The sequence below is a fragment of the Desmodus rotundus genome, chromosome 6 (genome assembly GCF_022682495.2).
Source record: "Desmodus rotundus isolate HL8 chromosome 6, HLdesRot8A.1, whole genome shotgun sequence".
Classification (NCBI taxonomy): domain Eukaryota; kingdom Metazoa; phylum Chordata; class Mammalia; order Chiroptera; family Phyllostomidae; genus Desmodus; species Desmodus rotundus.
Window position 1 is genome coordinate 75,880,801 of NC_071392.1, and position 144,048 is coordinate 76,024,848.

The 144,048-nt window shown below is 43.5% G+C and overlaps 1 protein-coding gene across 2 annotated transcripts; it reads right to left on the reverse strand.

Annotated features, from left to right (window-relative positions):
- Window positions 1-6,300: 6,300 nt before the first annotated feature.
- UBE2H (ubiquitin conjugating enzyme E2 H) lies at window positions 6,301-105,503 on the reverse strand. 2 transcript variants are annotated; one of them, XM_024554961.4, is made up of 7 exons: window positions 104,996-105,503; window positions 47,984-48,060; window positions 47,278-47,352; window positions 28,159-28,198; window positions 26,701-26,753; window positions 12,734-12,862; window positions 6,301-8,227 (listed from the first exon to the last, which is right to left on the reverse strand). In XM_024554961.4, exons 1-7 carry the CDS (start codon window positions 105,046-105,048, stop codon window positions 8,103-8,105), a joined length of 552 nt encoding a protein of 183 aa, XP_024410729.1. In that variant the 5' UTR covers window positions 105,049-105,503; the 3' UTR covers window positions 6,301-8,102. The 2 variants fall into 2 exon arrangements, with proteins under 2 accessions (XP_024410729.1, XP_053783168.1); XM_053927193.2 differs by lacking the exons at window positions 26,701-26,753; window positions 28,159-28,198.
- Window positions 105,504-144,048: the final 38,545 nt, after the last annotated feature.

The window sequence follows — 144,048 nt, forward strand, 5'->3', positions numbered from 1 at the left end:
CGGGTACCGCGGGCAGAGCTGAAGGGCCTCGGACGGGCACGTTGCCCTGGGGCCTCCGGACTCCACCCGAAATCAGCACTGCTGGCTTGAGAACAGAAGGGCCGCCCGGACTCCGGGCCGCTGAGCGAGGTCCTGGCGCCCCCTGGTGTCCGAGGCAGGGACGGGCCCCGCCGCACTGAAATGGCAGGGGTGGCCGCACCCTCCTCCGGACCAGCTCCAGGAAGATCCCCCGACTCGTGGATGGGTCACTTCTCTCTCCGCGGGACAATGGGGAGCCGCAGGGACTGGGAGACCCGGGTTGATCGCAGGCTCGGGGCTGCAGCGCACGGCGGGCGCATGCCCGGGGGCGCCCTCCCATGCTGAGGTCACCCTGGGGGAACTGTCGACTGCAGTGGCCCCAGAGGGTCCTTCCCGTGACCCCGGCCACCGTCATCATTCTCCCACATCCTGCGGGGTCCGCACGCAGGGACAGAACTGTGTGCACTTCTCGCCTCCCAAACCCGCCCCGGGCTCCGGACTGTGCGCGGGGAACGCCCGACCCCCCAGGATCTTCTCCGCGGAGCGAGAGGTTCTGGGTTCCGCTCCAATTCCACGATAGAGGTCGCTCCTGTCATTTGCTTCTAAAAATTCCTGCTCTCCCTGGGAGCTCCCCGTCTGCACTGCCCAGCAGGCGGCCACGGCCACATGTGGCTACTGAGCTCTTGAAGAGTAACGACTGAGGAACCCCACTGCTCATCTTCATTTTAATTAAATGTAAAAGCAAGCAATGCAAGCTTTCCTTTAACACAGCTTTGGTTTTGGTAGGATTGCGTATTACTTGAAATGCTGAAAACGTGGCGTCCAGGTTGAGGTACAAGTAGACACCGGATTTGAAAGTGTTAGTGCACAAATAATGTAAAATATTTCATTCCCTTTTAAATAGTCACTGCACACCGAAGTACTTTGGATATATTGAGTTAAATAAAACATTAATTTTGCCTTTGAAAAAATGTGGCTACTAAAAAGTTTTAAATTCCTTGTATAGATGGCATTCTGATTCTGCTCCAGGGGTGGGCTAAACCTGAGTTTTATTTTCTGACTCTCCTGCAGGCCCCAGAGGTGGGGACCCTGCGATCGGTGGAAACGCTGGGCCGTGTGGGGAAAGGCCCTGACCCTTGGGGACCATGCCCATGTGACCCCGGGCAGGAAGCGAGCGGGGCTCCCGGGCCTACCTGGAAGATGGCCTAGGGGCCCCAGGTGGCAGGCTCACACGGACCCCGTGCCCACGGGCCCCCGGGCGTGTTAGATGGGCACCAGGCTTGGCACGGCACGTGCTCGTGCGAAGAACACTCAGCGATGTCCTCAAGACCTGGCTTCCACCGCTGGCCGTGCCACTCACTGCCTCACAGGCAGTTAATGTGAAATGTGGCCGCGTCTGGTCTCCTTCGCCAGGGGCTCCCGGGGCCAGCTGAGGCCTGGGGGGGTGGGGGTTGCGGGGGGCAACCACGGCCAACGGTGGCTCTCCCTGGAGCAGGGCATGACGGAGGATTTTCACGTTCCTGGGATGCTGATTTGAACTCTGCAGAGGTGCATCTTTTAAAAGTTTTTTTCCACACTATTTAAAGTGCATGTCAGTGGACCGTACTGGGCGCCCGATTTATTGGTTTCTGGAATGGGGAGAACAGAATCTGGGCTGAGCCCCTCAAAGGGAGCCGCTTGCCCTGCACGGGCTGACTTGGCCGGCAGGGGCCACGGAAGAGAAGCTGGGACGGATGGGAAGGCCCAGGCAGCAGCGCCTCTGCAGGTTAACCCGCTTTGCCCAGGCGCCGGAAGGTTGAGTTTTCCTCTTGGAAATCCCAAGTCTGGTCCTGCCACCCCAACCACTTGACACCAGGTCCTAGCAGCCGAGTTTGAGTCCCCAAGAGCGCTGAGAAACTCAGATCCACAGAAGCGCCAGCCTTCTTCAAACATAAACACCCTTCGTCACGGACATACACGTGCACACATTCGCACGCACCTCACACGCAGAGCCAGAGGGGGGCGCTCCTGTGTCTTTCACCCTCTAACGGCAAACCCCGACTGAGTAACTCCATTTCCCGGAGCTTCTGGGTGCTCTCCCTACGCTGCGAGGTGCTGGAGAGCAGGGTTGGACTGTCAGGGCGGACTGCTCTGGGCTCATCCAGCGATCTGAGTCCCTCAGGAGCCTGAGAGCGTCGTTTCTCAGAAGCAGGCTTGCTCAGTCTGTCAGGAGCTTCGGGGCCTCTGCAGGACCGAGGGTTGTGAGAGCCGGATTCTCTTCGCCCTGGTTCTAGGTGGGGAGCAGGATGTACCAGGGCCCGGTATCACGGAAGCGCATTCCCGGGGCAGAGAGCAGCAGCCTTCAGAGATGGCAAGAGAATTTAAGGTTCGTCGAAGTTCTGGGGTGCCAAGCACACAACTTTCATTTACAGGACAATATGAAATCCCAGGGTCCCCTCCCTGCTCAGGAAAGGGGCACAGCCTCAGGCAGGCAGCAAGTGCCACCCACCACATGGGAAGCTGCGTGAGATCACCGCCGAACTTAAATTTTATTTATTTACTTTTAGAGAGGGGAAAGGGAGAGAGGTAGAGATTCAGAGATTCAGCGATTGGTTGCCTGTCACAGGCTACCAACTGGGGACCTGGCCTGACTGGGAATCGAACCTGCGCCCTTTCCATTTGCAAGCTGGCGCTCAATCCACTGAGCCACACCAGCCAGGGCATCGACGCCCTGGCTGGGCGTCACGGAGCAGTTTTTAAAGCAGCCTTGTGTGATATGATGGAATGACTACTCACATGACCCGCAGATTTCTCTATTCTCCTTTCAGCTGGAATCGGGTGCTCTAAACTCCCAAAGCTCTTTGCGTCCAAAAGCTGTAAACTCTGATCCTGAAACCTTGATGTTTCTCGAGTTGATGTAACTCCTCTCAGGACACCATATCCGATATTGTTTCAGAGCCCAGATGGAGTGGAGTCACCAAGTGTCAGTCAGAACCTACTGGTTTAGTGACTTGTACACGTGAGCCTGAGGCCGCACAGCTAGCAGATCAAAGAGATGGGACTAGAACTGACAGGGCTGGTTCAGTCCCCTGGTCCATTACACCCTGGGCTGAGGGGTCGGTGAGACCACCTGGCCTCTTGAGCACTCGAGGCAGCCAGGGTAGCTGGAGGGTTAGTTACCACAGGAGAGCTCGGTTTATTCACACCAGGTTTCCTGGTGGCCCACCCTCCCTCCCCTCCCTCTCCCTGGTGGATACGAAGCTGGGCCTACTGCGGAGTACATCAGGATGCAGCAAAGAAAAGAAATGTAAGGGAAGAGAGTAAGGAGAAGAAAACGGTGGAGAGTTGGGGGAGTAACGTGACCACAGGAACTTAACACAATCCAGCTCCAAGCAGCTTCTCCAGTGCACTTGGGCGATACCGCCACCTGGTGGCCCGTACGGGCATATGCTTCAGGAAGGAATGAAAATACAGCAGTAACTCGGCGGTCAGCTTCTGATGCAATTCCCACTGCTCCCCCTCCCTGGCTGAGGCTGCCACCTGGCACATGCGGGCACCTGTTGAAGCAGAATGGCCCCTGGCAGGAAGCTGCACTGCCTGTGAACTCCAGGCCAAGCTGGCTCAGCATTAGCTGGCAGGGTCTGGGAGGTCTGGGCTAAGTGACATGGCAGTCACGCCTGCTCAATCACCCACTTGGGGGAAACTGGGTCCTTCAGGCTACAGGACTTCACAGAAGGGATGGCTTTTCAAGGCCCTGCTGGAACCTCACAGCCAGCAGGCGCCTGCCGCTCCAGGGGCAAGGCCCCTTGGTGACTACTGCCTACACGTGACACCCCCTCCCAAGCTAACCTGGCCTTGTAGGAGCTTCAGTCAAAAGGTGGGGGTGGGGGTCCAGATGAACAGGAAGGATATTTTTAAAAAACAGGCTACGAATCATGGGGGCTATTATCTTATTCATCAAGGTCCAGCCATTTGCCAAGGTATATACACATTTTATTTAAAAAAGTTTACAGTTTTCATTATACACAACTATGAAGAGGTTATAGTCAGAGGAGGCATTTGTCCTGTTGACAGAAGTGCCCACTAAATCATCACAATGCAGGGAAAAACGGGGGGCAGGGGGGAGGAAAAGAGAAGTGATAAAAAGCTTAGATTTCAATTAGGGGCTGGTCAGTCCCTTTTAACTCTTCAAGTATCACACAATATGTACCAAATACAATCAGTAAGTGATGGCCATTTCTTCCCCAGCCCACAGCCAAGGCCAGTATTTGCTGAGTTAAGAGTCCTGGCCCTTCTTCAGGTGAGTGGAGAACCTTCACACCTGAGGGCTGTTAGCTCCCCGTCCCCGAGGGGCCTCCACTCCAGCCAGTCCCTAATGGAATCGCCAAGGTGTTCAGTGGCCAGAGAAAATATGAACATGGATTCAGAAGTCCAAAGCAACACAGGTCTTTGTGCCCAGTCAGAAATTATTTGATTTCAGTCAACGAGGCTGTGAACCCAGTCAGGAAGCTGATGGAAAAAACTTTTGTTAATGGCTTTCACTTTTCTAATAGAGTTCCTAGAACACAGAAGGGTCACATGCCATTTAAAATCAAACACTAGTTCCCAGGAACTTGACCCTTGGAAGCTAGTGGAGGGTCTGTTTTTCATGATTCTCAGCCATCCCAAGAGGAAGCTTAATAAAAAGCAAGTGTCAGGCCAAGGCCAACTAGGGCTTCAGGGAGACTTTGGAGGGGAAAAATTTCCTTCAAGGGGAGACACTCTCCAGGAGCTTACATCAGCCAGTTGGCAATTAGAACAGCTTTTGAAGTGGAAGAAAAAAACATTAGGTACAGGAGATTCACGGCAACTTCTGGTAATTATCTCACTAGTATAAAATGCTGGTTGAAACTGCACAGTAACCTCAAGGAGGGCAATTAGAAGAGATTAAAGACTCAAAGAGCAAAAACGCCATTGTCTAGGTTGGCTACCAAGAAAAAGCAACCCATGAGGCCCCGGGGCTGGGGTAGCCGGAGAGCAACGAATTCAGTGCCGAGGCCATCTTGCTGGTTGGTGCTTGGCGAGAGCTTGCGCTCAGTCGTTTCAAAGGGGCAAAGAATGGCCGGTGCTGGTAAACCCCCGGGTAGGACTTCAAAAACTATTGGTACTGAGAAAGGAGGGAAACTGCCAGAAGCAACTCTGACTCACCACCACCACCTTTAAAAGCAGTAACATTCAGCCTCCCTGAGGGGCTCCATATGCTTTTCTGAGGGCTGTGATGGGACAACCTGGAAAAGCTTTCAGTGTTGAAAACACCCCTGCCTCAGTTTTACTCTCCCATCTTATCACTGGGGGCCCAGAGTCCTCGATTCACAGCCAGACGTCTTCCAGCTCCCTCTACACATGTGAGTATGGTCTCCTACACTCACCTCTTCCAGGTTCAGGGAAGGGACAGAAAGTTAGCATTGAGGGATTCTGTTCAACTTATCAAAAGTCAGCTTTGCAGTAGAGAGGAAAAGACCTACACAGAGCCAAACAAACGCACGGGACCAAGGCTGGGGCTCCGATGCGACAGACTTGCACAGGATGATACAAAGCCTGATTAGAGTAGCAATTCCAGAAGCTCCCAGTGCTAACAGAGAAGTCCTAATTACACCTTCAACACACAAGCCTGGATGGACACACAAGGACATGGAGACACACACGCAGAGCAGCCACACTCAGTTCTGCTTCTCATCCCTGCCATCTCCCCACAACGAGTCTTCAGCTGGGAATTCTGCGCCACCAGGCTTCCAGTGCTGGAGCTCTCGACCGCAGGCAAGCTGATGTCTTTTTGTCAGAAAAACACAGATTTAGTCGGGGAGCAGGGCTGTGGCACTGCTCACATACCTTCCCTAAACTCAGTTCTGCTAGTGTTTTTTGGACAAGATTTAAAGCAATTATCATCGGGACGTCATTTTTTTTTTTTTTTTTGGAAAGGTAATTAGAACACTATTGTTTATACAATATTGAAAAAATACCATTTTTTATTGTTTGAACTCAAATCACCACCCAGCACTTTAAGCCTACCCTAAGTCGCACCTACAATGACGTTATAGCACAAGCAAACTGCTAATTCAGCAGGTAAGCAAGTTAGTGCCAGCAGAGACCCTCCCTCCCCCAAATAGTGAGAAGACACGTGCTAGATAAGAGTTAAAGTACACCATTACATGTTAAATAGTAACACTACCCTTCCACCAAGCCACAAATGCTAGATAACTCAGTACGGGAACTAACCACAGCCCTACATATCTGCACTTGCAATTTTTTTTTTTTGAAAGAAAACCTTTTGCTTCATGCCCGTTATTAACATAAAATAAGTAAATTCTTTGTCTTTTTTTTATTTAGGAAAATAATCATGCTAAAAGTTGTACTTTTATATAGATTTTCAAAGAAAAGATTGTGCTTTTTGAATAAAAAAAGGGTATTTTCCAACCTCATTGACTCAAATCTTGTGGAATATAGCACTTCTAAACTAAAAACACACATCGGAAAGAAACATTAAGTTATCCCAGTGGGACACCCCCCAACTGTCTTCAGCAGGGTTAGGATTGGCTAACTCTGCTCCTGTCCCGCTGGCTGCGACAGGAGCAGAGCGCAGAGGTGCTGCGTGGGGCTCTCCAAGTTCAGCAGGCAGCACTCGCGTCTGCAGGAACCTCGCCGGCAACCTGGACATGGTTAGCTGAGTAAACATTTCATTAGCAGGCATCTTAAACTGTCTGATTTCCTCTTATCACACACAGGAGAAGACTTTCTTCCTTCAAAACCTGTTTTACTACTACATCTTATTTTTGAATCCTTTCCTCTAGTCAGTCACACTCTGAAACACGCTGTGCTGGTTTTCCCCACGTAGAGTCACTTTGGGTACAAGAACCTTTATTTGTTCCAATGATTACTCATTTGAAATTCAGAATGTGTTGGGTCTAAAATACCCACTTCCCACCCCCACAAGCAGATGACGACCAACCGCTGTCAAGCGCAGCGGCAGAAGGAAAACCAAAACCAAGACGTGAGGGAGTGCGCCCAGGAGTCACAGCCACCGGAGGGGTCTTCTTCCCGAGTCTTATGGCCCACTGACCGGCTGTCCGAGGAGGAGGCCATCTCTTGGCAGGCGAATATTAAATTTGTAACCTGTCTAAGCACAATTCACACACACACACCAAAAAACCCAAACAGACCCCCCAAACAAAAATAACCCACAACCACCCTCAGATTTAAAGCTCTTAGTCCAGGGTATCCGTCTCAAAGTGGCCACCGTAGGATGAGGACGTGATTCTGCACGTGCTGGATGAGAGGAAACATCCTCCCAGTTACTCTTCTCCTCCTGTCCTGTCCTCTCAGAAAAGGTCTGGGTTACAAGCTCTACCCCAGGAGGAAGGATCAGGTTCAGAAAACACTTTCCAAAGCTTCTCCAAAGCAATACACTCGTGGCTGTAGGGCCGGGTAGCCAGAAGGGCAGGAATCTACACATAAAAATGTACTCAAAATCCGAGGCAAAAATTGTTTTAGGTCTGATTAACTCCAATTAGCTCCCTGTTTACACTGTTACTCCACAGAAATGGGGCCACCTAGGAACCACGGGGAGGAGCGCCGGCTCTGGCGTGGCTGGCGCTAACGGCTCCCGCAGCAGGCCTTTCCTCCCCGATCGTTTCCTTTCTGTTTTGAAAAAGCACTATTCTATCTTCACATCCAAGAGCTGGTTGGTTTGGTTTGTTTCTTTGGAACCATCAATAAAAGAAGCAACTTTTTCCTGTTATTTGACTCATGTCTATCTACCAGAGCGGCTATTTCTTTGACAGTTCAGTAGCACACAGGCTGACTTGGCCAAATGGACTTGTGAATGCATGCATTCGGACCGCATATTGCTACCAAAATGGAATGTGGGAATATGCTATGCACCTCAGGTTGAGAAATGACCAAGAAATCAAGATCTAAAGGGTGATATATAATATATATATATCAATGCTATTATTCATAAAAACCTTGTTTAGTAATAAAAAAAATTGCTTTGTTTAAATATGAATATTATAGTCTGCTTCTCATGGTTAGGAAATAATAGTCTTTCTGAAAAGCAGGTGCTTTCGCTACTACAACTCCATATCCTGGGCCTCATCTTCCGAAAAGTCAGACATAGAACTCTCCGATGAGCTGTCGCCGGTGCCCTCTTCCTGCTCTTTCAGCGCCTCCTCCGTCGCGTACTTCTGGATATACTCTGCACAGGGGGGCAGGGACAGAGAAAACACAAGGGCAGTGAGCACGCAGGCGTGAGCTTCAGCGACCCCCAAGTGGGCAAGTCCCAGGCAAGTCCACGCTCTCCTTACACATCAGGGGGTAACGAAGATGGCAGCTGTGGTCCTGCAAGCCCCAGGGAAGACTTCGGAGCTTGTACATTTTGTCCCCGTTAATGAGAGGCAAAGCAGGACATGTGAGTTGCTGAGGAATAAATGCACTGTATCACACCACCCCAGAGCGCCCTTGCGCCGACACCTCCCGGATGGATGTGTGCAAGGCAGCCAAACGCCCCTGAGCTTTGCTGCGTGGCACAGGAAGGTCAGTGGACATGCAGGACGATGACCAGGGTGACACGGCCTCCAGTCCTCCAGCCCCCTAGCTTTCCTCGTGGGCTGCCCAGTATGGCCGCCCTCCTCCAAACTTGACAGTTTAGGAAAATGCGATCCCTGCACTTTCTTTTAACTTTCTGTATTAATAAAACCATTCCCTTCCCAGACAGCACGGGACTAGCTATGATTCCACAGTAATTCGTAAGGAAATCCCCCATCATTTTTAGATTTGCAGTTCTGTAATTATCATCAGCCCAGATCTATTATTTTAGAAATAGATTTTAGTTCAAATAGATCCTGCCTGTCATGTTTTTGAAGCAGCTGGTAAATTTATGCTCCCATTACCAAGGTTGAGAAACTGCTGAACGAACTATTAAACTTGTTCCTAAAGTCTCTAGGTGCACGCTGTTCTCCAGTAAACGGCCAACACACAGTGGGAAGAGGCAAGACACTTAGAAACCCATGCAGAATTACAGCAGGACAGCCCCAACATCTCCTCATGTCCTTAAGCTTTGTGTTCCTTCCCACGAATTACAGGGACTAAATGAAAGAGGAAGGTAGATGGCCAAAAGGGCCTGCCAAATCTGAATAACTTAATGCACGAACCTAGATAAGAATATTTTTTAAAAATATTTTTAAAGGGTTGTCTAAAAAAAGCAGCAGCAGCCCTGGCTGGTAGTGGATTGAGCTACAATCCACTGAGCTCAGTGCCGGCCTGTGAACCAAAGGGTTGCTGGTTCGATTCCCAGTCAGGGCACATGCCTGGGCTGGCTGCAGGCCAGGTCCCCAGGAGGGGATATGTGAGAGGCAACCACATAATGATGTTTCTCTCCCTCTCTTTCTCCTTCCCTTCCCGTCTCTCTAAAAAGAAATTAATTAAATAAAAAAGAAGAAGAAGTGACAGAGACTATATATGGCCAAATCTGGCCCTTTACAAAAAAGTTTGCAGATTTGACTCAAGAGTCCTACAAATTCTTGGTTAAAATATTTTACAGAGATGAGTTGACAAAAAAAGCACCCCTAACTAGATAGAAACCGACCTTAGATCACCTTTTAGAGTGAGAGAATGTTCACTAAAGCCCAAGAAATCTTACTTTTGCCCTCTAACGGGTTAGCCACTTTGTTCCTTCCTTTGTAGAAAGAAGATGCTGGGCTGTGACCCTGTGATTTGACACTTCAGCCTTCTTAACTCAGAATATTCAAGGAAACATGTATGTATTGCACATGCTTACTAGGACAAGGCCTTTCAGGAGAGAGAAAAATGAAGAGCAAGGTTACTAAGAGAAAAGTGCCATCGGAGGGAAGCACAGAGGAAGGGACTCCAGGAAGGAGTCACACCTGCACGGACCCTTCATGGACCAAGGCCTGATGGGGGGTGTGGGTGGGGGTGTGGGGGAGCCCAGCAGTTCTGGGGGAAGCCACAGCCTCGCCCAAAGGGCGGAGGGAGAAGGAAGTGGCTGGCCTGTTAAAACGCAATATTAAGAGAGAACAACATTTTCTTTCTTTAAAAATTTTTGAAGCAAGTAAGGCAAAATGTGCAAGTTCATCCAGAGGTGGATAGCGGGTGCACGGTTAGGTTTTTCTGTAAACGTTCCCGAAGGAAAAGAATATAGTTGGGCATCTGCAATTCATCGCATTTTCCTGCCATATACAGATGCATTTAGAGGACTGGAGGCAAAGATGTAGGTCGCACACAGGGGCAGAGAACCTGGAACAGCAAGCTAAGAGGCCACCCAGTGAAGGCTGGGCAGGGAAGTGACGTCTTCAGGGTGCAAATGATGCCTTGTTCTCCCGGCAGCCCAGCGTTTACAAGGTGAGACAGCACCAACTCCACGTGCACACCGACCTGCGTGCGCTGTCAGGCGTGGGCCTGTTCGGTGGGCAGTTTGGGAGGGAGGTCATACCTAGACACATTTTTGGAAATCATCTACCTGGAGGGGGTTATCTAAAGTTGTGAGGGGCAAAGAGGCTTCCTAAGTGGTGGGGGAGGAAGGTAGGGGACTGAAGGAAGAACTGAATCTTAAAGAGAATGACCGAGTCTGGGGATGGAATGAGGACTGTTTTCAGAAAGGCAAGAGGTAAAATACCAAAGCTGCAGAGAGGTCCATGGAAACAGGTCTTGAGAAGGGGTCAAAATATGAGGAAGAAATGAGATCACAGATTCAGTATAAGAAGAGAAACAAACTAGACCTCATGAGTTTAAGGCAAGGAAGCAAGAAGTTTGAAAATGAAAGGAAATAAACAGCAAGACTCCCGAAGGGATCCGCAGGGGCAGGTCTGAGCTTCTAAATGCGGATGCCTCTGAGGGTCTAGGGAAAGGGGAGGGAGCAGGAGGAGGGAGATACGTGGGAGAACAAGATCGGAGAACAAGATCGCGGGTTGGTAGGGGGAATGAGTCTGCGAGGTAGGACACCACTTACCTCCTCCTTTCGGAGGGGACAGAGAAGAGATGGGGTGGATATTATAAAGGCAGAGCAGGAAGCCGGGGTGAGCTCGGGTCTGAGGGCCATGATTTCCTCAGATTACTCAGGAAGACAAAATGATCGCCGACATTAAGCTTTCAGAAAGCTAGACTGGCCGTTCTAAGACAGAAATGTAGGCTGGGGTCCTTGTGCCACGGGCACTAGAGCGGATGTGCACTGCAACGGGACGAGTGTGTGAAGCTGCTGCGGCACACGAGTGCACGAGCGCAGAAACACGCGCCGCACCGGGGTATCTGTGTGCTGCACTCGCTGTCAAGTGATTCCTTTGTCAAATCTTAACACAGTCTCATACTAGAATCTCATCGGGTTGTAACTGGCTGCCTTTAAAAAAATACATGTTTGTTTGGCTATGTAGATATTCTGCATAAATCAGACAATTTGCAAAGCACCTGAAAACTATGTAAATTAACTAGAGTAGATTTATTTCGACTTTATCTCAACAACAGTACCAAACAAAACCCTGTAAAGACCACAGAAGATGAGAAAACCGAGAAGGAAACCCACGTTCCACCAGTAGCCCCAAACACGTCTGTCTCATGGCTGCACAATTCAGAGCGAAGACCCATACGTTCAGGCCCTCGTAAATGATTCCCACTGCCGTCTCCTGCAAATGCACCTCAGAGCGGCACACGCCTTGCAGAAGCTAATGTTCCGGACTGCTAGGCAGATGGGCAAGCACTGCTAAAAACTGGGTGGGTCTCGATGCCTTCCTTTTGTTAAGAAGAACAGGCCTGTTTCCATGGACTTTGGATTCTCTTCCTTTCCGTGGAACTTCCTGTGTCCAGCCTTCTCACTGTGGAAGGTTCCATGCACACACGGTGGACAGGGACAGCATGATGGCCACCGGCATGCCTGTGTGAGAGGCTCTAACCGTTCTTGGCAACCGTGATTTCCTTTTTAGGAACTCATGCCACGCACACCACTCGGGAATGGGCAAACAGGGTTCTGCACCCTCAAGGGGGAGGACACCAGTGCTGCCACGTTTTTGCCTTCACTGGTGCCTTTCAGGTTCTAGCAGGGAGTCCCCACGGCACCGGGGCACTGGGGCCAGGTGTCCGCAGCTGGGCAGAGCCCTGCCGAGAGGAGAGCTTCTCCAAGTAAAAGCGCACCGGAATGGGACCAAGCAAAGAAGGAGCTGGGTGTTTTTAACTCAACAAGTAAAATGATACAATTTTTAGAGTCTAATGCTGGATGTGGCCATTATTTTCCCAACTCCCAAAAGGAATTCTTTTCCTGAGGGCCAGGTCAGCTGCCTACAAACAAATGTGAGATTATACCTTTCAATTAATACTTTATTCTCAAGTCCAATTTTCTAATGTTACGAGACAAGAGGAAGCAAATGCAGGCCAAGGTCCTTTTGGACGGGTGTCCACAGGGATTTCTGGCAGGGTCACATCTACTAACACTCGACAGTGAACCCTCCCACTTCCTCATCTTTCCTTCTGCTTTTTCTCTCTCCTTCCCTTCTTCTGTGCTGCCACCTCCAGCCTTGCAGAGTTTGTCTCTCGCCCTCGGAACTACTAGCAGAGGCTGGTGAGCTCTGCTGCATGCGACCAGCAGCTGTGTTTTTTGGGGCCTGAGAAAAATTATTAGTGACTAAGAAGGATGATTAGTGGTCAAAAGCCCAATAGACTAAGTTCTCCTGTCTTCAGGTGAAACCACTTGCTTCCTTACCTTTAATCTTCTGCTTGTACTCCTCTGGTCGGTGGAGGTACATGGCCGCAGCGTCACCATTGAGAGGATCTATGGGGTTGGGATAGGCCAACAACTGGGGCAGGAAGGACTCAAATATATTGGTAAGATCTGGAAAAACAAATGGAAGCACATCACGCACAGAACAAGCTCACCTACAATTCATTTCAATTCCGCAGTCAAAGCTGTTTACCTTCCTAGATATTGGACCACGTGGAAGTGGGCTCCATTACACATGATCTACGTTATGTATTCCTTTCAATACCAATTTTTAAAAATTTAATTTTAATTTGAAGAACCAGATAAAGGTATACCTGATACTCACTTTGAAAGGTGACGGTCCCAATCTTAATTCACCCCACTTTCTAAACTGAGAATTTGGAAGGATACAGACCCTGTTTCTTAATTAAAACTTGTGCCCCGATACACTACATCCTTACACAATGAGGGGTTCGTCTATTAACATGACTTCTTCCTCAGCTTTGGACGTCCCCACTCTGGAAAGTGTTCAAGCACCAGATCTTCAAAGAACTGACCACAATTTTATAGGTCTTGACATTTAATTCAATTCTCATAACTTCTAATTAAGATAATACAACCAAATTACTCAATTATTCTGGGTAATGACGGTAAGAACCTACATCGACCACTTAAAATCATAAATAAGACAGGTAAGTACTAATTTATTGCATTTATTAAGTCATTTAATAGACATTTACTCTCTTCTTGCCAGATTCAGCATAAGGTGCTGGGTGCACACACACGACCCCCGACCCCCCCCCCCACCCCCCCGGTAACAAACCCCCTGCAGTCACACAATGCTTCACCAGGTAGGCCTGAAAACCTGTGAAATAACCCGCATGTCCCCATTAACTTCAGAGATGTCGTGACTTCCCCATTCAGCGGCTACGAGGAACCTCAGGGCTTCCATTTCTCTGCACTATTCTAGTTACTCCACATGTTAAAGGAGATGTTTCTGTTTCCGGAGGGAGTGCTAATGTAACATTAAATGTATTCTTTAATATATTCTGCTCTTTAAATGGACTTTATAAGCATTACAAGTGGACATTTTGTCAGGCCACATCACTGTAAGCTAGTTCTCATGGCCAGGGGTGACTGTGCCCTCCGGAGGGTGCCTGGCAACGTCTGGAGAAAACTGTGGTTGTCACAACCGGTGGGGAAGGGGACAGGTGGTGGAGAGAGGCCAGGGATGCTGCTGAACATCCTACAACGCACAGGACAGCCCTTCGCAACAAATAATTATACGAACCAAAACATCCGTAGCTCTGAGGTTGAGGTACCCTGGTCTAGATAAAAAGGATCGGCAAACTTTCCGTAAGGGGAGCATAACTGTAGGCCACGGGCCACATCTGGTCTGTCCTAACTCCCAACACCACTCTGCTGCTGCAGCACAAAAGCAGCCACGGATAATAGATAAACGAACAGGTGTAGCTGCATTCCAATAAAGCTTTTAAAACACGGCAGCCAGAGTCTGTCAACCTCTGCTCTAGGAAACCCTACAAAGAGGAGGTGGCTCTTCCTGGTCACTGTAAGGTTAAAGAACTGGGCGGCCAGAATAATCTAGGGCTGCACTACGCCACAGGACTTTCTGCAGTGACAGAACTGTTCTGCATCCGCACTGTCCAATATGGTAGCCACCAGCCACATGTGGCTACTGACCACATGAAATGTGGCTAGCAGATCCTGTACTGGACAGCTCAGGTCTCGAGAGGGATGTGGCGCCAAGTCCCATGGCACCGAGCGCAGTCTTGTGCCCAGGCAGAGGCGGTGGCAAACAGCAATTTTGCCTCCCACCCCAAGTTACAGACTTGGTGTTATTATATGGACCACGGCTCTTTCATCTTCAAAAAGCTAACTTTCCAAAGAATCATGTTACAGTCAGATTCCCGTGCATCAGGAAACTAATGCAGAAATTCCTAATCAAAATAGAAAAAGCTTCCAAGATAACCCCCAACCAACCATCTGCAGTAGGATTTTCACTGCCATTTTACTTATCATTTTTTAAAAAGGAAGCAGCATATCCAACAAGCCAATAATTACCCGTTACACAAAGCCACCGAGAACAGTTTGTCGAGGCTGGGGGACAGGGAAAAACGCACGCTCTTGTGCTGGGCGGTGGAAACGCATCCGCTGGTGCGCTCTCTGGAATTACAGGTATGTACAGCGTGCGTCCACAGAATATTTTCAGAGTTATGTCAAGGCAACAGGCTTGTCATAAAATTTCTACTTTTCACGCTTCAAATGCCGCTTTATTCTTTTTAACCTTTAAAAATAGCATTTTCCTATAAATAAATCCTTTCTTCTTTTTTGGGTATGTTTAACATATTTAATAAAACATGACAAATCTGAAAATTTTTTTCTGTTCACCCTCGGGTGTGTGGGTTATTAAGACAGCAGTAGAAAAATGCCAAAAGGTAAGCACATTAAGAAGGAAAAATAAGGAGTGTGACAGTTTTACAAGTTAAACATGACCCCAGAGGAGGAAAGAGCTGTTAAGAGTTACAGTAACACTAGTAAGAGTAGCAGTAATGGCGGCAACAGTGTACACTCACACAGCACTGAGTACAAGCCAGGCACTCATCAACAGTCCGCACAGACGCTCTTAGTTTCTCCACAGCCAATGAGGGAGGTTCCATTACTACCTCCATTTTGCATGTGGGGAAACTGAGGCAGAAAGGTGAAGTCACCCGCCCAAAGGGCTGGGTTTCAAAACTGGGCCTATCCAAAACGCTGCCTCCGTTACTGGATAAAATGAGTACCGACTGCCTCCCTTTCGTGATGGCACAAGTTCCCCAGGTCTCTGCATCTAAATCGGGTACCCTCAGAGATGGCCACTCCTTCCTCAAAGCTTTCCTTGTTCGCAAGTTCAAGGCCAGCAAGATGGCCTTTAGGTGTTTCAGGCGTTTCTGTGACTGAGCTTCCTGGTATTTATTTCAGAGGCAGTGTGCTTGTTTTCAAGCAGCTCAACCACAGGAAGTAGCCCAAGGCTGTTCACAGATACCCGCTCACAGTGACCAGGGCGCTTCTCCTGTCGCCCTCACTACCTGTGCTGCTCACAAGGGTTAGCACCGGAGCGTTCCCATCATCCAACAACAAAACCTTAAAAAAAAGTAGGGGTTTTACTCGCTTTATGTTCAGAAGTGCTCTGGGACAGGACTCCAATATTGCAGACAACGTGTTTCAAAACTAGGTGTTTCCTGTGTTCCAGGAAGAGATTTTATACCCTTCCTCACCACTTTAGGTTTTTCAAGCTCCCAGTAAGTGGCTCTGCCTAGGTCATTTGTACCAAACAAATAAAAGAACCCTCAATCATTGGTTCTTCCTTCCTGAGTCTACTGTCTTCCTGCGTTGAGATACTTTTGATCATTTTACAAATTCTGAGTCACATCTGTAACACAGGAAAGCAGAAAAGGGAAAGTATGCAGCCCAGTTTTGAGTAAAGATGGCAGCTAGAAGGCCAGGATGTTAAAACAATGAAGCATTCCTGAAAATGGCTTACAGAGCGAGTACTACTGACAGGGTCCCCCCCAAAGAAATCTCTCTCAAACACGCAGATGTGCGCAAAACCTTCAAGAGAAATATGTTGGCAGAAGAGACCTAAACTATAAATGAAAAAAATGAAATAGATACACTCATCTTTGGAAACATCCATAATAAACATTTCCCCCCATGGAACTATTAATAATAATAAAAACATCTATCGTTCCACCCTGACTGGTGTGGCTCAGATGGTTGGGCGTCATCCCGTAAAACAAAAGGTCGCCAGTTCGAATCCCAGCCACAGCACATGCCTGGGTTGCATGTTCAGCCCCCAGTTGGGGCACGTATGGGAGGCCACCAATTGATGTTTCTCTCTCACATCGATGTTTCATTCCCCCTTTTGCCCTCCCTTCCCTTCTCTCTAAAAATAAATACCATAAATAAAATCTTTAAATAAACCTATCATTCCAAAAGTCTTTTTGAAAAAATATCAACCTTCCACTTTTTGAAAGGGAAAGAGTCAGACATGGGTCACCCAATCTACAGATTATCATCAGCTGGCTCCATTACTGGCTGCCTTCATTTTTAAAGAAAGGTGCCCAGATTCCTGAGAAGCATGGTTTATGATGAACAAACAGCTTACTTTTTGCCTTGGACTAAATCAGCACTTACCAAAATGCAGTCCATTGGATGGACCCTTCAGCCTGGTCTCACCAGCATTCATGGTAACAATATTACAACACCCATACCTCTGTTTAGGCACATAAATGAATAACTTATATTCATATTCAACTTTTTAAAACATTCAAATCACACTGATCTCTCATCGAAAGCAGCAGCACTTAGCCCATTCAGCCAGGAGCAACGGTTTATGGGTGAATCCAGGTCCTGGCCGTTCGTCCATCAGATTTACCTAAGGAACATTTTCACCACATGCTTGCTGAGGTCTCACACCCACCCCAGGGACTCTGATTCAGGGCTGACTGGTGTGTGTGTGTGTTACGTGTCAGGGTGTGTAGAAATACACAGCCAGAAAACACTACTTACCCTATGTACCCCCTAACCCCAGAGACCAAATGAGAGGAGGGTTGTTTGCTTGTGGGTTCTTTGCTCAAGAAAATGTAGTCTTGGTAGCTAAGCTGCTGAAGAGGCTCTAGCTGAGCAGCTCTCCCCAAACCCTTTCGCCGATTTTTCCTGCATACCCTTTAAAAGTAACCACCACTCCTCCGGGTGGAGGTATTCCAAACCATGGGCAGGAAAAAGTGGATCCCGTTTAGAGGGTACTGAAGGGCTGCTTTAGAGCAGAACGGGTAGCGCTGGGTATCCCTAACACACTGTGGACAGTGGTGGAGCAAATTCCACTGGGCCGAATGTTCCCAGCAAAAGGGGAGCTGGCTCCTTAGTGGTGAACACAAGAGGAAAAGCCTAGAAAACCCCAAGTCTAATCTCAGAGCTTCCACTGACTGGTTCTTTGACCTTGAGCAGGTCTCTTCCTCTCTGTACCTCAGTTTCTTCACCCGCAAAAAGAACTATGTAATACTGCAGTTCCTTACAATGAAGAATTACACTTTGTTAAAAACGACTGTAAAAACAGACTTCCAACTGCATGGAAGAGGACTAGACTAAAATGTTAATACAAATATGCCATCTTCTTAGAGTAAAAACTTCTACCTGCATCCCTTCAGGAATGCACGTTAATTAGAATGAGTCACACTGGGGAAACAAGCACCCATTCGTAAAGCAAAGCACCCCTACTCCAGGTGACTAACAGAACGGTGGTGCACGGCTTCAAGGAGAAAACACGGGAGGGCACGGATCACCATTTCATGTTGTATTCTCGGCTGTTCATGAACCAGTGACCACACATCACTGCTTCTTCCTTTACTGCCTTTGCAAGTCAAAGTGGAAACTCCTGCAAAGCACACTGCTGTCTTAGGCTAAACCCCTGTGGACGCCCACAGTTCCTCCTGGTCTGCCCCACCAGGAACCACAATTACCAAGCAGGCAGCCGTCTCAGAGACTTTAACTTGCATAACCTTCATTTGTTTTGCAGAAGGAATATCCACAATGCTGTAACTCAGAAAACACCACTACACACAGTACAGCCAGGGCCGGGTGCTTGGCACCATCCACGCCTTCTCAAATGCCACCTCTCACCCTGCTTTCCCAATTCTACTCCTTGTCTCCCAGATGCCCAGGGCCCCAGGTTCCTTCTTTTTAAAGCCAACCAAAGTACAGAAAAGCTTGTTTGGAAAGATATCAGTAGTATGAATTCTGTGGTATTTGTATTTTAAGAATTACCTTCATACGCTCTCACTCTGGGAAGCTCATCATCTTACAATAAGCCTATGCTAATAACAACCAATTCTTTCTAATCAGTCCTTTATATTTCTGGCCTTATCACGCTCAACATGTCTAAAATTGCTTCCCTGAAAACCTCTTCCTTTCTCCCAATAGCTAGGTTGCCTCCAACACTGTTCCTTGGCCCCAAACCTCTGGGAGGACCATGGTTAGGCTGTCCTCCTTTTCCCCACGTATCAGTCAGTCTCCCAGACTCTCCACTGGTCCTAATAAAACGCATCTAGTTCCTCCTCTGTTTCCCTGCCGCGTAACTATGTCAGGCTCAATAAATCATTCGGGCCTTGGATCAAGGCCACTATCTGCGGGCTGGCCTTCCAGGCTATAAACTTCTGCCTTTGTAATCAGCCTCCCCAAAACAACCACTCAGGTCATTTCTCACGAAGAGTAAGCTCCCCTTGTTTTCCTTCACAACTCTTCGTATTCCAGTATCACGCTATCCAAACACATTTATATTTCACTGTCCCCTTCCCCTCTGGAGAAGGGCCCCTGGCTTCCCAAGTTGTGAATCAAGGAGCTACCACCACTCCCTGACGCACTGAACTGTTCTGTAATTCAACAGGGAGCAGGACTGAGGAAAGGAGGGGAAGACAAGACAAAAAGATGGGCAAACAGCACCAGGAGGTGATTTGCTCTGTGACTCACACAGATCTCTTTCCTTGGGCTTTGGCTATTATAGCTGAAACTAATGGCTAAGTAAGCTGGGATCACCTGGGATTTCATGTTACTCATATCCTTGATTTACTACAGAAAATCAGAAGCTGACCTTTCAAAAGCCCACTGATTGACTTTTGCTCATCTTACAAGGAACTGTAATTAATTCATCATGAACTGCTAAGCAAGTCATGAATTTAAAATGTATTCAAAATAAAACCCAAGGATAAACTTCCGTTTCATTCATTCCACAAGGTTTCCCTGGGGGAGGGGCTATCTAGTACATGTAAGAAAAACATACATCCAAACATGTGCCGCCAATTTGGGGGTAGGACTGAAACGGGGCAGATAAATAAAAACTCCAGATTTCACTCAGTTATTTAATAATTTGAGATTCATTAATAGTTCTTATTTTTCTACTCTTATCAGCTCCTAAGTTTCAATCTCACCAATGGACTGGAGTGTTTTTTTACTCGAACCTCCTCCTGTTAACAGTCCGTAAATGCTAAGAAAGAGTGAAATTCTACATGTAGCCCATCAACCGGAGAGTCAGCACTGCGTCTGATCCAGCTGTCGGGCCACATGAAAAAGATATGGAAAGCAGCGAGCTGGACGCAGACAGACAGTCCCTCGAGAACTTGCGTAAAGCCAACCAGGAGGCTTTTTTTCTGGTCTTAAATGCCCCAGAACAGGAAGGACTTGAAAGAAAAAAAGGCTTGGAGAGTTAAAATAACATTCTCTGAAATAACTAATCTGAGGCCATCTTCAAGGAGGAAAGGCTGTTTCACGCCGCTCTGAGGGCAAACCTGTGGCGAGCAGAGGCAGGCGCCCCGAAGAGCTCCTGTAGTGCCCGGCCAGGCTGTGTTTGGTTTAGGGGGGCTAACACGCTGCTACAGAATAGCACGTCCAGCCACCAATGTGCCAGACAACAAATTCGAGATGTATCCAGTTGCGTGCGTAACCGAGACGGTTTCTCTGTGTGGACAAAATGTACAAAAAGTCGGAGCTGATCAGGTGTATGTGTGTTCTCGTGCCAGTCTGTCGGGGTTTTTAAAAGCCAGAACAAGGGCTCATGAAAAGGGTCATGCAGGCAAAAAACAAAGCGCCTCCCTCCCACATCTCTCTCTCTCTCTCTCTCTCTCTCTCTCTCTCTCTCACACACACACACACACACACACACACACACACACACACACAAATAACAGCAATTAGTAGGAATTAATAAGAACTAGTAATTAGACATCCAAAGAATTTTTGCCATATGTGAATATACTTAATCTCACTAGTGGTAGGCAGCATTAGTTTTTAAGTATTCCAAGCTAAATATAGGTATCTCTGTTGTATGTGGGAAAGGGCAATGTCAAAGATGGAAGGTACTAGACACATTCTGCTAAGTGCCAGATTACCAACCAGAGGTATGTAGCTATGTAACATGAATAGTTTAAAGCATTCCATAACTCAGAGAATCAGTTCCCACCCGCTGCCTAAACGCAGCTCCCTCCCCACCATGGAACGTGTCTACAGGGCCCTGCGGAAGAAAATGAATGCTAACAGTTCGATCAGAATGAAGAAAACAGGCTCTTTCATCAAAAACAACCCCCTTGGTTGCCATGTCAATCTCAAAACATTAACCACCCTCCTTAGGTGTTCTTCAGAGGTCATCCTCGTTCAAACATGGCATGACCCTGATTACCTCGAACAACTGCAAGCTAAAACATGGTAATAAGATTTGTTATTAACCTTCCAGAAATGAGGGCAGTTAATATATAATTAACTACTTGGGTATTCTTACAGTCATACTAAAACTCATTATTAAAGTTTTTAATTACTAGATAATTTAGTTTGTCCTTAATGTCAGAAAAGAACAAGATAACGTCACACAATTACAAGACAGGTGGCCGTGCACGGGTAGACTTGACTTATACGCAGCGACTGCAAGCAAATACAGAGAAAACAAATCCATATAATCACAACTGAGTCCTGAAACTACAGCCCCAAAGAAAGTAGAACCAAGCTGTGGCTGTCTTTCATAGTCTGGCTCATGCCCCGCAATCCACAAGGCCTGGGCCACTCCACGGTTCTAACGCTGACCACCAGTGAATGCGAACGTGGTGTTTTTAACGAACTTCCGCTAAGTTGTTCAACCCAAAAGATCCCACTTGTCTGTGTACAGTGGACTAAACTCCTGGGCCTCATGCCAACACCACATCTGAGTATCTCCAGCAGACAGATAAAGGAGGGGGGTGATGGACTAATAAGCTCGGCCAAAGCCATCAAATCCAAACTCAGCATAGTTCTTCTTTATCTACCACCGCTGACATTTCTCCCGCAGCACTTGTGAGAAACTGCTCTACCTGGCCTGTCCCAGAGACTCACGACGACAGCCAGCTGTTTGAAGGCAGGACCATGTTTGTGATTCCCACATGCTCGGATCAATACTGGGTTTTCAAGCCTGTTCAAACAGTTGTTGGCCAATCATCCATGAAGACAGATACATATACCTTTTATCTGTGTAACTACACAGAAAACCTGGAAATAGCAAACACTAATTCCAAGTAAAGCATTATTTTAAGGTACATTTACCTTCAGCCAAACTTTGAATTGTTCGGAAAGATTCGCAGGCTATCTAACTGAAAAGAGAGGTGGAGGAAGCATTTCCAACATGAGAAGGCTTATATTCATTTCGCAGCTTAAATGCATTAGGCCGTAATTTATTACTATTAAATAAATTCATGGTTTAAAATTTTTTCTAAATGCCTAGTAAAAGAAACTTTGTTTCTCTTGTCTAATTCTAATCTCAAAGTCCCTTAAGCATTCTTTTTGTTGCAGTCACCTTCATTTGTCTGCTATGACACCCCAGATGACCTAAGGGAAGTAATTTCCCAAGTGTTGACTGTTCTCACCAGCAAAATAAGGGAAGTATCCGGTCTATGGGCTAGCAACCCTAAGGGCAAGAATAGAATTATAAACTGCCAGATTTTATAAGAAAATTGTCTTCCACCTCCCATGTCCACAACTTAATCCACAAAATAAGTATAATTTACCAAGTCAATTGAGGAGTAAAATGAAAGTTGAGATAAACACAATTTGCAGGGGTCGGGGTCAAGTACGCAAAGCCCAGACATGTGGGGGGGATATTAAAGCTGTGTTTCAGTGAAGGTACCTGACATCCAGGAGTGTGGGCTGAAAAGACAACTGTGGATAAATTATGTATTTTGGAGTAAAAAAGGAAAATCTGAAAAATAGAAGGGGGAGCTTAAAAAGCTACTTATAAACTTTCATAAGCTATGAAACTATGAGCTTAATGAACTTTCCTTCCACCAGTCTTTAAAAATTACAGTTGTTTTTGAAACTGAAATCCAGACCCTTTGGCTACATTTGAAGTTTCCCAGCACTTTTATCACTGCTGTCTGGTCTGGAAGAGCAAGCAGGAAGAGACGTACAGAGAAGATGCTAAGGCACAGGAGGCCAAATGCATCCCCCATTCTGTGATAGCACCTTCGCCTTTCCTTTTAATGCACAACAGTAACAACAGAACCTGAACACTCAAGAGATAACTTCATATTGATGGCAGGCATCTTTAGAAAATTAGCCAAATTGCCCACTGTAATGAGCTCTCTTGCAAGGTTAAGTAATATAAAATTAAAAATTACTGGTTGATTAAACTACAATTATACCAGTTTTGAGCTTCTGAATGAACAAACTGCTGTATGCTTGGCAAAGAAAACCCGGATGAGAACAGGAGCAATGAATCACATGGGCTACCAGAAATCATTATTTTTGGGTGGAGGGAGGCTGGAGGGTAGAATAGAGGACCAAATTTGCTACAAACATAAGCACTGTTTATTGCCAAGTTATGGTAAGAAAAGTCTGCAATTTCAACTGGGAATTGCTGTCATACTACAGGCATGTAAACCCACTGCACAGTGCAGGCCCTGGGGCAGTGACCTGCAGGGAACCTCTCAGGTAATCCCTGCCGCTTACCATACTGGACAGTGGAGGTGTTGAAAGACGTTTTCACTGCCTGGCTAAGCCTCTGCTTTTCAGTTATTTGTGCTAATATGCCAACTTTGTAATATCAGTTGTTACATACTAAGTTAGATTATTTTGTTTTTGGCCTTTGAATGAAGATTCTCTCAAGAACTACAGCAAAAATTTGAGTGATTCAGAATTCACCAATTATGAGTTAATCTTCAATGCCAGAGGCTTTAGCGGTTTGTAATAAAAACTTGGTTTACATCTCAAGACCAGGTGAGTCTGAAAGAAACAAGGTACTCTGAACCAGCCCTCTCTACAAATACTTTGATACAAATCATATTTACTTGCTCCTAAAATGATCCATGAAAGAAAATTTAAATTTACAATATTTTAAATTTAAATAAAATTCTAAAATTTTCTTGCAGAAAAGTTTGGGTTAAAGCAAAATATCAAAGCAATTCTCTGACACACAGTATACTTTTGGACTATATTCCAAATGTATTTCTTCTCGTTTCCTGCACTTACCTGTAACGACAGCATGTCCACGCTCTTATATGACATGGAACGTTTAACAGTAACTCAAACACAGGTAATACGGAATCGAAGTTCACTTTGACCAATGAGGCTTAATCTGTTACTTATTAAATGCTTTGCAAGGTAATACAAGAACATGTTCTAACATTTTATAGACAGGATGAAAACTTGGTCATGTTGGCGTTCTGCTTCCAAGTCTGTTCTGAACTTTTTCACCTGCTGGTGGGGATGTAAAATGGTACAACCACTCTGGAAAAACAGTCTGTGAGTTCCACAAATGGCTAACCATTCCCCCTGTAACCTGCCCCTCGGTAAAACACCCAACAGAAATGAACACCTATGTCCACATGGAAACTGGTGCACAAATATTCGTAACAGCCCAAAAGTAAAAACAACCCAAATGTCCACCACCTGACAAATGTGTGATATCTGTACAATGGAACATCGTTCGGTCATAAAAAGGAATGAAGTTCTTACTAATACATGCTACGACTGGATGAATCTTGAAAAGATTATATGAAATGAAAAAAAAAAATGCCAGTTACAAAAGACCACGTATTTTATAATTCCATTCATAAGGAATGTCCAGTGTAAACAAATCTAGAGACAAAGAGTAGAGGAGTCGTTGCCTAGGCCTGGGGAGTGGGGATGGAAGGAGAAAGCGGTGACAGCTAAGAGTAAGGGATTTCTTTCTGGGGGGATCAAAGTGGTTGTAATGAAAATGTGGTAATGACCATATAGAACTGTGAATATAGTAAAACCTATCAAACTACACACTTTAAATGGGTAAATTTTATGTATGTAAATTATAATTCCATAAAGCTACTAATTTAAAAATAATCTGTCCTGCCCTGGCTGGTGTAGCTAAGTGGACTGAGCGCTGGCCTGCAGACCAAAAGGCTGCCAGTTCTGGCAACGGGCCAGGTCCCCCGTTGGGGGCTAGCAAGAGGCAACCAGTCAATATTTTTCTCCCTTTCTTTCTCCTCCCCTCTCCTCTCTCTAAAAGTAAATAAAGTCTTAAAAAAAAGTGAAAAATAAATAAATAAAAATAACAAAAACAATCTATTCTGAGATGTGAGGTACCTGAGAATCAGCAAACCTCTTCCACAAAGATTTTCTGGTCAATAGTAAAAGAATTAGTTAAACTAACATCCAATTTACTTTACTGTAACTGGAACCAGCTTGCAGTATCTTGTCATGTACATTTCTAACATGTGAATGCAGTTTAAGAGAAGACATCACGACATCAGATATTCCAGGCAGCCTGCCATGAGACTTTTTTACCAAACCAACCACCTTAAAAGGGCTCCGGAGTGTATCTTCCTTCTTGCTGCCCGATCTCCTCATAAGCTGTAATTTCCCTAAAAACTCTCATGTTAAACAGTCCCGGGCATGATGAAGTCACTCGTTAATTCAAAGAAGATCTGCACCGCCCCCTTGTACACCAGGCACTGTTTCAGTCACGTGTGTGTGTACGCGTGCGCACACTACAAAGCCCCTGCTCCCGCGGAGCTCACCATCTAACAGGACAAGATGAACAACAAACAAGCCCTGGTTTTAAAGACAGGTTATTAAAACAGGGTGCCATGCTACGGAGGGGTATTTACTTCAGATGCAGGGGCTAGGAAAGGTGGCTTTGCAGGAAGTTATGTTTGAGGTGAGAAAAGGTACCAGCCACTCAAAGATTAGGGAAGAAAACTCCAGGCAGAGGAAATAATTCTTAAATGGCAGAATTAGGAGGAGAAAAAAGACGGATTACTGTGTGCTGCCGGTGACCAACCTTGCCTGAGATTCTCAGGCACCATTCTTGCACAAGGGTGCGTGGCAAGGTGACTCACAGACTGTGGTGGCATTAAGATAGCTGTCTATGCACCTTAAACTTTTAAAAGGTCTCAAAACTCTTCAACACTAGGAGGCCATCCCTGGTTAACCCCAACCTAAAGTGGTCTACCCCACTCTTCCTGTGCCTCTTAGCACCTGTTTGTACCACTCATTCTGTCAAACGCATCAGTGTGCGAGGCACTCTGGTAGGAGAACCAGGACTTAAAGACAAATCAGACATGCACACCTCAACTGGTTCTTAAGGTAGAAATAACCTGGTAGCACAAAATATATAGAAAGGAAATGCAGGCCACAAAAAAGAGTGATAAAATGTAAGAGTGGCCAGACATTACTTCCAGCCCGAGCTTCAGGGGAAGCTTCATGGGGTGGGGTGCACAATAGCAGGGTGGATCTATGACGTATGAGACCTCTGACGTATGAGACCTCAGACATGGGGATGGGGGTAAACACACCAATCTGTTGTAGCCCTAATTAACTTTAAATGTATTTTAAAATATTTTTAGTTCTCCAACCCAGTTACAAGCTCAGGGAGAGAAGGCTTGATATTCCCCGTACTTCTCTGTGATATTTAGCATGGTGTTTTGCTGAGCTAGGCAACTCATTGTGGATCCACTGGAAGAGATGTCAACTTTAGCACTAAGGTAAAGCTAAATTATTCTTTGCTTCACGGCAAGGTTCCGGCCTTTGAAACAGATGATCCCCCAAACCTCTTTATATATCGTACCATTTCACAGGGACATTTCTAAAAGTGTTTCTAAAAATAAAAGATATTACAGATAAACAGTATACAATGTGCTTGTGAATATACACAGACATGCAAATAGTTTTATATATATCTCTATGTCTGCATATATCACTATAATTTCGGAACCTCGCAAGATTATTTTGAACTTCTGCTACACCAGAGTTTAAACTTATGAGAAAACTTCCCCCCCCGACCAGTGATCAAACTTTCCCATCCAGACCTTTAAAATCCCTTCCCATTCCCAACAAAACATCTTAAATCAGAGAAGAAAAGCCACACGACATTTTTTAAGGCAGTGTCTCAACATCTCTAAAAAATATTCCATGGCCAAACTCACCATAGAGAGCTGTCCAAGTTTGATTAATTACATCTAGACACACAGTTCCTGACCTGAAACAGATGGAAAGAATGGCATTTTTTTAAAAATCAGAAAGTTAGTTGCATGTATCTGGCAACTAATTTTATTTATCAAGAAAAATACTTTTAATAGATCATTGAAAAAAATACGATGAGAATACACAGGGTGTGGCAAAAGTAGGTTTACAGCTGTGAGTATATGAAACAGGATTTATTCTTGTACTATTATTCATTTCTGTATTATTTTCCACCGAACAACTGTTAACTTATTTTCCCCCCACCCTGTCTTCAGTGTCTCCTTACAGATTGGAGGGGGAAAACCGTAACTATACAATGGAGAAACCAACCACAGCTTCGCCAGGTGATGAGAATGAACACTGGCACCCAGAGGCCGGCAGACCTGGGTGCCTCAGAACAGGACACCTGAGGAGGACACAACCTACTTCGTGGTTTTCTGGCCGGAAGTGCACAGTCAGGGTCATGATAAGGAAATACCAGACAAACCTAAACTGAGGGACAGTCACCTTATAAAATAACTGGTCTCAATTTTTTAAAAATACCAATTTCATAAAAAGCTGATTAAAGTAATTTCAGATTAGTTTAAAGAAACATAACAACTAAATGCAATACTTGAGCCTAGATTGGATCCTTTTATTGAATGGGGCGGGGGGGGGTGCTAAAAAGGACATCGCTGGGATGTGGCAGTAGATTAAAAACTACTACTACATTAAAATCCAATCCCTGAATCTGATGACTACACTACAGTTACGTGAGGAGCATCCTGCTGTTAGGATGCCTGGTACACAGAAGTATCACAGGACCACGGGGCATGATGCAGGTCCGCAACCTCCTCACACGGGGGTCAGAACACCCCATATGTGTATGTACGGGTATGCGCATGAAGTACCAAAATTTAGTGCCTTACCAAGGAAAAAAAAGCAGAACAAATAATCATATATTCTAAACAGCACTGAAAATAACAAAATAGAGGGCACCTGGTATCACATTTTAAAATCTCATATTAGAAGGAAAGAAAGGGATAATTAAGATTCAGTAATTGAAATGGAACTATAATTATTCATGTTTGCTTTACTCTTGCGCACTGAGAAATACTTTAAGGGCTGAAAATGATAAATCTTATACCGAAAACAGCTCTCTGAGCTGTGTCTGCACAGAGAGAACAGACGCTGCAGGCTACCAAGGAGATGAAGGGCCCACTCATGACAATGGAAAAGCTAAGCAGTCCAATAGCAGAGTTGGAGCTAAGTGGTTAGAATGTCATATCCCTGGGACTCTATAGTCTAAGTGACCATTCGTACAGTCCTATCTGCCGATAAAGCCCAAAAAGATAATTGAAGCTTCTGTATAACGGAGAGAGAGATGAACGCTAATCAAGGGCAGTTGCTGCTAAGGTTTAAACATTTTTAAAGTTACTTACGCTTCATCAATGTTGGGATGGAAAATTTTATTCATGAATCCTGTAAAAAGAGATGTTAATTAGCAGCAAAAAGTATCCAGAGAAAAATTAGTTTTAAAGTATTTCTGTACCGGAAACAATTTCAGAATTGGAAAAAAGTGATGATACCCATAACTCATTACTTTCAATCTTAGATCTTTGATTACTGATAAAACTATATATTCTCCTGGCAATGGCATTTACTTAAAATACATTAGAGTTCCAATAAAAAAAGAAAAAACACACTAACAATCTCTGAAAGCAATGCAACTTCTTATACAAAATAATCATTAAAAGAAACTTTTTCTGAGCTATGAAGGTGCTCGCCAAGAAAATTTACAGTATTAAATTTATAACTAGTGCCACGACAGAAGTTAAGAAAGCATTTCTCTGACTCCCCTCCCCAAAGTTTCATTGTCCAATCTCTAAACTTGGAGGTTCTGCATTCGAACTTCTCTTTCTGAAACTCGGTTACTGGTGTCGTTCAGCCACACTGTGCGCGGAACATCAATGAACTGTTGAAATGTTAAAGGGGTACCGCTTCCAAACCACAAAGAATTTCATAAGGACGGTGACCAAAGTATTTCCTTTAACTTTAGTTGACTCGTTCCAGGAAACCCAGCTTTGATTAAAATCGAGGCAACCAAGAAATGAGGCAAGGAGTTAAAAAAAAAATTCTGTAAGACGCCTAGATCTGTCAGGGATCCAAGTTTTTTTGATTTATTCATAGAAGAACAAGTATGGACTTTAACAAATGTACTGATGTTTAAATCCCAAGGAGAAATTCATTTATTTTCTACCTTAAAACTGGTGGTACATAATCAGTTTGCGCACATGCAGCTGGCAATAGCTCTAGAGCAGAGATCCACTGTCAAAGCTGTCATTTCATCATCCTTTTCACCTCATTTCCTTTCAAAACTTCCTTGTTCCATCCCATGCGTTCAAAGACTGAAATGATTACTAAACTGACCATCCCTACTTCCCACTCCCACTCTTTCTCACCACCCCCTCACATGGTCTCACTTTCCTTTATTCAAATTCTATTTGGTCGACACCCGTGTGTCAGGCAGTGTGCTTGTTCAGGGAACAAGATAACAACACACTATTCTGGAGGAGGTCGCTGCAGCAGCGGGACGCGAGACACGAAGAAGTAACTGCAATGTATGCACAGAGCTGATAACGGTTAGAGAAGAGGAAGTTGTCGGGAAAGATTCAGAGAAGTGGCATCAGAGGACGACCCTCAAGAATGAATTGTGACACAGGACGTCTCGGAAAATCTAAGAAACTTCTCTAGACTCAGAAAAGGGAGAGGCGAACATGAAATCCCAGGTATGCCAGTCCTTGCCTGCTCTAACCACTCCAAGTACTGATTATGCCTCTAATGCTTGCTTTTTAATCCCTGTTGAAATAGTTTGTTTTACCTACTACTGTTAAGAGAACCCACGCAATGTTCACACTACTCTGATGTAAAAAGAAAAAGCCTCATACCCAATTACAATTTCCTATTAATTTTTATTATGGAAATGGAAGATGTTTCAAAGTCTAGACTTAAGCAGCATGTGTTTATGAAGAGGTTTTACTAAGCCAATGGAAATGCTCATGTCTTAAGGTTAAGAGGAGAAAAAGCAGGATAAAAACCTACATGACTCTAGAAAAATATAGTGTTCGAGAAGATCCATGAGGACTATTCACTGCAGCATTACTTATAAAAGCTAAGAAACAAATTTGACTCCAGCAAAAGGGACTGGAAAAACGGTAAGCACATCCATATACTAGGGGTCCCATACAGCCAAGGTCATGAACTAGACTGTTAAGTAGCAACTCGGATCGATCCAAACCAAGGGGGGAAAGAGTTGCAGAATGATGTATTTACCACATGATACCATTTAGAGAAACTAAAACAAAGCAACGCCATGTGTTCTCCATGGTAACAAGTGCAGAAACTGCACTGGACAACACATATCAAACTTGCAAAAGTAATTACTTCAGTGAGAGTGCAGAGCCAACGGTAGAATTAGGGGACGGAACAGGGAACAGTAATTAAAGGTGAATTTATAACACTATATGCCTTTAAAAAAGACAGAATGGTTTGTATATTGTTCGCTCCATTTTTTAAAAAGTGTACACATAGATACAAAACCAGAAGCAAATATATCCAACTCTTAACAGTGCTTAATTCTTTGTGATGGAAAGATTTTTTCCATTATACTTTTCAAATTACATACCCCCCCGCCCCCCGCCCCAGAAGCAGGGTCACGGCAATGTGGAAAGGCTGGAGGGAAACACACAAGTGTCAACAGTAGTCAGCTTTAGAGACCCCCCACCCCCCAACCATTTCTACTACTACTCTTCTACTTGCCACAATTTTTACGTCTAATTTTAACAGTTGAGAAACACTTTCAAATAAAAAAAATTATAAACAGCAGCAAACACTCTAAAGTAAACCTAACTATACATAGGTTATCCAGTGCTGAACCCTTTCAAGGAAAAGCACGACGAAAATCAACCATTTTGAGTGTTTATATCTTAAATACTCTTGCTTAAATAACACAAATTCATCGCAAAAAATAAGAAGAGCCCCAGGTTATGAGGCACCAGGTCGTCAAGATTAGTTACATAGAGGAACATACTGCTATCATAACTGCCAAGACACTGCCTGGCACACGGGACACACTACTGTTTGGCCACTATACGGTCTAACTCAAGAGACTAGTTCTGTTATGTGGGAAGTATTTTGCTTGAATTGAGAACTTAAAATTGAACTTGATACTTAAGATTCTGCTTCGGCTAGAATTCTGTAAGGAACACCTAGTGAAGCAACAGCAGATGGCAGGAGGTTCCTGTGCTGCCCACAGGGAAGAATCACCGGGAGAGCTCTTTAAAAACAGAGGTGCTGTTAGAACGTGGCAAGTATTATGGAGACACACACAGCAAAGAAGGGGCTGGAAACAGGAATGCTGGGGTGGGGCTGCAACGTCAAACAGGACAGCCGGGGAGGGCCTTGCCAGAGGGTGACTTAGTTTGAAGGGTGTGAGTAGGGGAGGAGTCACTGGGCAGCCAGGGGAAGAGTGTGTGCAACCCGACAGCCGGTGCAAGGTGCTCCGGGAGTCTGCCGGGTGTGTTTGAAGACCGGCAGGAGGGTAGTGAAACTCAAGTGGAGTAAGGGGCAGAAGACCTGCCGAGAGGTCGGAGAGATAATGAGCATTTGTGGGTCCCTTTAAGGATGCTGACTTTCATTCTGAGTAAGGTGGGAAGCCTGCTGGGGAAGGAATGAAGAATGGCAATCCCAAGCAAAATGGAATGAGCTGCCTGTCCTCCAGTAAGGACAAAGCTTCAACAACTTATGTCACAGGAAACCTCAAAGGTATGTCAAGAAAACAGCTATGGTGAAAGACCTTTATATGTTTATTAAAACTGTCTCTGAAAGGTTAAGGTGCCTCCCTCCTTGTACAAGGCCTGGAGATTACATTTGGAATCAATATAGTTTCCACACTGCTTTCAATTAAATCTAGATTTTTGGCTTGGTTGAGCCTAAGAGTACATAATCAAAAGAGGGTCAAAAAGGACTGAGAAAACATTTTTAAGTAATGAATGGGTTGGAGCCCAGTCTCCAGTGCCCCTCCGAAGTGGAAAGCCCTGTCCGAGCTCTGTGACAGATGGCAGAATCAGCCTGCAGAGAGGAAAGCACTGGCAGAGATTGGGCAGGTCACTTCATTTCTGCGGGCCCGTTTCTCTACCAGCAAAGAGAAATAGCTGGACTCTATCATCTCTAAAATCTCCAGTCTTACTCTACCAGCCCTAAAACCGCAGGATTTAATAACAATGGCCAGAGCTCCGAATACAGAAGACTTAAGAAGAAATGTCCAGAGTTTAAGGCCTTAAAGGAAATTTATTCTGTAAGGCACATGTTTAGGAACAAAAGTATTCTGGAGAATACAAAGCTACCAACATGCTAAAATACCACCAAGCAACACTGTATCTGATGACTATTCCAAAGCAGGCAGAAAACAGGGACAAAAGCACAGCCAGACAAACACTAACAATTCCCAGACTACAATCCTCTTCCTGTACCAGCCTTTTTTAATTGTTAGAAAAATACTCAAAGCAAATAAATTTAAATAAGCATATGTATATATATCTCCTGTACATTTGTTCTTGGCTAAGCTGCAGGCAGCATCTGTGGCAAAGCCATTTACATTCTGGACAATGATGGCAACAATGGAACTTCTGGACAAGGAGGGGAGCAGTGAGAAAGGACAGGCCAGGAATTCAGAAAAGGAAGGTTCTCAGGGCTGAGCGTGTTTGCCCTGGCATGTTCTCCTTCCTTTTGGCAATGCTAACACCACGCTAATGAATACGTCTGCAACAAGAGAATTTTCCCAACACTTGTTTCCATTCGACCAGGAACTATTTTGAAGCTATTTTAAGAGAACATATTTTGAAAACTGCTTTTACGGAAACATGGTGAGTGGAAGCAGCAAGTCATTTTTAATCCACATGACTTGAGATTTTATTCACGGCCAGACATTTTCTAATGGTATATTCCAGTGATTTGACCAGATAAAATTCAGAACTCCTTTGTTTAAAATCTTTTTATTTTTGAGATTTTATTTATTTATCTTTAGAGAGAGGGGAAGGGAGGGAGAAAGAGAGAAAGAGAAGCATCAATGCGTGGCTGCCTCTCATACATCTCCCACTAGGGACCTGGGCCCCAACCCAGGCATGTGCCCTGACAGGGAATTGAACCAGCGACCCTTTGGTTTGCAGGCCAGCACTCAATCCACTGAGCCACACCAGCCAGGGCATGTTTAAAATCTTTTGGATAATTATTCTCTGGCATGGCTCAAGCACCTGTACAACAGGGAACAGATAAACAAATGGTTAGCTAAAACACCTCTGTTCTCTTATCTTTTAGCAAAAGAGAATCAGGTGACATAATTCCGGAGGAGAAATCCAAATCATGATTAGTTGATGTAAAACTATGTATTTTAAAAATAAAAGCACAGATTTTTTTTTATCCTCGCCTGAGGATAGAGTCACTGATTTTTTAGGGGGGACTGGGGCAGGAAAAGAGAGAAAAAGAGAGAAACATTGGTCTGTGTATACACCCCAACTGGGGATCAAACCCACCACCTAGGTATGTGCCCTGACCGGGGATTGAACCCATGACTTTTTGGTGTATAAAACAATGCTCCAACCAACTGAACCACCTGACCAGAGCAAGCACAGACTATTAAGGAAAAAAAAAAAAAAAAAAAAAAAAAAAAAGCCATGCTTTGGACTTGTTCCACTCTAATACTCAACTGCTCTAGAATAACAGATCTCTTGCCCCATAGGCTGGTAAGCGGAGAAAGTAAATAACATCGTGCAGAGTCACGCTGAAAACAGATTTTATCTCAGCCTCTTTCTGTATCCAATCCCAGGAGGGAATCTGTACAAAGTTGCACATACTTTCAAGTAACTTCTGATACTGGGGTCAATACGTAAATAAAAGAAACAGAAACTCATTGTCTTTTCCACCTTTGCTTCTTTTACTTGTGAGGATATTTTTAATGATCAAATCTGCAGATAGAATGAAATACCTCTAGGGCCGTCATCTATCCAGAAATTTCATTTAGAACAATCTTCAAAAAAATGAGAGGTCAAACAAGTGACTCATGAAACGAGGTAAACCAACACTCAGGTAAATAGGTAAAAAAGTGCCAAAGGCATAAAACAATAGCTCTCTCCCAGGGATAAAACGAGCCTGGACTGCACATGGTTGAGGCAGCTGTAGCTGATGCAATTTAATTATAAGCTTATAAATTCCTGAGAGAAAACAGTAAGTGAATACATTAAATTATTCCTATATTCCATCTTGAGGACAAATGCCCACATAAGGAAGACCATTCGGAATCAAACTAATTCTATTTTTTAAAATAGATATAATTATTTAAAATGTATTCTTTAAAGACCAAATCTTAACTCTATCAGTGCCCTAGACTATACACTTTTTAAGGGCAATGATTTGGACCTTCCTTGCTGCATGCAAGAGGTGACTGGGTTTGGGGACTCGGCCAGCTTCACTGGCGACAGCCACACTGCCAGCCTGGTGCCTCGGTGCACACCTGACAGACTCTCCTCTTACCTCACAGCCAGGCCCAGCCCACAGCAGCCCGCACCCGGGCAGGAGTCTTCAGGGAGCTGAGCCCTTCCTACTCAGAGACCTGGGACGGTCTCTTCTTGGATGAGAAGCCAAGCAAGCAGCTCGATCTCCCTGCCCTGTGTCATGGGAACGTCCGAACTGATCCTGTGTGTGTTCAGGAGACCTAAACTCAACAAGGGGTCCTCTCTTCCATTTCTTCCCCCCGTCTCTGATAACATGGAATCGGAGGAATGGGCTGGATGGGTAAGGAAAGTTCATTTACAACTACGAAAAGGCGGTGTCCTGCAACAGCATAACCCTTCCACCAGCCTAGCAGATTACAAAACCCTGCAGCCTTAAACCTACTCCCCCACAGTTTCATTTTTGTTAGATCACAATCTCTTTCCTGTTCCCACAATTTATCTTTCACCTTCCCGGTCATTCATACAGCCATACTGTCTGAGTCAGGCAGTATTTATTTTCGTTGTCAGAGGCAATAAAATATAGAACACCCTGGACTTCAAATTGCAAGACCCATTTCAAGTCTCTGCCATTCATACTAAACAAATTTATGGGTAAAAAATCAGGTTCCAGCCCTGACAGGTGTGGCTCAGTGGGGCGGGCATTGCCCTGCAAAGTGAAAGGTCACCAGTTTGATCCCTCGTCAGGGCACCTGCCTGGGATGCAGGTTTGGTCCCCAGTCGAGGTGCAAAGACAGGGAACTGATCAATGTTTCTCTCTTACATGGATGCTTCTCCCTCTTTCTCCCCCTTTCTTCCCCCTCTCTAAAAGTAAGTAAATAAAATCTAAAAAAATAAATAAATAAAAATTTAAAAAACCAGCCTCCAGTCAGACCACCTAAGTTCCACTGTATGAGCTTTTGGGCTGCGAGTGACTCGGCCTCTACCTTTCTGTTTCCTTAACCATAAAGCTAGGCTGAATAATGGTATCCACATATAACAGGACTGTCCCAAAGGTTAAATGACTTAATAAATGTATAGCATTTGACCAGTAACTGGCACACAGGAAGCACTCGGTAATACTGCAATCTGTTTAACTAAGCTCAAGTAGGTAATTTCATCTCACTTTTTCCTCATCGTAAAAGCGGAAGTACCTACCCCTACGCATCCCCGCCTCTCAGCCCTGCAGGAACTGTCAAGCATCACAGGACAGTGTGATGATGGGATATCAGATTTCCTATAACCCATCACACTGAAACGGAAAATGCAGTTGCTCTCACACTTATTATTAAAACGCCCATTCTGATTACACTTGGTTCTGGGGTAAAAAACGCTAACCTGGAAGCCAGGAGGCAGGCTGTGCAACTGGTCAGTAGTGACAGATCCAGCCCCGCCTTCCTGAGTCTCATTGTTACCATCCTTGAAATGAGGCAACTGGATGATTTAATCTTGAAGTCCTTCAAGCAGTATGGATTTCACCAACATCAGGAATATGGACAAGTCTTAAATTGCGTGAACAAGCTTCTCAAAGGGAACTAAGACAGTACTCTTACTTGTTTTTTTAGAAGAATTTCACTGTAAAGAAAAAAGGAAGCCAAGAAGACATGTTTTCATTGTGATACCAACCCTAAAGTGGAAGGAATGCACTTAATGCCAAAAAGATATCAGAATTAATAACCAGCTCAAAAGCTAGAGGTCACCTACTATAGCTAAAATAGGAACTAACCTAAACAGCAAGTTAGATGGAATTTTGTATAGCAAATGGAAAGAACATATAGTAACTGCCAAAGGCAGAATTAAGACTGACAGAAGCCAGCGGTAAGAAGGAACCGGGCACACCTTCTGACAGAAGCAACACGTGCAAAGGCAGGGCTACCCTCACAGGTGGCCTGGGGGCGCGGCACGGAATGCTAACTACTATGTTTACTCTCGCTGGTAAGATGAAGCTGAATGAATTGAGATATTACAGACCACTAACAGGAGGTTTACCTTAAATTAATAAGGCCAATTTGACCACTGGTTTTTCCTGTAGCCGAGAGCTTCGGCCCCTGGCCCCCAAGTCTCTCTTCCGCTCAACTCCTGGTATTGTAAGTGACATCATCACCTGTAGAGACCACACCCCAGCCTCTCAGTCAGCGCCTTACGCTTCTCCACAGAGACCTTTCCTCTATTCCCTCTCATTCTTACTCCCAGGACATACCGTGAACTTTGCCATCTCTACAAAGTTTCACCTCCGAAATCACAAATTCAGACATCCACCTTCCCACCTACAGTCTCCAGTCCTTGTCAAAAAGCTTCCCACCCCACGAACAATTCTTCCAACTGTGAACTCTAACCCACTGACCCTCCCTTTTCTTCCTACCTACCAGCCCTCCCATCTTCACCCGTTGTCCTTACTCAGCTGAAGACTTACGAGCCATCGCCATCATTGTTCCCCAGCAAATCCCTTGCCCTCTCCCCTCCAAAATGCCCATCTACACGGGAGGACACCAATCATCCATTCTCTGTCCTTAGACTTGAAGGTACCACTAAATAAGCATTCATTCACCTACTCAACAAATACAGACGACCTTTGAACAGCACAGGCCCACTTATATGGGGAGTTTTTCAATTGACCCGTGCAGTTCAAACCTGCTTTGTTCAAGGGGCAACTCAAGGGTTGGGAACCCACAAATTCAAAGAGCCAGCTTTAGTTATACACAGATTTTCAACTACGCAGGAGGTCAGCACTCACAACCCTGTCTTGTTCAAGGGTCAACGGTCTTCTTCTACAGAACAAGCACTGTATCAGATTCTGAAGCAGGGAAGAGGGTTTGTTGGTATTGGGTTAGCCAAAAAGTCCGTATGGTTTTTTCCATAAAAGACACATTTTTCTTTTTAACCCATAATTTAATTGATGTGGATATTTTGAGTATGTCAGCTACCTCCCACTATTGGCTTCTAGTGGGTAGAGGCCTGGGGCGCTGCTAAACATATTCCAATGCAGCCCTGGCTGGTGTGGCTCAGTGGATTGAGCGTGGGCCTGGGAACCAAAGGGTCGCTGGTTCGATTCCTGGCTAGGGCGCATGCCTGGATTGAGGGCCGGTTTCCCAGCGAGGGGGTATGCTAGAGGCAACCACACACTCATGTTTCTCTCCCTCTCTTTCTCCTTCCCCTCTAAAATAAAATAAATAAAATCTTTAAAAAATATAAATAAAACCCTTATCCAAACCACCAGTATCTCTACTCTTTCTCTACAACATCAGAGTGATCATTAAAACCTCCTTAAAACCTTTCAATGGCTTTTCCATTTCATTAAGAACAAAAGTCACCCCTTTAACTTGTTCTTAACAACCCTGCGAGACCTTACCCTCTCTCACACTTCACTCTTCACGAGCCTCCCAGCCTCATTTCTCCTCCTCCTCGAGAATGCTAAGCACCTGTCTGCCTCTGGGCCTTTGTCCTCAACAAACTCTCCCGCCAGGCATGCTCTCTCATCCCTGACCTTGGAGGGTTACAGCTGGTTGCCCCCTTTCCATGTAAACCTCAGCTTGAATTTACTCTGTCAGAGAGGCCCTTCCTGAAAAACTAATCTAAGGTAGGTATCATGTTCACTCTCTGCATAAAGCTATCAGACAGTTAATTTTTTTTTTTTTAATTTTTAAGGGTCAGGAGAGCACTTCTGTATCCCTAGCACCTAAATGCCCTGCACACCAATGGTATCCCCTAAATTTGTGGAGATGGTTACAACAAATGATGTAAGATGTATCAATTTCCTGAGAAAGCAGGTTCTGCCTTAGTTGCCAGACATAATCTTTTTTAAAATCCATCCTGAAAAATTTCATTTTCAAATCATCAATTAAAAAGAACTTTTACCAATGGTTTACATTCTCATAGCATTATCTAAAAAGTTTTCTACAAACCTTTCCAACTAGAAACTTGTTTATCTCTACTGGAATTCAAAAGATACAGATCATGACATGGTAGCAATTATTTAACTGTTTAAGACAGGAACTAAGTTCAAACCCAAGTTCATGAAAGTAGAGAACTATGCAGGTTATCTTAATGGAATTTTGCTTCCTCAGTCTGAGCATTCATTCTCTTTGTGGAATACACTGGTTCCAGTAGGTCTTTGTTAAAGGACTAACCCCAAACTCTCATGAATGACACACGCCTCGACTTCAAATCCCAGTCCACTCCTGGCTAAACACTCTCGGGTCACTCCCACTAGTTCCTGAGGAATACAGTGTTTCCATCTAGGAAGACACAAAATAAAATGGTAAATATTCTGAACCCTATAGTTAGTTTAGTCAGACCATAGTATAAAACTCCATTCTAAAGATACTGTCAGGTAATTCTGGCCACAGTGAAATAAAAATCATTATAATGCCAGAAGAATCTGCTATTCGGGCAATAAAAAAGGTTAAATCATTTTCCTGCATCGCCGGCATACGTAAAAATATTATGGTGCAATGATTGTCAGAGTGTCTTTTAATGAAGAACCTATGACAGACTGGGAGATTCAGAAGGGACTCTGACAGGTTATCTAGTCCCGTCTCCCCTGGAACAGATGACCTGCTGGGGTGTCCAATCTTTTGGCGTCTCTGGGCCACACTGGAAGAAGAGCTGTCTTGGGTCACATATTGAATACACAAACACTAATGAAAACTGATGAGAAAAAAAAAAAGGCTTTAAGTACATTTACGATTTTGTGTTGGGCCTATTCATAGCCATCCTGGGCTGTGGGTTGGACACCCGAGACCACCCTGTTTAGATGATAATCTGACCTCACTGTGAAGTACAATATAGAATTCTAACTATTGTTATTGCCCGAGGCCTTTTCACTTGGTCTCCATCTATTCAGTGGGTTTGGCTAGCTCCTGCAATGTGCTACTGACATCAAATTCCATTGCAGAAAGAGCTGGAGGTTTTTGCCTGGCCATTCTATCAACATTCAGCAAACCAGTAAGTGGTCCCTCCAGAACCCTGTTCTCAACCAACAACCATTCCTCAAACATGCTCGGCTTTGTAACCATCAAACTGCAATCCAGACACACAGCTTGCTCCTGGGAGAGGCTCCTCTCACTGCTAATATAAAGACACACATAGCTAGTATTTCAAAAGTTAGTTTCCAGACTTGTTAACTGGATCTTACAACATAGTTTTCGGTTTTTTTTTTTTCTTTTAAGAATAAAAGGTGACAGAATGCCCAGACAGGTCTTGATGTTATTTGCAAAAGATTTTAAAAGTCTCTCTACATAGTTCTGTCTGAAATTAGGAGAATGCAGTCTATGGCCATACTACCCTGAACACGCCCAAATCTCGTCTGAAATTGGCAGAATGCAGTTCTGTACTACAGCAGCCAGTCGTCATTTAAAAGTAAGGTTAAATGACAACTTCTTACCTTTCTCTTACATGCTAGTGTTAGTTAAGTAGGTATGATTAAGTAGTAGATCCTGAAGGGGACTTCAAGGTAGTTCAAAGACTTTTAGATGCTAAAACCTTTAAATCTAATATTATGTCTGTATTTTATTAGAAGACATAATTATTTTCCCTTTAGCTCAGCTTTAACAAAAGTAGTACTGTTGTTATTATTAGCTATGAGCAGGGGCCTTTTTTTGGGTACAAATGAAGACAAAAGTTGAGCAAGGGAGGAAACACAAGTGGAAGAGAGTCAGACTAAAGAGAGAAGCAGGTGAGAACTGCTGGAGGCAAAAGCCCAAGAGAAGGGAAAAGAGGGGGAGCCAAAAAAAAAAAAAGAAAGAAAAAGGGGTCAAGAACAAATTATGTATAAAGGAATGAAGACAGTAACCAAGGAGTAAGCTAAACTGTAATCAGGAAGACAAAGGAAGAAACAGTGTGTACACCTATGCACACACATAATTAACACTGAAGCAAATGAGAGAGGATGCTGGTGGGAAGTGGGGGTCAGTAGGTCCTGGCAAGCTACCAGGTGGGAATTCTGGCCAAGGGTAGCTTCATGGCTTTGCAGATCAAACGACAGGAAAAGTGTAGACTCATACAAGGATGCACAAGGGACATTTCAAAAGACGTGCACTTGCCATATGCTTAAAAATGTTTGCTTTTAGAATAAAGGGGAACTTGCAAACTATTTGGAAATTACAGAAAAATATCTTTAATCCCCTGAAACCAATGACAACTATGCTCAATATTTTGGCATTTGTGCTTAGAATTTGCATGGAAAAAAATAGTTACACTATATAAAGTTACATTTCCCTGTGTGTGCCTTTAAAGATGTGTTAAAACATGACCGAGAACCAAGATGGCGGCGTAGGTAGACACACGGCGCCTCCTCGCACAACCAGAACTGACAGAAAATCCAACGGGAAGGAAGTCCGACACCAAGGAAATAAAAAAACATTCATCCAGACCGGTAGGAGGGGCGGAGACGGGCACCGGGGCAGAGAGGACTCGCGTTGCCGTGGCGGGACCGAGACTGGCAGAGTGTAGGATGAACGGGGCAGGCAGTCTGACCACTAGCGGCCCCTGCGGCCCCACATTCGCGCAGATAAACCGAGAGGGCCGGACTCAGAGTGGCGGAGAACGGGGCAGGCAGAGCAGCAGGTAGCACCCCGCGGCCCCACATTTGCGCACAGATAAACCAGACGAATGGCGCGGAGCAAAGCAGACCACGCAACCCAGGGCTCCAGTGGGGCGAAAGAAAGCCTCAAACCTCTGAGTGAAAACGCCCGTGGGGGTTGTGGGGGCAGCAGGAGAGACTCCCAGCCTCACAGGAGAGGTCGTTGGAGAGACCCACAGGGGCCTAGAGTGTGCACAAGCCCACCCACTCGGCAACCAGCACCAGAGGGGCCCAGTTTGATTGTGGGTAGCGGAGTGAAAGACTGCAATCTGGTGGAGAGGGGAGCGGGCGCCATTGCTCCCTCTCGGCCCCTCCCCCACGTACAGCGTCACAGCACAGCAACCAGCGTTACCCCACCCCGGTGAACACCTAAGGCCCCTCGCCTTAAAGTAACAGCCGCACCAAGACCAAAAAAAAAAAAAAAGGGCCCAAATGACAGAACACTTCAAAGCTCCAGAAAAAATACAACTAAGTGAGGAAGAGATAGCCAACCTATCGGATGCACAGTTCAAAACACTGGTTATCAAGACGCTCACAGAATTGGCTGAATCTGTTCGAAAACAAGATAAAAATATGAAGCCTATGCTAAGAGAAACAAAGGAAAATGTACAGGGAACCAATAGTGATGGCGAAGGAAACTGGGACCCAAATCAACGGTGTGGACCAGAAGGAAGAAAGAAACATCCAACCAGAAAAGAATGAAGAAACAAGAACTTGGAAAAATGAGGAGAGGCTTAGGAACCTCCAGGACATCTTGAGACGTTCCAACATCCAAATTACAGGGGTGCCAGAAGGAGAAGAGGAAGAACAAAAAATTGAAAACTTATTTGAACGAACAATGAAGAACTTCCCTCATCTGGCAAAGGAAATAGACTTCCAGGAAGTCCAGGAAGCTCAGAGTCCCAAAGAAGCTGGACCCAAGGAGGAACACACCAAGGCACATCATAATTACATTACCTAAGATTAAACACAAGGAGAGAATCTTAGAAGCAGCAAGAGAAAAGGAGACAGTTACCTACAAAGGACTTCCCATGAGACTGGCAGTTGATTTCTCCAAAGAGACCTTACAGGCAAGAAGGGGCTGGCAAGAAGTATTCCAAGTCATAAAAGGCAAGGACCTACATCCAAGATTACTGTATCCAGCAAAGCTATCATTTAGAATGGAAGGGAAGATAAAGAGCTTCTCAGATAAGGTCAAGTTAAAGGAGTTCATCATCACCAAGCTCTTATTATATGAAATGTTAAAGGGAGTTACCTAAGAAAAAGAAGATCAAAAATATGAACAGTAAAAATGACAGCAAACTCACAGTTATTAACGACCACACCTAAAACAAAAACAAAAGCAAATTAGGCAAACAACTAGAACAGGAACAGAACCATAGAGAGGGAGATCACATGGAGGGTTGTCAATAGGGGAGTGGGAGGGGAAGAGGGGGGGAAAGGTACAGAGAATAAGTAGCATAGATGATAGCTGGAAAATAAGACAGGGGGAGGGTAAGAATAGTGTAGGAAATGTAGAAGCCAAAGAACTTATAAGTATGACCCATGGACATGAACTATAGGGGGGGAATGTGGGAGGGAGGGGATGGGCAGGATGGAGTGGAGTGAGGGGGGGGGAATGGGACAACTGTAATAGCATAATCAATAAATATATTAAAAATTTATAAAGAAATAAAGGAAAAAATGAAAAAAAAGATTTGTTAAAACATGAGTAAAGGCTGGAAAATATTTTGTTCATTAAGATGTATCATAATTTAGTATCAACTAGGTCATTCAGGATGCTTTTGACTTTAAGGTTTTAAAAACAACACTGCAATTTACATACTCTTGCACATTAATCTTAGAGCACATCCTTCAGATAATTTAACTTTAAAAAAAATTCATTTATTTATTTTTAGGGGGGGAGGGAGGGAGAAAGAAAGGGAAAGAAATATCGATCTGCAAGAGATACATGGATCAGCTGCCTCTCGCACGCCCCCAAGTGGGGACCCGGCCCATAACCCAGGTGCGTGCCCTGACTGGGGATCGAAGGGGCCACCTTTTGGTTCACAGGCCAGTGCTCAACCCACTGAGCCACACTAGCCAGGGAGATAATTAATTTTTAAGTAAAATCACCCAAAAGATGTAAAATTGTTACTGATCAATATACACTGCTAGACTGGCTGCATCATAATACCTTTGCCAACAATGTCTTAAGCTGTCAATATGGTAAGTCACATATTCTCTCATTTTTAAATCTACATTGTTTATACTAGACATATAACCATTTTGTATCCTACGCTTATCGGTCAGCTTTTATTTTTACAAGTAACTGCTCTACATTACCCTCTTTATGAGATCACTCATTTTCACTCCCACAGCAACTGCAAGCACGTATTTTTTGGCAAAAACTTTTTCCTAATAGATGAGCGAGCACGTCTGTGATGGCCGAAGACTGTGAGTCTGAAGTATGGAATACAGCAGTCTTTTTAGCGACTTCTTTGCATAGAACACAATCTCCATGGACTACAAATTACTTGGGGCTTTGAAAAGAGTATTTCTAAAGACCTTAGTGCACTTTCACACCTCTGAAGCTTTGCAAAGACTATACTCTCCACACAGGAAACACAATCTTCCTTGTCTATCTCCTCCATATGCTCTCTCCCCCTCAACTGGGCGCCGACTCGCACCTCTCCTAAAAAGCCGTGACACGCTGTGCCTAAAGCATGTGCAGTATTTTACTTACATTGACTGTCTCTCCCTCACTACTGAAAGCTTACACAACCTTCTTAATCATCCAGCAATGCCAAATATCCTGAGTATTCCACACACCGGTCAGTATCAAACATGCAGAGTTCATTTAATTACAGTATCTCAGTCTCTAGAAGAGGAAACAACAGTTCAGATGAGGATTGCTCTCACGATCAAGCAAAGCCAGGCCCGGAACCACTCTCTCCTGGTAACCAGTCCCCCGCCAGGCCCACTCTCCTAGCTCTGCACAGCTGGGGACACCCTGCAGCCTGGCCAGGCATTCTAGGAATGTTTCTGAACGAGAAAGCTAAGTCAGTCTGAGCTTTCAAACAAACCAGAACTTACAGATTCAAATACGATTTACTTCAAAGCAGTCACTCAGGAAAGCTAAGCAAATGTTTCAATGATGTTAAATTGATTAAAAGAGTTTTATAATTTCTCTTTGAAAACTCCCATTGGGCCAGTTTATAAGAAAATCATAATCCTTAAACTAAAGTCAATTTCATTATGGTATATCATTTTTCACTCCCATTGTTGTTACTCCACCTTACTCTGTGATTAAATGACCGTTAGCCATTTCAAAAATTTATATCCAGCTTCAAAACGTCAAGATTGTAAAAATAAGTTCATAACCTCTTAATGGTGTCTTTTTATATTCCTTCTCTTTCCAAAGAGAATTTGAAGTAGCTTTATTACTATTTTGAAAAAATATTTAATGATGTAAACTGTTCTTAAAAGAACATTTTTAGTTACAACTCATGCAATCATGTAACTACTTGAAAACTCTCTCAAACTGTATTCGGAGGGCATCCCAAAGATAAGCATGTCAGATACAGTGTAATGTAAATATGCAGATAAAGTGTTTTAAAGTACATTTACCAGAATGTAAATAACAACATCCACTGAGAGACAAGATTATGAGACATTCTGATTTGTGCTCACCTGGACTTTCTTGCATTCCTATTATGGATATGGAGCATGTACACAATTAAAATGTGTGTGTGTGTGTGTGTGTGTGTGTGTATCAAACAAAAAAGTATATATAGTTTTTTAGAGAAAGAGGTGGGGGAGAGGAGACAGGGGGCAGACACACACACACAGGTGCATTTGTTGTTCCACTTAGTTGTGCGATCACTGGGTGCTTCCCGTGTGTGTCCTGACCGGAGACTGAACCACTTCGCCTGGTGTATCAGGACCCTCTAATCAACTGAGCTGCCCAGAGAGAGATACATATATACGTTTAAATTTCAAGATCTAAGCATTAAAGATGCTTAATCGGAATCTGTACATCTCAATCTTTACAAGCTCAAAATCTGGCTCAAGAAGTGTACACCTGCATGGATACTATAAGAGGCAGGGTTTACAAAGAACGCTGAGGCTGGGTTTTTCTTATCTCCTTGCCCTTCTGTACAATTCTACAACTATCTATACAACTCAAAAAGGACACTTTACTTATTCTAAGAGAGCCACTATCCCTTGAAATGTTTAAAGCACATACCAACAGTCATTACACTGTTGACGGCCTGAAAATGGGTCACCCCACACAACTGATTAAAACTCTCTTACGCAATCTTCCTTTGGAGGAAACAAGGACAGCTTGTACACATATTTCAACTAGATCTACTTCCTTAACAGAAGATGGTACGCGTCTGTAGGTATTACAAAGTTCTCAGAGCACACAGAAGGGCAAAGAAAAAATTAAGAAGTTAAATTAGCCTAGTCATTTGTTCCGACCAACTTCGTATTACATCATCAATTTCAGAAAGCACACAGGCTTCTGCTGTGTCCTTAGTTAATAGACAGACAATGTCTGAAGTGTAGATATCTTCACTTTGGAAGTTATGATGAAAAATTGTATTACCTGGAAAAATAGGACAGGACAAGGCTCGAGAAATAACTACATTTCTACAGGATATACAACTGCATTTCTATAGGTTCATTGTTAGTTTCAACAAGCTACACTGTTTCCTTTCAGAGTAGGAATCTGGGGTAAAAAAAAAACTAGATTTAGCATGCCAATTTTTAGTCTTGATTTTTTAGTCTAAGTAAATAGGTATTTATGAAATAATTTTAAATGACTTACATGGTTTGGACATTCTGTTTGAAAAGGTTTAAAGCTTACATCATTCAACTGCATGAAGTTTAAAATGACTATGTGAAGAAACACCCTAAATTCCAGAAACAAATGGGGGACAGGAAACTACAACAGGATGGGAAAGCCTTCCCAACCTGAGTGAAACCTATACCCCACCACCCTAGAACGGTAAGGGGCCAAGGCCACTGCCAGCTACACAGCCAGTAAAGCAGATACTCTTGGGGACTGTGTCGAAGACGCAACACCTCACAGCTCTCCTCCTAGTGCACCGTCTGATAACTCTAAAGCTCAGAGGCCCTTGTAGCATTGAGGATACTTCCCATTCATTTATCCAGAGTACTTCTCAATTACTGAGTTTAGAAAACTCACCTAAGGGACTGTGTAAAAGGAAATCAGTTTATTCTTAACATGAGCACTCACAGTTCCTACCTTGAGACGGAATTAGAGATGCTGTGTAGTATTTTTATAGCATGAAGCTCTCTAAAGCACACAGAGTAGCTACATGCCCGGGGAGAGGCTGCTGCAGCTGACTAGGAATTAGTCTGTGACCACCCTAACTTTTCTGCATTATTTATCCTAGGCTGAATCGTGGGGGCCTCAAATCAAAGCACAAAGCGCAGACTGTCTTTGATCTACCTCTTTAAAAAACCCTGTGTTGGGGCAGGGGTATGGGTCGAATCTCCCAGAGACCTGGCATTGGGGCCAAATCAGGCCAGCAGCAGCAGCAAGAGGTCTGAAGTGTGGCAATTCTGAACGTGAGGCTCAGTGCAACTGTCAGAGAATGCTCACTACACTCAATTTTATTTTCTTTACTAAAATTGGTCAATATTTTATAATATTTTAAAATCGTCTACAGAATGAAATTTTTAACAGGTGGATTAAGTTACTACCTAAGCTAAGTTGCTAGCATTCTATAATCTCAAAATACTTATAAGGTGTCAACCTTCAATCATACATACCTCTACTGCATCTGACACAAAAGTATCTAAATTGTCACAAAGTACCTTAATGGAGGTGGCACCTTAAAAATATCAACAATCAGGGCAGAAGAAAGATGAAGATGAGGAAAAGTACTTCTTTACACAATGCCACTGAGGTTTCTACTCTAGTTTCTTCAGCTGTTTAAAGGACCAAAAAGATTGGGAGGGAAGAGAATGCAAAAGGGAATTTCACTGCTGGGTACCCAGAGCTGCAGTGGACGAACAAAGCAGGGTACAGAGAGGGTTTCTGAGTGGCAGAAATAGAGCAGATACTATATAATATTAATTCCAACAATCTGGCATTTAAAATGAAATTTAAGATATATTTATGATTTTATTGCTAACAGCCTAACTGGACAGTGAGTCTTATAATTGTTTAATCTGACCCTGAAAGAAAAATCAAGAGTCGTAATCATTACTATCAGGCAAAGGATATATTTAAACATCTTCTATCACATTACGGAAGTCCCCTAAACAGTCTTTGATTAATTTAACCAAAGACAAAAAAGGAAAAAGTCAGTTAACAAACCATTTCTGAAATTAATTATCTCCCATTAAACATAGGATTTTTCTGTCTTTTCCTCTTTGATTTCAGAACTCTCTAAGGAGAGAAACTGGGTAGTTACACCTACCTATAGATGGAGATTTGAAAGGGTATTTGTCGGGAAGATCCACTCTAACTTTCCATACTCCGCCTTCGTATGGTGCTGAAAGAAAAGTCACAAAGTTACGCATTAGAAATTTGTCTCCAAACTTGAAAATTAACCTAAGTGTAAATTAAATATTATATCCTAATCTCTTTGAAAACCTTGCAAATTAATACCCTTCAGAGTCAGGGACCTCCTATAACTCTGTGTTCAGAATAAAATACTTTTCTTAAAAGACAGAAAATAAGCAAAGATTTACTTTCTCCCCCCTCCTTTCAAGTTACCTGATTCTTTAAAGTATTAAACACTATCCAATTCTTTGGTAAGTAACACCCTCCTATTTCAATCTACCCCCATGCCCCCCTCACAAAAAAAAAAAAAAAAAAAAAAAGAAGAAGAAAAACAGAGAAACAAAAGTAAAACTATAAAAAGCATTTTCCTAAACCATCAATGTAGCCATTCACACAAAGGCCAGAATTCACAATTCATGTTTAATACTGTTGCATAGAGATAGAAGAAAAAGGCATGTGAATTTACTATGATAACAGCAAGATTTCCTTACTGGCTCTAGAGTTCAAGCAAATTTACTTTTCAAAAACCACACACACCACCATCTGTCTTTGACATTTTCATTGTATATTACAGAGAATAAGACTGTAATGGAAGAACACACAGCAACAAGTGTACTTACTTCCTTGTGGTCCATAAAACTTCACTACAAATTCATTGAGTCCTCCCAGGATGGTGACCTCATGCTTACTCTCAATGCTATGGTGGAAGGTAAAGGAAATTACACCGGCTTGGTATTGCCCAGAACAACTCAAAGCGACACCTCTCATTCATATGCCATTTTAAGTGTCACCAACATTCATATGAAGCCGGTAAAATATGAATGAACATAATTATTCTGGTAATTTACAAGCAATATACACTCTTGTGAAAAGAACACGAATAGGCTTTAAAGATTCAGAGACTCGTGTTCAGCTCGCAGGACCGCTGCCCACCGGGCCTCTGAGCCCAGACAAAACAGTGCGAACTGACTCCCCAAGCCTTTGGTCTCTCCTTGCAAATCAGGAAAACATCCCTTATAGGATTTCTGTGAGAATTAAATGAGTGTAATATGTAAAATGACTAAGATGACTTTTTGTACATACTGTCCATAAATGAACGGCACTCAGTTTTTCTCCCCTCGGTACCCTCTCCTTTCCAGCTGACCCGCAATGAACCTTTAACACATATCCAGTATTCCCTTCAGTCGAATTCAGGTTCTTGGGAAAACACAGATTCTCCTAAACTGGAAATATTCTGCTCCTAATTTATGAATTTACTAAGGAAAGTCCCCACAGTTTTCTCCCTGGCTTAGAAAATAATCAAAATAGAGACACAACCTTGTTGCAAGTATTACTGCCAAATGCAAAAGACCAGTAAAAAATAATAATAATAATAATAACCTTGTCTGAAGTTTTTCTTTTCATCTACTCTTCCCCCCGCCCACTGCTCCCCAACCTCTACCCACCTTAGACTTCGGGGCTCTGGGGCCATAATCACAGAGGAGCAGCACTTCTGTGTTCTCGCCCTCAAAAACGTCCCCATCCTTGAGACTCTCCCGCCTTTAAGGTACCAGGATGCAATTACACAAACAAACCGATCCATCTCCGCAGAAGAGAGGGCTCCCAGTCTAGTATCTATTTTATGTCTCTGCTCTGTGATCTAACCCCATAACAACGCTGATAGGATTTTTGGGTGGGAGGGGGGGCCTTTGGGGAGCTCACAAAGCCCACTATAACATTAAAAAAAAAAAAAGACATGACAGACCGGTCTTGTCTTAATTAGCATTGCAAATTGCATGTACTATTATGCAAAAGGAAAGAATCCAAAGAAATGTTTAAATGATCTCTTCAAGAGAGAAAAATGATATTTTTAAAGGTATGAAATTAAGTATTGGACTCTCCAATCTCTGTGCTATAAACCACTGAACAGAGAAGCCAGGTGCATTTTTGGCCAAGTCCTGTTCAAGAGCCTTGCACAATATCCACTAGAGATATTAAATAAAATGAGTTATCTATGCTAACCTGATCTAATTACTTTAGTAACACGCACACTGAACGGGCTCAAATGGTGACCGCACTGGAAAGCTGGCTTCATTCCTCACAGTCAAATGACACATATTTGCACACTTTGGTACACTGAATGCTCTCTGACCAGTCACCCTGTCGGCCTGCACAACATTCCAAAGTCACCCCTAACGTAACACACAGAAGTACAACATGTTTAAATTGTTTTAAAACTTTAAAAAGCACCCTTGTGTTAGTGAAAGAAGAAAGTCAAATCTAGTTACGCTAAAAAAAATTAACAACAAGTAATAAAGTCATCGAAGAAAACACTTAAAAAAAAATCTTGGGGGGGGTAAAAAGGCTTTCATAAAAATGACACCAAACCCAGAAACCTCAGAGGAAAAGAATGGCAGATGCACACACACACACACACACACACACATTTAAAACTTCCACGTTGTAAAAGACAGTTAAGACAAAGGATAAACTAAGAGGAAAAAAATTATAGCATATGACCAAAAAATTTAATTTTTAAAAAATGAATTATTACAAAGCAATAAAATAAGCACGAGTGGCCAAAAAAAGGAAAAAAAGGCCAGGAGAGGGAAGATGAAAACCTCAAATGAGCAAAATTAAGCCACAAAAAGTTCAACTCATCAGTTTAGAACTGAGACAATTTTCACTATAAATTGATAAAGATGAAAGCTGGATCAAACCTAGTATTCATTCAGCGGCATATAAACTAGTGTTCCTGAAAACAAATTTAGCGCTACATTCCAAAACGTAAAATGATTTTACTCTTTTTATTCTAATTTCACTCCAGTGAAGTTGTTTTAACAATAGCCAGGCACTACTGGTGGGAGTGTGAGATGGCTTTCATCACCGGGAGACCTGGACCACAGAGCTGCACAAGCACGCACCCTGCGCCCAGCAGCGCCGCTCCTGGGGGTACATACAGCTCGCTCACCACAGCTCCCGTCTAGGAATGCTCACAGCACTGCATGTACTATCCAAAAGTTAGGCTACAACCAAAGGTGCACCAACACTAAAAAGGGTAAATTATGGTACAGTCACCCAACAGAATATTATACACCAATAAAAAATAAACTGCCACACATAAATGTATAAGCAGGGACCCTTCCCCCCCTCAAAAAAAAACCCTGCAATTATCTTCTAGAGGGTGGGGGGCCCTTTGGAGTACAGGCTTCCCCCACTAGGGACCCATCTGTATCAGTGCACCAGCTGACGCTGTGGTGAGAAGCTGTGTTCAGCTTCAGTGAATTTTTTTTGAAGATTCTTTCAACGCATTTGCCCATTTCGTGATGGGTGGTTTAGGAGCGCATGCCCACACTGCACTGAGTGTTCAGCAGTTTCTGACCAAAAACGGCATGGCCCCCATGGCCCACCCTTCCTATTCACCCAATCTTGCCCTGCAAGGTTTTTTGTTTCCACGGATGAAAAAAGTCCTCAGGAGGAAACATTTTGCAGATGTGGAGGAGGTGAAACAAGAAAACAGCAAACGCACGAAAAGGCATCAAAACTGACATGTTCAAAAACCGTTTTGAGAAGTAAAAAAAAGTCTCAATAAATGCATTGCAGCACATGGAGAGTACCTGGAAGGTGACTGAAGTTTAAACGTGAAGAATTAATACACAATATTTAATAAATAAATTCTGGTTATGTTTGATTGCCCCCTCACACAAGTCTCACAGATTTAATAGTGAAAGAAACCAGATACCAATGAGCATATCCATTTATACACATTTCAAACAGGCTAAATGAATCAATGGTATTAGCAATTAGGGTGATGGTTACCCTAATAATAATTAGGGCCAGTAGGGGACTGTGATCAGTGGAAAGGGGCTTGAGGGAGACTTTTGAGGGTGCTAATTACACCTTTATTGTTCATCATTGAGCTACAAAAATTATTTATGCACTGTTTGCATATATCTTATTTAATAAAAAGTTCTAAAAACAGTGTGTCTGACACTGCTTACTGAAATATTTAATATGGATGGCCATGATCTATTGTTAATTCCTCTCCATTAAACATTTAAAATTATGAGTTATCCATATGGACATCTCTCCTAGAAAACTGAGAAAATCTTTTCTATTTTTTACATGATGCAATAAACCCAGGTTTCTTCCACTTTGTGGTCTGTTCGGGCTCCACGCTTCTATCCAATTTCCAAAGAAGACTCTCCTTTCCAGTCACTCCAAACCTCCTCTTCCCCATGATTAGAAATCAATGCTCCCAACCCCCTCTTCCCCATAATCCCTGGTACAATACACATGCCAGATAACACTGGGCCTGTCTTCAATTACACACTGTTCTGTAAATTAAAGAGTTCTTACAGTCCATTTCATATGAAAAGCTAAAAGTAAACTGAATGAAACCTTTAAAACTTCTACCAAGTTGGTAAAATGAGAAGCTGCACTAAATTTAAGCTGTCTTGGAACGGGGTACAGACACCAAATCAAATGGAAAAAAGAATCTTAGTTTAGTTGAATGAAAAACACTGCATTAAAAATAAGCCATTCCATCATCACAAATGAATAACTTGTCCACAAAAAAATTCAGAATTACTTGACTGCTGTTACCATATGTATTTATGGTACAGACCACAAGTTTCTCTTCTCTGCTGCAAGGTCAAGGGCAAGGAAGGCAATGAGAAGGCAGGGTACAATGACAAAAATAATGATCTATTTCTGAAATATGCTGGTCAGGCTAGCAGACTGGTGGAACTCACAAGAAGCTTCCTTCATTACTTTCTCAGTTCCAAAGCCTGGAAATACCCTTCAGATATAGATATAGTCAGATAAAAATATATTAAACCCATAAGAATCACTTTTTACTCACCTCTCATCTAGGTTATTTGTGAGATACTGCTTTTTACTTACTTAGCACTTCTCTATCATAGAATAGTATCAGCATTCTCAGTAGACTAATGATTAACGTTCCTAGGAGCCCGAGTTCATTTTACTTTTAAAATGCCAGCCACCCACCACCTTATTCCCTGAATGGTGTTATGATTACACCATCTAATATTTAAAGGCTAATGCCAAACTGTCAAGAGACAACTGACATTCTTGGCAAAACGTGTCTATCAAGATTTCAGAAGTAATTTTTATATAGTTCTGGAATTTTCCAGAAAGGGAGCCAAGGCACAAGCCTGTGTCACAGGACCGACGTTAACAGGTCAAGGACGTAGGATTCAGTTGGCACTGTTTTCTACGTTTCCTAATAATGACTTTGTAAAATAAAAGAGCGTGGCCCTGAGCTGTGTCCACACAAGTGAGGAGCTGGGGTAAAGAAATGCGCTTCTTTGCAGAAGGTAGAAGCAATTTACATAGCACTCTCTCTGTACGTTCAGGCCAGCCTGTTGCCCATTCTCCTTGAGATTAATCACACTAAAAAACCTAAAGAAACTCAGCAACCTTCACTATTTGTCTTGAAAATAGCATGGTACATCTGTTAATTCATTAGTGTGTAAAGTATCACAAAACAATACTTTGGGAGTTATGTTTATAAAGAATTCTTCTCCTTTACAGAGATAAATTGAAATATTTACTAATATAGAATGTCTAGGATTTGCTTCAAAGTAAGCCAGTGTGGGTAGAGTTAGGAGAGAAAGACATAGAAGAAATGGTATTGGCTCTGAGTTGATAATTACTAAATCTGAGTAATGGGTACATATGGATTCATCCTGTTCTCTATACTTCTGTTTATGTTTGAAATTTCCCATAATAAAAGTTCTTTAAAAAGTAATGTAGTCAGTATCATCGTAACTTTAGTATTTAATGAGCACAGCCAACTCAGAAGAACTTAGCTACTATAGCTCTCTTGAAAGCTTACGAAAAGATCCAACATCTTCCTAAGGTCCAATACTTAGCGTGAGGAAGAAAAAAACCAAGTGATCCAGTATGTAAGAAAACAAAGATGCCCTACTGAAAGAGGAGACTACTCTGGGGTAGGAAACATGGGTGAAGACAGCCAGAGGGACAAACTTCCAGTTCTAAAGCAAGTCGTGGGGTATGATGCTACAGTCAGTACTGTACTGCACACTCGAAAGTTGCCGGGAGTAGATCGTAAGAGTTCTCATCATGAAAAACGATTCTGTAACTATGTCAAGGAGAGAGATGTTAAAACCAGACTCACTGTGATTATTTCACAGTACAGACAAATACTGCACCTATGTCGCACACCTGAAACTGATGTTGTACGTCAATTACCCCTCAATTAAGAAAATAAAGGGAGAGCAAATCAGTAGCTGACATTCCAGAAAAATCAAATTTCAGTGGCTTCAAAGGATATCTAAGAAAAATCCAACCACACTGAGCATAACTTTTGAATATCCATGAAAAATAGCCTCTGGGCAAAATAATAAAGATGTGCCTTTGTTTAAATTATAAGGAAAAACAGTCATGTACAATAAGCAAAGGCTCCTGGATAACAGAAAGTTTAATTAAAAAAAAAATACTTTTAAAGGTGTCTGTCATGTTAGGAGGACAGGGAACTGATTCAAAGAAGAAATAAAAATAGCAGAACTAAAAACTATTGAAAACATAAGCAGGGGGAATGAGGGAAGAAAAGGCTTCTACCAGTGATGAAATACATACATATAAAGAATAAGGACATCTTTTTATTCATTTAACTCAATCTGAGAGAGAGGTAATGATATACAAGTTCAGAGCAATTAACAAAACAATACATGTGCCGTAGCTCCTAAATTCAAGCAGTTTTAGTCCCTGCAAATAAATAAATAATAAATAAATAACACTTTCTACATAAATAGGGACTTGCTATGCTGAGTTAGTACCTATTAAATCCACAAAAGATCATGGATGCTATTTCTATTAAAAATTGGCTTATTAGCCCTGGCCCGTGTGGCTCAGTTGCTTAGAACATCATCCTGTAACCGAAAGGTTGCAGGGTTCGAGTCCCAGTCGGGGCACACACTTAGGTTGTGGGTTTGATCCCTGGTCCAGGTGTGTACAGGAGGTAACTAGTCAATGCTTCTCACATCAATGTTTCTCTCCCTTTATCGCTAAAAGCAATGAAACAAAACAAAACACTTGGTGTACTAGCCCTGGCCAGTGTGGAAGTGTGGTCCTGTAAACCGAAAGGTCGCACGTTCGATTCCCAGCCAGGGCACATGCCTGGGTTGCTGTTAGGTCCCTGGTTGGGGCGTGTCCAAGAGGCAACTGACTGATGTTTCTCTCACTCCCTTCTCCTCTTTCTAAAATCAATAAGCGTATCTTCAGGTGAGGGGTTTAAGTTGTTTACTAAATATTATACGCCCACCCCCACCCATGTAAGTGCCTTAAGGAAAACAAACTCTCTTAAACACAACATGTATTCAAGAAGCTTAAAGTTTAGCAGGGGACACGAGATCTTTCCACCAGGAGCAAATGCGAAAGTTTGCACAAAGCGCTGTTAGTGTTTAGAGTAGGAAAAGATTTCTTCCAGCTTGGGGGCAGGACAGAGACGGTTTGCCAAGGCAGGCAAGGATTTACACAGGCCTTAAGGACAGTGTGATGTGGACAGTGGAGGCGGGGAAAGGCACTTAATGCAAAGACAGAAAAGCACAGGACATGTCCATGGAACAGGGGCCGCTGCCTTTTTATTTTGATGAGTAGACCGTGGGGAGTATTAAAACAGTAGGCCAAGACCAGATTACACAGAGGCCCCAAACACGGATTTTATCTGGTGAACGGGCAGACAGCTGGCAGTTCCACGCACCGTGCACAAGACTGTGCTTTGCAGAGATGACCGAGCTGTGGTGTGTAGAACTGCTTGCGGGTGTGAGAAACAGAATTAAAGCAAAACAGCCGGGGACTAGTGGTCAAGGCCTCACTAAAATAACAGCTGTGGGAATAATGGGAGAGATTAAAGGGAGACTTTGCAGGAGCTGCAACTGACTGGACACCGGGCAGCCAGGACGAAGCTCCAGCGCTGCTAGAATGTCGCACTGTCAAGATGAACGAAGAAACTAGAGCTCTAAATCAATCTCCCAATTTCTAAACATACAAAGCACATGGGCTCCCATGTGTCTCTTGGTGAAGGCTTCCGGGACCACCCTGTTTCCAGCCGCGTACTCCTACACTCCCACCGTCTATCTGGTATCTCTGTGGTCTGCTTCCGTTTGTTGGTGACCAGCCTCCAACTACCATACTGCAAGCTCCAGAAAAGTGAGGCGGCGGGGAGGGGGGACTGGTTTGAGTGCTGCTGCATTCCTAGAAGAGCTCTGGCACACAGTAGGCACACCAATTAATATTAATTAAAAAAACACATGAATGAAATTGTAAGACAGCCATGGCCTGAAGCTGCCGGTCTGAAGTATAGTCTAGCCTTGTCAGACAGGTGAGGTGATAATATTAATGGCAAAGTAGAACACAGGGCAGAAGCAACAAGTTTTTTATGAAAGATGCTAAGTTTGGTTTTGAATACATTATAATTTACAGTATAAATGGATAAACCAAGTGGCAATATACTACAGGCAGCTGGAAAATGCATAATTTAAAAGAATCGCCTTGTAAATCACTAACTCTGACCTGTTTCCTAATCTTTAAAAAAAGAGCGGGGGCAACGTTGAAGATGGAAAATCTACAAAGGTACCTGGCCTAGCATCTGACACAACAGGAATTCATTTTTTTTAATGTAAAATAAATATACAAAACTCTGACTAAATCAATTCCCACATGATTAAAATTTCCTAAGCAATACAAAATTTTTACAATGTTGAAAATTTTATTTTCTTCTCCATTCTTTTTTAAAGATACATTTTTTAAGATTTTATTTATTTTTAGAGAGGCGATGGGAGGGAGAAAGAGAGAGAAAAATATCAACGTGTGGTTGCCTCTTGAGGGCCTCCTACTGGGGACCTGGCCCACAATTCAGGCATGTGTCCTGACTAGGAATCGAACTAGCAACCCTTTGGTTCACTGGCTGGCGCTCAATCCAGTGAACCACACCAGCCAGGGCTGAAGATTTTATTTGTTTGTTTGTTTGTTTAATAGAGAGGGGTAGGGAGGGAGAAAGACAGAAGAGTATCAATGCAAGAGTGAAACATGGATCTGTTGCCTCTTGCATGCGTGGCGACCAGGGAATGAACCAGCAGCCCAAGCATGTGCCTTGACCGGGAATTGAACTGGCTTCCTTTCACTTTGCAGGATGATGCCCAACCAACTGAGCCATACTGGTTAGGGCATTTTCTTCTACATTGTTGAGTAGAATACTAATGAAAACAGCCTTTCTTGATGCTGAGTCATCATTATGAATAATAACACAATGATACCCTTAAGGAACTAATAAGGCCTATACAATTTTCTGCTACAGAAAATTTCTGATCCTGTTATGCTAAAGGTATTGGCAAGTTTCCCCCCTAGTTTCTCTTACTTCTTTAGCTAAGTCTAAGGCTGTCACTGGGCTACCATTCCTTAAAAGTTATCTATGGTGGGCTATAACATAATCAGATAACCAAAATTTGTGAAAATTTATTTTTAAAATGAAGGTAAATAGATTCTAAGGGAGACATTCATTTAGATAAACTTTAGGTATTTGTTTGCAAGCTTAAACTACGTTGGCTGAGGCTGCCAACAACTTCTGAGGGAGGTATATTACATTAAAAACAGCCATTTCAATATGCATTGTCTAGAAGTAAAAAACTTTCACAATTTACTACAATATACTAAACTCTTAAAGACTCATTATCTAAGGGTAGCATATATTTAAAAAAATTTTTTTTGAGTTTTTCCATTTCTTTAATATTTTATAAAAGTATTCAGAGATTAAGTATTCCTTTGTGTCTAACTTCTTTAAAAATTGACATTATGATTTTTAGAATTCATTCTTATTGTGTATAACTACTTAATTTTTTCTCATGTCGGTGTATTATGGATACATATAGTGTACATATTTTAAAATTTTTTATATAGTCACGAAATTTAATTATATAGCAAGTTCACTACCACTCGGGAAACTGAAAATCATACTAGCCTTAGAAGAGAGTCCTTCCCCTCTCAGGTGTTATACTTTCATTTAAAGATTCCAAGTCAGAAACCAAAGCAAACACTGGCCAGGTCCAAGTAAATGTTATTTTTTTAAATGGGAAAATCATCACTGTAACTTAGCTCTTCCCTGGATGCATCACTCTGCAAACAGATTCCCAAATAATGGAGTAAAAAAAATTTTTTTTTAATTAAGAGTCATTAGGAAAATAATTTTTTTCAAATAGGTTTTAGAAAAAGGAAGGGTCTGAGATATGCAGGAAATCTAAGCCTCACTCCACCTCCAACAAAATGTTTTACAAAGCAGATTTACAAAGTCAAACTGTCAGAGATAACTCAGTTGCAGAACAAGTTAATAGAAAAGCAGGAGGGAAATATGGTAAAATGATGCCATCTTGAGACCAACGAGACACAGTCAAAACAGAAATAAGATTTGTATTTTCTAGAAAGTTCATATTTCAGCCCTTGGTCAGGTAGCTCTGCTGGAGCGTTGGTTAGCGAAGCATCCCGATATGCCAAGTCTGAGTATTCGATCCCCAGTCAGGGCACATACAAGAATCAACCAATGAATGCATAAATAAGTCAAACAACAGATCAATGTTTCTCTCTCTTCCTTCCACTATCTCTAAAAAATAAATAAATAAAATTAAAAGTTCATATTGCAGTCAGAACTATCAGCTAGTCAAACATGCGACACAAAACCTGCGAACTTTGGAACACGACTCTGAACCGCAGGGGGAAGAGATTCTCAAGACACAAGACGCCCTAGAGACATCGAGTCCTCAACTAAAATCCAAACAAGTGATCTAGAAAAAGTGTTTTTTAAAATAAACATTTTCCTGAAAAATCTTAGAAGGTGGGACACATTAAAAGATAGTGGTACTTAATCACAACGTCCAGTTTTCATGTTCTCAGTATGGAGGTAGGTAACACCACCGCCACGTGTCAGAGAAGGGAACACGAGGAACCATGTCACTGCAAAGGCAGACGACCTAGTCATAGTAGGCTAGAGAAGAAAAATAAATAAATCACAACCATAAGGATGACAATAGCAACTGACCTTGAAAATTTTGAAGTCAACACATAACTTCCCCATAAATGATACAGAAACAGGCAAATAGCCAGGTGACTCTCTGCAAACTCCTAACGGAACCATCTATTTAATATACCTCCGACCTCCCCTTCTGGGCTGTGTATTTTTCCGCACCATCCACAAAGGACAAAGTGCACCACGAAGTGGCTTCTCAGTAAATATCACTAAGCAAAATTTAACAGGGCTTTCTGGGATATCTACGCAGTGTATTTGGTATTCATGTTATCAATGTTCTTTTATCTGAAAATCTTTGGGAACTTCACTTCCTTTATTCATTTCAATTACATCAGACCAGTTTTTACCCTAACACCTGAAATGTAGACCACAATGCCACTCAAGGAATACAGAATTAAGCTAAGTGTTTAATAATCCCTACCCACAGATGTTCTAATCAAGGCACGTGTGAGTCATTCACAGTAATCAGTGACATTTTAAAGGAAATGTTTTCTTTGGCCCTCTTTAAGTAACATATAGGAGATTATAACTGCAAAGTGGTGCATAAAAAAAAATTAGTAAATCCCAAGAAGTGGGGTGCCCGTTCAGCAGATGAAGATTATGAATGAGTGAAAACCATGGACCACAGAAATGAGCAGAAGGGGATCTCAGACCTGTGGTCTTCCTCCTCCTAGTCAACACATCCTGAAGTCATGGAAATTTCTAGAGATCAGTGATTCCCCCATCATAATTTTATGACTTCAATCATCTCAAGGAGAATTTCTTGCAGCAAGCTCTTCAAAATTCAAGTATTTTATATTGCCCATAAACTCAAAGAAGGGGGGAAAGACAACATACATGCGCATACAATTACTTTACCCTTAACATCACGCTCTCAAGCTCTGGTCGCAGTGCCTCCTCATTCCCAGTTCTCTTCCAGGACATGAATGATCGATGCCTGCGGCTCCCTTTACTACTCCACATTCATTAAATGTAGGTGTCAAATATTAATGACTTTGATTTCATAGAAGTTGTAAGGGGAAAGAGAGCGGCACAGACTCAGGCTGTTTAAAGCAATACGTGTGCAGAGGAACAAAGAAAGGTTCACGATCACTGTCAAGATTTACACTGAAAAAAAGGTGAACTGCGGATGAATACACTGAACAGAATGCCAAACTAAAGTGCGGTCTACCGCGTAGAGAAGTCTGCACTCCAAAACAAATGAACATGTCTTCTTTCAATTGAGTCTCGTTTCTATTATCCACTTGGAAGATTTATGAGAGGCAGTAGCAATATTTGTTGGAAGTTCAACAACGGCCTGGATAAACAGTAAAAAAAGAGAAGGATGAAAAAATAATCTAAAGTGATTTGGGAAAGAGCAGTGTCTTCTTGACTGAAATTCTGCTGCCAAACTACCTAAGCCAACTATACTTCAATAAAAAATGAATAAAATTATGTATTAAAAAACTATACAAAAAGTAGTTAGCCAGCAAATATCCTATTTGATATGTTCAAACAGCTATTAGAAACTACCTTCATTTATTACCTTTATGAATACTTAGGATGAAAGAATTGGGATGAAAACTTTCAACAGAAATTGGAATGTAGCCTTTTTAAAAAAAAAAGTCCATAGTGGAAATAAGCCAAAGAAACAATTTTAATTGGAGGAAAAAAATTCCTTTTAAAGAAAACACCCTAGTATAAGAAAACAAGCCCAATATGATTAAATAAGCAGAAAACCCTGGAAAGGCAAGAAATGTGAGGTGAAAGGGGACTATAAACTAGGTGTGTAATGTGATACAGGATGAAGAGTGGTTGGAGCTATTTTAAGCACCACACAAGTAACAGGTGACAGAGCTGAGAGAGGAAGCTTTCCAGCCATGCTGGTGAGGCTGCTAGCTCAAGACCAACAGAAATGATTACCACACAGTAAGCAATGGGTTGTCGGATACAAATAAGAAATACGGAAGTGATAAATAATATGAAAGCTGGCCTAATAATTTAACATAAGTCTAAGATTTAAAAATGCATAAACAGTAAGAGAATAAAAATTGTACTGTTATGCAGTATATGAAAGAAATTAAAAATCAAGTTTCTCACAAGGAGTGCTTCCTGAATAATTAAACAGTGTGAAAAAAAAAAAATCAAAGTTATTTAGCAAAACGAGAAGACAAACCTAGACACATACACCAGGGGGTGTATATATAGTAAGAAAATTTGGCATTGAAAAGGCGACAAAACTATTAGGTTTCCCCCTCTCATGTTTGCACCATGGGGACCAGTTGGACTGATAGGCTCAGGTGCCACTGAGACAAACAGCTCTCTGGGGCCAGAATCAGAGGACGGAGTGCAGTTCTGAGAACATCTTTCACTGCAACTAAAAAAATCTCAACCAGTGAAGTAGAGTTTTGGGCTTTTTAAAAACGTCTTTAAAGTGTGAATGGGGGGTGGGGAGGGGCTAAAGCTGCTTTCCCATCCCCTAGCCCTCTAGTCCCAATGCCAAGACACTACAATGTTGCCTAAATACTACCATCGTTTGTATTTTATACAGAAAATGTTTATACACACACATTGACATCATCACAGAAACACAGGTGGAAACTGTTCTGTAAACACCTTTCTCCACGCAGTATTTGGAGGACATCTTTCTGTATCAACACTTACATATCTAAGTCTTCCACCACCCCCGGGCACCCTTTCAATGCCTGCACAGTATCAATGTACCGTAATTTACATAAGCATCCCAGTGAACAGGTAGGTTGTTTTCAGTCTTTTGCCACTGCCACGTTATATAAGGAACAACCCAGTACATTCCTCCTGCTACACTTTTTCAAGTTTCTGTTTGCAATTTCTAAAAGGAGAACTTCAGAGTCATAGGGATATATACCAAATTTTGTAAGTTCCTAAATATCCTTCAAAAAGGTTATAACTAGCCCTAGCTAGTGTGGCTTGGTTGGTTGGAGAGTCATCCCACAGACTGAAAAAGTGTGGGTTCAATTCCAAGTCAGGGCACATACTAGGTTGCGGTTCGGTCCCAGGCAGGGGTCTATGAGGGAGGTGACTGATAGATGGTGTCTCTCTCTCCCCTCTCTCGTTCCTCCCTCCCTCTCCCTCTCTAAGCATGGCCTCAAGTAAGGATTAAAAAAAAAAAAAAAAGGTTGTATCCAGTTACTTTTCAACTATCATCAGAAGAGCCAACCTAGAGCTTTTCCTCACACTCTCACCAATACGGGTATTAAAGCTTTTAAAGCGAAACGAAGTTCACCTTTACACTATCCGCACGGCCATCTGCACCTCAGACTGCCAGCGCTCTCGCTCTCTCATGCCGTTCACCAAGTCAACTGCGGCCCCGGCTGGGCCACCCAAGGGAAAAGGACCCACTCGGCTGACCCTTCCTCTTGCGTCTCTAACACAGCACCTGCACCGGCAGGTGGCCCTTCAGGGTTCCTGGACAGAAATGCACTAGATGTGCAGCACCGTCCGTGAACCGTCTCACAGACAAGAGCAGCCAACCAAATCTCAACCCGTAAGATAGGTTAATTCCAGAACCTGGGCAGAAAAAGGTAAAAACAAGTTTAGTCTGACATGGCATCATTTAATTAAATAACAGAAATGGTGTCCTACTCAATTCTCTAAACACTTAGCGCATTTGTACTTCTAAATCTATGCCCCAAACAAAATATGAGGTTGATTTCTTACTTCTTGGGTGGACCTGATAGCACCCAATCCACTGAGCCATACCAGCCATTTTAAAAGCTGATATTTTAAAAGCTCCTTATACCAAACTACTTTTGTTATTACAGCATACAAAGTAATATATTCACATTAAAAAATTACACAGATGTGAATCCCTCAACAATGGACAGTCAACATTTTAAGACGTTAGTCTCTAATTTACTAAAAACTAAAAGCCACAGTTCACCCATGACTACTTAAAACAAGGAGATTTCGTAGAAAATAACTCAAACATAAAATGGTATTGACCTCCCACGTATCTAATAACATTCTTATCTGTTGCTTGGTTTTCTAGTCACAAGTCTTATCAAATGATGTTTTCATTCCGGAACGTCAGGGTTTTTTCACCTCACCCTCGCACCCTCTCCCCGCCATGGAACACAGTTGTATCACCGCTGGCCAAACTGACGTTCAGGGATTCTGTTACTAATGACCTTGTACATATTATTCACTGCTCAGCCATATATTATTGTATGACACAGTTTCTTCTTTTCAGTGTTCTCCCCCAAGGAAATAATCACTGCCTTAAAAAGGTAAGCAAACAAGAAACCAATGTATCTATCACTAATCTGTTAATTTTGACAGATCTGTCCCACCATGTTTCAACACATCAGGATGAGTATCTGTGTTTGAGGGTTTTCTCTGACAAATGTTATCTTTCTCGCTCTTCGCCCTGATCAGGGAGCATGCCTTCCCAAGCACGTGCTGGCCGGATGGCAAAGGCAGGCGATCCATTAACACTCTAGTTGATAGGAGGAGGCCAGACAGGGATCAATACCTGACTGCAATCTGCCAGGAGTAATCCACAAGTTTTCTGTGACAAGGAACCGCTAACACCACTTTAAATAGAAAACGTTCCACATCAGCATTATCTTAGACGGTACAATCCAAGACTGAAGAGTTGCATGTTGGAGATTCAGAGAAGACGGCAAAGAAGTCCTAATACCCACCTAAACTCTGTCACTCAGTTTAACACCATCACCCGGTTTCAGAACTCCTCTACGCCCAAGGAAGGGGGCTCTTTTCTAAGAATAAGAGACTCCACAATAAAGTCAGTTCAAGATTCTAGTGGTAAGAGAGTGGGCTCATAAGTTTGGGTCTGAGCTTCAGCATTTACTTGCCATAATGGTCTTGGGCAGGTCACTTAACCTCTGTGTGCCTTGGTTTTCTCGTCAGTGTAAAAAGGTAGTAATAGCAAATATACAACAGGATTAAGGAAAGCCTCAGTATTTGCTATTATTAGTACACCAAAAACAGTATCCTCATATGTAACAGGATACATCTGTTAGTTTAATCTACCTTGGTTAGTAGCCTGCAAAGTTGAATTACATTTCTTCAATTTTTTTTTTCCCCCCAGTTTTTTTCTTTCCAGAGACAGGGGAAGGGAGGGAGAAAGAGAGGAAGAAAAACATCAATGTGGGAGAGAAACATGGATCCATTGTCTCTTGCATGCACCTGGACTGGGGACTGAATCCACAACCCAGGCATGTGCCCTGACCGGGAATTGAACCAGTGACCTTTTAGTTTGAGGGACAATGGCCAACTAACTGAGCTACACCATCCAGGGCTCTTCAATTTTCAGAATAGTTAAGTATGTAAGTGGCTCTTTTACCTTTAATATGCTTAGTTGTCTTATATTGATGTTAGCAATTGCTAATGAGTGGATTATGAACCTGTAACTTGTTCAAACAATGACATTCAGCCCAACTTCTGTGCTGGTGCAGCCCCTTCCCAAGACTTTAAATTACTACTTCCCCTTTTTAGTCACAAACACTAACAACAGCTAGCTAGCCCTTTTAGCATTTACAATGTGCTGAGCACTATTCTAAGCCTTTTTACTAACTTATAACCCTCACAAAAGCCCATGGAGACAAGCTATTACAAAGACAGGTTAGGTCACCTACCCAGGCTCATAGAGCCAGTAAGTTGTAGAGCTAGTGTTGGAATACAGGCAGTCTAGTTCAAGTACATGCTCTTATTAGTTATGCTACACTGTCTCTCTACCTAGATCACAGAGCTGTTGGAGAGGGGTGTAGCATAATCAAACTTGTCCTGAAGATTACCTCCAGGACGACTGACTCCTGAAGATTAACTTGGCGGAGGATGCCAAGGAGAGAGTGGGAGAAAGGCCAGCTGGGATCTTCAGAACAAGGACAGGTAAGAGCTGAAAGGCTGCAGAAGGCTGGAGAGGAATCCACATTTCAATAAGATTTCTAAGAACTAAAAGAACTTCATGCCTAATCCCATGTGAGAGAGAGAGAAAGAGAGAAAAAGAACTCATATTGATGTTTCTGACTTGGCAGATGAGAGATGACGCTGTTCCCACAAAAATAAAAGGGAAGGCGGGAAGAGCAGCAGACTGGGGGTGGGGTAGGTCAGAGCAACATGGGACATTTAAGTGCCTAATGTGAAGAGACAACATTAAGTAATATTCCCTTATTTTTTCTTTAGCCCTAAGATGGTTCTAAGTAATGCTGAATGAATGAATGAAATATAACTTCAGATTCTCACTAGTCTAAGGAATTGTTAAACAATTAACTTACAGGTCCCCCAATAAAACCCTCGTTCTCCTGGCGAGAGTTAGGGAGGGTCAATAGCATGGTGGAAGGCTTTGGAGTACAGCAAACCTGAGTCTGAAGCCCAGTTCCACTGCTTCCTAGGTAAGGAGCCAAAGACCTTGACACTCAACGTGGTGGGCAAAACCGGGCCCCTTCCGGACTAACAAGATCCTCCAGTGAAGTCTGAGAAGCACCAACCTACAGCAAATGAAATGTTCTCTAAGTTTCGCTTCTTTCCTCTACTTACAAGAGATAATCGTGTTTATCCCACAGGGCAGCTGGAGATGAACAAATACCAAATATGTACCAAGCCTCTACCAAGACATGTTAATGTCTTACAAATGTTACTTCATTTAATTCTCTCAACAACCCTGCTGTGCAGGTGTTTTCCCATTATAAACATAGTCAGGCTGCAACACTTTCCAAGGTAAGAAAGTTGGAAGGAAGTAGAGCTATTTACTCATTGTCTCTCAAAATTCTGCTTCCCATTAAGCCCATGAATGAGAAGAGAAGGAGAGAAGCCTTGTACTTACAGAAAACCCAAATAGCTTAAAATAAGTTAACACATCAATCGACATAATTCAGAAACAGTACTCATACAAGTTTAACGACTTTGCTGTGCTCATCTTGAATTGGTTTTCAGATCATGGTACCTCATTAACAGTATTAATCTCAACAGTTGTGCTAAAATAGAGCAACCAGCAGAAAGTAACAATGGTCAGTAAGACTAAGTGAAAATTCTCAATATGGTACAGAGGGCTTATCTGTCTATATTACAGGTTCCCTAGGGATATAAAGTCAGGCATGGAAAGGAACTTCCTAAGAGTACCTGGCCAATTGTAGGACACACTGCACATAACACTGAAATTCTAGGTTTTCTTTCAGTTGTTATTTGTGAAACGTAATTTTACAAAAAGGAATATGTAAAATAAACGTTTAGAACCTCAAGTGCTAACAGACAGCCACGTGCTACTTCCAAACAAATCTAACCTACATGAACACTGTATCAGTAGCTGGCTAACTTCACCCCCGCGAGCCCGCATTCAGACCCACACAGTGTATATACCTACGCCTTTCCTGCCACGCTGGTCCCTCACTTCCTGCAACACGAGTTCTCGCCCTCCTTCGGGCCTGTGCGACGGCTACTTCAGGCTAGCCCTCACACTCCCCTCTTCCTACAGACAGCTTGCTTCTTCTCATCCTTTACAGTATGTCTTAAATGTCGCTTCCTTAGAGATCTTCCTAGTAACCTGAAGTATACTCCCCAACAAACCCTCCAATAATTCTCACTTCAGCCATTACCTGTTTCCTTGTAGGTCTAGTCATAAGTACCACTTTGTCTATTTAGATCCTCTTCACCTCCAACAAAACTAAGTTCCACGTGGCAGGGAACCTCATCTAACTAGCTTGTTCTTTGCCTGGCGTAGAGTGGGTGCGCAGCAGAATACTGGTTACGTGAATGAAGTGAATGGGCACCAGGCACTGTGTTAGACACTGGGACCCGGAAATGAGAGTGCCTGTCCTCAGACAGTTCAAGTTCTACTGGAGAAGCAGACAGGCAAACAACTAGCAGAGAGTGAAATAAGTGAGCGTTATGATAAGGGTTACTTGGAGAGTGCTAAAGAGGCATATGGAGGGTGCTCCAAACCCTGGACAGTGGGGAAGGGAAAGGGTGTTTTCAGGAGGTAGTGATGCCAGCCGAATCCAAGGGGAGAGAGTAACCTTTTGTTCTTATATGGCAGCTACAATAGTTTTCTCCAAATACATGTAATAAGATGGCCCTCATAGTTCAACTTGAAATCAATGCATGACGACTGAGAAAGAAAGGGCGCAAGCCATCTGATAGAGACAACCTGGGCTCCCCCTAGCAAGATTCAAGCAGAGCCAGGATGAGTACATCCATACATGCGAAGAAGCAAGGGTCCACCCTGCAAGCACTGAAGAAGAATTTTTAAAAGGCTGGCAGGGGTCATGGAAGCAACTGAGCAGGGGAGGAGGAGCACTTACTTGCTCACAGACGTGAGTTTTCTGGTCAGAAGGGATCTCCCTATTTTGAGATGGTGGCACCATCCAATTAAGACAGACCATTAAACACTGGAACTGCCTCACTGCTTTTGTTCTCATTCCTTCTCAGATAACTTAGGATGTGAGCTCCGAGCTATGTCTAGGAGATACCACAGGTACACACCGAAAATTACATACTGGCTTTCCGATTTCCCCTTTCAGACTCATGAGCTTGGCTAACCTGAGGCCAGGGAAACATACCTGCTCAGAGCTCACCAATTAAACATTTGGGGGTGAGGGAGTTCCCCTCCCAGCAAAGGGTGAGGTTAGCCTGACTTCAAACAGAGACAAGGAAAAGGACTATATTTGAGGTGGATAAGACAAAGAAAGTGAGGGAACAGGGATAGGCCAAAGATGATTCCAAAGTTTTAGGCTAGAGTTATTTTAGGATGGCAATATCATTCAGCAAGAGAAGGACACAGGAAGAGGAGGTGGAAGACGTATAGAGACGTGCCTTTTAGGCCATGTTGAATCTGCAGTCTCGGAAGAGCAGCTAAGTGGAGATGTCCAGTAGGCATTCATTTGGCCACCCAAGGCTAAAACTCAAGAGATGTGAAATTTTAATGTTGGACACAATTGTGTTCAGGCAATACTACATGAAATCAGACAAGAAAAGTGATTTAATTAACAAGAAATGAGGACCAACTGTGGAACTTGAGTAAACCCATTAATTAAAGGACAGAAGGGGATCCCTACAAAGCACACTGTGAACAGAGGTAGGTATCTAAAACAGTTCTAAATATTTCTTAGGCAATCGTTCAATGTCAGATTTCAACGAGTGCATGTACAACTTTTTTTTTTTTTTAAACAGAGAAATTACAAGCCTTAAAATAAAAAGAAAAACAGCCCTGGCTGGTGTGGCTCAGTGGATTGAGTGCTGGCCTGTGAACTGAAACGTCACTGGTTCGATTCCCAGTCAGGGCACATGCCTGGTTGTGGGCCATGTCCACCCAGTTGGGTGTGTGCAAGAGGCAACCAATAACGTATCGCTAGCACATCAATATTTCTCTTTTTCCCTCCCTCCCACTCTCTCTAAAAATAAGTAAGTAAAATCTTAAAACACACACACACACACACACACAACAACACAGCTCTGGCCTGGTAGCTCAGCTGGTTAGAGCATCACCCCAATATGCCAAGGTTGTGGGTTTGATCCCTGGTCAGGGCACATATAAGCAGCAACCAATGAATGCATTAAAATAATTGGAACAACAAATCAAAGTTTCTCTCTTTGTCTCCCCTCTCCTCCTTCCCGCCCCCTCCAACCCCCCATCTAAAATCAATAAATAAAAATTTAAAATGTATATAAAATATAAATAAATAGAAAAACTACTTGCTAAATTAGTAAAGTTAACAGAAAAGACACAAAAGTTCTTTCAGAGTACCATAACATGGCTTCCTGGGACAGGAAGGAAATCAATGAGGTAAACCCTACTGACTTCTTACCGGTACTTCAAAAAGTGAAATAAAGCTGCCTAAAAGGAACAGAGAACTTTGTTTTGGGACTTAGTTTAAATGTTTAAATCTTGCCAAGAGTTCAAAGTCCACGATGCTAAGCACCTCTGGCTTAATTTTCAAGACAGAGATAAAAGCTCCAATGGGTATTTTAATGACTAACACTGTTTTGAGAGACCTTACTATACTCAGGGACAAGTCAAACCTTTACCCTCTAAGAGTTCTGGTACACAGCACCATACTACTCTTCCCTACACTGTCAGGAGAATGTGACTCACTGAGCTGGAAGAGCCACTGAGAAGTTTACTGTCATCAAGAACCATTTATTAAGGTTTTTGCGTTGTTTTTAGCAAAGCCAAGTGCTAAAAATTGAGTCACACAACATTTCCCACCCATCATACTTTACAACTTGCTACAGATGACCCAACTACCCCATTAAAAAATCCTGGAATTTTAATCAAAGTTGCAACGTTAAATGCCAAATAGTGGTAGTAGGTCAGATGAGGAAGTGATCACTAAAGATTACATTGTGTAAGAAAATGGGGTTTTATAAAGGAGACAGTCAAAACAAGAAAAAATGTGAGGTGACAGGAATACTACAGGTAGGGTACACACAGGAACAAAGACACAGATGCAGAAGTTGTGCTAGGAACCAGCTTACCAGTTTTTGTGGAGTAAGAAATTCATGTAGTAGACAGGCAGTAACCGGTAAGGCCAGAGAAGCAGGCACGAGGCAAGAGAGCAGAGGAACAGGTCACAGAATTCCGCACCTTGTGTGATAAAGAGTGTGCAGCCAGTGATGGTTTTATGTGAAGTAACAGTGTGTCATGACTGTAGTGGTCACACTTTATTAAACCTCATCAAATTTGATGCTTAAAATTGTTCAATTTTACTGTATGTAAATTATACACCAGTACAGTCAATTAAAAAACAACAACAACAAAGGACAAAAGTAAAGACAGGAATGAGATAAATATTAAAAATACAGGCTGAAAAAAAACATACAGGCTATAAAATTTAAACATTTGATAGCTGAAGTTAACTCAGAAGTGTGCTGAAGCAGGCTGATCACATTCACCTCTTCCCAACTTCAAGCTCAGTGGCATCACACTGGTAGTCTGCAACCAGCCGGCATGGGCTATTTACAAATTAGGGCTCTAACCCTCCAACCCAGGCAGCTGTCCAACATTCATCAGTGTATCATTATGTCATTTCTATACAAGGTCAAGTACGAATATGGCACTAAATGAAGAGCCCCTCAGCAGTTTCTCTCATTCAAAACAGTTCTGAAGGACCTTTTTTCCCAGACATTTTATTAGGTTTTTGCTTGAAGAGTAAGGGAAGAGAAGGGAAGGGGTGGCAGGAAGGAAATGCAGAAATGCATGATTAGGTTGTGCCCAGTATCCGTGATTCCCAACCGGACTGTACCCAAATGTAATTCATTTGGGGGGGGGGGGGTCTGCAGCTGTTTGTAAATAAAGGTAGTTGAAGAGTTAAAGTTCTAGTTTATTTAATAGTTGGAGCACCCTAACCTAGTCACTTAATTTCTTTCCACTTTGGTTTCTACATTTTTTAAATTTTTTATTGAATTTATTGGGGTGACATTGGTTAATAAAATGAAGTACCATTTCTCAATCTTACCACCAGCAGATGGTTACCAAAAAAAGTAAGATTTAAGAGCCTAACATTTTATTAATTTCAAGAACTAAAGGATGCCTATGAATAAGACAGAAACCTTTGTTTGTGTCTCTCAATCAAGGTTTTCTAGCTATTATGTGGTTCCCCTGAGACTAATGCCAATTGATAATGATAACGCACAAAAAAAATTCCAGCATTCACTCTGTTATAATAAAGGCTAATTGCATGGGCCTATTATTGGAATATGCTTTCCTATTTCAAACTAGTTGCATTTCAATAAAGAGCGGTTCCTGGTGAAACCCCACTGTGAAAAGATGAACTTTGTCTTAACAACTTTAGTTTCAAAAACTATTCATTTATAGATGCCTATTTCACATCTCTGAAGCAAAATGGCTAATTTGTTATGCAGATTACTAAGCAGTCACTTAAGAATAAAGAGGTTTATTCTTTGCAGGCTCCAGCTAATTGTCTGCACAGGCTCAAGCTCAAAGCCAGCAAAGTGTGCTTATAAATATGACAGCAAATAATTGTGATTTAGCTGCTGGGAAATGTGCACCTCCCTGAAACGTGAACCAGAAAAATGTGCACCATTTTCCAACCCGCCTTCCAGGGCCCACCTGGGGTTCCTCCCAAGAAAGGATGCCTTTATGGAGCTCCTGGACCTCTATCTACAAACATAAGCAATCGGGATAGAGGACGGGCTCTGGTGAGAGAGAATGTTGTTCTCTACAGCGGTCTGATTCCACCCAGTCCACAACTAACACACGTAAGTTGTTTCAAAAGTTCGTAAGTCCATTACTTAGAACCCAGGAGTAATTTCTCACAAATAAAAGCCAATTTAACTCATTTGGATCTGAGGTACACTATTTTACTTTGGAATATTAACCCTGATCTATACCAATGTTTCTACTAGAAAATGTAGATGCATCTGGAGTTCTAAACTAAGATGCTAACATGTTCATCATTTGAATCTCGTTGCACCTAGAGCCCCTCTCTCAGTGGAAAAGAAAGAAGAAAATTTAAGAATAATCATGAAGAACCTATGAGATATAAGAAGCAGGGAGACAACGTCAGGTGGGAGAAACAACTGGGAGTAGGAAAAAACGTGTGTTAAGAATCGGCACAGCACTGACATCTCTGCCCCAATGACAGGCAGGGAGAAGCGGGTGGTAGGTGTTCCGTTACACATGGACACGCTGATGAAGCGCTCCGTGAATTCTGAGCTGCCACTCCGTGAAGAGCATACAAGGGAACAGTGAGAAGCCCCAAGCCATCTTTGTACCCACAGACCCTAGCCCAAGGGCCTTCTCTTTTTTGCCACTTTACATGGGCTTTTAATTCCTCTGGAAGAGTAGAAGAACCGCCCTCAAAAGGAAAAAAATGTACATGGGGCCCCTACCTCCTTGTTAATAAATGTTTACCATTCCTCAAAATGTCCAAGCCCAGGTGTACAGTGCACAGTTCTAGGAGCTGGGGACAAAGGTACAAAACACGCAGAATTTATCCTCCAAGGGGCAGCTTGAAAGAGGCGGGAATTGCACCACAAGCACCCAGCAGAGTACGGAGTGGTAACTGCTTATCTGAGGGGAAAACAGAAAGTGCTATTAAAGCATGCAGAAGACACGAAAAGTATCTAAGGCAGAGATGGAGTTGTGGGGAGGGGTACAAGGAAGGCTTTGAGGGAGACGTAAAACTGGAGATGAATACCGAAGACTAAATGAAAGTTAGCCAGAAGAGGAGAAAAGGACTAGGTGGGGCAGGTAGGGACTGTCCTCTGAGAAGGCTGCTGCACTGCGGGGTGGGTGCGGCGCCAGAGCTTGGACCTTCACAGTAGGAAGGCACTACGGCATCTCTATCGAAATGACTCTTATACCAAGGTTAGGCTTTAAACCACTGAAGAACAACCAAGGGGTTTTAAGCAGGAAGTGGCATAATTAGATGTATACTAAAAACAGGATCACTCTAGCGACAAGAGACAGACTAGATACAGGGAGCCCTGAAGTTGTGAGATGATTTGCTACAGTCCCGGTAGCTGATGAGAGAGCCTGCATGAAGCAGTGGTGCCGGGGGTGGAGGGAAGGGGGACAGAGTGCAGGGGGAAGAGTAACAATCTCAAGGGGGCAGAATAAATGGGATGAAGGAGGAGTTAAGGGGACACTCAGGTTTCCCCCTTAGGTAACAGATGAGGGAACACACACGCAGACTGTATTCTAATTTTGGAAGACAGAGTAACGAGATCAGTATCAGACATGCTGAAGGTTTAGGGACCTGTGGAGATATTCTGAGAAGTCTGGAAGGCAATCAGCTGTATTAATCTGGAGTTGGGAAATAACTAAAGATGTATTTATATGAAGCATTTTATAGCAAAAGATGTGCTACATTAAAAGAAAACTGAGGATGAAGCCCATGTGAAAACCAACCTTGAATAACTCTACATCAACCTACAAAGAGATGTAGGACAGGGTGGGACTTTATGACGAGACAGAATTAAGTAGGTTCCTTTAGTCCAGGGATCCTTAAACTGTGTGTGGCCCACGGTTTTTGTAAATCAAGTGTCACTGCCCCGTGCCAAGCCCACCCACTTGTGTGTGTTGGTGGGGGCTTCTGAGCCACAACAGCAGCACTGAGTAGTTACACAAAGACTTTATGACCCACAAAGCCCAAAACTTTCCTCTTTGGCCCATCCCTACGTCCTACCTCAGTTTCTCCATCTGAGAAACAAAAAGTACTTACGTTTAAATGCAACAAGAACTTAAAAAGCTCACGGAAGCTATTAATTTAGTATCAAAGTTAATCAGCGAAAGTTATGCTCAACCCTTAAAAAATTTTGTTCAACACAAGTGGATTTCCAGTTAAAGATTTTAAAGTACATAAAAATTTACAACATATAATTCCTGGATATAGTATTTAAATTACAAGGCAATCTACGGATTTACATATGACTACAAAAAAACCCCAACAACAACAACGAAATCCCAAACTTCATACCTTGTATCCAATCCAGAATGTTGTATCACAGTCTACTCCAGAAAGCTCTATGAAAACCTTTGGTAACAGAAGAGGCGGACCACAGGGCAGAATCAATCACCTTCTCCACCACTACTGCCCTCGTTTCCTGGACACCTACCACGTCCAAATAACCATGCTGAGCATCTACTGTCGGTGTCGCTCAAGCCCTCCAACACCCCGTGAAGGCATTCGTTCACTTTAGATGAGGAAACTGAGTCTTAGAAAGGTGAACCACCTCATCTCCTGTCACCTAGTAGAGAGTGGGTGGGAGAACCAGTAACGCCGGTACAGCCACACTCAGAACAAGGTCTGACCTCAGCAATACTCACCCTCAATCCCACACTTCACAGTTTGTTACCTACACCAAGGGAGGTAACATCTGCACAGGAACAAACGGAACCTGGACACAACTAGGAACACATACCTGCTTCTCTCCCTCCTCTGGAACTTGAAGCAGGTCTCAGAACCCGGGCTGGCATGGAAGGATAAGAAGGTGAAGTCTACCGACCACTGCAATGGGCCCAGGCCTGGGAACCACAACGAGGTACAGCACCGTTTCCACCACACCACAAAGGAACTTTTGAACAACCCCTCTGTAACCGACAGCAGCCAACACGAGAAATAAAAAGATCTTAGTAAATCAGATATTACAGTAATGTACTCTAAGAGGTGATATGATACACTCAGTGGAAAGAACATAGGCTTTCTGACCCAGGTTTGAATTTTGGCTTTAAAACTAGCTGTATGATGGTGAATTACTTATCTTCCCCGAGCCCGCTCCCTTGGAGAAATAAGACCACCCTCCTTACCCACAGTCCAGGGAAATGTAAGCACTTAATGTACCACATTTTACTGTGTATACTGCACTCCGGTGTAGAACGCACACCCACGTTTGGGCCCAAACTTTCAGGAAATCTTTCATTTTGGTTTTTTAATTCAGACAATAAACTCACAACTATCAACAACCAAACCTAAAACAAAACCAAAAACAAACAAAGCAAATAACTAGAAAAGGAACAGAATCATAGAAATGGAGATCACATGGAGGGTTATCAACAGGGGAGTGGGAGGGGTAGAAAGGGGAAAAGGTACAGAGAATAAATACCATAAATGGTAGGTAGAAAATAGACAGGGGGAAGGTAAGAATAGTGTAGGAAATGTAGAAGCCAAAGAACTTATATGTACGACCCATGGACATGAACCAAAGGGGGGAAATGCGGGTGGGAAGCAATATGCAGGGTGGATGGGAATAAAGGGGAGGGGCGGAAACGGGACAACTGTAATAGCATAATTAATAAATTAAATATATATAAGAAATATAAAAAATAAATTTTAATTCAATCATTTATTTATATTTAGACACTTGTTTTTTATATTATAAAGGAATTTTGGCATTTATTTTTGAACATACTGTGGTACAAGAAATTTTATGTAACAAATAATTACAAAACACAAGAACAGATACAAGGTATTGCAGGTACTACCCATGTATAATGCACATCCTTATTTTTCCCTTTAAAATTTGAGCAAAATAGTGCCCGTTATACATGGCGAAATACGGTATGCAGAGTTCAGTGGTTTAGAGTCAGGCGTCCTGAGTTTATCACCCAGCTCTTCAACTTCCTTGGCATGAGACTGGTGGGGCCTAAGCCTCAGGTTTCTCATCTTTAATAGAGGAAAAATGAGTAGATGATCTACTGCTTGGGGTTATTTTCGGGATTAAATTAAGATATCTAAGGTGCTTAAAAAAACCCAAGTAAATAAAAAGCACAGTGCCTGGCACAAAGTCAGCTCTCAAAGAGGCTTTTTATCAGTGTAAGTTACAGACCAAATGACAACTCCATTTCCAACCCTCCTAGAAATGATCTTTAGGGAGAGTAGTATCTTTCTCTGAGGCTATGAAATTAACTTTTATAGCTTTAAAGGTGTGGTAGAAACACATTTCCCCAGAAAAGCTGGTGGCCTGGCTCCATTTTGTTAAATGGCAGAAAGTTTTCTTCATCTGTTGCCTCAAACCTTAAGATAAATTGTAAATGATACTACTGGTGCGTTCAGGCAGGCAACACCCTTAACCTCTAAGCAGAATGGACTATTTCCCCCACGTATGGTTTTCAGAGCACCAGGAAGCAATGCTGGAAAGGCCCCTGTTTGGAAGCAGAACTTCAACTCTTAGTCAAACAGCCTGCCTGCACCTGAGGCCAAAGCTGAAGCAAAAACAGGCTTGGCTAAGTGGCCCATGACCCAAATCGGCCTGTTTCAAAAGAAACCCCCCTCCTCCACCCCAACATACAGTCACCTTTGAGGCCCACCCCCATCTCAAAAGCAGCGAAGACCCTGAGTTCCACAGGTTTTTCTTTCAATCGTTAGTTCGGGAAATAGGAACAGATAAAAGGCAGTGAAACTCTGTAATAAAGAATTCTTGTCCTTCAGTAGTCTTGTAAATCCATCCAGCTAAAATGCGTCTTTCACACCAAGTGCAATTGTTAATGACAAGCCAGAAGAAATCCATAAAACCCTCTGACTCTCAGAAGGTTTTCTCAGATATACTTTAAGTTTTCAAATGGCTTCTTTCCTGCGCCTGTTGATTTTTCTTCAAATAACTTCAGCTTTTTTTTATAGGGAGATAATCACATAGGTTTAAATCCAGGACTCTAATACCTAAAACACCAAGTTTTAATGGTCACTATAACTGGCTTAACAAAGAAGTCCTCTGCCATTACACACATCTACTTCAATGGGGGAGCTAAGAAAAACAGGAAAACAGTCTTCAGATACTGCACTGGCTTTATCCGCCACCGAAACCAACAAGCTCACCTTATACAGACCTTAACAGATTTGCTCTAAATTTCTCAGCCACTTGCTATAGAATATGCACAATAACATTCTTGTGTTTTCATCTCACTTTTAAAAAACCATTTATCTATGCTCAAATTCTAACGAGTGTTTTTTTAAATCCTCACCAAAGCCCTGGCTGGGTGGCTCGGCTGGCTGGTTGGAGCATCGTCCCGTACACCAGAAGACTGAGGGTTCGATCTCCAGTCAGAGCACATACCTAGGTTGCAGGTTCGACCCCCCATCAGGACGCCTACAGGAGGCAATCGATCTCTCTCTCCTTCACCCACAGCCCCCCACCCCTCCATTCCTCCCTTACACTCTCTCTGAAAGCAATAAAAACACATCCTCAGGCGAGGATTAAAATAAGTTAATCCTCACCAAAAATCCAATCCAAGATCTGAGCCATCCTCTCCAGTACTATGCAACAGTCTAGTTTGGATTTACAAATGTTAATTTTGTTTTGAAAGCTAGTGGGTACACAGCAAAGGAAATCACCAACAAAATAAAAATACAACATACAGAACGGGAGAACATATTCACTAATACATCTGATAAGGGGTTAATATCCAAAATTTATAAAGTACTTATAAAACGCAACACCAAAAAAACCCCAACCCAATTAAACAATGGGCAAAAGACCTGAATTGGACACTTCCCCAAAAAGGACACACAGATGGCCAACAGACGTGTAAAAGATGCTCAACATCACTAATCATCACATAAATGCAAATTAAAACCATGATATCACCTCACATCCGTCAGAATGGCTATTGTCAAGAAATCAACAAACAACAAGTGCTGGTGAGGATGTGGAGAAAGGGGAACCCCCTTTGCACTGTTGGTGGGAATGCAGACTGCTGTAGCCACTGTGGGAAGCAGTATGGAGGCACCTCAAAAAATTAAAAATGAATCTGCCTCTCGACCCAGTAATCCCACTTCTGGGAATATATCTGAAGGAATCCAAAACACTAATTCAAAAGAACGTAAGCACCCCTATGTTCACTGCAGCATTATTTACAATCGCCAAGATATGGAAGGAGCCCAAGTGTCCATCAGTAGATGAGTGGATAAAACAACCATGGGGCATTTACACAATGGAATACTATCCAGCCATCAAAAAGAGAAGTTAACCATTTGCAACAGTATGGATGGACCTGGAGATTATGCTAAATGAAATAAACCAGTCAGAGAAAGACCAATACTTTATGATTTCACCCATATGTGGAATCTAATAAACAAACTGAGCTGACAAGGAAAATGGGAGCAGACTCATAGATGGAGAGAATGACAGCTGGGGGGAAGGGAATGGTGGGGGGAAGGGAGGCTAGGAGGTGGAACAATTGAGTAAAATATGAAGAGGACTCATGGACAACAGTGTGGTCATTCCTGGGGGTAGGGTATAAGGGAACTGTATGGCAATGGAAAAAACACAATAAAGATTTTAAAAAACACACACAAAAAAGAAAGCTAATGGAAAGGAAAATAGCTTTTCTGTTTTAGATTTCATCCCCAGGGAAATGGAAATAGACACAAGTCTTCAAGGTTATGCGGTGCACACAGAACACCCTGTCCACTTCTAGCATGCTTACAGCTAATGGCCAAACCACCTGCAAAAGTCTCATTTGCTCAGCCTCAGATGTTGCCCACAAATTCAAGATTATGCTGTTTCATTGTTTATTTTAGAACAGTCACCTTCTAGCAGGCTGATCCAGCTCACTCCTGCAGCCAATGTGTTAACATGTATTACATTTGCTAAAGGCAGGAAGTAAACACAACATTCCCTGTCCCTACCGTGAGGACAGACCCTCACATGCCTACTCCCCCCTCCCACGTGTTAAACTGTGTGTGTACGTGTGTGTGTGTGTATGTTGGAGGCTGGGTAGGTCACAGGCAATGACAAGGCTGAGAGAATCAACACTGGGGGTTTTGAGAGGAAAGAGGAAGGTAGGAATGTTGGGTGACACAAGCTTCTGTCTAGATCTTTTAATCTCAGGCATGGTTCTCTCAGTAAGCGCTCTCCCTGGATTAAGTCCTAAACTAATAAAAAGTCTTTATTTTATGAGAGATCATGGAGATTCAAAGAAGTATGTGTTTTTAAAGTATCAAGTAGCTAGAAGAGACAACTAAAACTGAACTGTGAAGTTTAGAAAGTTCTTTTAAAAATATACTTGGCTCTGACCAGCATAGCTTAAGTTGGTTGAGCATCATCCCACAAGGCGAAGGGCCACTGGTTCAATTCCTGGTCAGGGCACATGCCTGGGCTGCGGGCCCGGCACCCCATTGAGGTGCTTTGCAGGAGGCAACCAATTAATGTATCTCTCATCATGTCTCTCTCCCTCCCTTCCCCTCTCTCTAAAAGTAAGTAAGATATTTAAAAAAAAATCCACTTGCCTATGATTTTCCTAAATTATTAATAACAATCTGAGTACTCTCTGTTGCCCTGCATCTCAATGAACACATCTTTGATCACTCTCCTTAAAGCTTCACAAGTGTGAAGTTACCAAGAGCAAATACACACACCAACAAGTATTAGCTGTTCTGTGCTATTATTTAACATTTATTCTTTTAAGGCGCTGAGAATTTCAAAATAGTACAACTCTCTCCAACTTGGCCTCTAAAACTGCTATTTAAATTAGATGCTGGCAGGCCCTCACACTCATTCCCTAAAGTGAGACAAATGCTCCTATTAAAAAGGACTCACAGTCAAGAAATGCCAAAAAGAGAGATGTCTTCTGTACACACACACACACACACACACACATCATTAAGAGGAGGCACTCAAGCTTTCTAAACGAAGTTCTTTGAACTACATTCATACTTACTATGATGTAACAACAATGAAAGATGAAGATTGAAAATATCTTCATGAAGGACACTGTCCTAATATGCAAGTTTTTAAAATTACCAACCCTGTACAAACCTACACCCACCCCTATTTGACAATAAGTGGGACCATCTGTTGTCCCAATTAAAACCAAGGAGCATGGAAAAAAGCAAATGTATCACATGCTAGGCTACGATTATTTCTATTTTAGAAAGCAATGACCGACTTTAGTTCTAAAGAAAAATATCAATTTCCATTATCATCCTGTTTCAAAAGCACAGAAATAAGTAAGAGGCAAGCTAGTGAGTCTGAACTGAAAACAAAGCCTTAATTGACCAGAATCTTTAAAATACCAAAGCCCGTTTCTAGGCTTTAAAAAAACTTTCCTGTTAATTCCATGCTTCAAATCATCACCAATGACTCTCGGTGCTTGCACTACAAAACTCCTTCAGCCCACCCACCTGTCTGCAGACCCCCCTTTGGCCTCGCCCTTGGCCTCCCAATCCCGGGACTCCGTGCACAGTCACGACAGCTCTATGCCTTTGCCTAGTCCCCTCCTCTCCACTTGGAATGTCCTTCAACTCTGTCTGAAAATGCCTACTCATGTTTCAAAACCAAGTTCAAGCTTCATCTCTCGCGACAGCCGTGTTTCCGAGTGGGATGCACATTGCTCTGTGTCTCTCTGACATTCGTAGGTGACAAAGTTGACCATGCTCTCCTAGAAGAGAGAAGCCATGTCTCAATTCTCTTGGTAATATCTTTACTGCTTTGCAAAGGGTCTGACAGAGGACAGGCACTCCAAATATTTGATCAGAAAACAGACGGGGAAAAACACTGGTGTACCATTTCACTTCCATCAGACTAGCAAATACTAGAAAGCTCCACTAGTGTGGGTGTTGATGCAAAAAAACAGGAAGTCTCAAATGCTGTTAATGGAAGTGTCAAGGTTGGTACAACTACTTTGAAGAGTAAGATTTTCATCTCTATTAAAGCTGATGCTCGTCACTACCTCTGAGACCAGCCATTCTGCGTCGTCATAAACATTAGCCACTATTTGTCAAATGGTGTCCCTGACTAGCATTTTTTATGTGAGGGGTGCACATACACACGTCTTAAGTGTGCACCTGGAAAAAAAAAACTGGAAACCACCTAAACGTACATTAGTAAAATGGTATGTGAAATGACATACATACATGTAACTTATTATACATACATTCAAGGCAAAGTTGAGCTACTTCTATCAATGAATCTCAAAGGTAGTACTGAGCTAAAATGTATGACACTATTTATTTACACATGCACAACAACAATGCTACATATTACTTATGGATACATATGTATATAAGAAAGTAAAAAGTGGAAGATTTCACATGAGGCTTCAATTTAATTTCAGGTCTTAATTTCCTTTAAAAAAAGTAGAATTTAAAATTTTTAAAATATATTTCTTAGATATTTATTTATTTTTAGAAAGAAGAGAAGGGAGGAGAAAGAAAGGGAGAGAAACAGCGATCAGTTACCTCTTGCATACACCTAACCGGGGACCCGGCCCTCAGCCCTCAGCCCAGGCATGTGCCCTGACCAAGAATCGAACTGGTGAACTTTTGGTTCACAGGCTGGCACTCAATCCACTGAGCCACACCAGCAAAAACAAACAAACAAACAAATAAACAACCCCCCCCCCCGAATTTCTGAAGCAAATAAGGCAAAATGTCAAGATCTGACAAAACTGGATAATGAATCCTGTTCTATTATCTTATTCCTCAGATTTGTTGCTGTACTCAAAATATTTCGACATTTCAAAAACATTTATTTATTTAAGATTTCATTTATCTATTTTTAGAGAGAGGGGAAACAAGGGAGAAAGAGAGGGACAGAAACATCAATGTGTGGTTGCCTCTTTCATGCCCCCCACTGGGGACCTGGCCCACAACCCAGGCAAGTGCTCCAACTGGGATTCAAACCAGCGACCCTGTGGTTTGCAGGCTGGCACTCAATCCACTGAGCCACACCAGCCAGGGCACATAAATATTTTTAAATGAGCCAATAAGTAGAACACATAAATTTAAAAAGAAAAACAGCAAAGGGGGACAACTGTACTTGAACAACAATAAAAAGATATAAATATAAAAAATAAATTAAAAAGAAACAGCAAACATGTCCACAGCTCCAAATGTTACCTTTTTCACACACACACACACACACAAGTTATCATTTGAATGCCTGTTTGTGTTAGACACAATGCTAATGAGTACAGAGTTGCACTTACTCGGTGCAGTAGCCCTCTGGGGTCTACCAGGCTGACCACGCCGCTGGTTCTGTCATGCTACCTTGAGGGTCACCTGTACTCACCACTCACATTTTCTAAGGGCAGAAAAACGGGTTAATCTATTTTTAAAAGATTTTAATATGGTCACATCATTTAGACAAGAAGAAATAAAAAGCAACAAAATTGGAAAAGAAGTAATAAAATGGTCATTTGCAGATGGCATAATTCTGTATAAAGAGAACCCTAAAGATTCCACCAAAAACGTACCAGAACTGATCAATGAATTCAGTAAAGTAGCAGGATACAAATAAACATTCAAAAACTTGTTTCATTTTTTTTTAAATCCCCACGTGAGGGTATGTTTATTGATGAGAGTTAGAGGAAAAAAACATCTATCAGTCACCTCCAGTAAGCGCCCTGACCAAGGATCAAACCCACAACCTTTCTGGTGTACAGGACAACGCACTAACCAACTGAGCCACCTGGCCAGGGCCAAAAATCTGTTCCATTTTCATACTCCACTAATGAACTATCAGACAGGGCAACTGAAAAAAATACTCCATTTACAACTGCCTCAAAAAACAAACAGACAAGGATTAAATTTAACCACAGAAGTGAAAGGCCTACACTCGGAAAATTATTAAGACACTGAAGAAATTGAAGATACAAATAAATGAAAGCATGTATTTGTATTAATATCATTAAAAATGTCCATACTACCCAAGGCAATCTACAGATTCAATGCACTCCTATCAAAATGCCTACAGCATTTTTCTCAGAACTAGAATGATCCAAAATTTTATATGGAACCACAGAAGACCCAAATCAACCACAGCAATCTTGAGAAAGAAGAACAATGTTGGAAGTATCATGCTACCTGATATCAAACTCTACTACAAAGGCTATAGTCATCAAAACACCATGGTACTGGCAGAAAAATCAGTGGAACAGAATGAAGAACCCAGAAACAAACCCATACCTATATGATCAATTAACATTATGACAAAGGAGGCAAGAGCATACAGTGAGGTGAAAACAGTCCATTCAATAAACAGTGTTGGGAAAATTAGAGAGATACACGTGAAAAATAAAACTAGACCCTAACCTTCTTACCATAAAACTCCTAGAAGAAAACAAAGGCTAAAAAATCTGACATTTCTATTAGCAATATTTTTCCTGATGTATCTCCTCAGGCAAAAGAAACAAAAAAAAAATTTTAAGTAAAAACGAACAAATGGCACTATATCAAACTCAAGTTTTTGCAAAGGAAGCCATCATCAAAGTGAAAACACAACCTACTGAATGGGAGAAGATATTCACCAATGTACATCAGATAAGGGGTTAGTAGCCAAAATGTATAAAGAACTCATACAACTCAACACCAAAAAACCCAAACTATGCAATTAAAAAATGGGCAGAGGACCCGAACAGACATTTCTCCAGAGAGGACATACAGATGGCCAAGAGACACGAAAAAATGCTCAATTTCACTAATCATCAGAGAAATGCAAATTAAAACCACAATGAGATACCATCTCACACCTGTCAGAATGGTTATCATCAATAAATCAAGAAATAAGTGTTAGTGAGGATGTAGAGAAAAGGGAACCCTCGTGTGCTGTTGGTGGGAATGCAGACTGGTACAGCCACCGTGGAGAGCAGTATGGAGGTTCCTCAAAAAATTAAAAATGGAACTGCCTTATGACTCAGTGATTCCACTTCTGGGTATATACCAAAGAAACCCAAAACACTAATTTGAAAGAATATATGCACCCCTACGATCACTGCAGTGTTTATTTTACACAAACTGCAGAGACAGGCTATATTTTAGCCTATAATTTCAATTCTTGGAATAGGTTCTTTGGGTTTAATCTGAATCCAAATTAAAAGCTATCCTTTTTCTTTTTGGTTAGGAATAAACTTTTAAATTTCACATTCAATACCATTTTATAGTGGTTTCGGGTGCACAGCACAGTGGTTAGACAACCATATACACATACTTTACAAAGTGTCCCCCCGGTACTTCCAGTTGCTACCTGGTACCACACAAAGACATTACAATATTACCAACTGTATTCCTTATGCTGTATTTTACATCCCCAAGACTATTTTGTAACTAGCAATCTACACTTCTGAATCCCTTCACCTTTTCCACCTAGTCCCCCACCCTTCCTCCAGTCTGTTCTGTGTGTCTATGAGTCTGTTTCAATTTTGTTTGTTCATTTACTTTGCTCTTTAGGTTGTCACAAATAAGCAAAACCACATGGCATGTGTCTTTCTCTGACTTATTTCCCTGAGCATAATACCATCTAGGTCCATCCATGTTGTCACAAATGTTAACATTTCACTCTTTTTTATAGCCGAGTAATATTCCATTGTGTATATTTACCACATTTCTTTATTCACTTGTCTACTGATGGACACTTAGGCTGCTTCCGTTATCTTGGTTATTGTCAATCTACTTTTGCCCACCCTGAACATATGATAAAGCAAGTATGGTAAAATATTTATAAATGAATCTACACAGTGGGACAATGCACAGGTAATTCACTTATATTTTTATTTCCTCTTTTATTTCTCTAAGATTCTTCATAGTAAACTTTATAAAGAACATTTTCCAGTCAATTTCTATTGAGCAAAAAACTAAATAGTACCATAATTATGCAATTCTATCTGAATCACCCTTATCAACTAACTTGCACAATAAAATGAATTTTACCTGCTTATACAGTTTTACCCATAAAAATATGGCAGCTAAAAGAAAAAGCATTTATAATAAGGCCAGGTTTAAGTGCTACCACTGTATTTTAACCAGTAAGCATCACTGCCAACCTAGAATTGGTGCTGCGGTGGTATCAATCGTAATTTAAAGCAGCTCTCCCTTGTTACTGAATAAACTTAGACACTTCTCATGCAATTACATTAACTGTTTGAGAAACTTCAAACAAGGGCCTCGTCCCACCTACTAAACCATACTGCCTTTCAAGATGTATTCTATACGAAAAGCAAAGCTGAAACAGGACAGGAGGGAACCACAGGCTTCCATCTCCCAAAACACAGTGCAGATATGCTCGCCCCAAGAACAGAATCAGAAGACAGTCGCACGGTGGTCGCTCCTCATTTCAACTCGCACAGGGACGCCTCGCCTCAGTGCCACCGTCTGCCACGACACACGACGGCCGCAGCTGGCGCCTTCATGGCGTCGGTCACAGTTTGACTTAAACATGGTAAACAAAGCGTCTACATTCTCAGGTCAGCAGGTCATGAGTTAAAATTGAATGGCGTTTTAATAATTCTAATTTCGTACTATTTAATTCTAGGGATTCATTTCTAGAAATGAAAGGGCAACAACTGTTACTGGCATAAGACAGAGGCTTTTCCTACTCAAACTTTAACATTAATGCAGGTTTCTAAATATGAAGCAACATTTTACTACCATATTTCAAAGTCAGAACTGAAGATGTCAAGGGTTTTATTTCGTACTTCTAAAAAGCCCTAGTAAATATTCATACCAAGAAAGCAATAAACTGCAGAGCTTATTTAACTACCCGTATCTATCTGTAAAGACACTAAGATTCAAAATAAGACTTTAAATTTGTTATAAAGCTATTTTCAATTCTGTATTCCCTAGAAAGCAATACATATGGCTGAAGGCTTTTTACATTTTACATACACAATCAGAATTATACGCAGAATGTCGAGATAAAATCAGAATGTGCAAGTTGCAGAGACTCATTAGAATCATCTCCAACTACTCCTCACTCCATAGATAAGAAAACAGACACCCAAGAAGGAAGTGAAAGGCACAAGTTCCCATGGCAACTGAGCAGCAGAACCAAGGGCAAGAACCCGGGATGGTCTACCAGGCAATTTTCACACCAGCACGCTGCTCTCCTCTACCAAACTCCCCAGTTAGGTCATCTGAACTAAAGTTGGAAGAACCTAGCTAAACTATAAATGAAAACAACCAAGTTAACATTTTTTTTCCTTTAGTGCCCAAGAGTAAACAATTTTATAATATAAGCCTGGTCTCCTAGCAAAGTAGAACCTAGAAGACATGGGATAAAGGTAAGAGAGAAGTTTTATGAACCAACATTCATGGCATGAAGCTAGACCTAATGATAATGCTCCCAAATATGTAAATAAAATAAAAAAGTAAAACTTAACATTCACTGTGGCAGACACCGCTGGTGAACCAACCCAGTATCTATTCTCTGCTTCTTTCAAATAAAACTCTGATTTTATTAAAGGCAATCAAAAAGCAGTGTTTCTCAGCCTCTCTTGCACATAGGGTTGGTCAGCTGACATTTCCTGCCCAGGATAAAAGTGCAATTTGTAGGGAGGAACACTCAGAAAAGCAACTTAAAGGTTGGGGGCACAGTCTTAGCTAGTTCTTATACTTTTGCCTTGCCCTTTTCTTCCTCCTCCTGCGTGAAACATTAATGCTGTGGTAGGAGTAACTAACCCCTCTAGAAACTAAGCCACATACTACAGAGGACTGGGTAAAAAGACAGAAGGAGCCTGGGTCCCTAATGACATCATCTTTGCCCTATGTGCCTACTTGCTAACTCCATGTCATAGCTAGCTACCTTAGTCCAGATCTGTTGCTAGAAGCCAACTACAATGCCTGCGTTATTCACTAAGCAACTACATACTAAATGCATTCACATACACGATTTCATATGATTCTTCAAGCAATCTCATAATGTGGTATTCTCTTCGTGTTTTGGATGAGGAAACAAATGAAGATGCAACTGCAAATATGTGACTAAAACCTACAGTCAAGCCCCTATACTATATTTTACTTTTTAAATGTAATACATATCTGAAAAGGGATATGCATTTCAAAATACTGTCTTAATCCTTTCTCCTATAATGTGCCACAAAATCACGCATTTCCTCTGTAACAACAATTATAACCCTGTCAGCCCACAGACTTTAACAACATCTGTGGGTATATTCTTTACCAAGAGTCCTCCTTTGGCTGACAGCTGATGAGAGAGCATCCCGCCGGCAACGCATCAGGTGTGTGTCCCTGAGTGTCCATTAGGTCACAGACAGCAAAAAGCTCAGCCTATCCACAGCAACCCACATAACCTCGGTCACACACACTGAACTACAGCAGCACACACTCAACAGGCACTAATTTACCACCTCTGACCTTTAAATCCAGGTAGCCACCAGACACTTCCCATCCCCACTGGCACCCTCCAGCATATTTAACTCCTGCATCTAAGACATTCAGCGTCCTTCAGGAAGCCTTCCCAAAACCTGATTAATAGACTCAACTCTATACTTTTCCGAGGTCCTGCCCTCCTTTTAAACTTATTTTTAAGTTCTTAAGTGCCTACAGTATTTATTTGCGTAGTATCTTTATACAGTTGACCTTTGAACAATGCAGGAGTTAGGGGTGCTGACCCCCTGCACAGTCAGATACTTACGTATAACTTCTGACTCCCCCAAAACTTCACTACCAATAGCCTACTGTTGACTGAAAGCCTCAGCGATAATGTAAATGGTCGATTAACACATTTCGTATGTTCTATGTATTAGAGAAATGAAAATGTTAACATCACAAGAGAAATGGCATTTACAGTACTGCGTGTAGGTACTGAAAAAAATCTGCATACAAATGGACCTGTGCACCCACACCCATGTTGTTCAAGGACCGACCGTCTTACCGCGCTCTGGTCCTATTCGCTTTTACACAGTTAAACAGAAGCACGGAGTTAGTGACAGAATTTAATGACTTATCCTTAAACAGACTTATTCGAGACAGCAGAAAAGGCTCTAACGATGAAGACATGAGCATCTGTGCCTCCTAGTCCTCGTAAAATCACGTAGAATAAATATTAACTGTGCTGAGACTCCGAATAACAGAAGCTGAAACCTGCAATTTAATTCCTCAAGCATCAGCTGAAGTATTAATAAATTTACCATTCTTTCATTAAAAGAAAATTTCTAAAAATTTATTCTGCTACTCTTCACTCCTTTTCCAAGAACTACAGAGTAAAACCTCCCAAGGCCTGCTTCACTTAGAAATGGGAATAACTCAATACTTGCCATTATGTTCCCACCAAAAATATGATTAAATAAAAAACAAAAGACTTTGTGTAGTAAAAAAACAATTTTATATCACTTTTATATTTTATTTTAAAAGCCTGGACTCTGGCTAGTCTTCTAACTTGGAATAAAGATAACTGCTTTATGAATGAAATATTCTAACAATGGTCCCCCACTGTCAGCTGCCCAGAGTCAAGTCAGCGCCTGATAAAAATAGCATTTAATGTAGCACATCCTATAGCCCAAGAAGTGAACTACTGTCCAATGTGTTTCCTCCTCGACTCCACACAGAAAGAGGCACCGCCTCATTCCATCACATCAATGACACCCCACTGCTTTACGACACACCATCAAAGAAAGAGGCTGATCACCAAAATGTGACTCACTGCCAATCTTAAGACATCTCAATGTCAAAGCTATTAGGATGCAGGAAAAAGTGTCTTCGAATCTGTAAAATACGGTGTAAATCTGGCATTCTTTACTAACATAAACACACTTGCCATCTTCACACAACACTAATTTTCCTTCTTGGCTAAATGTGTACTTACGTGGTTTATTGTATATTCAATTCAATCTGTTTCAAATATTTTATCAAAGACTGGACTACTGTGTCAACATTATGCGAGGTACAAATAAAGCACATCCACATCCCCGACTTCATGGCACCACGACACTCTCGTCCAACGTTCAGTAAGTAGTCCCCCTTATCTGCGAGGGCATGTTCCAAGACCCTCCAGAGAATGCCTAGACGGCAGACAGTACCAAACCACACTGTTTTTCCTGTCCGTACACACCGTTTCATCCAAAGGAAGCACTTACAACTTCTCTTTGGCATGTCCGCATTGCCAACACCACTACTCTTGTATTTGGGGGCCATTATTAAGTAAAATAAGGGCGACTTGCATGTTGTAAGGGACAAAAGTAAAAGAAAGCCTAGTTGGCTCCAGACCCATCACTAGAAGGGCTTACTCTATGATCTCAGCACTTCCATCAATCTGTGTAGCCCAGGTTTTTATCCAGAAAAACTGGGCCATAACATCTCAAACCAAGATACTACAAGAATATTAGAATGAGAAGTGACGCATTACAGACAAGGAGCAGAGGATAAGAAGAGTAGACCTGAGGACAGAATGGGCCAGCAGGATAGAATTCAGCTACCTGCTACTAAAAGACTTTTTGAAAAAAAGTACAAAGGTAAATCTGGAAAAAATTAGAAACCTTAAAGAGCATTAGCTCTATTTACTAAACATGGCCCGTTAAGGTGAACGGATAAACTGGTACATCCAGGCAATGGAATGTTACTTAGGGCTAAAAAGAAACGAATTACCGAGCCATGAAAAGACATGAAGGAAATTTAAACGCACATTACCAAGTGAAAGAAGCCAATCTGAAAGACTATTTACTGTATGATTCTAACTATTATGACATTCTGGGGAAGGCAAAACTATGGAGACGGTTAAAAAAATAAATCAGCAGTGCCCTGGCTGGGTAGCTCAGTTGGTTGGAGCGTCGTCCCCACAGTCCAAGGATGCAGGGTCTATCTGTAGTCAGGGCACGTGCGAGAACCAACCAATGAAGGCACAAATAAACGGAACAACAACAGACGTCTGTCTCTTTGCCTCTCTCTCTAATCAGTAAATAAGAATTGAGCTGTGGCTGGTGTGGCTCAGCGGACTGTCAGCCTTCAAACCAAAGGATGGCTGGTTTGATTCCCAGTCGGGGTGCACACACCTGGGTTGTGGGCTGGTCCCCAGTGGGGGGCGCACAGGAGCCAACCACACAGATGTTTCTCTTCCTCTCTTCCTCCCTTCCCCTCTAAAAATAAATAAATACTTTTTTTTTTTTTTAAACTTGTTAACAAATTTTTTTTAAATCAGTGGCTGCCGGGGTCTGGAGCAGGTGGAGTGAATAAGTAAGTGGAACACAGGATTTTTCAGGGCAGTGAATACTCTGTGTGATACCGTAATGGTGGACATATGTCATCATACATTTGTCCAAGCCCACAGGATGAAGAATACCATGAGTGAACCCTACTGTAAACTATTTTGGATGATAATGCTGTGCTAGTGTAGGCTCATCAATCATAACTATGCATCTCTGGTAGGGGATGTTAATTATGGGGCAAGCTGTTCATGAGTCGGGGCAGAGGGGCACAGGAAATCTCTGTACTTTCCCTTCAATTTTGCTGTGAACCTAAAACTAAAAAAAAAAAAAAAAAAAGTCTTCTGCTTTGTTTCTTTTTGTTTGTTTTGTTTTTTAAGCTACTGGAGCACTCATACTTTAGAAAGCAAGCAAAGGAAATAGAGGTTACCAAAACATCAGCTGACCACCCGCCCGGGGTCATCAAGCCAGTAAGATGACCCTAAGTGTCACACTACTGGCTCTTAGCATCTACATGACATCCAGATGCTGGCAACGGCCAAAGGTCTGAACACTGATGTAACTAAATCCATAAACAGTTGGTTTTAAACACTTCTGACTTATATACCACACAAAACCTCAGGTGTCTCCTTGAGTTGATATATAAATTCTGAACTGCCCTCTACAATCTCAAAATAAAATTTATTACCACTCTTAAACTAGTGAGATATTTCCCATTAATATTCAATTTCCGCCTTTCTTCCTATTTTCAAGGACAACCCTGGGAGATAAATACTTTGCCTTAACTTTTAGCTTAGATCAAACGGGTTAGGTCAAATTTTAATCTCTTTCTGTTACTTTTCCAGAGGTCACTACCCAATAGCCTCAGCTATAAATACTCTGCTCGAGAAAACAAGGTACTTTCGTAAGACTTACTGTATGAAAATCAGTGTTATTCATAGGGAGAAAGGAGAAAATGGCAAAACTCAGACAATATAAAAATATAACAAAACTGTTGAAGTAAATAAGTTTTCTCATTTAAAGGAGTAAGATTCAACTGTTTAGAAAATTCTGAAGAAAAAGTGAAAGCCAAGTACAATTATGTCAAGTTTTCACTGAAACTACAAATAGAACCACTAAAAAGTGTCAAGATAGTGAAAAATATACTCCTTAAGATAGACAACAATGTTTCTATGGGCCAAAATAATGGCCCTTTGCTAGAATTAGCAGCTGTTAAGAATATATTCTCTTGCTAATTATGTAACTACAGTAAATCCTCACTTAACCTAGTAGATAGGTTCTGAAACTTTCTGAACATGACATATAAAGAAACTAATTTTACCATAGGCTAATTGATACAGAGTTTAGTTCCTTACAACATCTCATCAACATTGTAACAAAATGACGTTCAAGAATCTGCCAGAGTTCATAACAAAAAGATATACTGAATGTAATAGCATTTTATCACTACCTTATCTCCAAGTTCTCTTTCTGGTCTAAAACTCTTTTAGACTATACAATTCTTTGAGTTACGAGGTTCTTAACGAATAGCTTTGCAACTCATCCTAAATTTAATCTTCACTTTCACATATAAATGTTACTATAGATCTAAAAACAGCCAAATGTAAGAAGTTAAATTTGCCATGCAAACAGCTAAACAAATGGAACTCCTATACCAAAGCCACTAATAACTAAGATGAGTGCACTGACAGGTTACAATCAAAAGTTAAAAATAATACTCTCTCTAGGAGGTTGAACCTAATTCCCCAACCCCCGCCCCCTTGAGTGTTAGTCACACAACTTAGTGACGAGCTTCCAAAGAATAGAACGCAAAGGAAAACACTAACTTTACAGTGGAGAAACCTGGCAAGCACCTCAGTCACGTGAATCAAGGTTACCATACCCAGTGCAGTTATGAGGGGCACAGCGGAATTCTTTCCCAAAACCCACAAAGAATTTGGCCAAATTTTAATACCTCATTACCATGAGGTCTGATCATGGGTGTGGGGGGGGGGGGGGCAGGGGGCGGGGATCACATAAACTCAAAGTCAGGAGCATTCCAAAAATCACCTGACCAGTACTCCAAAACAGTCAAGGTCATGTAGAACAAAGAAAGGAGTGTGAGAAACTGTCACAGACTAGGAAATATTGGGTTGGCCAGAAAGTTTGGTTTTTTCCGTAAGATGGCTCTAGTAGTGCTTAGATGTCTTTAACTTCCTTTGAAACAATTCTGTTAGACTTATTATGACAGCTGTCATATCAGTGCACATTTAAAAAAAATTGGTGAATTTTTGTGTAGTCACTTTAATATTGAAGAAGAAGAAAATACACATTTTCAGCATATTATGCTTTATAATTTCAAGAAAGGTAAAAACAAAACTGAAATGCAAAAAAAATTTATGCAGTGTATAGAGAAGGTGCTGTGACTGATCGAATGTATCAAAAGTGGTTTGCAAAATTTCATGCTGGAGATTTCCTGCTGGACGATGCTCCATGTGGGGTAGACCAGTTGAAGCTGATAGCGACCAGACTGAGAACAATCAATGTTATACCACGTGGGAGTCAGCCAACATACTCAAAACATCCAAATCAATAATTATAGAGGAAAATGAAAAAATGTATTTTATTTTACGGAAAAAACTAAACGGACTTTTTGGCCAACCCAATACTAAGGACTGAATCCTGAAGCAGAAAAGAACATCCATGGAAAAACTGGTGAAATCTGAACAAAGCCCCGAGTTTGGTTTATACAGTGTACCAACGCTGATTTCCTAGTTCTGGTGAATGTGCCATTGTAATATAAAAAGGTAACAGAGAAGTAATCTCTGTATTATCTTTACAACTTTTCTGTAAATCAAAATAAAGTGTATCTTTAAAAAGTCAAAAGGTATCGATCATTAAGGCAAAAACAGCAGAAAATTAAGAGTCACTTACATCCCAAGCTTGCTTTCATAAAATCATCCCAACTTTTTAAAAAATAAGCATCTAAAGTTTCTATACATGCTCAGCTGTGTTGACACTAACAATTAAAAATACTAAAACATGAAGCAAAACTGATCCCCTACACCCATTCAGAGCTTAAATACCAATAAAAATATTGACACCTAGATTTTCTGCAGAAGATATACTTAAGATACATGGAGAGTATTAAAAGGCATAAAGGTAAAATATTTAAATGCTTAAATACTGAACTGTTTCAAACTCTGATGGGTTCCTATCCTGGCTCTGGGCATATTCTTTTACTCAATTATATCCCCACATTCCCTAATTTACCTTTTAAAAAACAAAATATACTTTAGATAATTATATATATAAAATTTTGAAAAGAACAGCATGCTGCCACTCGAGCCTGATAAAAAGCTTCAATGAATCAGGCACTCTTATGGGACTTACTTTATTTTTAAATTGACAGGGCACATACAACTCAGACCCCTCGAGAATACAAAGCACAATGCCATCTAATCGACTGTTATAAAGAGATGTCAGAACATTTATACGAAAACCTACTAAGTCATTTTTAGTTTTGACTTCATGACTCACATTCATAAATAAAATTAAGGTGTTAGTCTATAGTTTTAATTCTATTTTTCACATATCAAATGTGACTACTAAGTAGCAAAACTGATTTAATAAGTCACAAATGAAAAGCAGGCTCCTTAGTCCAACTTTGGCTTTTATTTTCTTTTATCAATAAAAAAAAATTACCAGAATTTACAGCTAAGCATCGGTATTTCTCTATTACTTAAGGCCACAAATAATATTGCCTAGGAAGAGTACAATTATTAATTTCTACTCAAAGAACCCTTATATTCAGAAAGCAACCACTGCTTTTTAATACTTATTTTTTGCGCTGCCGAGTTTTCTCCACATATACAAACATGCCAAAATCTACATAAGATTCTAAGATTTCACTTTAATGAAATGTCATCAGAACCTCCTCAGAACTGACAAAACACTGTTAAGAATGACACATAAGAACTAAAACAGCCAGAACTACCAGACCCAAGTTACATTTGATTCAATTAATTCAAATGAGTAATAAGTCCCAATTTAAATAGCATTCGAGTCATACACTATTTTTTGATTCTATAAAAAATAGAATTTCTATTTCCTATCAAGCAAATAAAAAATAAGACATGTACCTCTGTCAATTAAGATAATCCAGTTCAAAGGCTTAAAGATATATACATACACCAAGTCCCTCCCCAAAATGGAGAACAAGCACAAGCAGACATGCTATCTTTCTGTTAGTCCTTCTTGGAATTACAAGATGCACAGGGGGGGCCCAAACTCTATCCTGGGAAAAAGCCCCCAAAGGGATGGAGGCCACTCCCATTTACCTTGCCTGAAGATCATAAAGAGGATGCTGAGGCTGGGAGATGGAGATCTCCAAACTTCCTAGCTTGAGGACTTAAAATAGTTAGTTAGTAGCTTCTGAATCTCAGAAACACTGACCAGACTGTATAACACCAGCTTAGAAGAAACAAGTTCTTCAGAGGCAAGAAGAGAGTGCCTTTAAAGTGGTAAGAACACAAAATTCAGGTGCCAAGTTCCATCGTGCCTGACTTCACTGAGCGTTAAAGCAAATCTAAGGTAGGGCTTATTTTTGCGTTCAGAAGATAAATAGCAAAGCTGTAAACTACTTTTCATATCTTTAGCATAAGTCTGAGTTAGATAAATAATTGCCAAGGTGCACAAAGTGAAACAGGCCTAGAAAAAGGGACCTGGCTTCACTACTACTTTTAATTAATCTTGAACGTGAGATTGGGAAAAGGACCTGGAAGTACCTTCTCCCTCAAGGTTTGTTTGTGTCCTTTCCTGCCAGTGCACTTAACTGCCTTGCCCGATTTCTAGACATTGGTCAAAATAGAAGCTAGGGACACTAAAGGAAAACAGACATATACAAGGACACACTGAAATACTATACGAAATGTTATCACAGTCTTTATGAGCCATCAACAGTCTCCTGAGGTGTTAAGGTTTTTAGATGTTACGAAATCCTCAGCTGAATCTCAAAGGAAAAGCCACATTAATTAAAGATAGAAAGAATCTGGTACCTAACTATTCTAACCCAAGAGCCTATAGAAAAAAAGGTAAAAAGCCCAGTGTTCGCAAGAGCAGGAATGACTCTATACAGGTGTACGTAAACATGTGCCATTCGATGATCAAAGACAGCACCCGGGATCGCCATTCTCTACCGCCAGGAGACGGGCAGCAATCCACATAATCAGACTCAAGAACGCTCAAAAGTCTACTTCCTCTCCTCCTTCCACCCATGCAAAAAACCTGACTTAAAAAAGGGTGTTTTTTTTTTTTTTAATTTTTAATCCCTAAGGATACAGAGAGAGAGATAAAATACAGGGTTTTTTTCCCCTCTATTATCAGGGTGGTAGCTATGGTGAATTGACTGGATTAGTTGGTAAAATTGTGTTAAATTGTGTTGCCAAGATAAATGATTGTGTTATCAACCATATATTACGTTCTACGTTTTAATATACTTACTTAAATATATTCTAAAGCAACACAGAGATCAGCCACCGAGTTAAGATAAAGAGCTAAAACTCCTTTTGTCAGAAAATACCACAAGTGCTCTGGCCGGGATGTTCTGTTGGTTGAGTGTTGTCTCAATGCGCCAAGGTTGCAGGTTCAATTCCAGGTCAGGGCACATATAAGACTCAACCAAAGAATGCAGAAATAAGTGGAACAACAAATCAGTGTTTCTCTGTTTCTCCCTCCCTCTCTCAAATCAATTAAAAAAAAGATTTAAAAAATGCCACAAGTATTTAAAATGCACTTTCATTTGATTGTAAATATAATTTGTAATAAAAATCCAAAATATCCAAGACCTACATCATAGCATGATTTTTTTAAAGATTTTATTTATTTATTTATTTTTAGAGAGAGGGCTAAAGAGGGAGAAAAAGAGGGACAGAAACATCCGTGTGTGGTCGTGGTCGTCTCTCACACGCCCCCACCAGGGACCCGGCCCACAACCCAGGCATGAGCTCCGACCAGGAATCAAACCAGCCACCCTTTGGTTCACAGGTCAGCACTCAATCCACTGAGCCACACCAGCCAGGGTCACAGCATGATTTCACTGTAGAAGCCTTAGTCTGAGTTAGTGATGACCAAGTACAGTAGTTCCCCCCATTATGCACAGTTTCCATTTCCCTGGTTTCAGTTACTCATGGTCAAAATATGAAATGGAATACTCTAGAAATAAACAATTTGTAAGTTTTCAATTGATGCCTTTCTGAGTAGCATGAAAAAAATCTTACAAAGTAACGCTCCATCCCGCCCCAGGTGCGAATCATCCCTTTGTCCAGTGTATCCTCGCTGTATACACTCCCTGCCTGTCAGTCACTTAGCAGCCATCTTGGTCATCAGACCTACTGTCAAGGAACTGCAGCGCCTGGGGCAGGTAACCCTCGTCTCACTCAGTGATGAATGGCCCCCAAGTAGCAGAGTAAGTGCTGGCCACTGGGATACGCCAAAGAGAAGGCAGGAAGGGCACGTACGCACAGGCAACACATGTATGTTGGACCGGGCAGCATCGGCAGTTCAAGAACATCCAGCAGAAGTCTGAGAACACACACCCTGCAGACAGGGGGGGCGGGGAGCTACTCTACCAGCTGATCGTGGAACCCTGAGGCCCAAATGTAAGTTACCATTTGTTAAGAGTAATTTTTAATTTAAAAATCCAGTTTCTTTCCTGTGGAGTAAAACAAAAAGAGTTATGTAATTTCAAGCTTTGTTGCCATGGAGATTTACTAATGTATTCACAGATTTACATAAATCTGTGTAGAGTAAACATGCAGTAGTCTGTAAAACCATAAAACAATGTATCCAGCTATGTAACACCAGGTGGTCTCTTACGGACATGTTCCTACCAAATCAACCTACAGATAGACACTACAATGGAAATCTTCACCTGAATTTTTAAATTTTTTAAATTAACGAACCTTTCAGAAACTGTCTCTTCAACGTAAAGTCAACCGATTGAAAAGCAATATCCAGATAACCAAAGTTATACTGGCACCATTTAAACAGAACAACGAAATTTCTTTTCACTAATCTGAGTAGTAACCCAATTGCATCTGAGGTAACACAAACCAGGCATATGCAGTATCTAATTTTCTATTTATATTACTTCAACTAAGATTTTATAATCCAAGAAACCTTGAAAAAAATGTACGTGATAAAAACATGACACATGGAAAAAGAAACATTTTGCCTACCTAAAAAGAAAATATATATATAATTTGCAACATTAACAATTTCACATGCAGATAATCTCTTACTTTCATAAATAATGCCTCCCTGAAAGTGGTTTAAAGTTAGAAACCAGGAAGTTGAACAAAAGACATAAAAGACTCCATTCACAATTAAATAATATTCTAAGTCCCTTGATATGGTTCTTACAAGTGCTATAGCCTAGGCACCTTCTGTGAGCTCAAGGACAGAGCCCCCAGTCCTGCCTTCCTTCCCGAGGATGATGAAGTCCAGCCAAGCCTCTCCCCTTCGCCTGAGTGTCCCACTCCTCCCTGACTTCTTTGCGGGGCCAGGTCAAAAGATCAATAGCACCAATTCAAACCACCTAATGCCCTAGGTATCTAAGAAACCAGGTGAGGACAGAAACAATCCCCCATCACTCCCGCACTGCTGCCCCAGAGGGATTTCTACCACCTGGCTCTGGAGGGCTTGGGTTCTTCCAGACACGGCAGTCACCACCCTGAGCATCCGCCTGCAAACAACCACCCACCTTTCCGAAGCAGCTGGTGAGGCACAGAGAAGCAACTACAATAACCATAGTACCTGCCCATAAAAATATAGTAATTCTTCTCAAATGCAATACCCCCCCCCCGAGAATCACTACTGTAACAAGCCCTCAAAAGTACACAGACTCTTCTGTGTTTTCAAAGGTTTCTATGTTGCCCATAATTACACGTGGGAAATCGGAAATAACACACTGATACGCACGCTCAAGGCAACGTCCTCACGTCTGACGACGGAACCAAAGTCTCCCACTCAACAAACTGCCATGGCCTCCAACCTGAAACAGGCATAACGCAGGGTGTCTTTTTCATTAGCCAAGCTGGAAGTCTCAGCTGTCGGTAATAAGATGTTAACTTTTTAAAGCAATATTTACGTAAACACCTATATATAAATTCTAATGTTTGTAATTCATCAGAAAGTACATGATAACAACTATTACAAAGTAACATGTAATTTTATTATAGTAATGTCTATTAATTAAGTCTTTCAAATGACTCACACAGGATGCCAAAAAATAATGACACAAAATCCCCATCATTTTGTTAAAAATTAACTTTAAAAAAGGATAAATGGTAATGGATGGGGAGACCTGACTTGGGTGGTGAACACACAAGACAGTGAACAGATGACGCCTTGTGGAACTGTGCACCTGAAACCTGTATAACTTTGTTAGCCAGTGTTGCCCCAATATCTTCCATACTTAAAGATCCCAAAGAACATATTAAGGGATAACCTAACTCCGAGACTCTGTTTCCACTTTTGCACTGAGTTGCTATTGGCTCCTTTCACCTGGGTTTAGCACATATGAAAATTGAAGATACTACTCAGACTCAACGGAGTCCTATTAAATATCTGCAAACTGCTGTGAAGGTAATTGGAGGTGCTAGGTAAAACTAATGTTAAAAATTTTTTTCCCATCAGTATTTTACAAAAAGCAAGAAAAGGGTACCATGAATAAAAAGTGTGCTCACCTTTTCAAAAAGTTTACAAAGTCTTAGTAGCAAATGCAAAAATATAAGTTATTTGTGACCATACTGCTTAATCACCATTTCAAAGGCCACAAAACAAAAATATTTCACCATGAACATTTAACTCACTTATTTTGAATGGGAGGGCAGACCAGCTACAAAACTAATTCTGACAGAGTTAAGTAGAAGTCAGTGCTTTAGGACTATGCTTTTTAATGGGATTCCTTTAAAATAAACAATTGAAACAATAGTTTAACATCACAATCTAAATATGTATGAAATACAGACTACCATCAGTAAAAACTAAATTCACGCTACCTGTTAAAAAGTTAAACTCAAGCCCTGGCTGGTATGGCACAGTGGATTGAGTGCCGAACCAAAAGGTCACTGGTTCGATTCCCGGTCAGGGCACATGCCTGGGTTGCCAGGCAGGTCTCTAGTTGGGGACCTGTGACAAGCAAATCTCATACACTGATGTTTCCTCTTTCTCCCTGCCTTCCCCTAGGCTGGGGGCCTTCCACAGGCAAATCTCACACATTGATACATCTCTGCTGGTTCTCTCCCTCTCTTTCTTCCCCGCCCGCCTCTAAAGGTAAATAAATAGGAGCTTAAAAAAAACAACCTTGCTCTGACTGGTGTGGCTCAGTAGATTGGGCGTAGTCCCACAAAGCAAAAGGTTGCAGGTTTGATTCGTGGTCGGGACACATGCCTGAGCTGTTTGTGCTCCCAGTCAGGGCATGTATGAGAGGCATCTCATAGCGATGCTTCTCCCTCTCTTTCTCCCTCCCTTCCCCTCTCCCATCTCTCTAAGAAATATATGTACCATATATATATATTTTTTTTTAAAGTTAAATCCATACATACCAAAAGTGATTCAGCTATTCCACTCCTATTTACCCCAAAGAAAAGAAAGCACATGTCCAGAACAGCTTTATCTGCAGTAGTCCCAAACCGGAAATAACCCGAATGTTCACAAAGAGGTAAATGCATAAACCAACTGCCGTACAGCTGTACAATAAAATACTACTCAGCAGTAAAAAGGAAAGAATTACACAGCCACATGGATGAACCTGAAAATACGGTAAAAGAATCCACACAAAAAGAGTACATAATGTATGATTCCATTTACACAAAATTCTAGAAAATACTAAATACTTATAGTGACAGAAATCAGATCAATGGATGAGAAGGAAAGACCACCTAGGGGCACGAAAAACTTTTCAGGAAGATGAATATGGTCATTATCTTGATTGTGGTGGTGGGTTTCATGGGTAATACATCAAAACTCATCAAATTTAAGTATGCAGTTATTTTATGTCAAATATACCTCAATAGAAAAACAGAAAAAAAAATTCAAGATACAAAAACTAATCCTACAACTCTTGCTAGACCTATCTATCCGCTTCTGAATGTAATATATTTAACCCACCAACTCACAATAGGCACTTTGAGAAGTACAAAAGTATCCCTAATTTGAGGATCATCATTATTTTTTAAAAAATGAAAGTTTCAACAAAGAGATTAGAACTCATCTTTCATCACTATGCCACGCTGACTGCTTCAGTGCTGAAATAACACCAACGAAAACACAACAGCATAAGGTGAAAGCCCACCAAGTGCGGGCCTCGAGATTTTTAAGTAAATATTTAAATTCAAATGTTTACCTTCTTTGATCTAGAGTCCCATTTCTCAAAAACAGAAATAATCCAGCAATACAGGGAAAGCCTTGTACACAAGAGGTTAATTTCAATCTTATTTGTCACAGAGAAATGGCAAAGAATTAAAGCGATAAATGGCATGTTACATCAGTTATTCATTATGTTTGATAGTTTTAACTGTGAAAAATAGTTGCAAAAATAGTAAGCAAAAACAAGGCACACACAGTAATTTCAAAAGCTTGAAAAATATATCATGGGAGGAAAAAAAGACGAATGAGAAAAATCATAATGGTAACATGCGAGGACGACAGTTACTAAATTGTGGTCCCTAGACCAACAGTAGCAGCATCTGGGAACTTGGCAGAAATTCAAGTTCTCAGGCCACACTCTAGACTTCCTGAATGGGACAACTCCAGGGAGGGGACCCAGCTACCTGTTTTAACAAACCTCCAGATAACTGACAGCCACTATCTAAAGGATAGAATTATGGGTAACTTATATTTCCCTTTTTGTAAACTACATTTTCCTCAATTATCTTAGTACTTGTATAACCCAAGTAAGTTTTTTCCATTATTTTACTAAAACGTACACCGTGGGTCTACAGCTGAAAAGCTACTGCACTATAAGCACTTTCGCAGGTCTGAATTATATGCCTAAAAATCCAAAGGTCCTTGGAACCATCGAATCTGGTAAGACTGAAGAAGATACTAAATTACATACACTGCATATAAATGCAGGTCAAGGTACTAGGGAAATTGCACAACACTAGAAAATCAAATCCATGATTTTCTAACACATGGGCACAAACAGGGTAAGGGACTTTTATGGGTCACATCTGCAAAAGATTTTTATCCCCCAAAGCTGAATTTTTAGGCTTGTGTGTAATTTACTAGAACTGCACTGCAGGAATCAGATGTCCTGAAGCTGTGAATGCTTACTCATGTAGGTTCCTGCTTAACCAAAATAAGTACTCGTATGTTACATCTGTCACCAAAATCTAGGCAGAGAAAACAAATTCAGAACACTGGGAGTTGCCAAAGCTTTAACTTCGAGCTTGAGGACCATTAAACTGCCTCCCTTTCACCTCATCATCTCACTAAAAAGAGGCCACAGGAAATAAAAGCACAACACAGGTTCCCAACTGACACAGGAACTGATGACAACATTATATAATGGTGTATACTTGGAGCACAAATCAAAGAGTAACAAAGATTATTAACTAAAGGACAGAATAACTACTGATTAACAGCAAAATACTAACATCAATGTCGAAGACAAACGGCTACACACTTTAATGTTTCTTGTTTCCATTTTATAATAGCTTTAAGATTTAATTTACTTACTTTTAGATGAAAGGGAGAAAGAGAGGGAGAGAAACATCCATGTGCGAGAGATACGTTATTGATCAGTAGCCTCTTGCACGCTCCCAACTGGGGACCTGGCCAGCAACCCAGGCATGTGCCCTGACTGGGAATAAACCTGGGACCTTTGGGTTCGCAGGCTGGCACTCAATCCACTGAGCCACACCAGCCAGGGCTAACATCTTCCTTTTAAATAACAGGAACAAAGATTCCCTTATACGCCATCGCGTAAAATTCACATTTTAACCTTTCTATTCCTTGAAAAGTCAATTCTGAAGGTAAATACAAACTATTCAAAAAGGTGATATATACAGTGCTGACCTTTAAAAAAAAATTGTTTGACTAGTTACAGAAGCATCATGACAACCCACAAGGAATTTTTCAGGACTAAACCCCCAGCACCTAACACGGCACAAAGGGGGAACTCAAACACATGAGGGGTGAACTGTTCCTGTAAGTTTCTAAACCCTAAGCAGATACCCAGGACTCTGTAAGATTCACTAATGCCCTTAGTCAATTTAGTGTAAGTCACTGCCCCTTTCTAGAACTCAAAGCTTTTGCAGAGGAAGCTTACATTCTACCATACTTTTGAGTCTCTGCAAGAGTCAGTTAAGAACACAAAGTAGCAACACATCCTGTTTCAAGTTACTGCACTCCCTCTGAAAAAGGGAATCTTTGAAAACTCTTGCTATTATAAGTTCCAAAATCTCGCACCAATAACAAATACAGAGTATGCCAATTCCCCATTATCATCAGATCTACTTTTCCGATTTCACCTCGAACGTTTCTTTCACTCTATGAGGTCAGAGTTTCCTCTCCTCCTTTTACCCCTTGAAAATGCACTTGATCCTGTAACACCAAGCACAAGGCCTCCCCAGCCCCTACTCCTTTTGTATATAAACACACTCGGCCACACACTCTATCAGCTGTTTGGAAGCTCCACCCCTCCTCCTTTTCCGGGTAGTAACAGAGCAGCCAATGAGCTGTGAGGAGCTGTGCCTGCGGCCTTTTGCCTGCAAACGCTTTTCCAAAACAAGCAGCTCCAGCCTTCAGCAGGGGCCACTGGTTCACAGATAAAAGGATCACCAGGCTGTGCAACAGGGTGAGACGAGTAACCCCCACCAACAAGGAAACCCGTGTAATCTGAGCTGTTTGTTCCTCTAGCAGGGAGAACTTAAACCGATATTCCTTTAGGGCAAATCACGCTTTAAGGTCACCAAAGTCCCAGTTCTCAGGCAATCTAAATAATCAGCAGAGTTTGAGATGGAAACCTCAAAGACTGCCAGGCTGGAAACAGCACAGTATTACTCATCTACCTGACTTTGCAGACAAATGGCCACACTATTCACAACCATTCCACAGGGTTTAGGCTAAGTGTAAGTTTTTTGATTGTGACACACTTTTAACAGGGCCCACAAGTCATGTACCTCAGTTTCTAGGCTCTTGGAAGGTTTGCACAACACACAGCAAGGGATCAGAAGAGAAACAATGAATGAGTCAGAGTTTCAGAACATAATCGCCCAGCAGATTATTAAGTGAATAAGTGAATCCGTGCAAAACACTCAATCCCCATATAACTTGGAAGTCAGCTCTCCTCCTACCAACCCATCACAAAAGAAACAGCACTGACTCCAAACAAGAGGAGTCAGTGTCTAGGAAGGTGGTGGAAGGCAGTGGCCAGTTAGTTACACATCCTCTTCTCTCCCTACCCCCACACCGCTACTTTCCTACCATACAGGTTCCCTACCAGGCTGTAAATCCTTGTAGCATAATTACACTCGGGAGACATCCAAAAATGGGCTGAAACAGGAGATTGCAATGAAACCAGCCATCAGCCTCCACACCAAAGAAATCATCAAGGGACACTAAGGGGCAAAAAAAAAAACAAGTACATTCCTTCAGACCTTTTCTACTTCCTCTCCACCATCTTTCATTTTCAACCCCCAGCCCTTCCCCAACAATTGTACTCATTTTCATAGTGGGTTAGGGAATTTTTTTCCTTTTTTTTTTTTTTTTTTTTTTGCTAACTATACCTTGCTCAAAAAACTGTTGGCTCCATTTGGGCCTGCTAATGTGAATTCAACAGAGAAAGGAGGCCACAAAATCTCTCAACCGACAAGACACATGCACACACAAAAGGATGGAGGAAATTTTAACTTCCAAACTATGTTAACCCAGAAAATCACAAATACGAGACAAAGATAACCTCTGCCTTTTAAATCGCGAGACTGCTGTTCTCCTATCTCAGAGATCTAGGATTTTAAAGCGCCTCTGCTTTCTTTTGTCAGAAGGAAGGAAGGTGGGGAAAGAACAGAAGGCCAATACATCTTAGCCTTTCTTTATCTTCTACTAAAAATAAGCTATGAAATAAGCCACTTAGGGGAAGAAAAAAAGAAAGACACCCTGCAGTTCTTTGTCTGTTTTCCTCTGCCTTTCCACCCCCCACACCCCGACTCCTAAATGCGGTAATCATTCTAGATGCCACAACTACTAAATGAACAAAAGGCACTGTATGGAAAAGGCATCAGGTCAAGTTAGGCCTCACCCTTTATCCTCAATCTTCTAAAAATATATATGTATATAATTTGAGAACCTGACATTGATCAAAAACAGCTGGCATTCTCCCACCCACCCCCATCCTAATTAAACATTAGGTAGAAATTTGCATTAGGTGTGACAGTAACTCTGCATTCAAGATGAAAATAACTCAGATTCTGCCACCATGTCATTTCCTAGTTTCTAAACAAAAATAAAATCCGAAACTGCTTTATGTAAAATGTACACACAGCCACAGTTGCAAGTTTTCCTGAAACCTTATGAAAAGCCAACATTACTGGTATCGTTCACACATTTACAAAACTCAATCAGAGCCACAAACAGCTCATAAAGAGTCTCACTTAAGCCTGGACATATGTTTGGTACATAATATACAGTCTAGTACTTGCTCCTCTCTCTAATCTCCACTCCCACCTCCCCAAAATTCTAAATTTCTAAATCCTAAAACTTAGAAGTCTATCTGTTCCTAATTTCTAGCCAAGTTTTCCTAAGTGAAGAGAAAAACACCTTCTTATTCCTGGAAAGACTATGAAAAGAAAAATCACTTGCCCAAGCACTTCCCTCCCATCCCCCGCTTCCAAGCCAAATGCAAAAACTACTTGTTTAAAAACTTTAGCAAATTCCATAACTGAGTATTTAGCAACAATCATCGATCTCTACAGAGGTAAAAGATCCAATCACACAGTAACAAATAAAAAGAAGAAAGAAGGAATTCACCTGAAGAATCCAGCCAAACAACTTGAGTTATATAAACAAAACCCTGCAACAGGGGGAAATGGTGGGGGGATGGGGGTAAGACAGAAAGAGAAGCAGGACACAGGACTTTTTAACTGTGCTTCACACACTAACACTCCCCACCCCTGCTTCCCCCTCTCCCCAGTGATCAGTTGTTCAGAACACTGGGCTCATTTCCTCTCCCCCCTACCCTCTAAATTACCCCTCAAAAATTTTTCTCGATTTGTCACAGGAACCTTCGCGAATTTCTCTAGTTGGTCCTGAAATAATCAGTCTGGACTCCAACCAAAACCACTGCCTGAAGGACTCTTATCAGTTGCAGCTTTCCCACTGCTCCCTCCAGAGTACATAAACTTGGGGCGAGGGGGGGGAGGGTAGGAAAATAAAGGGTGTCGTTGGCAATTATTCCCAAAGAACCTTATCTTCATAAGAGTGAACTGCCTCAAGTGGCTAGTAGAGGGGCTATTTTGTCAAGGGGCTATTTTGTCATTGGCTTTCTCTCCCTCGCCCCAGCTGTCATATCCACAATATGGAGGGTGGCTTGCTGGAGGGCCTGGGGGTCCTCACCACATACAACCATGGGTAGGATAGGCTTTGTCAGTGGAAGGAAAAACAGCGAGGTTCTTCTAGGGACCAAGGAGCCTTTAACGGGGGTCTCTGATTTCAGAGCTCTTTATCACTTACAAGAGGGGCACTGAGCAGACTACTCTCTTCCTAATATAGAAAGGAATTAGGGATAAAGGAGGTCACTCGAGTTACCCCAGTTCAAGAAGCACTGAGTGGAGGGAATGGAGGCATCTCAAGAAAGGGGGAAAGGGTTCACTCTCGGGAATTTCTATCTCGAGTTCCTACATCAGAAGCAAACAGGAAAGAGAGACCTTAAAAGGTGGGCTTGGTGAAGAGAGGTGGCTGGTCTTGCCAAAAAAAAAAATTTTTTTAAAGGCTGTCTTGGGAGTCCAAGCGTCGTGGAGGAAAGTCACGGGCACTGGGGCGGGGGGGGGTGTTGTTGCAGGAAGAGCGAGGAAAAACGCACATTTTGGGGTACTGGAAATAAAGGGGGAGCTGAAAAGGCTCTCGGCTCCTGGGAGGTGCCAAGGAGCCGCCGTAGGCATTGGGGGAAGGGAAGGAAGGGGGCGCCTCGGACAGTGGCCTGGAGTGCCCCAGGGCCCTTGCTTGGGTTTCAGGGGGTGCCCTAGGCATCCCCACACCGCCCCCCACCTACAGCCCGAATCCCCCCTCCACGAAGGATACAGCTTGACCACGTCCGTGTCCATCCGCCTCTTGCCCGGACTGGGGGATGACATGGTGTCGCCGCTGCCTCCCCGTCGCCTGCGCCGCCGCCGCCGCCGCCTCCCTTCCTTCCTCGGCCCGTCTGTCACGGGCCTCGGGCCCCGGCTCTCAGGAGCCCGCGGCCGCGCCGGCTCCTCGGTGGAGGTGGCAACACCCCCGCGGTCCTGTCGGGTCCAGTCAGCCGCCGCCGCCGCCCCCCGCACGGGGGAACACCGGGCACTGTCCGGCCGAGTGGGGGTGGGGACCCCGCGGCGCCCGGCTCGGGTTGCCCCTCTCCGGTTGTAGGTTCCTTCGCGGCCCGGCCCCGGCGCTACTCCGCGCCGCGCAACGCTCCCTGCTGCCTGCTCTAGCTCGCTCGTCTGCTCCCCTGCTCACCCCCTCGCCGGCTCCCTAGCAGCCTCCACGACCAGCGGACGATTCCAGCTAAGTCGGCCTCCCTACCCCAGCCTCGCTCTGGGCGCCGTGATGTCACCTCTGTGACGTCATCGGTGGGGGCGGGCCCAGCCGGCAAAAGGGGTGGGCGCCGCCGTGGCGTGGCTTTCCCGAGGGATTCTGGGAGATGTAGTTCCTCTTTCTCCTGCCCTCACAGCTCTCCTCCCCCTCCCCCTACTGCCCCACACACTTAATCGCTCAACTGCCAGTGTCGTTATCATCATCGTAAACGATAATAGTAATTAATAGAAATAATGCATTCATGTGTGTTAGGGTAATGAACCTCTTTCTCACACACACTGTTAGAAAGGATGTGTATTTGATTTGAGGAGGCCAAGATGGCAATTACTCAGGCACCAAAATCTGGAAAATTCCCACACCAATGGGATCCCTGCACCCTGCTCCCTCCTTGGATGGAGAGAATTTGTTTGCGGCGATTGCAGACTATAGCAAGGCTTCCTCAGAACTTGTAAATCAGAGTTCATTAACCTCCATGTGTATAGGGCACCTATTTCAAAGATTAGAGTTGAGGCAGCAAGGTGACAAGGCCAAAAATAATGCTGTAGCCACATCCTTACTCTTACAGAGTATGAGGTAATACTACAAAGTGAGTGACTTTTAGAAGCAGAAACACCCTAAATATGCTGTAGTTCAGGACAAAGATCATCTGCTCTCCAAACCCCCATACCAACCCTATGAACTCTGTCATTCATTCAATAAATATTTATTGAGCACCTACTGTATGCCAATCACTGTGCTGGACATAAGGATATCATGGTAAACAAAGAATAAGTTTACACAGCCCTTCAGTGTAGTCTGTGGATCTGGCATGTCAGCATCACCTGGGAACTTGTTAGAAATACAGGCTAGAGCTTTACCTCAGACGTTTTGGATTCGAACGTGCAGTTTAACAAGGTCTCCAGGTGATCTCTATGCTCAGTGAAGTTTGAGAGACACTACTCCACAGGCCACTCCAAAAAAAAAAGTGATTGGGACCCAGGAGTCAACCTGGCAAAAGGGCAGGAAAGAGAGTTCTAGGCATTTCTCTCTCTCTCTATATATATATATACACATCACTTTTTCATTGCCATCGCTTTTCAAAGTTTTTTTTATCTATGAATCCACTTGTGTCTTGTCAACCTCCCCCCAACCCCACACACACACCTGAGGCAGCAGAAATCAGCTAAAGTTGAAACTTGTTGGCTCCTATCATTACATCCCTCAAAAAAACTGGCTGATTTGTGTGTGTGTGCTAAGTATATGTAACATAAAATTTGCCACTTTCACCACTTTGAAGTGTACAGTTCAGTGGTATTGAACACGCTCACCGTGTTGTGCAATCATCACGACTACCCATCTCCAGAACTTTTTCATCATCCCCAGAAACTCTGTACCCATTAAACACCTACCCATTAATTCATCCTCTACACCTCCCAGCCCCTAGTAACCTCTATTCCACTTTCTGAAAAAGAGGGGCTATTTTAATTTCTTCTAAGAGGGGTGCATTATTCATTCCTAGTGCACACAGCAATTCTATAAGAAGGAGGACATGCCTGAAGAAATGGATTTCCAACCCCCTTTATATGACCACTTTGTTAGAGGAAGATAAGGATGGAGAAGAAAATTGTTCCTCTGTCTCCTCTTGGTTCTTCAGACTCCTGTTGCTGCTACCTCCTCTCCCAACATGACTCCCCTCTCTCCTTCACCTGAGTAACTCCCACTCCCGTGATGAGACAGTGCTTCTCAAGCTTTGGTGTACTTCGGAATCACCTGTGGAGCTTGTTAAGTTCACAAATGTCCAGGCCCCAGCCCTGGGGATTCTGATTCAGAAGGTCTTGGATGTCCATGTTTTTAACAAGCTCCCCAGATAATTCTGATGCAGGCCGAAGTTTGAGAACCACTGCTTGAAGATTCCAATATGTATCTTTCAAATGTAGCACTTTCAAAACACCTGCCTGACCCCTTGAGGTGGGTCCTGTGCTTCCATAATGTCCTGTGCAAATAAGGATACTTCCCACCCACCTGAGAGCAAGATGGCATGCTTAGAGGACCCAAAGGTATTGTCTGCAGAACAGAAAGAACTGGTTGAGGATGGGACACTGAGAAAGAATGGCATGAGGTAGATCTAGGAATTTTCCCTGGTGCTTTACTCTTCACAGATGCTACACTAATTGTTTAGTTGGAGAAACTCATTCTGGACACCGCTGGAGAAGGTAGGGCTGCTCTACCTGGAAATGCAGTGGAGACCTAGCCCTCTGAGCAGAAAAGGAATCACCCTCCTTAGTGGGTCTAGTAAGTATCATAGCTCTGGGTTACTTATGACAAGCCTGCCCCTCCCTAGCTCCTAATTATGCCTCAGCTAATTGCATATATCCTCCTGGAGCCTCAATTTTCTCATCTGTAAAATGTGGCTCATAACCTGAGTGGGCTGTTGGAGGAAATGGAAAAGATGAATGGGAAAGCCCCTTGTAAACTATAAACTGCTTTTCATAAAGTTAACGTGAAGTGTTCATTACAAGATGTAATATGATATCGGTGGCGGCATTATTGTACCATTAATATCAACCCTCCATTTGCCCCACACCTTATTATATACACTGTACACCATTTAAGGAAAAGGGCATTCACTTTGGGGAAGGGGTATTTTTAAAAAGATGTCACAGAATCAGTTTCTTCTCTTTGCAGTGAAGATATGTTCACATTTTAATGATACACGTTTCTTCTCTGGGCCTTCTGCCATTTGCTCCTTCATAAATCCATTTTCCCTCTTCTGCTGTCCGCACCTGCCTTACCGCCCCCCCACCCCCGTCCTCTGTTGCAACCTCTGCTCCGCTTTCCAGAGCATGAAGACTCCTGAATCCTGCCTTTGACCAGGTAGGTTCAAGAGGTGGCTCCAAATGGTGCCAAATAACAGCCCTGGTTTTACTTATTACTGGCTTCTGAAACCCGGAGCTTATCTTGAGCAGAGTAAGTTTGCGCACTCACCTTTTTCCCCCAATGTTCAGCCACTCCGAATGTCAATAATTTACTCTTAAGACAACACTGGGGGCTGGGAGTGTCTGTTCGTAAGAGTCTGCACACCCAGCAGCACGCTGGCATGAGCCGTGTTCTTCCTTATCAGGAACAACCAGGGGCACGGGGAGGGAGCAGCTGTCCAACCCTGCCTGACTCACCAGCCTTGCAATCTGTTTATATCTCCCTGTGGCAGGGCCAAGCTTGACCAGTGGAGCCTCCGGATCTCAGGAGCAGCTTCTTAAAGGCATGAAAATAAGTTTGGAGAGAATGTAACGCTTTGAGCAAGACACTAAGAGGGAGTAAGATGACAGCCGTCATTTGGTGGAGTGAGTGGAAGAGCCCAGCCCGGAAGCTGCTCCATCTCTGCAGGTACCTGTTCATCCAACCGCACGAAAACCGAAGTGAATGTATCACCGTCCTCACCCGAAGTGAAAATCCCCCAAATAAGACCTTCTGATTCCGTTTGACAATTTCTTTTTTTTTAAATTTTTTATTGTTATTAGAGTACAGCTGTCTCCATTTTCCCGCCACCACTTTCCCCCTCCCCAACTACCCCCACCTTCCATCCTCAATCCTACCCCCGTTTGACAATTTCTAGTGGGAAATAGGTTCATCTGAGCTGGCGTTCTTGGAATCTGAGATCATGGGCACAGACCCCTCTGAGGACAATAATAGTAGCAGTTTCCTTGCTGCTATGGAAATAAAAGCTTAAAAATCATTTCAAGCTTAAAACGCACTTCAAGTTATCTCTGTATAACCCTGCTACAATCTGTCCCCGCAGAAGCAGTCGTTGGGAGTGCAGAAACATGCAGGCCACACAGCAGCAAGGACGTGAAGATTTCATCTCCCTCTTCACTGTCATTCCCACAATGCCTTTGCTACCTCTGCAACATGCTCCGAGGGCAGACACCAACCCCCAAGGCAGCATAGTTCAGGGAGGGCTCGACACTCTGAGGCAGATGCCTCCTTCCACTCCCGGGTCTGCTACCTATCACTGATGTGTAGTCAAACCTCAGCGATATTGTGAGTTCAGTGCCAGACCACCGCAATAAAGTGAGGGTCATGGGAAAGCCAGTCGTCATCTCTTTGCTGGTGGAGGGTCTTGCCTTTAATTTGTAAACAAACAAAAAAAGCTACATCTGTGTAGCACAATAAAGTGAAGCACAATAAAATGAGGTTTGCCCATAATTTGGGCAAGTAACCTAACCTTTGTGCCTCGGTTTACTCATCTGTAAAATGAGATGATAGCAGTTACACTACCTTTGCCTCAAATAAGTAAAAGAGATGTTGCAACCTCCAAAGTGCTAGACATATGTAAGATATTGTCACATCTCCCTACACACACACAACCAACTTACTTTCTAATGCCAAGGCTCAAGAAAGGAGAGTGGTTGGAAATTATTCACACCTACATCCAGAGCCCTCACCGGGGCCAACTCCCCTGTCTGGAGCCCTCGTTTTGCCAGTCATGGCCACCTGTGTTTCTTTTGCTGCTTCTTCCTCATTTAGCTGATCTGGAAACGCTGGGAGCCCCAGGCTCAGTCCCTAGGGCCTCTGTTCTTCATTGTGTACATTTAATTCCTGGGTGACCTCATCCAGTCTCAGAGCTTAAACTGCCATCTATACTCTGACTCCCTAATGTATCTTCCTGAGTGGGGCCTTGTCCCTGAACTCCAGACACGTAAGTACTGCTGTCCATTAGACGTTTTCTCATGTCCAAAAATAAACTTCTGTGCCCTGGCCTAGTTAGCTCAGTTGGTTAGAGCTTCGTCCCAATACATTCTCCAGGGTTGCTGGTTCGATACTCACTTAGGGGACATACGAGAATCAACCAATGAATACATAAATAAGTGGAACAACAAATTGATGTTTCTCTCTCTCTCTCAAATCAATAAAATATTAACTCAGATAGAAGTCAATGATCCTTTTATTTATTTATTTTTAATTAATTTATTTATTTATTTCAGAGAAGGAAAGGGAGGGAGAAAGAAAGGGAGAGAAACATCAATGTGTAGTTGTTTTTCGCATGACCCCTACTGGGGACCTGGCCTGCAACCCAGGCATGTGTCCTGACTGGGAATCAAACCGGTGACCCTTTGATTTGCAGGCCACCACTCAATCCACTGAGCCACACCAGCCACGGCACCAATGATCCTTTTAAAATGTAAATCTGATCTTGTCTCTCCGCTGTTCAAAACCCTGCAAGTACTTCACATTTTACTCTGTGTCAAAGCCAAAGTCATCACAGACTTCCCAGGCCCTGCAGGAGCTGAGCTTACCCTTTTCCCTCATTGCTTTCTAGTCACACTGGCCTTCCTGCTGCTCCTCTAATGCACCAAGCATGTTCCTGCCCCAGGGCCTTTGCCCTTGCCGCTCAGCCTCAAACAGAAATGTCACCTTCTCCATGGAGCCTTACCAGCCTCTCCTCTTCTCCTTCCCTATTCACCTTCTCTCCCTAGGACTCATTACCATCTCAGATATTACATGGTGTATCTATCTTAGCTATCTGTGTTTTCTCTCCACCAGAATGTAAGCTCTATGAAAATAGGAATTTTGTCTGTTTCATTTACTGCTATACTCATTTAGCCACCAATGCCTGGAACAGCATGTGGGGCAGAGCAAGTGCTCAGATACTGAACAAATCAAAGGAAGAAAGTAAGACTCTAGGTGAAAAGGCAACAAAAGATTAACAGCTTCTAGCAGTCTCTGACGGTCTCTACAGAGTGGCAGGAAAATTGTATATTGAATACCTCCCCTGTGCCAGGCACTGTGCTAAGGTGTGTTCCTTACAACCTACCAACCTGGCAGGATAGATGGTATTTTGCCACCTTTAGGGATGAAGAACTTTAAGTTCAATGAAGTTAAGTAATTTGCCCAAGGTCACAAAGCCAGTAAATGGCAGCGTCAGGATTCAAACCCAGGTCCCCGACTTGAAAGCCATGCCACTTGCACTCTGCTGTGCCACCCTGTTAGTTGACCCAAATGAAAGACTTAATTTGTTCACACTGATGAGCGCATTATTTGAAAAGCCCAACTACATCTCACCTCCTTCGTGAATGTGCAGACTTCCAGGCTAGTGTAAACCAAACCAGCGTTCCTGTGAGAAAGCCGTGCCTCCTCTGCAGTGTTCGCCATCTCAGCAAATGGCACCGCCATTTGGCCAGCTGCTCGGACTCTCCTTGGAGTCCCCCCCGGACTTTACTTTTCCCACCCTCACATCTAGTCCATCAGCAAACTCCACAAGAACTCCCTTTGACATATTTGCCGGACCTGAGCCCTTCCCCCCCTGTCCACCTAATCTGAGACACCAGCCCCACAGCAGTAAATCCATCTGTTGGCCTCTTTGCTCGTAGTCTTGCCAACGATGACCCCTCCTCACGGTCTATTCTCCATCCCAGAGCCAGAGGGATGTCTTAAAATACAGGTCAGCCCAAGTCACTCCCCACTCACAGTTCTTCACTGGGTCACCCTTAAACTGAGACTAAAATCTCCATTCTCTGGCCTCTGTGGGGCTGTATAATCCCCGGGCTCATTTCCACTTCCGGCCTCTGAGCTGGCGGTTCCCTCTTTCCAGGCCATTGGTTCCATGGCCTTTGGGTAGGTCCCCACGGCCGATTCTCTGCTGTCTGCACTCAGAGCTTTATTCAAATGTCCTATCTTCAAAAAGACCTTCCTTGACCACCCTGTTTTAAAAGGTACACTCCTTACTTTGATCTCCTTGCCTCGCTGTAGTTTTTTTAATTTCAATTTCATTATTAATTCTTATTTTATTACTGGAAATGTTTAAATATGCTGAAAAACTGAGGGCATAGTCCAGTGATCACCCAAATAATCACCATCCTGCCATTTAATAATTCAACAACTGTTACCATTTTGCCATTTCTGCTTTACTTGCGTGTTTGCATGTGTGTCTGTGGACATTTCCCCCCTAAACCTTTTGAAAATAACCTGGAGACAGCATGATACTTCAGTCCTATATACTTCCGCATGCACACCCTACAAAGGACATTTTCCTTTATAACCATAACATTATCACACTTAAGAAAATGAGCAATGATTCCCTAATATCTCATTTCCAGTCCATAAGCAGATGTTCCTTCTGCCCCCTCCATGGCATTTTTTTTTTGAGCCAGATTCTGTTGATGTTTCACATAACGTATTTTGACTTTATATCTCTTTAGTGCTTTTGAGTCTTGGCCCTCCTGCATCTCCTCCCTCACCACTCCCATCTCTGTTTTAGGTACACAATAGGCAGTTAATAAATGTTTGATAATGACCAACGGAAAAGTTCTACTCCTCCATACAAAAACTTGTTTATGCATATTTATAAGCAGTATTATTACTAATACCAGGAAGTGGCCCTGGCCAGCATGGCTCAGTTGGTTGGAGTGTCAGACTGTAACTGAAAGGTTTCGGGTTCAATCCCAGGTCCAGGCATCTGGACATGGACAGGAGGCAACCAATCAATGCTTCTCTCTCACCTTGATGTTTCTCTCTCTCTAAAAGAAGTGGGAAAAAAATGTCCTCAGATGAGGATTAAAAATAAAATAAAATAAAACAATACCAAGAAGTGGAAACCCCCCAAATGTCCATCAGCTGATGAACAGGTAAATAAGATGCGGTATATACATACAATGGAAAATTATTCAGCAACAAAAAGAAATGAAATACTCATACATGCTACATCAAGGATGAGCCTTGAAAATATTCTGCAAAGAGAAATAAGCCAGTCATGAAAGAAATATATGTATAATTTCTTTTATACCAAATGTTCAGAAAAGGCTTATCTATAGAGACAGAAAGCAGATTGGTACTGTCGTCCGGCTGGGAGGAATAGAAAATATGGGGGTGACCGCTAAGGCATGCAGGGTTTTGTTTTTAATATGTGTATTGATCTTAGAGAGAGAGGGAGGAGGGGAGAGAAAGAAGAAGGGAGGGAGAGAGAGAGAGAGAAACATTGATGGGAGAGAGAAACATCAATTGGCTGCCTCTCATATGCGCCCCAACCAGGGATCGAACCTGCACCCTAGGCAGGTGCCCTCCCTGAGAATCGAATCCCCACCCTTTTGGTGTATCGGATGGCACTCCAACCAGCTGAGCCATGCTGGCCAAGGCTGCAGGGTTTCTTTCTGAGCTGAGGAAAATGTCCTAAAGTGGATTGCGGTGGTGGTTGCAGAACTCTGTGAATATACCAAAGACCATTGTGAATTATAGCTCAATAAAAGCATTTTTTAAGTCCTAATCTTCCTTGTTGCTCCAAATCACAGCAAATATTTGCCAAATATTCTCTTCCCTCCTCTCCCATCTTCTCCCCTTCCTAGTCTCCTCCTCCTCTTTGAACACGAGAGAGGTACTGAGCAGTAGAGAGAAGGAAGCTCCACCTGCTTTAGTGAAAGGCTCTTTATCTTCCAGTCTGCTGACTGAGGAGAAGAAACACAACTTCCCTTCCCACTAAATGTACTCCTTTGCCTCTCCGGGTCGGAGTTCCCTTTTGTCCCACCAAATGTGGAGCTAGCCCTTTCTGCCAGGCTGTGGGGTTGTTGCAGGTCAAGTTCCCCCTCAAGGGCAAACACAGACACCCATCTCAGGCCAACCACTGGAGCCCAGGGCAGCCTTGCCAGGTTCCGTGTGTACAGAGAGTACTTCTATTTTGTGGGTGTTGCGTGGTTGGAGTGGCTACTTGTTTCCGGCCCAGCTTCCCTACTGCACTGTGAGTAGGAACTGTCTTATTCATCTTTGTATTTTCTGTGCCTAAAACAGACATCTGTACTTCAAAGATACACTGTGTGGACTCAGCAATCTGGGAGAGAATGGGGAGGCTCCGGCCCTGTGGGAGATGGCCCCCAAATCTGGGGTCCTCAGTTCCAATCCCAGCTGTCACAGGGTACCTGGGGAATTCATCTCCTCATACCTGATAGACTGTGGGGGGAAACTGGCTAATATCCAGAAAGGTACACTTAGGATAGTTTACACTGAATCAAGAACGTTGAGCATTTTTGATTAAGTGTGAAAAGATTTAACCAAATTTTTCTTATTCCTCTCAATGCCAACCAGGTCTCTTTTGGTAGTTTTGCCGGCGCTGAAATGGAAAAGTTGCTTTAGGGAAAAGTCAGATGTATGAATTTACTTAGTTGACCAAAGAAATAGAAAGCTGAAGTGAGCAACTGGGACTCCCGGTTCCTTTTCTTTCCTAAATTTCTCTCCTCTGACTTTCTCCCAATGTCTCAAGAGGCAGTTCGGTTTTACTCCGGGCACACTGGCTACCTTGGCCTTGCTCCAGTGGTCACATGGCGAAGGGTCCAGGAAAAGTGGCCTCAGCTGACCGCCCTATGATGGAGGGCATGGGGAGGGGAGAGGATTGTTACCAAACTCTGCAATGATTGGTTTGATCCAATCCCCTTCTTGGTTAAAAATGATCATTTTGCAATATATACATATATTGAATCATTATGTTGTACATCTGAAACTAATATAATGTTATATTCCAATTATATCTCAATAAAAAGTACACAATGATATATACCTACATAAAGTAATAAAAAGATATGCATCAACATTTTTTTTCATTAAAAAGTTTGTTCTGCCCTGGCTGGTGTGGCTCAGTGGATTGAGTGACCGCCTGTGAACCAAAGGGTCGCCGGTTTGATTCCAAGTCAGGGCACACGCCTGGGTTGCAGGTCAGGTCCCTAGTGGGGGGCGTACGAGAGGTGACCACACATTGATGTTTCTCTCCCTCTCTTTCTTCCTCCCTTCCCCTCTCTCTAAAAATAAATAAATTAAATCTTTAAAAAAATGTTTTGTTCTTTTTCTTGGGGGAGGGGATGATCTATTATTTTATTATTATTTATTTATTTATTTTTAATTGTTGTTCAAGTACAGTTGTCTCCATTTTCACCCCACCTCGGCCCCCCAACCCCACCCATCCCTGTCTCCCACCCTCGAACTTACCCCCTTTGGCTTTGTTCATGTGTCCTTTATACATGTTCCTTGATGGACCCTCCCCTATTTTCCCCCATTATCGCTCTACCCCCTCCCCTCTAAGTTTTGTTCTTTAAAGGACACATCAAAAAAGTGGAAAGATAACCCACAGGATGGATTAAAGTATTTGTAAACATATCTGACAAGGTTTTTCTACCCAGAATATATAAAGAATTCTGACAATGCAACAATTAAAAGATAAATAACCCAAGTTAAAATGGGCAATGAATTGAACTGGAAATCTCTTTATGGCCCATAAGTACCTAGAAAGATGGGCAACATCATTTGTCATTAGGGAAATGCAAAGCAAAATCATACTGAGGTACCACTTGTCACCCATCAGGATGGCTATGATAAAAAAGGCACACAATAAGTGTTGGTGAGGATATGGAGAAATTAGAATCCTTATAGATTGCTGGTAGGAATTAAAATAGTACAGCCACTTTGGAAACAGTCTGGCAGTTCCTCAAAAAGTTAAACATAAAGTTAGTACATGACTCAGTAATTCGGTTCTACGTGTCTATCCACAAGAAGAGAAAACACAAAACTCGTACACACTCACAGAAACACTATTCATAATAGCCCCAAAGTTGAAACAACCCAAATGTCCATTAATTGATTAATGGAAAAATGTGGTATATCCATACAGTGGAATATTAATCGGCCATAAAAAGGAATGAAGTGCTGATATACGCTACAACATGGATGAATCTTGAAAACAGGCTAAGTGAAAGAAGCCAATCACAACAGGACCCGTGTCGTATGATTCTGTTTAACATGAAATGTCCAGAGTAGGAGAAGTCACAGAGACAGAGGTTTCCAGGGCTGGGGGGTGTGGAAAATTGGAAGTGACTGCTAAGGGGTATGGAATTTCTTTCTTTTTTCTTTTTTAAGATTTTACTTATTTATTTTAGACAGAGGGGAAGGGAGGGAGAAAGAGAGGGAGAGAAACATCAATGTGTGGTTGCTTCTCGCACACCCACTACTGGGGACCTGACCTGGCCCGCAATCCAGGCATGTGCCCTGACTGAGAATCAAACCAGTGACCCTTTGGTTCGCAGGACAGCACTCAATCCACTGAGCCACACCAGCAAGGGCAGGTATGGCATTTCTTCTGGGGGTAATGATAATGTTCTAAAATTAATTGTGCCACTGGTTGTACAACCTTGTGAATATAGTAAAACCACTGAATTGTATAGTTTAAAAGATTGAATTTTAGGGTATGTGAATTATATCTCAATAAAAAATAATAATGATACCAAATAGAGCTTGAAAAAAATTAAAAATAAACAAAAATGATACTGTTCTAACGCCATGTTTTTGGCTTGTGGTCCAGCCAATGACCCAGTCCTTTTGCACAGCTGCAGGCCCAGCTCTAACTAGTGAGGCCTCTGGGCCATTGCAGGCAGTTGCCTCATTTCATCACGAGAATACAAGAAAGCTCTCAATTCACATCCTTTTTTAATACCAGTGCTCACCAAAGTTGCAGTCATCTGATTGTACAGATCATCGGGGTCCCGAGCAAGTTCAGAATCAAGAAAGTAAGTTAGTGCTCTGGACCCAGTTTATACACCTTCTTCGTTGGCCAAGCTCCACCCCTTCCCGAGCAATCCAGCCAGGTCTTGCCCTGCAGCGTCCGCTTCTTTTGCTGACCTGCGTCGCAGCTGCTGTCTTTGCTCTAACTTGCTCAGGCCCTGTCTCAACCATCCATCGGCACCAAGGCCAACCCGATGAATTGCAGGAGCCTCTGTCTGCCCAGCAGCTTCTCAGAGGGGCTCACAACAACCACCCAGAGAGGGAAGGAACACTCAAGGGGTAAACTTTGACCAAAAAGGGAGGCAGGTCTAGGAGGAGCTGCCAATTGCTCGCCCTACTTCTTCCTTGCCAACTGACTCTTCCAGGCCTTGGAGACACCCCAAGTGAGCGAGTGGCAACCAAGTGCATTTTCTTCAGAGGCCCTAGCCAGCTAATATTCGCTTTCCTCACTTCCCTCTTGCATTTTACCTCCTTCTTGCCAGCCCTGTGTTTGCCACCTCCCCAGGGAGACATTAACCCATAGGCTTTGCCTCAAGCTCTGTATTCTAGGAAGCCAAGACAGACAAACTAGCTGCATTTGCTGGAGAATAAAGAGTTTATGAACTCTCAAAGGCTCTTTGGGCTATTTTCATCAGCCTGCATTCCTACCTTGCCTCATGAAATAGAAACTTCTGCTCACTTCTCTGGGAGGGAATGGTACTGGGAAAAATAGTTTTAATCCTTCCCTTGACCTCCTGCAGTCCGTGGGGTGTTTGCCCTGCAGTTATCCAGCTGCTTTTTTGAACACTGTGTGAGTTTAATTCTGGGAGGAAAAAATAAGAAGGCTGTTTGGATGTAGGTGCTAGCCACATTTTTTCCAATTCAGCTTTAGCAGTAATAAAGCTATATTTTCATCTCAATTTATCTGATTCTTTTTCTTTTTTGTTGTTGAAAGATTTTCTTTATTTATTTTTAGAGAGCAGGGAAGGGAAGGAGAAAGAGAGAGAAACATTGATCGATTGCCTCTCCCACACACCCCAACCATGACCCCAACTGGGGACCAAACCCATAACCCAGGCATGTGCCCTGACCTGGAATAGAAATGGTGACCTTTTGCTTTGTGCGGTGACACCCAACTAACTAAACCACCCCGGTCCGGGGTCATTTTATCTGATTCTGAAGACCTGTTATCATTCGGTTCAGAACCTGTGCTGGTTGGGGAAGAGATTGTTAGGAGTGATAGGAGCCCTCATGCTCCCCACGGGCTAGAATCGATATGTAGACACCCCTGAATCTTCTTCGGCCCAGAGCAGGCTACCTCTAGCCAATGGCTGTCAAGTGTAGTACAGGTGGGGCAGGCAGACAGCGACTTCATAGGAATAACACTAGTAATAGGGACGTCAGCATCATGTTAACACGTCCATATTTTGTTTGGGGCAGAAATTTAAAAGCGATCAGAATATGTAAGACATACAGTTCACCATTATGTTACTAACAGGCATGCCTTTTTAAATGAATTCTTTTAAAAGATGACATTTAGTCTAGGGATTTTTATTTATTTATTTTTTTTTGCGCAGGGGCTAGGCTCCAAGTGTTAGATGGGAAATTCCCAACGGTGTGCCAAAATGTGGGCTACAGGTGTGCTGTGGAGAGGCGGACCCCAGCCCTGGAGCAGCCCTACACAACCAGTGTATCCTTCGTGTCACATGAAAGTCACACTTTATGTGACGTGTGCCGTGACACGGAAAAGCCTGGGAAGCACTGAGGTGAGGCACGCTTTTAATGAGGGATGTTTTGCCTCCGCTGAAGCAGCGTGCTAATTAAAACTGTTTGGGAATTAATGATGCAGGAAGAAGGTCAGAGGAATACTTGTTGAATGAATCAGTGAATCAAGGAAATAAAATAAAGACAGCTCGTGTCCTCCTGTGGTCCCTATGGGAAACAGGTGGGAAATAAACCCTATTTATCTGAGTAGAAAACGCATTTGGAACAGGGTGACAAGGGAGAGGAGTGGGTACGCTTGAGGAAGGACAACACAATGTCCCAAGTTTTCCGCTGAGGCCTTTCCGCTCAGTCCGGAAGAGATCTTTCTTCCTTTGCTTCATTATTTCTAACTCTTGCCTTCGAAACGACATATAGGCTCTGCCTCCCGTGAAGTTAACTGCAGACCTTCTGATCCCCTGAGGCCAGGTCCCTTCTCCTCCCACCTCTAAATAGATTATCTTAGTCCCCCGGAGGCCCTCAATCCCAGCTCCCCGCATCTGCATTGCCGTGCCAGACGCACAAGTGAGTGCGCCTTTGCCTGCAACTCTGCTTCCCCACACACCCACCGCCATCACCAGGCGGCTAGAATTTGGAACTCCTGAAAAGCAAACTCGGGGGTTCACTGGCACCGAATAAAGATAGAAAACACTCCATCCAAGCATGTGCTTCATTGTCCAAATTATGTCCTTGCCCAAGATTTTTGACCAGTGAATAAACGGGCTAAACCTCCAACATCATTTATCCAGGAGATTTCTGAAACATACAAAGGGTCTCAGAACAACTGGCCTGGCCTCTTCCTACCAGCAAAGCTGGTTACTGGTTAGCAGTGATTACCCACTGGGGACCACACTTGGCCCAGCCCAGAACCTGGTCAGAATTTGGGTATCATCCCTGATTTCCCTTGTTACACTCCTGACTTCTAGGTTACCCCGTATTTTCAAATATTCCTCATCTACCTTGAGAGAGAGGAAAGGGGATGCAGTAGCTTTTGGAAATGCCTGTCTTCAGCACAAGGAAGGCTCCAGGCAAAGTCCCCAGAGGCCCCAGCTTGATGCCACCCCTGGCACACAGATCATTTCCCTTCCAGTGCTGCCCTCCCCCACCCCCACCCCCACTAGTCTCAGAGCTATCTGCTTCCCCTGAGGCCCAGTGCCTCCTGCCTGGCCTCTGCTGCTGCTTCTTGCTCTCTCTCTCTCTCTCTCTCTCTCTCTCTATCTCTGTGTGTGTGTGTGTGTGTGTGTGACGGGGAGGGGGGGTGCGGTATGTAATTCACCCCTGGGAGGACAGCCAAAGCAGGAGTAGCAGCAATTTTTGAGGGGTGCCAGGAGGCCCCTCAAAGCTTACAGAACCAAATGCTCACCTCAAATGGAAACACAGAGAAGAGGGAGCTGGGCGGGAAAACAGAAGGCAAATTTAGAATTCAACCACAGAGGCTTATAGGCCTGAAATGATTATTTCTCACTGGTAATAGCCCTCTTTTCTGATTTTAGAAGTAATATCTTCCCAGTGGGGAATACTTAGAACATGTACAGAAAATGACAGTCATCTATAATTCCATGTCCCAGAGAGGAATTCCTTAATATTTGGCATGTTTTCATTTTTCTGCTCATTTATTTTTACATAGTTGAAGTGTATTGTGTGTGAGTTTGTATCAACTTTTTTTCACTTATTAAATCATGAGCAACCCAGGCATGTGCCCTGACTGGGAATTGAACCAGCAAGGTTTTGGTTCACAGGCCGGCGCTCAATCCACTGAGCCAAACCAGCCAGGGCTCTTGTGAACTATTTCATTATATGGATGTACCTTGTGTGTTTAATGTGGATGGATTCATGGACACTGGTTGCACCTTTTTTTTTCTTGTTATATTAACACCACATGCTTGTATATAATACTCTAATTTTTAAAACTTTCTTAAGATATATTCCAAATAATGTGGAACTCCTGGGCAAAAGGCATGAATATTTTAAGATTCTTGATTTTCAGAAAGGTTGTACAGCCAGCCACCACTGGCAGCATTATTTAAATAAATCTTTGACACCCTCTTCCCCCATTAAGTTAAAATGAACTTAACTTTGTTCTTTTGCAACAGTTTGCCTTTCTGGAATGTTGAGGGAGGAAAGGAAACATCCTCTGCTGTGTTAGAGCTGAATCTGTCTTTGGCAGCGGAGGGAAGATCCTGGCCTGTACCAGGAGACTGGAATATCGTGGAATGTCAGAGGTCATGATTGTATTTGCTGAATTAATGGATTGGTGCCCACCTTTCTCACAGTACCAGAGCTCCATGAGGGTGAAAACCAGATCTCGCGATATTCCTGGTGCCCAGCAGAGTCACTGGCATATCTAGGCAGGTGCTCAGTAGCACTTCGTTAACCAGTGCTTAGATGGAGTTGCTCACCTTCTCTTTCATTTCACTTTCTAGGGTTCTAGCTCAGGTGGCATGGCCCAGGTTTCTGCAGAGAATTTTTCTGCTGGCCTTCCTTGCCATCTAAGGAAGCCCTGAGAATTTCTGCGGCACAGAGGCGTCATCCACCAACATTTGTTCCCATCTGCTTTCCATGTCCCCTTTCTCCTTTGTTTCCTCCCCATTAGACTCTTTTTTATTTTTTACCACTTTTTAAAAATTGATTTTAAAGAGAGGAAGGAAAGGAGAAGGGAGGGAGAGAGAGACGGGGGGAGAGAGAAACACTGATTTGTTGTTGCACTTATTTATACATTCATTGGTTGCTTCTTATATGTGCCCTGACCGGGGATTGAACCTGCAGCCTCGGGTATCAGGGTGATGCTCTAACCACCACGCTAGCTGGCCATGGCTATCCTTCCCCATTGGATTCTGTCTGGGCCAGATATATAGTGTCCCCATTAACTGACTTCTCACACGGTCCCGTTCGTGGGGAGGCCACTCCTCCCGGCCCCCACCGGTGCTCCTTCCTCCCCCCAGTCACCCAGCTGGGACAACCTCACATCAAACCTGAGCATGGCAGTGTTGGCGCCAACGGGAGAATATTTCTGATGATAGGACAAAGTTTGCTTGCTTCCCACTGCATTCCAGCCATCTACCAGGTCGGTAATTAAGTCAGGGAGGGAAAAAAAGAACCTATGTGTTTGGTATGACTTGTTTTGGAGAAATCAGTATTTGCTGGTTATTAGATATTTTCCCTCAGACCCTGCTGGGTTTTGATGGGTGTCCCCGATCTCCTATACACAGATCAGTGGAATTAAATTTCTCTCACTGAGGGATAACAGTGTGTCTGCGATTGAGATAACTGAGTGTGTTTTGAGGCATTCCTTCGTTTCTAGGGAGGGGAAGGAGATCTTGAGTCAAAAGTGCCAAGAAGAGAGTATCCTCCTGCGGCTGCCTGTCTTCTGAAACAGGAAGACGCCGCTTGTGGTGGCCAGTTGCGCTAATCCATTCATTTTCAGCACAGGTGGAAACAGTTAATTTGGTCAGTTTCATTAACCCTTGAAGCCAAGGTTTTTATGGAGCAGACACAAAACAAAACACCACAAAACAACGCCCTCACTCTCACACACATTTCAACAAGGAAACAATCACCTTCCCCACTCACACAAGTGGTCTCCCGGTGGTTTCCCTGGGTGAGAATTTTCTCAGGTAAATCTGTGTTGGCTAAATTATTAACACTTTGACTATGAACTGCTTAGAATCAGGAAAGTCACATCTACTGAGTGACCAGGGTACTTACTAACCCTCACAAGCTGGCAAAGAATCGGCCAAATGTGATGGACAATTCCAATACCTATGCCTTGTGCAAACAAACTCGCTCCCCTCCCCTGGTCTGGGAGGATAAGCCGCTATCGCACTCTGAAAGCAGGAGCCGTCTGTTGGTAAAGGAGAATACCAAACAGGGGCCTTCGTACCTAAGCCTCGTGACATGGTCAGTAAGTACATTGGACTGAGATTTCTGACTTCCACAGGCGATTCATTTGCTCATCCCACACTTTCTACGCACTCCTCTTGGGATAGAAGATTTGTAATGGGGGATATGTCCTCAAGGTATTTCTCAGGCTGTTAGAGAGACTGGGACATACATAATTACAGGGCAGGTGAACCCCTTTTTTTTAGTTAGGATGAGAAATAAATGCATGATACGTGTAGTATTATACATTTAGATGTAGAGATTACAATTGAGAATCGACTGTGTTCGTTTCTGTGGTTCTGGATGCCTGAGGAAGGAATGAAAGACATTTTCCCCTCCCCATAAGGTAAATAGGCCTCTTGGATTCCTGGGAAATGTTTACCTCCAGGAGATGAAATTAGGAGGTAGTGAGGATCATCTGTAATCTCCTTCAGTGAGATAAGATTTTATTGTCTAAGGAAGGGTTGTCTGGGGGTTGGAAAGAGGCAGCGGCCAGACCCCAGGAGATCTGAGGATGGGGAAGAATTCAGCTGGCACAGGCGTTGGGCCTGGGCAGGGGGAGAGGGAGCTGAAGCCGCAGGACCCTGTGGGACGGCAATGTCCGAAAGGGCGTCGGGAACAGGGCCTGAAGCAGCAGTTCTGGCTCACAGAGTCAAAACAGCAGAGCCAACCAGGGCTTCTTCCTGCCGGAGGACTGTGTCTGGGGGACCCCTTCTAAGTACTCCGGGTTGAGCGGTGATCCAAGGGCACGGACTGAATCCTGGAGCAGTTTGTAGTCAGACTCCCATCCAAGTGAGTGGGTGAGCTTGAGGTGGTGCCAATTAATGCCAAAGACGTGTTTCAAAAAGTAATATATTCACCATCATTGTTGTTGAACAATTCATCCCTGCTACATGTGTGGGATGCTCTGACAAAGTGAGGAAATTAAGGAGGACTTCCTGGAGGAGGTGACCCTTTAGCTGAGACCTAAGAACATCTAAGTGAGCCAGGCTAGGGCAGGATTTGGGGTGGCGGAAGAGGTCAGTAGAGAAGAAGCAGCAGCACAGTGAAAGGGCAGGAGGGGAGACGACGGTATGCTCAGAGAGAGCATAGTACCTGTTAGATGACTGGTACTTGCATGTGACTGGAGAGAGGGAGAGCGGGCGGAAAGAGAGAGGAGGTTCAACATCTCATACACCATAAAGCCTGCAGATAGGTCAGGTAACTTCAGGATCTCTCCCACACTACTTCTCTCTCCTTCTTCAGAACCTCCATCTCCTCAAAGTATCAGCCTATGACAGCTGCCACCCTTGGTGGCAGAAAGTACTGAGTTCATAGTCTTCCTTTCTTCTTGCTACAACAACTCCAAGTTTGTTTCCCTCACACAGATATGGGCTTCTCTAAACCAATCCCTGTCATCCTTTCCCCATGCTAGAGATCTGTGTAGGAGGAGTGGGAATGTGATGTAATTTCTGACCTCTGAGACCCGAGGAAGGAGCTGCAGGCCTTCTGGGAAAGATGGCTTTGCTCTTAAAACACGTTGGAAGAAAGGGTGCCTCCTCTTCTGGGAGGTGTTGCCGAGTCCGCCTGTGACTCTGGGACTGGGTCAACCATCCTGGAGACCACGTAAGAAGCCAGCCAAGGGACGAGCTGACACACTGACCATTCAAGAATCCTTCACTCTGATCATTATTTCCTACTTTTCCAGCTCGCTTACTCCGCTGATTCTTCCACCTCATCAGAACAACACTCCAATGTCACAATCCACACTCTGTTTCTGTCCTTACCTCCCTTATCCACCTAGATTCCATGGTCCACCACTGTATGTGCTTGCTAGGGCTGCCATAACAAACTATCACAGACTCTGTGGCTCCAATGACAGACATTAATTGTCTCATAGTTCTGGAGACTGGAAGTTCAAGCTCAAGGTGCTTGCAGGGTTGGTTTCCTCTGAGGCCTGTTTCCTTGGCTTGCAGATGGCCTTCCCCGTCCTACCTAACACTATTGCCTTGGCCCCACCTCCGTCAGTCTTTATCACATCAGCCTGCCTTTATTTTCTGCAGAGCCCTTCATAGCTCACGCTGTTGGCTGCCTCCCCAAATATGTCCCCTTCTGCCTTGCTGGCAGAACTCAGATTTTGTTTGGATGACTGTTCTCCCTCCCCCATCTCAGGGGTGAACCCTAATTAGTCTAAGCCAATGACGGGGCTCCCAGCCCCTTTGCCGACACTTGCTTTGGGACTGAGCATGTGATGGCATGCTGGTGATTAAATGTGAGGGGACTCTAATAGGAGGGGCTGCTAGCAAAAGGCTTTGTTTTTCTGAAAAGGAGACACATGGCCTGAGACAGTCCCCCTTTTCTTCCAGGGAACGTTGTCCTGTCTGAGTGGGATGCCTGGGACTTTAAGAGCCAACTTACAACCACGCTGGGAGCTGAGGACCAGGCAGAGGGTGGCACAGCAGGAGACTAAAGGGAACTTGGGTCCTTCAGGGAGCTGTTGATTCCCTGAGTTAATCGAGCCTGGACCTGTCTGACCACAGGAGTTCTTTACTTTTTAATCATATTTTTAAAATTTATTTTTAAAATTCTCATTTGAGGACATGTTCATTGATTTTTTTTTTTTTTTTTTTTTTTTTTTTTAGAGAGGAGGGGCAGGGGACAGAGAGGGAGAGAGAGGGGGAGACAGAGGAAGAGAGAGAAACATCAGTGTGAGAGACAAAGAAAAAGATCCGTCCACCTGAGTCAGTGATCCGAGCCCTGGACACTTGACCCAGTCCCAGAGTCCCAGGCGGACTCGGCAACACCTCCCAGAAGAGGAGGCACCCTTTCTTCCAATGTGTTTTAAGAGCAAAGCCATCTTTCCCAGAAGGCCTGCAGCTCCTACCTCGGGTCTCAGAGGTCAGAAATTACATCACATTCCCACTCCTCCTACACAGATCTCTAGCATGGGGAAAGGATGACAGGGATTGGTTTAGTTGAGACTAGTGAGCCGCTCTTGGATACTAAGACCAAGGTGACCCACCAGCTTGTAGAGTTTCAGGGGAAACTGGGGATGGCTGTGAGCTCAGACAGTTGCAGGTCACTTAAGGACGCTTGTGTTGTGGTGATGCTGGAAGTGGCAGATCATTCAGGCCAAGTAAAGATCAAGTCTTTTTTTTAAGTTATATTTTATTGATTATGCTATTACAATTGTCCTGATTTTTCCCCCTTTGCCCCACTCCACCCAGTACCCCCCACTCCCTCAGGCAATCCCCCCACCATTGTTCATGTCCATGGGTCATGGGTATAAGTTCTTTGGCTGCTCCATTCCCTATACTGTGCTTTACATTCCCATGGCTATTCTGTTATGACCTATTTGTACTTCTTAATCCCTTACTCATCACCCATTCCCCCACACCCGCTCCTGTCTGGCACCCATCAAAATACTCTCTGTATCCATGATTCTGTCTCTGTTCTTCTTGTTTGCTTAGTTTGTTTTTTGGATTCAATTGTTGATAGATTTGTATTTTTTGCCATTTTATTGTTCATAGTTTTGATTTTCTTTTTCTTAAATAAGTCCCTTTAACATTCCATATAATAATGGTTTGGTAATGGTGAATTCCTTTAGTTTTTTTTTGTCTAGGAAGTTCTCTGTCTGCTCTTTGATTCTGAATGATCGCTTTGCTGGGTAGAGCAATCTTGGTTGTAGGTCCCTGCTTTTCATGACTTTGAATATTTCTTGCCAATCCCTTCTAGCCTGCAAAGTTTCTTTAGAGAAATTAGCTGACAGTCTTAGGGGAATCCCCTTCTACATAACTAACTTCTATCCTCTTGCTACTTTTAAGATTTTCTCTTCATCTTTAACCTCTGACATTTTAATTATGTTGTGTCTTGGAGTGGGCCTCTTTTCATCCATCTTGTTTGGGACTCTGTGCTTCCTGGACTCGCATGTCTATTTCACCAAATTAGGGAAGTTTTCTTTCATTATTTTTTCAAACAGATTTCCAGTTTCTTACTCTTTCTCTTCTCCTTCTGGCACCCCCATGATGCAAATGTTGGACCTCTAAAAGTTGTCCCATAGGCTGCTTATACTATCCTCACTTTTTTAGATTCTTTTTTCTTCTTGTTGCTCTGATTGGTTGTTTTTTCTTCCTTATGTTCCAATTCATTGATTTGATTCTTGACTTCATCCACTCTATTGTCGTTTCCTGTAAATTGTTGCATTTTTTCAATTAGTGTATCCTTCATTTCTGAATGGATATTTTTTATGCTGTTGAGGTCCTCACTAAGTTCCTTGAGCATCCTTATAACCAGCTTTTTTGAACTCTACTTATCACCCTTTCATTTAGCTTTTTCTGGAGTGTTGATCTGTTCTTTCATTTGGACCATGTTTCTTTGCCTCCTTGTTTTGGCAGCCTCCCTGTGTTTGTTTCTATGCGTTAGGTAGAGTTGCTCTGACTTTGTGTCTTGGTAGTGTGGCCAAATGTAGTAGGTGTCCTATAGGGTCCAGTGGCATGGCCTCCCCTATCAAGGTGTGCCCTTTGTGTGGGCTGAGTACACCCTCCTTTTGTAGTTGGGCCTTGGTTGCTGTTGGCAGATCAATGGGAGGGATTTACTCAGGCCAGTCAGTTGCAAGGAGTGGCTGTGACCACTGACCACCAACCTCCGCCCTCTGTGGAGGATCAGCTGTGCAGGGTTGGGCGATGGTGATCTGACATGGTCTGTAGCTGTCCATTGCATGCGCAGGCTCTGGGGTTTTCCAGTGGTTCAGGCCAAGGTCAGCCCCCACCTGTGTTTTGCCTGGGGTCACCCTCCCTGAGTCATAAAGCAATCCAAGATAGATACTACTTGTGCTGGGCTTGGAGATTCCCAGATGAAGCCAAGCTGTGAATCTAGGCTGGATGCTCCTAGTGCCGGCCTTGGGCTCACTGAGGCCAGCTATTGTTTGTTTGAGAGGATTTAGGAAGTTGTGAAGCTTGAGCCAATACCAGCCATTCATATGGAAAAGCAGCTTGGGTGGGCCCAAAAGTTGGGTGGGGCAGTGTCTCTGGGGATCTCCAAGGCAGGTCAAACAGTGTTAGCCAGGTTAATGGAGCCTCAGATGTGGTACCAGCTTGCCAGTTCTGTGCCGGGAGAGCTTAGAAAAAGGACAATAGCCTCTGCTGTCCTCGATGACAGATGTTTCAGTTCCTCCCTGTATGCCACTGGTGCCTTTCAAGCTACTACCCCAATGCTGGAACTCAGGGGGAATAAGTCTGAGGAGGTAAGTCTGTGTGTGGGTTCTTTAAGAGGAGCTGCGTGGGGCTCCAGAAGTTTTTTCCACCAACTCAATCCCTGCTGGTTTTTGTAGCCTGAAGTTGTGGGGACTATTACCCTGGCAGTCCTGGTTTGGGGCTGGGACTCCTTGCTCCTAAGATATCCCTCCTGAATTTTTATCCACCACACATAGGTGTGGGACCAGCTCGTTCTGCGTCTCCTACCAGTCTGGACGGATGTGGTTTCTTTAATTCCGTAGTTGTCAGACTTCCGTTAACTCGATTTCTGAAGGTTCTGAGTGTTGATTGTTCTATACTTAGTTGTAATTTTGATGTGGTTGTGTGAAGAGGTGAGCCGTGTTTACCTGTGCCGCCATATTGACCAGAAGTCCTCTTAATCACCTCTTTAAAGGCCCTGTCTCCAAATATAGTCACATTTTGAAGTACTGGGGGTTAGGACTTCAACATGAATTGGGGGAGTGGGGGGTGGACAATTTAGTATTTAGTCCATAGCAGTGGGGTAAAAAATACCCTTATCATTTAAATGCCGGTTCAGTTGGGATCTTCTGCTACTTGTGTGTAGGAACATTCTGTTTCAGTTACCCTCTGAAATGATTTTATTTGCTTATTTGCTCATTTATTGACTGTCTCTCTGGCCAGAATGTCAGCTGTGTGAGGGTTGGGACCCATTCTGGCCTGCTCAGTGCCCGTTCAGTATCCTTGGCGCCTAGAATCGCGTCCAGCTAAGACTAACTGCTCAAGAAATACCTCTTGCCTGAAGGAACTATATAAGGCCCCCTCTCCTGACTCTGTTCCTCTTGCTTATAATCCTTCCATTTTCTATTTAAAAAGCAGAGTCTGCTAGGCAAGAAATGCCAATCCTAGGCAAATAGGAAGGTCTTTATTTTGGAGATCTGGTGTCTGCGGAATTGCAACAGACACGTTACTTTTCAGGCAGGCAGAAATTCCGTATGGCCCCCCTCGGAGCCCCAGGGGCTTCCGTTTCGTGAAGATCAAAGAGACCCCGAGGCATGAGGGCACTGCCTGAGTTTGGGGTGAGTCAGAATCACCTGGAATCTTGTTGACATAATCCAGATGCCGGAATCCACCACATAGACTCTGATTTAATGGGTTTAAAGTGGAGCCCGGGCATCTGTATTTTTAACGAGCCATCAGGTGATTTTTAACAAGCCACCTGTGTCTGGAGACCTGCATGAGGATGGCCTGCTGGAGGGGGTGCTGAACTGAGGAAGGCTGGGAAAGGGCAGGATGCAGCAGCTCTCAGTGCCCGCAGAGCTATGATGAGGCCGTGAGTTGGGCCCAGGAAGGTTAGAAGGCTTGGAGCCTGAGCACCTCTCTGTTTAGGTGCAGCTGGGCCTGGAGCTCTTTGTACCAGATCAAGCATGAGGAGCAGGCAGTGACCTCAGGCCCAGACGGGCCCCTTCCAAGAGGCAACTAGATATTTGACCTTTCACCCTTCGCTGTGCCCTGTATGTTTTCTGCTTTCTGGTCTGCTATGGGGAGGAGACAGACACGGCCTGTGTTGCTGAAAATGCTGCTGGTGGCTTGAGAGGATGTTCAGGCCTGGAGATAACCCAACCTACCACAGGTGTCTAAAAATAAAACCACACCAGCAAGAAGCCAGCTGGTTAGGGCACTGGAGGCCCTCCCGGGGGAGGAAGAGACCTCTGAGGCGTTGCCTTCCTCTGGGAACCACGGCCTTCCTTTCAGCTGCACCGTTGGCAGCTCCCACGGAGTCAGGGCGCTCCTACTTGACCCCAAAACGAAGCCAATCTTCTCCAGAGCAGCCAGCCAGGCCAACAGGCGGCAGAGGCCAGCCTCACAGCCACATGGGGTCCATTGGGCCCCAGTGGGCCTTGCTAGCCTGCCCTAGCCACCAGGCAGGCTCTGCGTTAAATCACAATAGGATGGTCCCCATGGATCAGCAGAGGCAAGCGATTAAAAAAGAGGGTCCTCTGTTTCCTGCTCCTCCCCCACGCCTCCCCGACGCACCAGCTTCCCATACCCCACTGCTGTCCACCCTCCAAAGAGCAGAGGACTGCCTCTGAGTCTTCAGACCCCTGGGAGCCAAGGCAGAGGGGCAGACATTGTTACAGGGAAAGTACCCAAGGGGAAAGGAGTGGGCCAGGAGCTATTTAAGCAGATGTGTATGTCGGGACACAGCTCAGTTTTTCCTGAGCAGGGACCATGTGGGTAGCTCCATTCTAGGAAGGCTGAGAAACAAGCACGCCTGGTCCCAAGGTCACTGGAAATTCCTCATCGACTTACTGAACCTGACTGCATGCCAGGCACTGTTTTCAAAGCCTTATGATGCCCTAACTCGTTTAATTTTCACAGCTACCTGATGCAGTGGTTACAAGGCATTAGTAGTAAGAAGAATTAATTGTTATTATTCTACAGATGAGGACACTGAGGCAGAGAGGCTAAACAATTTGCCCTAAGTCACAGCTAGTGAGGGACGGACCTGAGAGGATCCAGGCGTCAGCACCCGAGGCTAGGCTGCCACCTTGGCGCTACGCCGCCCTCAGCGTGGTTGGCCACAGACAGGGGGCTGGGAAGATGCTTTGTACAGGACTGTGCTTCTCCTGGGAGTTCGTAGCTATGAAGTAATCAGATTGTTTTTTTATACAAAAATAGAACCATAGGTTCTCAAGTTTGAAAGGAGCTCAAAGGTTGCGGAGTATAACAACCCAGCCGTGCTCTGGAACTTCACATCCAAATAAGTGTTGCCCTTTTCACCTCTGGAAGGCTAAACAGTGATGCTGTTGTGACTCCAAACATTCTTGGCTCTCCAGCAGTGAAGTTGCTTCCAGAGACCGTTTTTGAGAACGACAAGAACCAGTCTCCAGAGAGTCACATTTTTTTTCTTTTCTACCCACGATGTTATTGCCTTGCTTTATCACACTGTTTGCCAGACTTAACTCTGAATGCCTTTTAACTATTTCTAAAAGTCAGATCTGCTGCAAGTCACTCACAGCTTTGCTGGCACCAAGTTATTCAGAAGAATGCACCAGGGGCTCTTAAAAGCTATTTCATGAGAAAAGCTAAAAAACAAAATAAAAACATACACTACCTACTGAGCAGTAGCAGCTTTTTGAGAGGTGGCTCAGGAGGGGAGGCGGCTCAGGAGGGGATCGTCTCCTGTTGTGACTTTTGGAAGGGAGGACTCATTTCTTTGGATGTCTTAATTCTTCATGTTTGTTAGACAACCAATGCCACGGCCTATGGTCGTCCTTGGCCCACCAGGTTGTACACTCTGGAGGGCAGATGTCCATTTTGCCCACCATTGTATTCCCAGCACCTAGTACAATGCCCGACTCACAGTAGGTGCTCAATAAGTGCTTGTTGAATGAATGAACGAAATAAGACACCAGGTAATAATAGAAGCTATAACCAGTAAAGAAAGACTGTAGATGGGTCCTGACCGGTGTGGCTCAGTTGGTTGGATGTCGTCTTGCAAAGTGAAAGATCACTGGTTCAATTCCCGGTCAAGGCACATAACTGGGTTGTGGGGTCGGTCCCCTGTCTCCCTCTCCCATCAGTGTTTCTCTCCCTCTCCTTCTCCTTCCCCTCTCTTTAAAACTAAATAAAATCTTTTTAAAAAAAAGACTGTAGGTGGTATATGCCCATGAAGTATCCTCAGAACTTAGAGACGGTTGCCTTCCCCGAGAAATAAAAATGAGCAATTCAGCCCGATGCAAAGGTTTGTAAATGTGCTGCTACTGAAAACTTGGGGACACCCTCAAGACCCTTCAAAGATAGACAGTCAGATCAAGAACTAAAAGGGCTTCTAAGTGAATTAATGGTTTTGTAATTTGTCCAAAGACAGTGTCCTATCTGGGCGTGGGTGTGAGGAAATCATCCTGCAATTCGGAAAAAAGGAAGTTGAAGAGCAAACACTAGTTGGTGTGAACTCCAGTGGGCAATTCCAGGGAGAAGTGCCTTGAGTAGCATCCCAGCCAGCAAAAGCCATCCCTGCGGAGGGTGATGGATCCCTGAGGGACCAGTCCCCAGTGCCACCAGTGGTTAAAATTCCCTGATCCCTGGCCTCTGTTTCCACCCCCTAAAGAATTTTTAGACAATAGTTTTTGTTTTGTTTTGTTTTTCAAAGATTTTCTGAGACTGTGCATTTGGAGAGCTGCTTGGTCAGTTTCCGGGGAAATTAACTTGTACTAACCAATTCTCCTGAGCCTGGTCAATTCCAGAGGCACTGACATCATGCTTCTGGACCTGGGTGGTCCACCCTTGGACCACGCTGATTGATCCCAAACCACTGCCACCTTCTCCCTTTGACATCCGTTCAGCTTTACCAAAGGCAGTGATATGAGAGATGATAGAAATAGCTAATATTGAATACTTACTACATGCCATATTATTCTAAGCATTTGGGGGAGGGGCACTTAAATTGTGGTCAAATACACATAACATAAAATTTATCACTTTAACCATTAAAACAATTTTTTATAAGAGTTGTTTTGAGACTAACTGATAACATGCCGGGAAGCAGGGTCTCAAATGCTCCCTGAACCATTTTTAGGTGTACATTTACAGTGCTGTGCAGCTATCACCACTGTTCATTTCTATAAGTTTTTCATCATCCCAAATAGAAACTCAGTATCCTTTAATCACTTACTCCCCATTTCTTCTTCTCCCAGCCCCTGGTAACCTCTATTTTACTTTCTGTCTCTATGAATTTGATTATTCTAGGTACCTCATATAAGAAGAGTCATACAATATTTGTCCTTTTATGTCTGGCTTCTTTCTTTTCTTTTCTTTTTTTTAGATTTTATTTATTTGCCCTAGCTTGTGTGGCTCAGTGGATTGAGTGCCCGCCTGCGAATCAAAGGGTCACTGGTTTGATTCCCAGTCAGGGCTCATGCCTGGTTGCAGGCCAGGTCCCTGGTAGGGGGTGCATGAGAGGCAACCACACATTGGTGTTTCTCTCTCTCTTCCTTCCTCCCTTCCCCTCTCTAAAATAAATAAATAAAATCTTTTTAAAAATTGGCGCATTAAAAAAAGATTTTATTTACTTTTAGGGAGAGGGGAGGGGAGAGAGAAAGAGCGGGAGAGAAACATCAATGTGTAAGAGATACAGTGATCAGTTTCTTCCCACACACCCCCAACTGGGGACCCTGCCCACAAACCAGGGATGTGCTCTGACTGGGGATCGAACCAGCAACCTTTTGATTCACAGGGCGGTGCTCAGTCCACTGAGCCACACCAGCCAGGGGTGGCTTCTTTTGCTTAGGATAAGTTTTCAAGGTTCAAACACATTAGCGCATATTATAGTATACCTGTTCATCATCAGAATTTCATTCCTTTTTTAAGGCTGAGCAGTATTGCATTATAGGGATGATACCCTAACAAGCTCTTGGTTTTCGTTATAAGATTTATTCCGTGTTTTCCTCTAGCGCACACTTTTGCCCAGCTCTTCGCCTACACTTACGCAGCCTCCTGTGTGTTTCCATGTGGATGTCCTGTCGTCACCTCAATTCAATATGACCAAAAGTCTTTTCTTGTCGTCCATCAGTGTTGTCACAGCTATCCCGGCCACTCGGGCTGGAGACCTCCAAGTCATCTTTAATGCTTGATGTCTCCTTCTCCCTTGCCGTCACCAGTGGGTCTTCAAACCCTGCTGCCTCTTTTCCTCCCGCATCCCTCGCAGCCTTGTGTATTTCCTCCCCCCTTGTACTGCCCTCCCCGGCCCAGGCCTCTTGGCGTTTTATTTAAATTGCTGTGCGGCGACCGCTGAGGACACAGGCCTGGGGAAGACCCACAGAGTAGAGGGTAGATGCGGCAGTGGAGAAGTTCTGAGAGATCGCAGGTATTGGACCCGTGACTTCACATTTCCCTGTGCTCAGTCGCGTGCTTCCTCTTATCTATTCCTCATGCCCTTATGAACGTGCCCTGATAAAACGCAGTCTGAAGATTTTCAGAGTCCAAGGGAACCATCAAAACCAGTTTCTCCTCAGAAAGCTCACCCTGTCCAAAGTTTCAGTATAGCTGAGAGCTCCCAGTTCCTTTGTTTCAGGAGAAAGCACTGAACTTGAGCTTGAGGATATGGAAATGTAAAGGAACAGCCTCTGAAATGGAGATGTTGGATATGTCTTGGCTCCAAGAAGCTGCAATGGCCTTAGGTGTCAAAGGAAAAGGGCAGAGGGAGAATCTCAGTGGAGAGGAGGGCTCACCAAAAGGTGTCCTCTCCTCGTCAGGTCCTTGGTCTAGGTTCAGACCCCCACGCTTTCAGGGTAAGGGTCGGAAGCTAACTGAATCATTCACAAATGACTCTAGGAGACTTGGACCATGCACTTCAACTTTGGGATGCACTAACAATGTTTAGCATTGAATTAGGAGGTGGTTATCATCCCCATGTGGACAGGGAACCTCAGCTTCTCAGGGTACCCCAAAACATGGCAGCTTTGGCTCCTTCAAGTGGCTTAGGGGTGTGTGAAGTTGGCCGGTGGGAGCTGAAGCCAAAGCCAAAGAACCTGCTGTAACAGGCCCTGTGACAACCCTGGCTGGGCTGGGTCATTCAGTTGGTTTGAGTGTCCTCGCCTAGACCGACCAAATCAGTGAACATATCCTCAGGTGAGGATTAAAAAAAAAAGTCCCCATGACAGGCTGGCTTGTGAACTCTGCAGAAGATCTGGGGACCCTGGACAGCACTACTTTCCCTCTTGGGCAGTTGAGAGGCAAAAGTCAGAATTCTCAAAGGCATGTCTTACTTGCCTTGAATGGGCTGAAAGCCTGGACGCAGTGACCTGTTCCACAGTCCGTGGTGGTCCTGGCACCACGGCAGTCTGTAGGCTTCTGCTGTTTGCTTCTCTCTCGGAGGGCAGCAGCTTAGAGACAGGGCACAGGCCGGAGCCCAAACATCCTGCTTCTCAGTTTGCAGGCTGGGTACAACTGGAGGCTCATAGGCATCCCAGAAGGGGGAACAATCAGCCATTAAGGGAAAGAACATCCTCTGCCCAGGTCACCACCTCACTCCCCTCTTTCTTCCAAACCACAGCCCTAGAGTGCGTCAGCCTGATTTCTCAGGATTTCCCCCTTAACTTTCCACCACAGTCTCTCACTTCTGTTCTTTCCCTGTTCTTGATGCAGATACCACTGTCTCCTCCACCCCACCTCCACCCCATGGCAACATCTCTGATTCCTAAACCAAATTTCTGTGTAACTTGTCACTTCCCATGTGCTGTGAGTGTGTGTGTGTGTCTATGATGGACTTTCAAACTTTTTTCCAGAGGCTGCCTGGCGTCCTCAGTAAGTTGAGAGGCGTTACATTACTACTCTGACTGGACAGATACAGAATGAAACCCAAACGGACTTGCCAAGGTCACCAGGGTGACAGCCAGGGCTGGGGCACTTGGGACAGCCAGGCGCGCTCTCCCAGCTCAGGCGCCCCAATGCCTCCTGAGTGCTGAGCACTGGGCACGTGGAGGTCGCATGTCCGGGCTTTCTGGCACAGTCCCGTTTCTAAATGGTCGTATCATTTTCAAGGACTCAGTCCTACTCATTGGACCACGTGTCCCAATTTTCCACTCAGAATATGTGGTGGTGAAGCAGAGTCTTCTGGAGTCACGGGGTTCAGGGTCTATCCTGGGGGCTCATGCCACAAGACCTTGTTTAGAGGGTGAAGGTGAGTGCTGGGACCACCCCTGGCTCACCTCGGCTACTCGAGGTGGGTGATTGCTCCTTGCCCACCGGGACCCACAGTACCCTTCAGAAGGCTGTCATGAAGGTCAGGACAGGGAGTCACCCTAGGTTGGCAGGTTAAACAGAAAGCCAGTCATCATAACACTGAGGTCATATTCTTGTCAACAAGGCCAGAACTAGGTCTTCCTCCACCCTCCAGCCTCTCCCTTCCCTCAGGGCATAGGCTGTTGTCAGCCTCACTTCCTGCCAAACTAGAAAGCAGGAGAGGCCATGGGTGGCTACGGGAATGCCGAGGCTTTAATGGGGCATAGATTGCATGGCAGGGGTGTCACCCCTAAGCCTTCCATTACTTGGGGAGCTGCAGGGGCAGAGAGGGACAAGCAGCAGTCACAGGTGGGGAGCCAGGGCCTGACACCATCCCCCTCAGGCCCCCCACCCCCCCAGGAACTGACCCTTGGCCAGTACTTGGTTTTATGGGGCTCTTGAGCTCTCTTCTTGAAGGAGGAGAGAGCCACATTCCTAAATGTACGGGATTACTGCTTGAAACACTGCTTCCTGTGTCTCCTGTCCCACCCATGAGTGTCCCCATTTGGCCTTCTCGGGTTTCTCTTTACCAGTGGGCCACACATGTGTCTACAGTGGAAATCACCTCAACACGGCCACCCCCTTCCTCCGGGCCCTCGGAGGGCCTCATCCTCTTGTTCCCATTGCACAGTGAGTCAGAGAGGGAGTGGGGGGGCTTTCTCGTTTTTTATACCTGTCCAAAAAGTATTTTAAATTCTATTGTAATTTTAAAACTCTTAAAAAAAAATACAACATCTACTTTCTTCCTCATTTTACTTTGGAAAAAGCCTGGGTTAACCTAGTGGGCGTTGAGCCTGGGTTACTGGTAACCTGCAAGGTTGGTTTGAGGAGAGCTCTGAGCCGAGAGGGACACAGGGAGTGGCTCAGCGGTGTGTTGGGTACACGGAGGCAGGGACGAAGCTGCGGCCCTGTGCCTTCTCTGTCTCTAGGTTTCATGTCTGATCTGTGGAAGTGCTTTTCCAAAGGCTCAGAGGCCTCATCTCTGGTGTGCTCACCCAGAAAGGGCCTGGCAGCTTTGGCCCGTTTCAAGCCCCAGCCCAGCTTTGCTCAGTTTGGAGCTCTGCCTCCGGAACCAAACTGCCTCAACTTGCCTCATGAGAGGAGAGCAAGCAGGAAGCGCTGGCACTCATAGGTTCAGGGTGCAGAAGGTGTTCCAGACTCCCGGCAGCCTGCTGGCCCAGGCCCAGGTGGCTGCAGGCTAGAGGATGGATGACTCAGGTAGGCTGTGCTGGACAAACAAGCTAGTACTCTCATGCCAGCGGGGTGACGACTGTAATTAGCTGTTCTGTCATCGCTGCTCTGCCACCTTCTAAGGGTGGGCTTGCCAGGCCCGGAGCCAGGGCCCGAGGAGATGGGCAGGAATGTGGTTATCTTGGCCTGTGTCTTATTGCCCAAGATGCTTCTAGAGCTGGCCTTGGAGCTGAGCCCGTGGGCACCTGTGCTGTTGGATGGTGTCATGGAGGCTGTTGGGCTGAAAGAGCCCAACTCAGAGCAAGGACAATGGGATAAGGAAACTCCACTGTGCCTCTCCGAAGGCCAACACCTCCCATGTCAGTGCCCTTTTGCCTCAGAAGACCCAAAGGACAGGGCAAATTGGAGCGACTTGGCCAGAGAGACGATTGGGCTGAAACCAATGATGTGGCTGAGTGGCCAGGTGTGCAGTGAAGGATTATCATACCTGCCTTGTTTAAATAATACTAAAACAAAAACAAAAACAACCCCCCACCCTGCCATTTACCGAGCACTTGCTATGTACCAGACGCTGTTCTAAGCACTTCACATGTCTCGTTTACTTCTGGGAGCATCCCCGTGACCAGCACTATCCCTCACTTTACCGAGGGAGAAACCGAGGCACGGGGTGACTGGCCAAAGCTCGCAGCGGGTGACCGGCGAGTCCTGGATCTGAACGTGGCACCAGAACGCTCACACGATAAGGCCTCTCTTCTGCTGTCATCCAGGCGGTAGTGCGAGAAGGCCAAGCACTGACAGAACCTCAGGATTCCCCGTGGGCCCAGCCACAACGGCACCTGTGGGATCCTGGCCGTCACTCCTGACTCTGGCCTTCAGTAGGCATGGGAAGGGGGCAGGGTTGTTATGCCAAGTAGTCTCTGCAACTGGCAGTTTCTAGTTCAGTGTCTCTGCCCAGCATGCAAAGAGCACCGAAGAAAGGTCCCCCTCTCTTCCTCCTCTGGGCAGCCCTGCTGGAAGTGTTTACGCCTGAGTTTCAAGGGCAGCGTCACTGGCACTTGAGCAGGACAGTGAGAGACTCATGGCCTCGTGCCACTGACTAATAGAGCAAAGCTGCTTCCCCACTCCACGCCTCAGTTTCCCCACTCGATTCAGTGGAGACACAGACCTCTTTGTGCTCAGTGCTAATTAGTCAGGGTTAATTAGCACTAGTCACAGACTTTGGAATCCACACAAGAAAGGGTCATCTGCTGGGTCTGGGCTGCACTGTGGCCGTGATGACACGACACTCTGGCGCGTGCCCTGTGAACGTCTTCAAAGCTTCATTAGCGGCTTGCGTGGGCTGCTGCTGGGACAGCAGAGGAAGGCACCGCAGGAGGGCTGCCGCAGGTGTGCCGGCCTGCTGCCAACGGCTTCTGCCCCTGGATTTCCTCCTGCAGCTGAATTCCCATTTAATCTGCTTCTTGACCTTGCTAGCCTTGCCTCTCATCCTGAACACGAGGTCCTAACCCTGACCTTGTCTCTGTCTCCTGGACAAACATCCACTCTCTCCATTTCTCTGCCTACCATTTATTTCTTAAATTTTTTTTTTATTTGTTGCCCTGGCTGGTGTGGCTTAGTGGATTGAGTGCTGGCCTGTGAACCAAAGGGTTGCTGGTTGATTCCCAGTCAGGGCACATGCCTGGGTTGCGGGCCAGGTCCCCAGTAGGGGGCACATGAAAGGCAGCCACACATTGATGTTTCTCTCCCTCCCCTCTGTCACTAAATAAATAAATAAATAAATAAATCTTAAAGAATCCTGGTATTTAAAAAACTTTTTTATTTTTTGATTTTAGAGAGAGGGAAAGAGAGAAATGTCTATTTGTTGTTCCACTTATTTATGCATTCATTCATTGGTTGATTCTTGTAAGTGCCCTGGCTGGTAGTTGAACCCACAGCCTTGGCATATCGGGATGATGCTCTAACCAACTGAGCTACCCAGCCAAAGCCCAACTGTTTCAGTAAGGGCTTTTGGTCTATATCTCTGAGCCTACAGTAGAAACAAAGCAGCGTTAGCCTTCAAGGAATGTAAGTTTTGTTAAGAGAGAAGATCTGTAACAAAATGACAAAGAAAGAAGGATGCTGAAAATGAGGATGATTCATTTGGAAAAGTAGGTGTTGCACTGTCCACGGCCTTTGGTGTGCTAGTGAGTAGCAGTAGAAAGTGGGGAGGGGAGGTTTGTCGGGTGTCTGCAATTCCAGCAAGGTAGGAAAGTCAGGTGTGGAGCACGGGGACCATCTAGTGGCTCTGGAAGGTACAGCTGTATGACGGCGGGGCCCCAAGGCCACACACCCAGTGACTCTCAGGCAGGCTCCTGAGGCTTCAGCTCTTTGGAACCTGGCATGATGGTTAAGGTGGGGAGGTTTTCTAGTCACTTAATATCTAACAAGTTGCCTTTCACTTGACATCCAATTTCTTTGGATCTACAGAAGAAACATCCTTTCTGGTTTCACAGCCATTTTCTTCCTGTGTTAGAGAAGAAGTGACTGAAGCCCATGGAAGAGCAAGACCACGATGTGGCTGGAGGGCCTCCGGCACGGTCAGCAGAAGGAAGAGGGGTGATGACCGATGCTGCCTACACCTAACGGGAAGGAGCAAGGAGAAAGAATTCAAGACTGCTCTGGTTCTGTAAGTATAAAATGTTGGTGAAGGTAGAATTAGCCATTTCTTTTTAATGTGGTAAAAAAAAAAATAACATAAAATTTATTATCTTAACCATTTCTGAGAGCACCGTAAGTCATGCTAACCACGTGCATACAGCTGCGCTCAGATCTCCAGAACTTTTTCGTCTTGCAAAGCTGAAATCTGCACCCACTCAGGGACAACTCCCTACACCCCTGCCCGCCGCCCCCCACCCCCAGCACCTGGTAAGCACGTTCTACTTTCTCTGAGTCTGACTCCTTTAGATACAAGTGGGGCCATGCAGTAGTCGTCTTTTGGCAACTGGTTTATTTCACTTGACATAATGTCCCAAAGGTTCACCCATGTTGCAGCATATGACAGGAGCTCCTTTTTTAAAAAAATATATATATATTTATTGATTATGCTATTACAGTTGTCCCATTTCCCCCCCTCACTCCACTCCATCCTGCCCACCCCCTCCCTCCCACATTCCCCCCCTATAGTTCATGTCCATGGGTCACACTTATAAATTCTTTGGCTTCTACATTTCCTACACTATTCTTACCCTCCCCCTGTCTATTTTCCACCTCCATTTATGCTACTTATTCTCTGTACCTTTCACCCCACTCTCCCCCTCCTGCTTCCCTATTGATAACCCTCCATGTGATCTCCATTTCTGTGGTTCTGTTTCTGTTCTAGTTGTTTGCTTAGTTTGCTTTTGTTTTTGTTTTAGGTGTGGTTGTTAATAACTGAGTTTGCTGTCATTTTTACTGTTCATATTTTTTTATCTTCTTTTTCTTAGATAAGTCCCTTTAACATTTCATATAATAAGGGCTTAGTGATGATGAACTCCTTTAACTTGACCTTATCTGAGAAGCACTTTATCTGCCCTTCCATTCTAAATGATACCTTTGCTGGATACAGTAATCTTGGATGTAGGTCCTTGCCTTTCATGACTTCAAATACTTCTTGCCAGCCCCTTCTTGCCTATAAGGTCTCTTTGGAGAAATCATTTGACAGTCTTATGGGAAGTCCTTTGTAGGTAACTGTCTCCTTTTCTCTGCTGCTTCTAAGATTCTCTCCTGTTTAATCTTAGGTAATGTAATTATGATGTGCCTTGGTGTGTTCCTCCTTGGGTCCAGCTTCTTTGGGACTCTCTGAGCTTCCTGGACTTCCTGGAAGTCTATTTCCTTTGCCAGATGAGGGAAGTTCTCCTTCATTATTTGTTCAAATAAGTTTTCAATTTTTTTTTCTTCCTCTTCTCCTTCTGGCACCCCTATAATTCGGATGTTGGAACATTTCAAGATGTCCTGGAGGTTCCTAAGCCTCATTTTTCTGAATTCTTGTTTCTTCATTCTCTTCTGGTTGGATGTTTCTTTCTTCCTTCTGGTCCACACCATTGATTTGAGTCCTAGTTTCCTTCGCCTCAGTATTGGTTCCCTGTACATTTTCCTTTGTCTCTCTTAGCATAGGCTTCATTTTTTCAACCAATTCTGTGAGCTTCTTGATTACCAGTGTTTTGAACTGTGCATCTGATAGGTTGGCTATCTGTTCGCTGCTTAGTTGAATTATTTCTGGAGCTTTGAAGTGTTCTGTCCTTTGGGCCATTTTTTTTTTTTTTTTTTGTCTTGGCGCGTCTGTTACTTAAAGGGGTGGAGCCTTAGGTGTTCCCGAGGCTGGGCGGGGTAACGCTGGTCGCTGCGCTGTGACGCTGTACGTGGGGGAGGGGCCGAGAGGGAGCAATGGCGCCCGCTCCACTCTCTACCGGACTTCGTCACTCCCTCTGCTACCCACAATCAAATTGGGCCCCTCTGGTGCTGGTTCCCGAGTGGGTGGGCCTGTGCATGCTCTAGGCCCCTGTGGGTCTCTCCAATGACCTCTCCTATAAGGCTGGGAGTCTCTCCTGCTGCTGCCCCAACTCCCACGGGTGTTTTCAATCAGAGGTTTGAGGCTTTATTTCCCCGAGCTGGAGCCCTGGGTTGCTCGGTCTGCTTCGCTCCCCACCGTTCGCCTGGTTTATGTGTGTGTGAATGTGGGGCCGCAGTGGTCAGACTGCCTGCCCCCGTTCGTCCCGCACTCCGCTAGTCTCAGTCTCGGTCCAGCCACAGCAACACGAGTCCTCTCCACCCCGGCTGCCCTTCTCCGCCCCTCCTACCAGTCTGGATGTATGTTTATTTTTTATCTCCTTGGTGTTGGACTTCCTTGCCCTTCGATTTTCTGTCAGTTCTGGTTGTGCGAAGAGGCGCAGTGTGTCTACCTACGCCACCATCTTGGTTCAGCTCCTTCTTTTTTTAAGGCTGAATAACATTCCACCGTCTGTGCACACCACATTTCCTTCGTCCACTCGTCTGCCCAGGGGCATGGAGATGCCTTCCCCCTCTTGCCTGTTGTGAATGCTGCTGCTGTGAACATGGATGTGCAGTCATTTCTTTTCAGCAGCTACGAAGAGGCTCAGCTCAGAAAAGGATTGGCTGGATTCCACACTGAGTGGAGGCGGACTGAAGGTGAACGGAAGGAAGTGAGGAGGGGGTAGAGCTCCTTCTGTCCTTACTATTTCATTCAGAACAGGGAGCCTTCCTGCCCAGTCCATAAACTGTGCAAATGATTAGTTTACCCAGCATGAGCTACTAAGCTACAAAGAATGCTTTCTGTATATTTGTTTGCATGTAAAATATTTATGAAAAGTAGGCATTATTTGGCAACTGTCAAGATGAAACTTTATTATTATTCTATCTTAATGTTGTTGCTTATTGCTATTGGGTTGTTTCTCTCCTGCCTTAGATCAAAGGCAGACAAAAAGAATCGGAGAAGCAATGAATATGAAAACTTTTATGTACTGGGGATGGAGGGAACGTAAAATTACCAGAAAGCTTGGCTAGGCCACAGGTAACTGGTTATGGAATTTTAAAGAGTAATAGAACTTTTAAAAGTTTAGTGCATAAACAGTAGTGTGACAATAAAAAAATCCGAAGAAAGTTGTGTTTCCATTTTAATACACTGACTTTTCGCTGTCTTCTAGTCCTGGTTAGGTAAGTCCCGGTGGAGCCATGTGCCTGCGTGTTGTTTTTCATCGCATGTCCTAAACAACCGTCCCCACTGCGACAGAGTCATTGCGGCGATCGTGTTAACAGTTTGAATCACATGCCACTGATTTATACTTTATGTAGTTAATCGTTCTCCAACTGTTAGGTGTTTTGGTTATTTTCAACTTCTTATGAGTAACCACGTACTGAACATCTTCACGTACATAACTTTTCCTCTTTTGAACTGTATTTTTGGTTAGGAGGCTGAAAATATAGTGTGAGGAGCACCAATGGCCCGAGCTGGAATTCTGGTGCTGTAACTGACCTGCTGTGTGACCTTCAACATGACATTTAACTTAGGCTCTAGTTTCCTTGTTTGTAAATAGACGTAGTACTGTACCTACCTCAGAGGCTTGTTATGAGGCTGGAGCGAGGTAAAACATGGAGTGTTTAGAGTATGCAGCGGACACTTGCAGTGGTAGCAGCTATGTGCAGTAGTGCTAAAACCGATTTCCCGGGATCCTCCTGTTCAAGGCTCTTCCGCTCCTCTCTCACGCCCCACTAAGTGGTGGACTCCCGCTGCAGTCCTTGCTTCACTGTCACTTCAAAGCGCCTTGAAACCCACCTGGCCACAAGGTACTCTTACGTGGTTCCCTACTTCCCCTTTGGTGCTGGTTATGGCTGGCAAGACTGGCTGGGAAATGGACATGGAGCTAAAAAATGATTTTCTTGTCTCTGTGACCTTGGTTTCCTCATAAGAGCAGGGAGGGCCTTGTTGGTAAACCTGGAATTCCTTCCAGATCCGACATTTTACGTTCCTACTTCCACCCTCCTCAGGGCTGTAACTGACCCGTGGTGGGAGGCAGTCGTTTTATTCTGTATTTCTCTACTGGGAGAGAGCGATAGGTAGCTGATGGAAGTGAGGACAGAAAGTACATTATTAAAATGGCCTGTATCTCTGGGTCATCTCTGGACAAACTACCAGTCCTCCCCAGAGACCTCCGCACAGACTGTTCCTTTTCCCCTTTCTTCCTAACTGGCTTCAGCTGCATGATATTCGATGGGCCAAAGAGGCACAGTGGAAAGAAACCCATCACCGCCACTGCCACTTTGGCCAAGGAGCAATGAGGAAAAAGAGAGCGGGGATAAAGATGGAATGAATGGCCTCTAGTTAAAGGGCTCAGAGGCAGCCTCACTTCTGAGAGCACGGGTCAGCTGACCCAGATAACAGCGACATAAAGCCAAAGAAAACCCAGAATAGAAATAAAACTAAAAATAGCAGGGAAAACTGAGGAGGAGGAAGTGTTTGTAACTTTTGCTGTTGGTCAAACCGTACATGCAGCTGTTTTTGGTGCCAAAATGGAAGGCGGTGGAAGGATTTAAAAGCTGGCTTTGAGGGCAGCCACAACGGATCTGTGAGTTTGATGACTAAAAGAGGAAAGCCCCCCAAGAGAGTGTTCCAGCTGCCAGTTTATTAAAGTTGGCTAAAATTTTTAAAGAGCCAGGTAGAAGACTCGTATCTGGATCAGATATGAGGTCTGTTCCCTGCTGCTGTGAGCAGCAGGTTTTGACTCTGGGCCTGGAGAG

Coding starts and splice junctions, on each gene's coding strand:
- UBE2H (XM_024554961.4), bottom strand. CDS start 105,048: ATGTCATCCCCCAGTCCGGGCAAGAGGCGGATGGACACGGACGTGGTC. Junction 48,061..104,995: donor GACACGGACGTGGTCAAGCT/GTATCCTTCGTG, acceptor CTTCCACCATAG/CATTGAGAGTAAGCATGAGG. Junction 8,228..12,733: donor GTACAAGCAGAAGATTAAAG/GTAAGGAAGCAA, acceptor CCCCCTGTGCAG/AGTATATCCAGAAGTACGCG.